The 111,570-nt window shown below is 43.1% G+C and overlaps 1 protein-coding gene across 1 annotated transcript; it reads right to left on the reverse strand.

The window, feature by feature from the left end:
- Positions 1-962: 962 nt before the first annotated feature.
- Gpr176 (G protein-coupled receptor 176) lies at positions 963-97,530 on the reverse strand. The gene is made up of 3 exons (XM_034496246.2): positions 96,742-97,530; positions 9,422-9,674; positions 963-4,141 (listed from the first exon to the last, which is right to left on the reverse strand). Exons 1-3 carry the CDS (start codon positions 96,908-96,910, stop codon positions 3,019-3,021), a joined length of 1,545 nt encoding a protein of 514 aa, XP_034352137.1. The 5' UTR covers positions 96,911-97,530; the 3' UTR covers positions 963-3,018.
- Positions 97,531-111,570: the final 14,040 nt, after the last annotated feature.

Consider the following 111,570-nt stretch of genomic DNA (forward strand, 5'->3'; position numbering starts at 1 on the left):
GAAAGCACCAGTTAATGTGGTTCTCAGAATAGCATTCTAAAGAAATTCCCTGATCACTTTTTTAAAATGCACTAAGGACCGGCATTGATTTAGCTGTACTCTGGGCCAGACTCTGTCGAGGCACACCATTTAACCCTTATCCACGCCCATGAACTTTCTCTCGAATGCTCTGGGTTTTACTGAACACACAGTCTGAGATAAAGCTTTGTGCGGGTAGAAAATTTGAGAGGGGGAATCCTTTGGAGCATAAATGAAGCTGGAAAAATCAAGATAAAAAGAGTGAAAGCCAAGTAAGCACCCAAGAAGGGTACATTGATCAGGCAATTATGACGGCAGGCAGTTAATGTGATTTAGCCTTCTAAGAACTGGACCTGTGTCTCCTATGACTGTCAAGCAGAAGGGCAGGGAGCAAGGGTATTTTTCACTGATTTCCATGTCCCGAGGGTAGATGTTACCCCAAGAAGGAATAACTTCTCCCAGGGCAGAAAGCAGAGAAAGTAGGCCTTGGCTATATGCAGAGAAGAGAGTGGATGAGCCCAACAAGGGCTAACTGTTGACAATTCAATCTGATTTGAGATGACGTCATAACAATAAAGTCTGTCACAACTATCATTCCATGTTGCAGAAAAGAAACTGAGGCACATGACAATTTCCTCAACTGTCCCAAGCCTAGAGCCCTACAGACTGGAAAGTTGATGAGGCATCAAGCCGCAACTGCCATGGAGCTCTACTGGGTGAATTGCACAGCCCATTCATCAGCACAACTCAGAATCCATCTTCGTGACATTCATTCAGATGTGTTATTTCCTCCTGGGGAACTAATTTTCATTCATTCACCAGCAACATAGGAAAATGTTTCTATGGTGCTGCGATTGCATTCTTGGGAGACAAACAGCTCTCTTTTATTTGAGGCCATGTTTAAGGAGACATTCAAGGAGAGAAAACAGCTCAATCATTAGAGCTCAGAAACAGCTTTATAATTTTTATTAAAATGTTATTCTTCAAAGAGTATAGAAATACACTCAGTGACAGCCTGCTAGACATCAGCCTTCTCTTTCAAACATACATGAGAATTTGGTGAACCAAACTCTGCTGTTGAGAATTTATTAAGTCATACATACATAAGTCAGGACGACAGCAACACAAGTTCATTTCACAGGTTCTTGTCAAGTACATAGAATTTTCTGACGGATATTTTTTTCCCTAAGTAAAAGCTGTAACAATTAAGAAGGCTTTGAAAGATGAGCTTGGAGGGCCACAGTATTAAAACAGCATCAGGACCAAGAGCTACAGATGACATGTATACAGGGCCCAGAGGGCGGTAGAGCCTTAAGAGGGGTGCAGTACCCTGTCTCTGCCACGAGTCAACAAGTCGGTACACAGAGAGGAAGGTGCTTCCTCTCCAAGGAGTCAGGGTTCACAGGACATAACGCAACAGAAGAAAAGAAAAGGAGTCTCCCTACACAGCAGTGAGCTTCCTCCTAGGGAAGCTGGGCCAGCATGACCAAGGGGTTGCTAGGACCATCGCCTTTGAGATGTAAAAGTTTGCTCATCAGGAAGGCCCATTCAAGGCACTCCACTGGCTCCACTAAGTACCACAAATAAGAACAAAACACCCTAAAGAAAAGCAGAGCTGCTGACTTGATGCTAGAAGGAAGGGCTGCATTTGAATTAGGTCTGGTACATCAGCCCCAGAGTGGCTCACACATGAGAACCAGGACACTGAGCTGCTGAGTGTTCTCCCATCCACCATGGTTCATAGTGGAACTTCACTGGGAAGTAGGAGATGAAGTGCTAAATCAGGGTGGGAATTGCTTTAGCATTTTGCAATCATTTCTTCGCCTTGCTCTTAAGGCTCACCTTCTGTGGGATCTAGAATCATAGGACATGGAAGCTGGGCCTGTTCTATAGTCAGACTAACAAGTCCCGGGGCAGAATCACTTGTGCTAACCAAGGATTTTTACCTGAATGGTGCCAAAGGACCCAGTGCATGTCACCTACACTTCTTCAGCACCTTTTAATTCCAAACATTTTCCAATTATGACATTTTACTCTATGCCTGTTCATCACTCAATATATCCCACTATACTAACTCGTCTTTTGTTCTGGATCACGTGAAAGAAAAAAAGGCTATGCATCATGGGCATTTCTCAACCACCACAAAGCTTCCCTCCTTGTTGCTGATCAAGTGCAGTTTAAATGGACACACAGCGAAGGGTTGGCCGTGGTTTCTAGTTAGTACTGGTGACTGGTAAAAGCAGGTACATTTGTTGGAAGCCTTGGTGATACCAACAGAGTAGAAAGATAATCAAGAACAAAAAAGCTCCCTCAGACACTGCCCTGTCTACCATAAGGTAGGACCAGTCATCACCCCTTTATGACCCAGAAATCCGGATGAGGTATCAGCAAACAGGTGTCAGGTGATTGAGAAATCTAGCAAATAGCATCAGACAGCATGGCTCTGTCTTCTCAGTACAGATATTTTCATGTTTGTTATTCTTATTTATCTACCCAAATAGGCTTCTTAGGTGGCCATGCGGGCAAGACCTTTAATCCCAGTACTCAGAAGGCAGAGAGACACGTAGCTCTCTGAGTTCAAGGCCAGCCTGGTCTATTGTGGGGCTACATAGAGAGATCCAGTCTCAAAAAAAAAAGTTTAAAAACCAAATCAGCTTCTTCTCTGTGGCCATTGAAGCCCATAGCTAACCTGGGCCTCCTTAGAGTGCCTGCTCTCTTAAAGTTCTCTGCTGCACACAGGGAAAGGAGGACTCTCCCAGAAAATGCGCATAGAGGGTCCTGAATGTGAATACACTGAATGTGACGAAAGACACAGATCACTAAGATAGATAATATGTACTCCCTCAATAAAGAGGACACTGGATTTTATGTAGACTTCCCTTTCATTCAGAAGCATCTACCCCATAGAGGAGTTGTCACCCAACAGTGGCTTGCAGCCAGAGTGACAAAAGTACAGGAATATACAAGCTCCCTGTCACTTCCAGGCACTCACAGTCCTTGCTAGGAGTCTACCTTTGGAAAAATGCTCACTTTATTGTTTCTGCTCATCTTCCGCTCCACCCTGTTCACTCTAGACACCTTTGTCTGGATCAGCTCTTCTGGAGTATTGCCCAGTGGGGGAAGCAGCCTCTTCTTGCTATTTCGGGTCTCAGAGAGCCACTGAGGGGGCAACTCGAAAGGCCCAAAGCCAAACTTCAAGGAATACTTATCAGGAAATATCCCAGGTTCCACGGAGGCTACTGGGGACACCCGAGATCCAGAGTCCACTGTGCCTGGGGGTGGCACAGAGGGTGCAAGCTGTGGCTCCTGTTCGCCCTCTGGGCAGGAGGTGAGTGCCTCCTTGGCCTGGAGATCAGCTGAGCCAAGATACTTGGCCTCACTCTCTTCCTCATCCTCCGAGGGCTTAAAGATCTGTTGCTGCCCAATGTGAAACATCTCCAAGAGCTGACTACCAGAGCGCATGCTGGGCTCAAGGCTGGGCTCAGACACCCCACTCCCTGTACTAACCACATTGCGGCGGCTGTACCGGTGGTGCAGCTGCACCAGGGTCCCAACCAAGCACTTGCGTACCGATTTGTTCACAGTTAGGAAGAGCACAGGGTTGGCCAACAGAGACACTTTGGGCAGCCAAATGGCAGTGAGAAGCAAAAAGACAGAAGTGTTAGGTACATTGAGCACAGTCTGGTAGACAACCAGGGTGGCATAGGGTACGCTGCAAAGGATGAAAACTGTCACCATGGAGAGCAGGGTGGCATGTAGCTCCGCCTCTCGCTGAGAGGCATAGGGGATAGAGATGGTGTTCTGTGGGGTCCTCAGTGCAGCGATGATGACTTTCTTCTTCTGGCTGGCACTCAGGGCCCTCCGGATCAGGATTAAAAAGAGGAATACCACAACCACAGGCACAATAACCGTGGTGACATTGTAGATCAGAACATACACCAGGTGGCCCAAGGAGTTGCTCCAGACTTCTGTGCAGGTGGACATAGCATAGATGTCAGCTACATTGGTCACAGCAAACACAGGGACACTGGCCACCACTGCATGGACCCAGATGTACATCACTAGTTCCCGAGACTTGGCATCAGATATTTTTCTCTCCAGAGGATAGAGGACTGAATAGTACCTGCATAATATAAAAGCAAAATTCATTTCAAGGAAAAAAATACTCTTGAAATTAGGGGAACCTAAACGAGCAAAGGTGGGCAGGAGGGGACAAGAACTGAGTCCGTTGGAATCATTTGAAGAAGCCAGGAAGCCAGACCTTATGTTTTAAGGACTCTGGGGTACAATGAGGAAGACAATAAACTAAAATCATTCCGAAGACACATAGAAAAAACCTTGCCTTTGTGCAACTCTTAAGACTCTATCAGGAAAAGGGGACATAAATTCAATTCATAACTAGCCTTAGAATTATTGCCACCAGGACTAAGAACTCCCATGGCCTCAACATAAAGGATATAGATCCTTAAATCCTCTGGAGCAAAGGATATCTAGTTTTCAATGTAATGGCAAGGCGTAACTTGTAAAATTTCTACAGTGAGAAGCCTCTGAGAAATGTAAAAGTCACTGTCACAACAAATTTATCTACATACATATCAAAAGCAGACTCACACACCCCACCCCCAGGCCATACACTGCAATTATTAGCCTCTAAGGCTGCCCATGGCAGAAGATACTTAGATGAATGATGAATCTCAATAAATATAGCCAATCACACGGTGTTTGCCCAGTATCCAGTTATCATAATTCTAAGAGCAACCAGCAGGTCTGAAACACATGTATAATAAATTTGTTGTTAAAATCATTTAGGATTTTCATCCTTCCAAGCTACAATTTAATCATTCTGTAGCTCCCAAAAAGAATTCCAAGTGAATCTTGTTTCATGTCATCAACGACCTGGGAGAATAGAATAGTTTCATACCCATCCCCTAGGGGCTGCCTGCCACCAGCCACCAGAGGTGTGGTGAGAGGTGTGGTCATATTAGCTCTGCTGGCAGCCAACACGAGTTGATCTCCCTACCCTGATGGCAGTCCCTCATTCATGGGGTCAGATAGAATGAACCACAACAGATGCTGTGGGCATGCTTGTACCAGACGGAGTTGCAAATAAAAAGTTAGCAGGAACATCTCTGCAATCTGTGAGGAGTAGGTGGTTGGCCCAGAGCATGTATGGCTACCTGGGGAACGATCAAAGAAAGTGGCACTGTTGTGGAGTCTGATGGTGGATGGTGATGGAGTGTTCTGAGACACAGACATAATACAAGTACCATACAGGCCATGGGTGGTCACAGAATGGTGGAGCAATGTGAAGTGGGGTCTACTAATTTAGCCCCCCAATGAAAGAAAAGAAAAGATTGTGCATGAACAATGCATGTTCTCAAAATACCTTGGCTCTGAATACAGATCAACTTTTCCAATCATAACTTTATAGGCATCCGATGAGACTACTGTCACACATGAAAATGGGTCTAGGAGTGCCCTGGCTCTGGTTCCCATCTGCTCAAACGCGATCATTTTCCCATCCTGTTACACACTGGGAAATAAACTAAGATGTGTACACAGCTCATCAGAAATAATGCTCTTAGTGTATGCATCTCTAAGAAGAGGATGCAGGAAGTGTAGTAGGGCCCCCCTAATTAACTTGATGACTTAGTGTCATAAAGCATAAAGGAAGAAAAAAAAGATCCTTTTTCCTTCTTCAAGTGTACCTCACTGATGTCTACAAGTAATTAGTATCCCTGAATGCTCTGAATAATAAAGTAGAAATTGATCAGCCTGGTTTTACTATGAAAGCACTTGTTTACTTTTTTTGTATGAGTGATGGTTTTTAAAATGCAATTGTTTATCAGCCAGGAGAAAAACAGGGATTTTTTTTATTGTTTTATATTTCTCTGTCTAAGATCAAGGGCCTACACAGAACAAACTGTTGTGCTGATCTGTGGTATAACAACAATAATATGACCCAAGTTATACGATCCCATTGTCACTGAGTCCTACTCTATGGGAGTTTTCCACATTGGTCTGGGGAGATGGCTCAGTGGTTATAAACATCTGTAGCTCTTCCCAAGGACCTGAGCTCAGTTCCCCAGAACCCACATATCATCTCACAACTGATCCTGTTCCAAGGGATCTCATCGTCTTCTTCTGACCTATGCAGGCACCAGACATATACACACAAAACACATAAATACACATATGCAGACAAAATGCACATACACATAAAGTGAAAATTTTAAATCTTTAAAAAAAAAAAAACAAATTTCAGCATTCATAGCAACCAAAAAATGGAAAACACATAACATCACTTGGCAAATGAATAGCCAAACTGTGGTGGGCCCAAAATGGACTATTATGTGCCCATAAAAAAAACTAATGGGATGCTGATACATGCTCTGACATGCTAAGTGAAAGAGGCTAGAAACCAAAGACCCTAGGCTGTGTGATTCTTCTCACATGAACTGCCCCCACAAAGGCAGAAGAGCTGGGAAGCAGATTCGAGGCTGTGTGAGGTAGGGCAATGGGAATGGTGGAGCAAGAACCCACCAGCATGAGGTTTCTTGGGAAAGTTACAGAAATTCTGACACTAGACTGTAGTGCAGGCACAATTCAAAGAATGTACTAAAGCTCATTGGCTTGAATCTTAAAATAGGTGATTTTTATAGCATGTAATCTATATCCCAAAGCTATTTTTTAAAATCATGCTGAAAAAAAGAGTCCATGATGTAAAAGTGAAGACCTAGCCATTCGCTAACACCAGGTGTGGTGATGTACACCTTTTGTCCCAGCTAACAGAAAGGCTGAAGTAGGAGGATCACTTTAGCCTAGGAATTTGAAGCTATGCTAGACAACACAGAGAGACACCACCTTTAAAAAGCAAAACACACACAAAAAAACAAAAACAAAACAAAACAAAACAAACAAACAAACAAAACAGATCACACCAGAGCAGGAGGGAATTACAGTAGGATGCTTGCCATGATGAAATGACCTAACAGAAATCAAAGCATCACAATCCCATCAGAAGGTAAACTGAAGCAAGTGCTCTGCCATCCAAGTCATGAGACACAGCAGTAACTAAGGCATTCAATCCATTTCCAAACATCCACTGAAGATGATGAAAGAGAAAAGAACCCATAGGGCAGCATGAAACCCCAGAACTAATTTCTCCAGAAGAATTCTGGGTCCTCTGAGCCATCAAACCATCCCTTAAATAACCACTAAATCATCCACCTTCTATTCCAGAAACACTTTCATCCTGCAGCAAAGAGCCCTAATTGCAAAATTATCAACCAGACGAGCAAGCCACTTTGGATTGCAGTGCAAATACCAATCCCAGCTGTACTGGAACAGTACCAGGGTCCAGTAGCATCCTGGTGTATAAACCTGACCCCTAGGTCTTTCCTCAAGATGATCCATGGATATCCAACTTATCCTTTTAAGACTGTGTTTTGGTGTGTGTCTCTGGATCTCAGCATGTGTGTCTGGGTCTCAGCTTGCATGTCTGGGGTCTTCAGTCAGACAAGGTGGCTGGAAGAAGGCAGCTTGGTGTCCCAGGCAGGTTCCAGGAGATGGTGTTGTCTCCGATGGACTTATGGGAACACCTATAGGATAATCACAACAGGGAAGCAGCACCCCGGCAGGGGGATGTCTGTAAAGGGTGTGTAGCAAGCATTAGGCTACTTGGGAGCAAGCACGACATGGTCTGTCGTTGAGATCTGTCTTGGAATTTCATGGAGAAACTCCAGAGACACGATGAGATACAGCAGAGACAACACCACCTCCTGGAACATACCTGGGATGCCAAGCTACCTTCTTCTAGCCACCGAGTTTGACTGAAGACTTCAGAGACACACGCTAAAACCCAGAGACACACGCTGAGTCCTACAGAAGACAGATCCAGACCTTCCAGCTACAGATAAACTGTTTTGCCAAAGTCAAATAGCTAGAAGTTACATGTTAGTAAGGAAAACATAATGTATATCTAGATTAATCAGATGTTATTACCCTCAAACTGTACCACCTGTGTTTAATTGTTTCAATAACCTCTTGCCTTCCTAACCCCCACCCCCAGCTCCCCTTATCCTATGGCTTAATTGTGCCACACCCTATGGCCTTCATAGTGTTTTCTTTTGACTTCCTCATCCAAAATTTTCACTACAGATGACAGTGACCCCCCCCCCTCTTCTTTTTAAAAAAGAAAACAGGGGGAGATGTAAGGCCCTGAAAGGGGTCTTGGTTTTGGTCGAAGCAGTGGCTGGAAAGTCCAGAGACCCAACAGGTGTCCATTGCCTGTAAGGGACAAGCATACATTCCAGTGTGCTCCCAGGATCCAGGCACCTAACAGGTAGTGTGGAACTCCATTGACCTTCACTGTTCAGTCACATTCAGGGCAATGCAGCCCCACCCAAAGAGCACAGGTAGAGGGCATGACTACAGGCCTCAGGCCCTAGAGAGATATTTACATACTAATGAGATGCCTGAAGGCCAGAGGGCGGAGCCAATTGAGCATTCTTCCCCAGCCCCTCCCCCTCTCTCCTTCCCTATTTAACTCAGGTCTGTCCTGAGTTTCACGAGGGTGCACATCCAGATTCAACCATCATCCATCACACCAATAAAACCGTTTTAGAAACCCTCCCCCAAAGACTGTGTTTTGAACATACATTCTCTTTCTGATGGTCACAAGCAAACTAAAAAAGAAACCAGCATATGGGGTATTAACTACTTGTCATTCACATTATGATGCTCATTTTTCAATACATTTAAAATAATGAAATCTCGGTGCTGGAGAGATGGCTAAGCGTTTATTTAAGAGCATCTTGCTATTCATTTGGAGGACCCAAGTTTAGTTCATAGCACCCACACTGAGCAGCTCACAAATACTTGTAACTCCAACTCCAGGGGATGAAAATCTAACACTGTCTTCAGACCTACACACACACACACACATGCACACACACCGCACACACACGCATGCACACATGCACGCACACACACATATACACACACACGCACACACACGCACACACACGCACACACACATACACACATGCACACACACATGCACACACATGCACACACACACACACGCACACACAGGCACACACATGCACGCACACACACATACACACACGCACACACATGCACACACACACGCACACACACGCACACACACACACACACACATGCACACACACCGCACACACATGCATGCACACATGCACGCACACACACATATACACACACACACACACGCACACACACGCACGCACACACACGCACACACACATACACACACGCACACACATGCACACACACACGCACACACACGCACGCACACACACACACACGCACACACACACACCGCACACACGCACACGGATAAAAGGTAAATAAGCTCAGTTACCTGTCCAGGGCAATGGCAGGAAAGCTGAGGACAGTCACGGAGCAGAACACCTTGTGTAGGAATTTGAGCACCTTGCAGAAGAGCATCGTGTAGATCCACCAGCAGCAGTGAGGGCTGGTGCTCAGGATGATGTCGAAGGGCACACAGACCACACTGGCACAAATCCCAGAGCAAGCCAGGTTTTTAATGAACCTGTTGGTGACAGATTTGAACACTGTTGTGCGGCAAGTTGACCATAACACCATGAAGTTTCCTGGCCAGATACGTAAAAAAAAAAAAAAAAAAAAAAAAAAGTAAAAGTGAATTAAGGATTTAAAGAGGAAAGATGACAAAAAAAATGAAGTAAAGAAAGACAGGTTAAATGTTTTAACATGTTACAAGAGTTTATTTCGGGCTACTTAAAGATAAAGTGTCAATTTATGCAAAATTATTAGAGCATATCCATACCAAATATTCTACATGAAATTTCAGTGCTATTTTGTCATTTAATTCCAGGCAAAAGATAATCTGCAATGATGGTGCAGTAGTATTGGCAGTATAAAAAAATTAGCCAGGTTTTAAGCAGTCTATTTTTATTTTAATTTCTTCTTTTAAGGCAAGGTCTCATATAGCCCATGGTGGCCTTGACCTAGTGGTGTAGTTAAACATGACCTTGAACTTCTGATCCTTCTGAGTGTGTTCACACACCCAGCTTACAAAGTGTTGGTAATCAAACCCAGGGCTTTGTGCAAGCACTAACTAATGGCCCCACCTATCAGTCTACTCTTCTCAAATTTGCTAATAACTTCCACATTATTTGTTATGACTCCAACCGAAGCACAGTGCAAGTCAAACGTGTAATTTACAATTTTCTAGTATCTCACAGAGGGAAGCAAGTGAATTTTAATGATATATTTTATCAGACTCAATTAATCCTAAACATTGTAATCTATTTAACCCAATTAATCCCAAATATATGATTCAACACATCATTACTGATAAATGATTGATAAAACATTTTTACATTCTGTCTTCAAAATCCAATGTGGGTTTTTTTGTTTTTGTTTGTTTGCTTTGTTTTTACATTTCCAAACTGTCTCAATTTGGAGTGATCACATTTAAAGTGCTTAGAGGCCACGAGCAGTGAATTAGGTGCTTTCTGTTGCTGTCATAAACACCATGACCAAATACAACTTCGGGAGAAAAGCACAGATTTTGTTCACATTCCACCACAGTGTATCATCTAGGAAACCAGGGCAAGAGATAAAGCTGAAACCTGGCATCAAGATGGTGGTGGAGTGGTGCTTACCAGCTTGCTGTCCAGGCTCAAGTCAAGCTACTTTCATGTTCCCAGCCCTGCCTGACCAGGGATGTCACTGCCCACATGATATGGGCCCTCCCACATCAATCAGTAGTCAAGAAAATGCCCTGCAGAGTTGCCACAGGCCAATCTGATGTTAGTATTTTCTCAATTAAGGTTCCCACTTTCTGTCAAGTTGACAAAACAGAATAAAAAAAAAAAAAAAAAAAAAAAAAACCACACCAGTACCTGTAACTACTGACCCACAGGATGGACAGTGAAGTTCTAGATTTTGCATAACAATGGCCTCATCCATCATCTCTCTTTGCTGGTTCTCCTCCCACAGCTTCCACAGCCTACATTCTCCTAGCTTGTTTCTACCCTCCCACTTCCTTCAGCTTGATTGGTCTTTCCCAGAGACTCACTGATGTTGTATACAGCATCTTCCTAGTTGACTACCTTTTTCCCTTGGCTTCCCATCAAAATGCTGATGACCCCAGATTCATGTCCCAAAAGAACCTTTTCCTCTCCAGACTATTTCCAGCTCAGCCTGATTCCTCTCTCAGTGTGCCAGCCTCTAGGGCCTGTGCGTACAGTCAGGTGTCTGCTGTCTGACCTCACACCTTTTCTCCTCTGGTTTGCAGGACATCAGCTCTCTGGCTGCTCTTGAGCTACACCAAGGTTATCACTAACCACAAGTGTCTTTGTGTAACATTTCTAGATTGCCTGGAATGTTCTTCATATGTTTGGTTCCTTTTAATCCAGGTTTTAGTTTAAATACTGTCTCTTCCAAAAGGCCTTCTCCAACTCTCTCTGTTTTAAACACTTGCATTCCTTCCTCTGCCATACATCCTTACAGTACCCTGCTGTTCCTTTAGAGTGTATCCCTAATTATTATCAGCCATTTGTTTCTTTCTCATTGGGGAAAAAAAATATGTCACCCTTGTTCAGTTACAAGTCCACACACAGCTCAATATTAGGAAGAGTAGGCATTTTGTAAATAATTGTTAAAGAAATGAATTAATAAAAATATATGGGCAGACAGCAATCAAAAGTCCCTGCAGTGCAGCTATCCATTTTGGGAGTATGTATGTCATCATCAAAGTTTCCAAACTAAACTCTGAGTCAAAATGACATACTGAATGGAGGCCTGTTTGGGACTGAGGAGTTGCAACTGCAAAGATGCCCCAGCACAGTGGGCTCTAAACTCAACCCTCAGACTCCTAGACATGGAGCCTGCAGCCTGTCAAGCTGGCCAGGGCCCATCTTCAGATGTACCACACAGCCTATTCTTCCTTGGTCCACTCTGTAACTTGGCCATCCCCCTAAGGACCCTGCTTGCTCTTGTGCACCTGCCTGGAGGATGCCTGCTAATAAGCCGATCTGACAGTAGAGCCACGTGCTATGGGAGCGACACGGTGCTAAGCAGGGCACAGCATATCCAGACATGGTGCACAGCAGGGCAGCTCCAGACAGGGTCACTCCAAGGAGCTGCCTTGGTCCCTGAATAGGTACAGAACTTACTGCCAAGTTCTTCTCAAACACAATGTTCTGTGATCTTCTAGACAATGTAGAAAAACCAACTGATATATCCAGGTACATGGGCCAGCTGTTTCCAGGAATTCTCTACAGCACTCTGCACACACACACACACACACACACACACACTCTCTCTCTCTCTCTCTCTCTCTCTCTCTCTCTCTCTCTCTCTCTCTCTCCCACTTATTCAGGCTAAGAGTTGTTTATACTGATGCCACCTGTCACCATGGTGATAAGATGAACAATAATGATTTATGGGAATCCTCCTGATGTGGAGGCCTTTTTCTTCACTGGTACACAGATTAGAGTCTGACCAGACTATTCTTCTTTACGTAGTGTTACAGGCAGGACTTAGAAATCTGCTCAGGATCTATTAATGGAATAATCCAGTGGAAGACAGGTCCATGAAGAGATGTACACATTGCAGTATCTTTGATTTTCACTACTAGGGGAGTCTTTATCCCCTGAGGGACTTCCCACAAGTAAACCGCTCCCTTGGTGAGAATCAAAATCCTGAGGGTTTTCTTGTTATTGTTGTTGCTGCTGCTGCTGCTGCTGTTGTTGTTGTTGTTTTTAATTGGTGTGTGTGTGTGTGTGTGTGTGTGTGTGTGTGTGTGTGTATTTGCGTTGGATGGTGGGAGGAGTGCCCCAGTGCATATGTGGTGGTCAGCCACCATTATGAAACTTTTGGCCATCAGACTATGGTCTCCAAGCTTCTGCAGGTAGCACTGGCCCCACAGTCCGTATATTTTAAACAACATACATGTTGGATTTTCAGTCCATAATTTTAACCCTGTCACCTGTGTTTAAGTCTCCTTCTGTAGCACTGTGGGGCTGCTGGGCACCTCAGCAATTGGATCTATCCATTCCAAGGTTGTCTGAGTCAGATCTGTAGTCAAGTCCCAAAGTACCACTGGCAGCAGACTCACCAGAGCTGTCACTCATTCTCCTAGGCTGGACCACTCTTTTCAACCTGGGAAGCATGTCCACTGAGTACACAGCAGGAGGCTAGCACATTCCCACTATGGGTCCCATGGCAGGCTCAGGGGATGCCTGTTGGAGGACTCTGGCTCACTGAGTCCAGCACCAGCTTCCTGGATGAGGAAGCCCTGACAATGGTGACCTCTGAGGGATGCTGGCGAAAGCATCTAGTGCTTAACTGCTGAGCCAAGTATGTAAGAAATGCCTGGAAAGACCTTCCAAGTCAGGGGGATTCCCATACATCATCACTGTTCAGCTTATCACCCTGGTGACAGGCGGCATCAGTGTAAGCAACTCTTATCCTATCCTGAATGAGTGGGAATTCGCGCACGTGTGTGTGTGTGTGTGTGTGTGTGTGTGTGTGTGTGTGTGTGTGTGTAAACACTGGTGATGTTTTCTTATTGAGTCACCATATGTCACCAAGTCTCCAGCGCCCAAGCCCATAGTTCATAAACCTACATGACTATTGAGATCATCTAGAAACTTTTTAAAGTACATCTACCTCTGCTACATCAGAACCTTGGAGAGCCTGGGAATCTCCAATGTCATGAGCCCAGCAGGAAATTTGGATGGAGTAACCACAACCACTCACTCCTAGCTTCACCAAACCTAGCACCTCAGGAACACTACACTCAGGATTCCTTAAACAGAGATAAATATACCCCCTATCACAACATTAAAGGCAAACACAGAACTCTCAGAAAACTCTAAAAAGCATCGATGAAGCCTGGGAAAAAAACCTTCTCCATCAAGAATCGGGGTGGAGCTTGACTCCTCTTCAGTGTGGGCGGAGATCCAGCCACAGGGGCAGCTCTTCCTTCGAGAGTAGCAACAACAGACCCAGTTTTATTTTTTTTTTAAACCAACAACAGACCCAGTTTTATTTTTTTTTTAAACCAACCTTCTTTGATACTTCGTATCTCTCCTAACTGATCCATTGGCAACCAGAAAATATGAGAAGATTTTAATTAGCTTTAATAGATATATTCCTAGCACTTCCATTTCATGGAGTGGCCTTAAGTATATTGGATCTACTTTGTCTTAGAAAGAAGGAACTTGGGCCACATGGGAGCAGTTGCTCACTGAAAGCTGTACAGGGAAAGAGAATGCTTGGCAGAATAAGAGAGCACCAGATCCTAGAGGCTTGCTTCCCAGAGGCTTGCTTCCCCGGGTGCCATTCTGGTTGCTGCAGCCTCGAAGTCACCAGGCCTGCTCTAGTTTCTTCTAGTCTGAAACTTCAGGTTTCTTGTGTTTCCCAATGAAATGCCTTTTAAAGTAATTACCAAGCTGATGTAGGACCAATTTTTAAAATGCAGACAATGTATAAAAATATAAAGGACAAGCACTGAAGAGATGACTCGGCTGCTAAGAATGCTTACTGCTCTTCCAAAGATGGGTTCCCAGAAATCATGAGAGGGAGCTTACAACTGCCTGTAACTCCAGCTCTAGAAGTACCCCTTTTCTGGCCTGATTATATGGGTACCTGAACAGAGATGGCCTGTATGCTTGAGTGCACACACATGTGCGCACACATACACACACACACACACACACAAACACACACAAACACACACATCTTTTTTTTAAGCCTACAAAAGAAGAGTAAGAAGTAAAACCACCCAGTGATTACGTATTAAAAACTTTAGGGATAATTTTCACAGATAGGGACTTTTGTCTGTGCCAGTGGTACCAAACTATGCATACTGCACAAGATCTTGTCATTATGTAGGCTATGTTTCTGTAACAGTAAGTAAAAGCAGATACATATCATCATCTTGACAACTAAATAAAGCAATAGTGCTTTTCTAGTTATATCCCAATTAATTTATCTACTGTATATTAGTGGACTTGTTTAAGCTGTTTCTAATACTCCATTATTATACAAAGCTGTAGAGAAAACAAAACTACATATTTATTGATGAGAAATTCCTATGAGCAAAATTTCTCTGTATGTGTGCATATATGCGTGTATGCACATATATATGTATAGATGTATATATGTGTGTGTATACATATATGTATATATGTGTGTATATAATATATATATATATATATATATATATATATATATATATATATCCAGTGACCTCTACAAACACCATGAAAAAATTGGTTTCTCTATATACTTAAGGAAAAATTTTATTGTTATTTATTTGTCAATTATTAAGATAGTAATTTTTCACAGTATTCAGAATTGAATTTAGACCCTTTTAAATGTCAGGCAAGTGTTGTACTAAACTAGATCTCCAGTGCATCTAACTGTGTGCATGTGTGTATGTGTGTATATGTGTGTGTGTGTACAGGTGTGCATGTGTGTGATCACTCCTTGATTCAGATAGAGTGAATGACTAATGGGCTCCAGTAATACACTTCTCTCCCCATCTTTCTCTTAAGCACTGGGGTTGGGGTGTGTACTGCCATCCCTGGTTTCTTTCTCCTAAGCAGTGGGGTTGGGGAGTGTACTGCCATCCCTGGCTTTTTTCGTGGATGCTTGGGATCAAAATTCATGACCTCATGCTTGTGACTGAGCTGTATTCATGGCCATTTTTGTTTTGAGACAGGGTCTCACCAAATTGCCTAGAATAGCCTTGAACCTGGCTCTGGAGCTCAGAAGGACCTTGAATTTGTGGTCTTCCTGCTTCAGCTGGCCAAGCAGCTGGGATTAAGGCCTATTCCAGGTCTGGCTTCAGTCTCTTACTTCTGCACTGCTATCTTCCTATTTATTCTCTTCCTCTGGACTAGTATTAGATGTGTATCAGATCTCACCCACAGCTTACGTCATTTATGTCTTCAACAGTTACCCTTTTCTACAAACTGGGAGAGATTTCTCAGATTGTCTGTGGGGAGCCTACAGAAGGTGGCTATCATCCTTGCAGCCATCTTGAGCCATATACCCTGATAAGAGACTTGATTATATTAGCCTGCAACAGCTGAGCACACTCTGATAACATCTTGATTTAGATACCCTGGATTTTCCCTTGGGTGTGTAAGACTTAAAGGTGTGTGACTTAAGGGCATGACTTAGAGATCAGATTTAGAGACAAGACCTAAGGGCATGATTAAAGGTGTGACCTGAAGGTGTGGCTTAGAAGTGAGACATATAAAAGGCGAGGGGCAGACAGGAGAGTTCAGAACAATTTGGAGGAGGAATTAGGTACTTGGAAGAAATAACTTGGAACTTGGAGGCACTAGGGACTAGGAACTAGGGACTAGGAACTCAAGACTTGGGACTTGGAGAGAAGAGAGACTGAAGAATAAACAGGATTGAATCACACTCTGCCTGGTCTCCATTCTTCATGTCCGTCCTCACTCTCTCTTTTGCTGAACCCCGACCCACAGACTGAAGCAGCTTGGGGCAGTACAGTTTAGCCCCCAAGGCTTTTGGCAGTGTGGGTTCCAACATTTACAGAACGGTCCGAGACATTTTGGACCCCAAACGTGGGGTAGTGCAGTTCTCAACATTTTTGACACCCAACGTGGGGTAGCTCAGGCTGCAACAATTGTCTGCCATTTTATTAAATTCAAATTCATCAGAGGTAATCAAACCTAACTTTTAAAAATGTATTTGTGGTGGTTTAAATACGCTTGGCCCATGGGAAGTGGCACTATTAGGGGGTGTGGCTTTGTTGGAAGAAAATGCCACTGTGTGGGTGAGCCTTGAGGTCTCTCAAGCTCCAGCCAGTGCAGAAGACAAGTCTCTCTCCTGGCTGCTTTCTGGATCAAGATGTACAACACTCAGCTCCTTCTCCAGCACCATGTCGGACTGGATGCTGTCATGCTCCTCACCAGCCCCAATCCAATGTTTTCCTTTATAAGAGTTGCCTTGGTCATGGTGTTTCTTCACAACAATGGAAACTCTAACTAAGACAGTATTTTGGCAATGTCAAGCAACCCATTCTGTATTCCAACATTGTTAGTTTTTGTGGCTTCCTCCCTGTCTATACTCCAGTCATCTTTATGTGCTTGTAGTTTCTTTCAAGTTATTCTACTATATCTGTTTCTGGAAGTATTAACTTTTCCATTTGTTGGGCCTACTGGTCCTCTCTTATGGTTTGTTCAAATAGCCTTTTAAAATATTTTACTTATATTTATTTTATTAATATATTTCATAAGTATATTAAAATTGTAAAATAAAAATTATACATAAGTATATAATATATAAAATAAATACATAAATAATTAAAACAAAAGTATTACAAATAATATAAAACAAATATATAAATAATAATATGTGGGTATATAAATAATAAATATGCAATGCTTTTATTTTATTTTATGTTTATGAATGTTTTCCATGCATTTAATTTATGTCTACACACCAAATGCATGCTATACCACTGAAGGCCAGAAGAGGGCACTGGATCCTCTGGAGCTGGAGGTCAGATAGTTGTGAGCTACCTGATGTGGATGCTGGGAACTGAACTCAGGTCCTCTGGAAAACCAGTAAGCACTCTTAATCACTGAGCCATCTCAACAGCTCCTGGGGCAGGGAGGGTCAGAGGGGAGGATAAAATGTCATTTGGCCCAAGGATATATTACAAATAATAAAACAATTATAAGAATATCTATTTTTGTTTTTTACTTTAAAAACAGCATTATCCATAATCTTCCCATAGGTAGCAGGAAGTCCTCTAATTTCTCACAAGATAAGCAATCAAGAATTTTAATAATTAAAAAAAAAAAAAACACTATTCATTCTGTTTAACCCTATCACTAGGAATCAAAAACATCCCTAAGGATACTTTTCCATTTTCTTCTAGCATGACTCTATGTGCGTTCTTTAAAATACTGATGTTTTTTCTCCAAGTTGGTTATTTACTTATAAAAATACATAAATAAGCAAATACATACTGCCAGACGACAAAAAGGATGAGGCTGAGTTCAGTCCATTTAAAAGTGTAGAGGTGCAGAGGTAACTTGACTAAAAGCACTCAATCAATCCCTATTACCACTGATGAGAGATAAATAACTCCAAACTTCCCAATTCTGCATGATACCTTTTATGTAAGGTATGATACCCAGCTGTCCCATGCTTATTACCCAGAGTGCAATGAAATGATCCTAGAACCTCTCTTGGTCCTTTCTACTGCTGTAGCAGACCACTGAGGCAGGAGAGCTAGTTAGGAAAGGAAGGCCACATGAGAAAGGAACACCCACCCCACACTGCTACTGCTGCTGCTGCCGCCGCCGCCACCACTGCCACTATCACTGCCACTACCACCTCCATCACTACCACCACCATCACTGCCACTATCATTACCACCACAACCACTGCCACCACTCTCATGATTCTGATTTCCATCTCCCAATTGCCTGACACCAAGGAACTTCAGCATGCCTATCCAGAGCAAAATTAAGATTCAAATACGTACAGATGAGCTGTACTGCCTCTTCTGAGAACCACCACAAATGAGGTTGTTAAAAAGGCTGATGTCTTAAGTTCAACCCCTTCAAGAGGAAGGATCTATTTGTCCAATGCTTTTGTCTTTAATGGCACTACCCTCTTCACTTGCAAGCTTGCACAGGGTACCTAAAATAAGGGCTCTGTGTCAGGACAGATTTCTGTGGCTGAGTATAGCTGCACATTCTCTCCCTGCTGTTGTCTCCCAAGGCCATTTGAAAGCCCCCAAATCACACAGGCAACTACTCCAGGGATACTTGAGTGCATTTCTCTCCTAATGCTCACACTTCACTCTGTGCAAGAGCATCTTATCCTTCTGTTTAATCAATAAACTCACTGACTTGCCTCTCTGAGTGGTCCTGAAATTCTTCTTTCTTCTTGATGAGGGTTAAGTACACTGGTGCACCCAAGGGTCCCCTGAGGCTGTAGCCATTCAATAGTGACAATACCACAGACTAGGCTACTTAGAAAAGAAATAAGTAACCAAAAAAAGATGAAATTTGGGCTTGAGATGGTTCCGTGGGTAAAAGAACTTGCTGCTCAAGCCTGATTGTCTGAGTTTGATCATGGGATCCCATGGTGGAAGGAAAGAAGTGACTTCTAAAAGATGTCTTCTGAGTTCCACATATCTACTAGGGCATGTGTGCATGTAAAGGCACACACACACACACACACACACACACACACACACACACACGCACGCACATATTCACTAAATAAAAACTTAAGCAAAACCACTTCTTAATGTAAAGTATGGAAATGAAGGATCAAGGCACACATCAGTTAGTTATGTAACCACGTCTGCTGTTACCAAGATGGCATGGGAAGTAGGAAGGTAAGTGAGCCAATCACCCTGTAAGCCTCTTTTTATAAGAGCTGTGATCCCAATCAGAGGAGACCAGCCCTTGTGGCCTAATCTTCTTCTGAAGTCCCACTTTTAATACCATCATGTCAACTGCTATATCTTAAACACCAGCGTTTTAAAGGGGACACATTGAAACCAGAGCAAAATCAAGATTCAAATGCATATTTTTCTCTGAACCCTTACATGTTCCGCATGTTCCCAAACCCTTAAAGGAAACTCCCACTCACCAGAAAGGGAGACTGATCACAAAGGGACAGTGAGGGGAAGACAAGACAGGAGGAAAGAACTTCCTTGGTGTACAGAAACAAATGACCCCTAAAGAAAATTTGAAAGACACTGCTGAGCTGGGTCAACCTCACGGTGGTGGAGACGAGCTAGAGCATCAAACATAGCAACCGAGCCTTTCAAAGTTCACATTGCCAGAGGAGGGCTTAAAGATTCTATCTCATCTGGTCTTTTAGAAAATCTTTCCCTCTTTAATCTATTCAGATAAATCTCCCAGCTACCCAGAAGGCCAATGCTGGCTAGGTGGTAAGTGGATCGTTTGCTATTGATATTGGTAGAACTCTGATCACTGACAGGCATGAGGGAGAGCTAGCTTATAGACAGGCAGTTATGCCCGGTGGTTTTCAACACAATTTATTCTACTCTCCTCATGTGACATTTGGACCCTTTCCTCACTAATAAAGTGTCAATTTACTATAACTTATGATTAAGCTGCCTAATATCTGCCCCACACTACTTAAGCCAATCGCTATTATCATGACAAAATTATGTTATTTCAGCTACAATTAATTTGATTCAGATACCCTTTCATTTAAGAAAGATTCAGGGAGTTCAAATTAAGCAGGAATTGAATTAGCAGGAGAGAGCTACACGGTGGATATATTAAAATTCATGGTGGATTTTAAGCCATCACTGTGAATGAAAAGCATCTTTCCAATTTAGCCTTGGATAGCTGCTGCGTCTTCTTGGAGTACTCGTTCCCGATGAATAATTCAAGAAAAGTATTAACGAGATTCATTGTCATAATTCCTAAGAATATAAAAGAGGGCCAGTAATGGCCTTGTCTGGTCATCTCCCATGAGGCCTTACAAAGAGCTTTAGGTAAGAACACAATAAGCACAGAGGTTCTAGCAGCAACGTTTTCCAAATGATAAGGCAAACTGTATGTCATCAAGATGGCCATGGTCATGATCTTGACTCTCAGTCAAAGGTCCTCAAATGGCCCCTTGGGTCCCTCAATACACAAATGAAGAAGGTAAGAAAAAAGTCAAGACTATAAACTAGTCTAAACTATAAGATTTTCATGGTCCACAAATACCTTGCTGTCTGGTCTCTCATGCTGGTGGCAGCCTCCCTGGAAAGCATTGTTACTCCTTGAAAAGCTATAGCAAGAACCCAGAATCGCCTGCCCTGTCTAACTATGACAGCAGTGAGAGCCTTTAAGGGCCTCATGTTCCATTTTCCTTTCACAGATGCTGTGAATTAAACAGTCTGTCTGCACCAGACATTGTGTTAAGGGTTACTTGGCAACATAACAGCATTGAGGGGTACTGGGGCCTTTGAGAAGTGATTGTTTCCTTAAGACATAGAAATGCCTTTCTCCTAGGACTGGGTTGGCTTAGGGCAGAGTGTGTTGCTGTGACTTGAGCCTGGTGCCTCCCCTCTTCCTCACATCTGCCTCCCTTCCCCTCTTCACCCTGAGCTAGCTCGCCTCATGAAACACTTACCAAAAGCTGATCAAACTCTCAGACTTCCAACCACTACAATTGTGAACTAAATAAACCTTCCTATAGCAACAGGAAATACATCAAAGCAATGGGTGTGGAGAGGACACACACTTCTAGTGAAAAGGAACCAAGCAGTCTGGTTTTCTCCATCATCAGGCATGCAAACAAGCCAAATTGACTACAAACAGGTGAGCTAGCTCATGATCCTAGGTATCTACTACACAGACCATCTCAATAAAAGGTCTTTGAAGATGTAAAAAAGTGTTCCTTCAGAGAACCAGGCATAGTCACACTCTAATATAATCCAAGCCTGAGGACCAGAGTTGGGATCCTGACACCCAATAAGAAGTGACAGCATGGACCTGCACATCTCTGAAACCTCAAAACAAAGGGATAGGAGAGAACAAAAGTTCCAGATTCAGGGAGAGACCCTGCCTCAAAGCAATAAGGCAGAGAGTGATAAAGGAAGACAACCAACAGCCTCTGCTGGCCTTCACATGCAAGGCGCGCGCACACACACACACACACACACACACACGTGTGTGTGTGTGTGTGTGTGTGTACATACATATACATACACACACGCATGCCTACTAGGTAAACATCAAAAGCCTATATTCTGCTATGATTCTGCTCACCTTCATCTTCATTACACCAAGCATTTTTGTTTGGTTGGTTGATTTTTGTTTTTTTTGGTTTGGTTTGGTTTTTGGTTTTTTCAAGACAGATTCGCTCTACAGAGCCCTGGCTGTCCCAGAACTCACTCTGTAGACTAGGTTGGCCTTGAACTCACAGAGATCTACCTGCTTCTGCCTCCTGAGAGCTTGGATAAAAGAATCACAACCAGCTTGAACCAAGCACATTTTTGTAATTAAGAGTTGCTTTATAAAGACCTAAATAAATAATTCAAAGCTTCCTATGAGTTCATCAGACCCATCAGATTTTTTCCCTTTGTAGGTACACTTACTGATGACAATGGCCCCCAGTCAAGAAGACGAGCGCTTCCTACCTCCCATTGTCAACACACTGTTAGAGCAGGCTGGAGAGATACAGTCAACAAAGACACATGGTTCTCTACTATAATTAGTGTTCATGCAGTGCTCACATGCTCCACTCTCCTCCCGCCCTCTCTTCCAGTAACTATAATTATGCAGTCGGAAAGGAAAAATCATGTTGGAAATATTTCCAAGGGCCTCGAGGGTAAAACAATTAGAGGGCTAAGAAAAGAAAGTGAGCACATTTCAGCTTCAGTGCCCCGGGACCCACACATCTGGGGAGGTCGGGGGGAGGGGCAGGGTCTGGAATGGGAATTTTGCTCCTTGTATTCTGGATGAACCAATCTGACAATGACATTAGTTAAAAGTTCAAATTCCATTCCTTTTTCATGGCTGAGTTTGGGAGAGGAGGCAGGAAGAACAGGAGAGCCTGGAGCCTGAGCAGCTAGGATATGTCATAGTTCTAACAGATCTGAGGCCACTCTCCCATGACTAGGAAGATGGTTTCCCCCTCACACACCACCTCCATGTCCTTCAGCACTTTCTCCTGTCCCACAGGAAGGAGACCAGCAAAGAAGGATGGTCCCAGAATGAGCTGAAAGAACCAGAGCAGATGGGGCAAGAGCTAGAGAGGGACAGATGGTCAGGGCAGGGACAGCTCTGGATAAAAATGACAGTTCTGAAGTTGAGAGCAAGGTTGAGATAAAAACACACACATCACTGAGAGGATATCTTACAGCACACAGCCCCATGAGGACACTCAAAATATGAACATGGAGTAAATGCTCAGAATACTAGGAGCCAATAATTCTCTGGAGGGAGAGAGCGGTTTAAAGTAAGTGATGGGAATTGTTGGCACGCTCCTAACATAAGGAGCCTGATAACTAAGGCACTCGGGAAGTATGCGCCTGTAGCCTGTAACAAAGGGCAGTATAGTGGACAGAAACAATACTGTTTAAAAAGTCAGCCACAGCTGTGAGATGGTTCAGAGCTTGCTGTAAAGGTAGGACAACCTGGGTTCAATCCCAGAACCCACATAAAGGTGGAAGGACAGAACTGACTCCATGAAGTTGTCCTCTGTCCGCCAAAGGCTCACTGTGGGACAAATGCTTCCACCCAAGACATATGGTCACAGGCACACACACACACACACACACACACACACACACACACACACACACACGGCAAGTTAATTATTAAAGCAACTCCCAACACTTTTATTTCTCTCTTTACCTCTTCTGCCCTCCCTTAAGGTGTAACAGAGGATGCTACGTAAGGGTTAAGAGACAGAAAGAAAGGAGGGCAAAGCATCAGGAACAAATCAACAGAGAGAATCATTTCTGTTCCACTCACCTCCCCATGCTGAGCCATTATGTATGTGCATTTCCCAGGAGCTATTTAAGGCAACTCAGGCTTTCTGTGCCCCAATCTTCCTTGCTGAAAACTGAACAAAAGGGTCCCTTTTTTTGTATCATTTTCTAAGAATCCAAGATTCATGTTGATGGTGGCCACAGAGATGCAGATCAACATCGAAGGACTTACGGAACACTTTAGCATTTCATAAATAATTGTCTTCCAACTCCTACATTCCCCTTCCTGAATTAGTTGCTTTGAATATCACAGTTATCTGTCTCATGTAATTTTCCTACAAGTTCAAAATAAACCCAGCATGCAACATTATTAGCCTGTTTAAAGCATAAATGAGAAGGTATGATCTCTTATTTTCCCTTTACAAAACAAGAGACAGAGAGAAATGTTTGCTATCCTGTGAGAGTGAGTTCCTACCTTAAGGGTTCATAAAAGACCACCTTCACAGGACAACTAATGTCACTAAATATATGGATAAAGCAAATAAGATCAAATCCAGAGCTATTCCCTTTCACTAAGCTACACTTCCCATTAGTCTACCCTTAACACGATTCTTATGAAGATTTAAGTATACAGATCTCATGATATCAGATAATAATGGACTCATTATTCTTAACCAAGTAAGGAAATGAAAGTCACCATACGTTCAATGATTGGTGACATGCTACAACTTATAAAACCACTATTTTTTCCCATAAAAAACTTTCTGAAGTTTCTTCACAGGAGGAAGAAAGCAGCATGTCACATCAGACAGTTTGTATGCATGGATAAGGACAAAAGAAATCTAGATGAGCCATCTACAGCTCTCTTGTTTCCAGAGGCAACTAGACAAGCCTTAAGAGAGAAGAGGAATGCTTGCTAATTGTGAAGCAGACTGGGAAGAGAAGCATCCTAAGGCCCACCGCCCTGTCATCTGTCTTATAATGGCCAACGATGGGAAACTCGGGACACTTTGAAGAGTCTAGATGACAAAAGCAAGTGTTATTTGTTTGTTGTTACTCCTTTGAGTTTGGTGGCTTAGGTCCTGCTCGGCCCTATACTGTTTGGTTTCACTGTGTAGACCAGGCTGGCCTCTAACTCACAGAGATATGCCTATTTCTCCTCCTCCTCCTTCTCTTCTTTCTCTTCCTCCTCCTCTTCCTCCTCTTCCTTCTCCTCTTCCTCCTCTTCTCCCTCCTCCTCCTCTTCCTCCTCCTCCTCTTCTTTCTCTTCTTCCTCCTCCTCTTCCTCCTCCTCCTTCTCCTCCTTCTCCTCTTTCTGCTCCTCTTCCTCCTCCTCCTCCTCCTTCTCCTCCTTCTCCTCTTTCTCCTCCTCTTCCTCCTCCTCCTCCTCCTTCTCTTTTCTCTCTCTCTCCTCCCTCTCCCCTTTCTCTAAAAGGAGTCAGATATTTCCTGATGTGGCACTGCTGGGAAAAACTATTTCAAGCTCCCCATGACCAGGTCTGTGGTTTTTAAACTTAAGTAAATCAGACATGAATAGCTGCTGGGGAATTTGGCAATATTTACCAAGACAAAAGAGACAAGCCCTTCTCTGGCTGCATCTGACAAGGCCACTTTAACAAGCAATGGAAATTATGTTATGGGGCTGGGTGTCCTGATTTGGGGTTGTTGTTGTTGTTGTTGTTGTTGTTTTGAGATGTTGATTTCTAGTGAGTTCCAGATCAAGTTACATTGGAACCAGTTAGATGAACCAGTTCACGGCCAAGTGACCTCCCTAACCCTGTCTACAGTTCCCCCTTGTAACCGATGGAACTGAAGATCTATGGAAACAGGGCATGGCTTCAACCAGAGCTTGCTGCTCTGTCCACTCCTAACACCATCATGTGGAGTCAGCACCAACTTCTGTTTTTCAGGATTGGGCTAGAGAACATGTTTCCATTTTTTCAGGATTTTAGCTAAAGAGAACAAAAGCCCATCCCACAGCCCATTAGTTCCAGCAAAAGAAGTTTATGTGAATCAGTGCATTTCACTAAATGAGCACTGGAAGCTAATCTGTGCTTAAGGTAAATTTCTTTAAGATAAATTATCTGTTTTTATTCCAAGCTGCTGCCTGTTTAGATTGTTGCCCTTAAGAGTGCTAATGCTCCCCTTTACACACCTTGTATGTATGCTCCACTAATGACATTCTTAAAGCAGTATTAAACATGTGCCTCAGAACTAACTCACCATGAAGCCAGCCTCCCGAGTTGCTACCTCTGGGGTTTCATACAACACGGATCTAAGGAGGGAAGTGGAATCTTTTGGTTATTTGGTTTATTTTGTGGTGATACACTATTTTTAGTTGACATTAGCAATGTAGTTTTAAATATCTGATAGCTTTTTAATTTCTTCAGTGTTATGTGTTTGGGTGTTTTTGAGTGCATATATGTGCCCACAGAGGCCAGAAACGGACTTCAGATCCCCTGGAACTGGAGTTATAGACAGTTGTAAGCTACCATATGGATGTTGAGAACTGAACCAGGATAATCAGTTAAAGCATCCAGTGCTCTTATCTGCAGAGCCATCTCTCAGCCCCTTAGGATAGCTTTTTGACGTATATGAATTGCACATACACTCTGTAGTCTTTTTCCATATTAAGTTTTCTCATGTTTACATATTTCCTTATAAAATGAGTTAATCAAGTAGAGAGATGGAAAGTGTTCTCAGATATAGTTAATGAGGTAGTAGAAATAAAAGGTTTAACAGAAAGTTGAGAATCAGAAATGCAGAAACCCAGGACTGTAGAGAAGACCTGTGCTTGGTCCCCAGAAGCCACACACAAAAGTTGGGCACAGTGATGTCCACTTGTAACACAAGCGCTGAGGAAGAGACGGGTGGATCTCTGGGGCTCCCGGGCCAGCTAGCCTAGACTACTTAGCAAGGTCCAGGCCAGTGAGACATTATCTCAGAAAACCAAGTGGACGGCTCTTGAAGGATGACATGTGAGGTTGTCCTCTAGCTTCACTTGCATATGTACACACGCATGCACATGCATACATGCACACATACATGCATACACACAGACATACACTTATGCATGCATGCACACGTGTGCAAGAATGAGTGTGCGCACACATACACAAAATGAAGAAATCCAACGGTAAAGCTAAAACTGAGGCACGTGACCAATTAGATAAAACTTACCCCCAAGATCGAAGCCCACTTTCAGGATTTGAATTTAAGTCAACAGGTCGACTTGCCAAGTGGCCATGGATGTTAGCTGTGCGCCAAGACTGAGAGCCCAAGGTCTTTTCATTTCATTCATGCTTGGCCCCATTTTATGTCTCACCTTACTCAAGAACTTATGACAGTAAACTGTCAGCAATAAACCCAACTTGGTGTAAAAGCAGAGCTGGAAGCAAAGCCACCGCTGTCTCCCTGTGACCCCTTAATTAAGTCTTCCATATAAACTTTGACTCACAGACCTCTGTATACTTCCTGCCTCCACCAAGTAAGTAACCCCGCCCCACCCCGGCTTGAGTTCTGTGCCATCGATGTTTTTAATCTATGAAGTCAGAGTATTTTCATTTGTGATGTTTTCTTCTATGTGGCCTTGGGCAAGCAGATCTGTTCTGAAACGTGTCCCTGTTACGTGACTCACTCACTGTTGTTTTAAATGAAAAACAGAAAAAAGAGCTTCATAATAAAATTCAAAAGAACAAACTCATTCACTTCATGTGTTAAGAGGAAGTTTTTGGTTAAACTTTAAAATCCTTGCAAATTTTAAAACGTTTAAAAACTAGCTATGCCTCTTTTGTTTCTTTACTGCAGCCAAAATTAATGTTTCATATCATTTAATTTAAAAACTAATCACTTACTCTTGGCCAACACCATACACACTATTTCTAATATACTATCGAAATTTGGTAGAAGTGGGCAGAACTGACATTTAAGCCATATCTTTATGTGGCATTGATCAAAATATGTACAATAAATTCTACTTAAAAGAAGCAGCAAAAATTAAAATGTCTAAACACTGCCCTTTCCCTTATGAATAATCTCAAAAGTTACAAATAATTAACAATAAGCAATTAAAGCACTGAGGATGGCTTTCACCATACTCTCTATAAGTTTTGTTTTATTTTGTTTTTCAAGACAAGGTTTCTGTATGTGACCCTGTCCTGGAATCAGCTAGCCTTGGACTCAGAGATCCTCCTGCCTCTGTCTCCTGAGTGCTGGGCATACCACCATACCCAGCTACCTCTGTATAAGTTTTAAATAGCCAGAACCATTCTTACATAGACTAGCTGTAATTATGACCTCTATTTTTATAACCTGAAAAATAAACGGGCATTTGCATTATAAGAATTAATTATTAATAGATAATCAATAAGTAATTGAAAGACAGTCAGTGGTCTCTACCTCCCTGGTATTCGTGTCTCTGTGTGGGCCTCTCTCACAATGAATAGGGCCAACCAGCATAAATGGGACTTGGCAGAGGAGACAATGAGACTTCCAAGGCTAGGCCACAGAAGACAGCAGCATGCCGTTTTCTCTCTTCTGAATCACTTGCTCTGGGGAAAACCACCTTCAAGGAAGCCCAAGGAATCTGGTGAAAAGGTCCTCACAGTGGTGGAAATGAAGCCCTGTGAAAGAGCCCAAGGGGACCTTCCATATCTGCTGAAGCCTTCCTGTACCTGCATCACTGGCCAGAATCTGGACCATGAGCCAGAGCACCTGGCCCACCTACAACCAAATCCATGCCCTCCAGTAGCTGTGAGAAAGACGCTGCTATAAGTTGCTACATAGCGAGATCCACTCCTTCAACCAGTATTGACAGACTCTGTCTTACTTCTCTCATGCACAGAAGGAGAATGGTGCCGGTGGCCTTGAAGAACCACTGTGTTCCATGAAATGATGTATAAAAGTGCCAAGCTGTGCCTCACTCGCAGTGGGTGTTCACTGATTGTGAGACAGATTCCCAGAGATCATGGATGAATTCACTGTGTGGCCACAGAATAATTGCTTCTTCAGAGGGTTATGTTGAATTACTCTTCCTCCAGGAAGGTTTAAAAACAAAATTCTTTAAACTTTTCTCCCACATACAGCCCTGATAACACTTTGAGTGTGTAACCCAAGTTTACCAGCCCCACCTCTTCCCATTCAGTCCAATTAGTGAAATCAGGAAGTGCAGTCACCGTGCTGCCGAAATGCGACTTGTGCTACTGAAAGGCTGGCTGGCTGGCACACAGCCGTCAGCAAGGCGCAAAAATGGGCTGCACTGGAAACTGGTGGGGTGTGGGGTGAGTGATGCTTGTGAGCTCAGTGAGCTGGTGGTGTGACAGTGAAACCTGTGACAGTGAGAACCTGTGACAGTGAAGCCTGTGACAGTGAAACCTGTGAGAGTGAAACCTGTGACAGTGAGAGCCTGTGAGAGTGAGAGCCTGTGACAGTAAAGCCTGTGACAGTGAGAGCCTGTGACAGTGAGAGCCTGTGACAGTGAGAGCCTGTGACCGTAAGAGCCTGTGACAGTGCACTGCTGGTGTAACAGTGAAGCCTGTGACGTTTCAGTGAGGTCCATGAGGTGGGTATAAGGCCCATGAGATGATCTGTGCCTCTGTAGTCTGAGTAATTATGAGGTCACCATGAGGACTGAGGTGGCTTTGAGGGCCTGCAGTGTAACACAGAGGGGCTGTAGAGTGGCAATGAGGCCTAGCAGAGGACAATTGATCTGTGTTGTGACAAGTGCTAAGAAGTGACAATGAGGACAAGTGATCTACGTGACGGCCTGTGAGCCAGCAGTGTGGGTCTATGAGATGGCAAGTGGGACTTTTCAGGTGTGGGTGAGGCCTGTGAGGTGAGAATGAGAGTCTGTGAGGTGGCAGAGGGGTCCTGTGTGATGGAAGGCAGGGCCTGTGAGGTGACAATGAGATAGTGAATGGCACTGTGGCCTATGAGGTGACAGTTAGGGCCTATGAAGTGGCAGTGATGTCTCTGGGGCATCAGTGAGTGCCTATGAGGTATCCATAAGGACCGAGGAGCCACTAAAGGCCTGTGCCACAACAGAAAGGCACTGTATGGTGCCAATGAGGATTGTTAGTTTGTAGTGAGGGCTTGTGGGTTGGTAGTCATGTCCTATGTAGTGGCAGGAAGGTCTTATGAAATCCAAATAACATCTTATTGGGTGATAGGAAGTCCAGGGAGGTAACATGGCCTTTAATGTAGCCACGAGGACTATGAGATGACATTGGGTGCCTATGGTGTGACAGTGGGGGCTCTAGGGCACAGTGAGCTTCTACAAGGTAGTAGTGAGGTCTTGTGTCAGTGAGCATCTCTGAAGTACAATGAGGTCCTGTGATGTGGAAGTGAGGCTGGTGCTTTGACAGTGAGAGACTATTAAGTGGCTATAAGGCCTGTGAGATGACAGGTAGGAACTGTGGTGACAGTAAGGCCTATGAGGTGGCACTGAAGCCCTGTGAGGTGGCAATGAAGCCAGTGAAGTGACAGTGAGGGACTATGAGGTGGCACTGAAAGCTGGTGAGATGGCACTAAGGCCTGTGAGGTAACAGCAAGGCCTGTGAGGTGACAGCAAGGCCTGAGAGGTGACAGTGAGACCTGTAAGGTGACAGCAAGTCATGTGAGGTGACAGCAAGGCCTGTGAGGTGACAATGAGGCCTGTGAAGTGACAGCAAGGCCTGTGAGGTGACAGCAAGGCCTGTGAGGTTATAGTGAGGCCTGAGAGGTGACAGCAAGGCCTGTGGAGTGACAATAAGGCCTGTGAAGTGACACTGAGGCCTATGGGGTGGCAGCAAGGCCTGTGAGGTGACAGTGAGGCCTAAGAGGTGACACTGAGGCCTGTGAAGTGACAGCAAGGCCTGTGAGGTAACAGTGAGGTCTGTGAGGTGACAGCAAGGCCTGTGAAGTGACAGCAAGGCCTGAGAGGTGACAGTGAGACCTGTGAGGTGACAGCAAGGCCTGTGAGGTAACAGTGAGGCCTGTGAGGTGACAGTGAGGCATGAGAGGTGACAGCAAGGCCTGTGAGGTGACAGTGAGGCCTGTGAGGTGACAGTGAGGCCTGTGAGGTGACAGTGAGGCCTGTGGAGTGACAATAAGGCCTGTGAAGTGACACTGAGGCCTGTGGGGTGGCAGCAAGGCCTGTGAGGTGATAGTGAGGCCTGTGAGGTAACAGTAAGGCCTGTGAGGTGACAGGCCTGAGAGGTGACATCAAGGCTGTGAGGTGACAGTGAGGCCTGAGAGGTGACAGTAAGGCCTGTGGAGTGACAATAAGGCCTGTGAAGTGACAATAAGGCCTGAGAGGTGACAGTGAGGCCTGAGAGGTGACAGCAAGGCCTGTGGAGTGACAATAAGGCCTGTGAAGTGACAATAAGGCCTGAGAGGTGACAATAAGGCCTGTGAAGTGACAGCAAGGCCTGTGAGGTGATAGTGAGGCCTGTGAGGTAACAGTAAGGCCTGTGAGGTGACATCAAGGCTGTGAAGTGACACTGAGGCCTATAGGGTGGCAGCAAGGCCTGTGAGGTGACAGCGAGGCCTGTGAGGTGACAATGAGGCCTATTAGGTGACAGTGAGGCCTGTGAGGTGACAGTGAGTCTTGAGAGGTGACAGTGTTAGTATTCTGTCTAAACTCTACCTCCCCAGTTACCTGGCAACAGCCAGGTAGGCCTGATCCACTATAAAAGGGGCTGCTTGCCCCCTCCTCGCTCTCTCACTCTCTTCCTCTTACTCTCTTACACTCTTTCTCTCTCTCTCTCTTACCCTCTTGCCTCTCTGTCCCCTCCCCCATCTTCCTCTCTCTCCACGTGGTCATGGCCGGCCTCTACTTCTCTTCTCTCTTATCTCTTCCAGCTTCCTCTCCCCACCTTTGCCCTATCCCCTGAATAAACCTCCTCCCCCTTGGAACCGCGTGGTCTGGAGTGGTCTGTTCTGAGCTGCGGTCGGACTTCTTAAAACAACTAGCAGACAGCAAGGCCTGTGAGGTGACAGTGAGGCCTGAGAGGTGACAGCAAGGCCTGTGAAGTGACAATAAGGCCTGAGAGGTGACAGTGAGGCCTGAGAGGTGACAGTGAGGCCTGAGAGATGACAGCAAGGCCTGTGGAGTCACAATAAGGCCTGTGAGGTGTCACTGAGGCCTATGAGGTTACAGCAAGGCCTGTGAGGTGACAGCAAGGCCTGTGAGGTGACAGTGAGGCCTGAGAGGTGACAGTGAGGCCTGAGAGGTGACAGCAAGGCCTGTGAAGTAACAATAAGGCCTGTGAAGTGTCACTGAGGCCTATGAGGTTACAGCAAGGCCTGTGAGGTGACAGCAAGGCCTGTGAGGTGACAGTGAGGCCTGAGAGGTGACAGCAAGGCCTGTGAAGTAGACAATAAGGCCTGTGAAGTGTCACTGAGGCCTATGAGGTTACAGCAAGGCCTGTGAGGTGACAGCGAGGCCTGTGAGGTGACAGCAAGGCCTGTGATGTGACAGGCCTGAGAGGTGACAGCAAGACCTGTGGAGTGACAATAAGGCCTGTGGAGTGACAATAAGGCCTGAGAGGTGACAGTGAAGCCTGAGAGGTGACAGTGAGGCCTGAGAGGTGACAGCAAGGCCTGTGGAGTGTCACTGAGGCCTATGAGGTGACAGCAAGGTCTGTGAGGTGACAGCGAGGCCTGTGAGGTGACAGCAAGGCCTGTGAGGTGATAGTGAGGCCTATGGGGTGGCAGCAAGGCCTGTGAGGTGACAGTGAGGCCTGAGAGGTGACAGCAAGGCCTGTGGAGTGACAATAAGGCCTGTGAGGTGACAGCAAGGCCTGTGAGGTGACAATAAGGCCTGTGAGGTGACAGCAAGGTCTGTGAGGTGGCAGCAAGGCCTATGAGGTGACAGCAAGGCCTGTGAGGTGATAGTGAGGCCTGAGAGGTGACAGCAAGGCCTGTGGAGTGACAATAAGGCCTGTGAAGTGACACTGAGGCCTATGGGGTGGCAGCAAGGCCTGTGAGGTGACAGTGAGGCCTAAGAGGTGACATTGAGGCCTGTGAAGTGACAGCAAGGCCTGTGAGGTGACAGCAAGGCCTGTGAGGTGACAGTGAGGCCTATTAGGTGACAGTGAGGCCTGAGAGGTGACAATGAGGCCTATGATGTGACACTGAGGTTTGTGACATGACAGTAAGGCCTGTGAGGTGACAGTAAGGCCTGTGGGATGACAATAAGGCCTGTGGGGTGACAGTAAGGCCTATAAGGTGGCACTGAGGGCTGTGAGGTAGTAGTACAGCCTGAAATGTTGCAGTAAAGTACTAGTGATGACAGCATCTACCTTTTCCTATGTGCTGACCCTAACCAAATTATTTGACTCTGCTCATGACTAGATAGAAACTCTGCCAGTAATACACGCACAAGGACCTGTGTTCAATCCACAGCACACATCAAAAACCAGGTGTGGCACTGCATGCGAGTAATCCCAGTGCGTGGGAGGCAGAGGTGAGACGACCCTTAGGACCTGCTGGCAGCCAGGCTAGACACATCGGCCAACTTCAAGATCAGTGAGACCCTGTCTCAAAAAATAATGTGGAGAGTGACTGAGGAAGTCATATACTATTGACCTCTGACCTCCACAGGTACACACATATGCCCACAGGCCTGTGAATACACACACAGCATTTAAAGAAACACTGTTATACTCCAGGGACAAGTAGCTAAAAGTGAACTGCTACCACTTCCACTAGGATTTGAACTTGAGTATACAGATTCTCTGGGCTGGAAGAGTATACAGCAAAATTCCCCTCCCCGAACCTTGCATACTGTCCTATCTGTCCAGATGGGGCAATGGTGCAGAAACAGATGGATCATGCTAGTGTTAGAAGGACTAATACCAACACCCAGCTTCTATTGAGCCACTGCCACATAGACCTTACAACTAGAGTTCATGGTGTGCTAAGAAAGTCCATTGTCTTTGCTAAAAAGCTACGCACGCAATAGGTATGATCTTACTGAGACGTTAATGATTTGCTCATAGTCAGACATAAGAAACAGAGGTACTAGAATTCAGAGCCGGGTCATAGAACTCTAGAGCCTGGGATGTAACCATGGCACTACACTGCCTCTTTTAGAGGGACTCCCTTACAGTGCTACCACTGATGCTGAGAGCAAGGGCTAAAATGTGTCCCTGGGAACCACTGGGATGTGGATCTGTACCTAACTAGATGTAAGGAAGCCATGAGAAGAGACTGAATATTGGAGATCCTTGAGGGAGAGAATGGAAGGAGCTTCTGTGGTCTGGGTGGAATCCAGTGACTGCTGGAGCCTGCTGGGACACAGCCATCTTGGGAACAGAGGGTAGACCTGCAATGCTCATGAAGAACCTGCAGGCATTGTGGCTTCAGACTGGAAACAAAATGGAAAGAGCTGCTTAAGGTTCTCGTGTGTTACCGACGAGCTGCTCTGGTAAAGCATGTATGCTTACCTACTGCCTTGAGGCCATCGGCACTGTTCCTACACCACCCAAAACCCTGGCAACCTGGCTTTACAGCCGCAATGTAAACACTGTAAGTGTTCCCTCTCCAGGACACGAGCAGGAAAGACATTGACAGGACCAAGAGTCTAGCTCCTGATTCAGTCACATGTGATCTTCTTGACTGTGTCTCCTAAGTTGTTAAACAACAGAGGCTCCTGCAGCAAGATGAGAAGCATCAAGTGGACAGTAGATTTTGTCCTCTCTGAACGACACAACTCTTTCTCTCTCTCGCTCTCGCTCTCGCTCAGATCTGCCTGCTTCTGCCCCCCCAAGTGCCAGAATTAAAGGCATGTGCCACCACACCTGACAACTTTGTATATGTTTACTGGATGCCTGTAACCGTGTTTAAGTCTGTTCACCTGACCAGTTGGTCACATCAAACCTTGCTATTGAGGCTAGTGTTGGCAGCAACAAGAATTCCTGTCACGGTGCATTTGGCATTACAAAGCCCCTGCCATGAAGAGATGGCCGCTGCTGCTGAGGGGATACAGCATTATTAAATCATTTCTCTGACTCTTAAGAGGGTCTTTGGTGGGTAGAGTAGTATACACCTGTACTCTTAGTCCTCAGAAGCCTGGGGCAAGAGCATCAACTGAGCTGTCAAGTTTGAAACTAGCCTGGGCAACATAGCAAGACTATTGAGAAATTTGACTTTAAATATTTGATATTAAACAATCAGTAAACTGTAAGATAATAACAAAGAAAAATTTAAATAACTCAGCAACAAGCTTTCATTGAATTATTCGACTAAAGGGCCCTGAGCTTAATAGCAGTAAAGGAATAAGATAAATGACTTGAACATAATAGTAGACAAGTAGTTATTAAACATATGGTGGAGGATATCCTGTTACCTGGGATACAGAGAGAAAAGAAGATGCACTACCTGGAAGGGGAAGTGGGGTACCGGAAGACATACTTAGGCAGAATTTTAGATGGAAGTTCCAGCACACCTGAGGGACAGGATTGGCAATGAAGCTCCACCACTGTGCAGGAAGTCACACAGCATGAGTGACTGTCAGCAAAGAGCTCGGCACCACCAGAGGACAAGGTGACTTTGGGGGAAATAAAATCTGTCAGCAGACAAGGTGCCAATAGCTGATGCTCTGAGAACCAGAAGCAAAAAGGTCCACAGACTGAAATCATAACATGCTTTTCCCAGTTATAAGTCACCCTGCTCACTTAACATCTGGGTTGGATGCTGGGTCTCAACTTTTAGAATGTGTAAGAATTAAGAAGACAAAGCAAGCAATGGCAATAACTACAGCATCACAATCAGGGGGGACACACAGATGTCTGCAAGCCTGCTTAAACTCTCAGTGTAAGAAAAGCCTCTGCAATGCCTTATGGGCAACTATGTCAAGGCCAAAGAGCATTGCAATTCATAACAGTAGCAAAATTACAGTTATGAAGTAGCAATGAAAATAATTTTATGGTTGGGGTGTCACCTCAACAAGGGTCACAGCATTAAAAACGTTGAGAAGCAATGGCCTAAGGCATCTAAACCATCCTCTAAACCTCAGCCAGTGTGTTGGATGCAGTTATCCACCACCAAGCCCCCCAAAATCCGTAAGTGCATAAAGTATATGTGATACCGAAAGTGCAAGACTTAAGTCTTGAAAGCTAATTCTAATTGTACAAAAGTCCATTAAGTTATACAAACTTTGGGTCGGGTTACTTTTAGTGGATAACATTTTCATTTATTATAACAAAGATTATAATGTACTAAGCAATGGCTTCTTAGTCATGATGTCAAGAGCACAATAACAAAAGTAATAGAGGCATTTTCTCCAGGAGTATAACCACTGGCAAGTTGCCCGTGCTCCTGTATAAACGCCTGGCCCATGCTCATCTAGGCAACCCTAGCTAAACTCATCATGTTACACACACAGAGAATAACATGAGACGGGGAGTTGGCTGGAAAGAAGGAGGGACTTGTCAGGGATGAGAGGGGAACAAGAGGGGGTAATGGGAGTGAATATAATCAAAATATATAATATACATATGTGGAGATGTCATAACAAAATCCATTATTACATATGTGCTGATTAAACTTTCAATGAAAAAGGAAATAATAGATAAATTGGATGTCACCAAAATCAAAATCCAAAGAACATCATGAAGAAAGTGAAGGGTAGCCCATAAAACAGGAGAAAATAGCTGCAGGTTTGATGAGGCATTTGCATCTAGAATATAAAAAGTTCTTACAACATGATAACAAAAAGGCCATATGACTTTTTAATGGGCAAAGGATCTGACTGACACGTCTCCAAAGACGTACAAATGGCCAACAGGCACGAGAAAAGCTCCTCAGCGCCATTAGCTGGAAAATGCACATCAAAGCCACCATATATATCACTTTGCATTCCTTAGACAGGCTACTCAGAGAGACAGATACTAAGGGGCGTGTAGAGCCCAGGTGCTGACCCTTCCAGCCCTCCTGGTGGGGGTGGGGGATGCGAAAAGACACATTTTGGCAGTTCCTGGAAGACTTTGTGACCATAATATGCTTCCTGCTCTTGCAATAAATGCTACCAACTCGATGATACAAAACAATACAAAATCATCACCTCACTATTCTCTGGGTCAAAGGTTCAAGAGGTATCTGCATGTGCTGAAAGGAAGTTCTGCTTTTGAGACTTTGGGAGAAAATGTCTTCCTTGCTTCTTCCAGCTTCTAGAAGCTACATGAATTTTCCACCCTGAGTCCCTCTGACTCATTTTCGGCTCTCTTCCACCCTGGGGACTGCAGCGGGTAACTCACCCAGATGGTACAGAATCATCTATTTTAAAGCGATCTGATTAGCAACCTTCATTCCATCTGCAATCTTAACTCTCTGTCTGATTACCCTGTGACATTACGTAGTCACAGTTCAGAGCATTAGGATGTAGACATCTTTAGGGCAGTATGGTGGGAGCATTGTCCTGCTGTCTGCACATCCAGCAACTCCTTGGAATATGCTCACAGTAAATAAGAAGATATGCTCACACAAACTTGCACAAGAATGTGCACGGCAGCACTGTTCACAAGAGCCAGAAGAAGACTCATTAGAAGATGAGTCCAAAGACTCAGCTACTAATGATGAATAAAGAAAATGTAATATATATATAGATGGTAGAATATTATATATCTATAAAAATAGATGACATATTGACCTGTTCCACACCATGGATAAACCTCAACAGCCAATAAAAGAGGACCATATATTGTTCAGTTCCATATGCACATGCCTAGAATCTGCAAGTCCTTAAATATATGAAATAGATTCGTAGTTGCCTAGGATGGAAAGAAAGGAAATGAAGGGAATGGAGATACTAATGAACAGGGTTTTCTTTCTGAAGCAATAACATGATGGCTTTTTCTAGAACGTGGTTGTTAAAGCGCTGGAGTGTACACTCTGAAGGGGTGGGCATAGTGCAAGCCAACACCTCAATAAGGTTTCCTAATGAGTTCATCGGTATGTTTCTGAAGGCGTGAGACACAAATAATGAAGGAAGCGTCAATGTTTATTCAATTATGTCTTTCTTAAAGGTTGTTTTTAAGGGACTAGCAAGAAGTGTGATGGCCTGAATAAGCCAGAATACAAAGACAGCTGGCACAGCCATGTGTCTGGTCTCTCAGACACCAGGCAATTTCATGCTCCGGAGGGATACGACATCGTCCCCTCCTGGGCTGTGTCTGCTGCTCCCCAGGAAGCCATGAACCCAGCAACAATTAAACATACCAAGTGCTTTGATTTGAAGATATATGCTCCCTACCTCTCTCCCTCAAATCACTCTCCTCACCCGACAAAGGGAAGTTCTCCTCCCCCTCTCCTTCTCTATGAAAAAGCCGCAGGCACTCTCCCTGGAGGTAGGGTCAGGGTATTCTCTCTGCTTCTTTCACAGTTCAACAAACAGCTTATTCATTTTGCTAAAAGCAAGCCTGCTGTAACCCACCAACAACCACTCCTAAGCACAAGTAGAGCCTTGAGCCTAACATTACCAATTTTCTTATTCTAAGTCTCACTAAAAACATTTCTACAAAATTATTTTTTTTTAATTCTAAAACCACTGATCAACAGCTATAAAATCAAAACATGAGGCTAGCCCAGTGACAGGGCCCTTGCCTGGCATGGATAAGAGCCAGGCCTGAGACTCCAGCACCACACACACACACAGATACACACACATACATAGGGAGGGAGGCAAAGACGGAAGAAGAAAAGATAAATAAGCAAACCAACAAATCTATATTCCATAAAGAACAAAGATTATTGTGAGGAAGAATCTAATTTTCTATTTTCAAATAATCAGACAAGAGAAAATAGAAACAGACTGCATCAAATGTACTTTGGTGTACTTATATGTTCCTGTGTGGGTGTGTGTGATGCATGCACATAAGTGTACAAGTAGGCATGACCATGAGTCTACCTTCAGAGACCAGAGACCAGCATCAGGTATCTTCCTGTATCACTCCACCTTAGCTGTCTTGAGACAGGTGCCAAAGCTCATCAATCACATCTGGCTAACCAGAGCGCTCCTGGAATCCACCAGTCTTGGGCCCCCAGTACTGGGATGGCAGACATACCGAGAGCTGTGCCTGGATTTCTATGTGGGCGCTGGAGATTTGAACTGAGGTCTTCATGTTTGCAATGCAACTGCCCTTACCTACTGAGCCATCTCCCCAGCTCCAAAGACCCTTTTTACAATAATTTTTAAAGTATGATTGTATCATTTCTCCTTTCTCTCTCTTCTCATAAATTCCTCCCATGCACCCCACTTCCTATCTCTCAAATTCATGGCCATTTTTCTTTAATTGTTGTTGCATACACACAGGATCTTCAAAAGAGCCCAGCTCAGTCCCTGACACACATAGACCCGATGATTCTCAGGTGGTTTGTTATAGTAACAGGAAACTGACTCACACAGCCCCAGCTGCAGAGATTCAATCAGCCACTCCCAGAATCCCATTTGGCAAGTTATCTCATATCTGGAGTTTGAACATACCAGTCAATTGATGGATCAATATCAGTGTCTGCTGATGTAAAAGGTTATTGCATAAGCACAGTTTCTAAAAAGGAAAGCTAACCTCTCAGCTAAAATGCCATCTGGATTTATGGAGTAGAAATATTATTCAAGAATAAATACTACTTTTAAATTGTGGGTTTGACTGCAGCTGTCACAGTTAACACGGAGTAAAAGCTAATTTCTTTCTCTTTTTTTTTTTTTTTGGTTTTAAATTTTACTTGATATACTTAATTTAAATTAAGAAATATTTCAAGCGCAAATGATTATGAAATATGTTAGACTAGTAATCTACACATCAAGGCAAATGAGTAGAGATTAACATTTTAATATATTTTTTTCACTTGCTGCTCTAGGAGTTGAATCCAGGACTTCATTAACACTCTTAGTAATTATTCTTTTTTTTTTTTTTTTGGTTTTTTTTTTTTTTTTGGTTTTTTTTTTTTTTTTTTTTTTTTTGGTTTTTCAAGACAGTGTTTCTCTGTGTAGTCCTGGCTGTCCTGGAACTCACTCTGTAGACCAGGCTGGCCTCGAACTTAGAAATCTACCTGTCTCTGCCTCTCAAGTGCTGGGATTAAAGGCATGCGCCACCACCGCCTGGCTTAGTAATTATTCTTATAACCAAGTGCACACAAGTTTGTTGTGTATATATTTAGACGTGTAATGATCTCTTGATGTATTGAATAAAAAGAAGTGACTTTTTTATTATCTGGCTAGCTTAGAAGTTTATTTTATTAGATTAGCATAATGAGATCTTAAAAGCTAATTTCAACAACGATTCTTTAAAATCTCCTGAGAATTCAGCCCTGCTTCAGAACACAGGGCAGCAAGTACAGCCTCTGTCTATGTGACTTTGGGTGACTTCATTAAATTTTTCCTTCATTCATAGGGGAGGCTATGAAGCTGGGGTGTTAAGCTGCTATGAAGCCACTAGTCTGTCACGTATCACTAGAGTCCACTCTCTGTCCACTACTACCTGTACAAAAAAGAGCGTGTGTCAGAAGGAAGTGTTGGGAGGATTGTTACTGCTGTCCTAAATCTCACCGAATCTCTGGTCCTCTGAAGAACCCAGACTAACACGACCATCACCATCACTCTTTCGAGTTACCATTAGAATCCTAGACAGGCATGTGGCATGATGCCATCCATCCAGCAGCACTAGAGAAGAGTGGAGAGGCTTAGGAGGCAGAGATTCATGTAGGCAAGAAGATGTAATGAGAGGGCAGCTGAAGGAGCCTTGAGACAATGGAAACTGGCCACATCTGGATGGATCTGGATTCATCTCCTAGTTGTAGCACTGTGCTATAGTTATAGATGATATCATCATCTGAGGAAACGTTAGAAGTACACAGGATGTATTCTTATACACTATGTGTCAGTATACACTTATCTCAACATAAAATGTTTCATTGAAGAAAAACAACAACCCATCAGTGGTGCAAGGAAAAGAATGAAAAAAATAGTGACAAATGAAAGAGTCATTAGATCAGTTCTCAACCTGTGAGTTGCCACCCCTCTGGGGGTCAAATGACCCTTTCACAGGGGTCTATCAGGTATCCTGCATATCAGATATTTATGTCATTATTCATCAAAGCAGCAAAATTACAATTATGATGCAGCAATGAAAATAATGTTAAGGTTGGGGAATCATCAGAACATGAGGAACTGTATTAAAGAGTTGCAGCGTTAGGAAGGCTGAGAACGGCTAACATGAACTCATCCAGGCAAGAGAAGACTTGTGTTTCAACTAACATGGTGGGAGCAGGTGAACTCGGTACAGACAGTAGAGGCAGAACAAGAGTGTCTATTGAGGACTGTGACTTTGGGGCCTCTCGTTTAAACAACTAGACAAGCAGCGGAGTCAATTACTCAAACATGGGCAGTTCTGTTCTGGAGAAACTTGAGATGTGAGACTATTGTTAAATTAATGTATCCTCTTCTGAAGCATCCAGGATTATTCCTGCATGTGAAGAGCTTCCGAGACTCAACACAGGCCATGGGGTTATGAGTCAAGTCAGTAAAGGAAAGGGAAAAAGACCCAAAACTGCTAAGTCGTTTAATTCCATTATCCTTTCAATGTATAAAACCAAGGTTCCTACTCAGCATTTGTAAATGAATTCTCCATTTAAAATCCATTTTCCACTCAACCTGTCATTCTTGCTTATGTATTTTCTTCCTGGTAACAACAAGGATGCCTTGTCCAGTTAAAGATGATTGAATGCTGGCCACTAAAAGGCAGATGAAGTAGGGGGTGGGAACTGAGAGTTATTTCTTCCAAAACAAAAGGGCCTGGACCTCAAATAAACACATCCCAGGCTCAGGCTAACTCTTAAGTCAACGGCTGCTTTTCACCCACTAACATCAATTCTTGTTTTCCTTATGAACGCTGTGTCAATGGGCTGCAGCCTCTGGTTGCCATAGTAACTGCAATTTCACACACCAACACGCTTTCTCTCAGAACACAGACTTGGAGTGGCACTTTTTAAAGGTGTGTATTTTAGCACGCAATAGATCTGGTGTCATTTCTAGTCAACTCTTTTGTCTCAGAGATGTCCAGTTTCTAAAATGTCACAATGCTGAAGGCTAAGACAAAAAGGTGCTCCCAGCTTTGTCCTTTAATTAAACTTGTAATTGCTCCCTTGGCTGCTCCCGCCCTTGAAGACTCTCTTTTTGATATTGTGGCCCAGGAGGAATCATCAGACCATGTATTGCGATCCAGCCCATCAGACAGATCATGAAAGAGATGACAGGCACAATCCTGTTTTGTTGCTATCACTCTTCTGACATAGTGTTTCCTACTGGCAAAGAAAGGGGAGAGTGAGGAAAGGAGTGGGGAGGGAGGGAGGAAGGAAGGAACAGAGGGAGGGAGGGAATATGAAAGATAAATTGCTCATTTATTTATTACGGATTAAAGTTTCCTGCAAGAATCTACCTACAAGGCCTATGGACCAATTAGCACTTGACTGACTGATCAGAACTTCAGTAGTAACTGCAGAGAGGCGGGATTGTCACAGGTTCAGAGCCCAATTACAAATTATCTGGGCTACCTTGACCCCCTGAGAATGGCTGCATATTGCCTTTCCCTGTATATGGCCTAACAGTCTTATGACTATTAGGTAAGCCCTAGTGAAATGCATGAATAGAACCTCTCTCTCTCATCAGTCTAGAAGCAAATGCTGTCAGACACCATCTGAGCCCTCTGACAGAGATGCCATCGATCCTTTAAAGGACCTGGTACACCATAACTGTATCTGAAAAGAATCTTGATTTAAGGCTTTCTTTGCCTTGTTACCATAAAAAAAAAAATTCATGAAGACTATTACCACATCAGAACACTGAATTTGAATTGACCTAAACTGTGATCATATGTATTTGACTCCAGAATAAATTATTTTTCATCCCATTAAGGTGGAAGTGGTGTTTTTAACATGGCTACTCAACTACTATAGTATGAGAAATCACATTTGTTACTTGTTTGAAATTTTTCCAAATGGCCCTAGAGAGCATATAAACTCATTTATTGTTACTAACATTATTATATTAGCTATTTTTCTGTCATTATGATAAAATAACATTATCAGAAGTAACTTGTAGAGCAAGACTTTATTTGGGCCTATGGTTCTAGCAAGACAAGAGTCCATTGCAACAGAAAGTCAGGACAGCATGCTGCAGGAATGACAGGTAGAACAGGAATCTGAGAGATCACATCTTCAAACAAGCAGAAAGCAGACAGAGCAAACTGGGAGTAGGGAGAGGCGTGAAATCTTAAAGCCCTCTCCCCTAACCACATCTCCTCCAGCAAGACAGTGCCTCCTAAACCTCCCAGACAGCACCACCAACTGGAGACCAAGTGTTGCAATAACCGGAGTGTCAGGAGACATTTCTCACTCAAACCACTTACACCTCTTACACCTCCCTCCTGCCCACAGCAAACACAGAAATCTACCAAGAGACCCCTTTCCCCAAAGTCATTCTTAATGCCACATTCCACAGGCACCCATTCTCTGTCTGGGACTCATTTGTTAGCCATGTTAGCCAGTGTTACAAACTAGTCAAAAGGTTCCTGAAGTCATCACAATACAGAAGCTAAGGCTTTGCCAAACGATCTTAAAACTGGTCAAAATAACTCAGTTGCAGAGAGAACTAGTCCACACCTACCAACTCAGATAGTTAAAACATGATGCTAACCCAAGCAAAGTCATAGGGGTCTCAAGTAGTCCTGTTAGCTTCTTCCCTGTAATCCACTCTAACCAGTCATAATATGAGAACTGCTGGGGTAGCAAGGAGCTATGGAATCAGGAGAGGACAAGCTTCCAGCTGGGAAACTTGAAACTTGAAATGCTGACTTTTTAGCAAGAAATTCTCAAACTGCCCACCATTGCCTGCCACAACCTGCTGGCTGCTGCCCACCACTGCCCAGCTTAAAGCAGAACAGCTCAGGGCTTGTTGACTCTGCTAAATAACAGCTAGTCCCCAGACAGCTTCACCACAAAACTAAAGGATGAAATCAACAGCAATTAAATACGGTCACATTGCTAAGGCCCCAAATGGCAGAGCAGGTAACCCCACTGCAGTAAAATGAGATTAGCCGCTATCTCCGGTCTTCAGTACACAACCTGATGTGGGTCACACAATGACTCCAAGACTCCATGGGCAGAAAAGACTGAAGTGAAGGTCAGGTTTCCAGAACTGATGCTGCACAGGGCGCTGCACCGAAGACCACACAGCTCTGGCATGCAATTTTTCTTTCTTGTCACAGCTCCCACTCACCAGGACACCTGTGTGTGAGCAGTGTATGAGCAGGTGAAAGAGCCCAGCACTGCTTTTATACCTGAGGCTCAGTCCCCTCTGAACAGAACTCAACTCTCACATCTCAGTAGAGGATGCGAAGACACAAAGCCTCAGTTGCTGTCTTGTCTGTGCACCCCACTACCCCCCCCCCCCAGGTGTGCTTTATCCTCTTCCATGCCATTAAAAGCTCACTTGACCTCTCCACTAGTCGGGCTTGCTTCTAGGTGTAGGAAGGTCTTCTAGGGATGACCTCTCTAACCCTAGGTGACCCCTCCCAAGGATCAAGTATTTCACATGTTTGGGGGTGAGTTCATTATAGTGCATCAGGTTCCTTAAATAATAAGATCTTTAAAATGAAGATGTGTCAACTATCATGAGCACTAGAAGGGCAACAGGCAGCACATTATTGAAAGTAGGACCTTGGTTTGCCACTATATCTACAATGTTTCAAACAATACAGAGAGCAGGCACTCAGAAGTCCCTGTTCCTCTGAATCCAATAACAGGGCTACAACTTTTTATAAGCAGAACATGGGTTCCTAACACACAGAAATATACACAGGTTTTTTTTAGGAAACAATGTTTTCTAAAAAATTCTGCTTAATTACTATACATTAAATAGTATCAAGCTATAACAGTTTGCCCCATACACAAATATATGTATTATATGCCAATTAAAAACTGAAAAAAAAACCTGCCATTTTCAAGAAGTCAAGGAAAAGTTGGGATCTTGTTCAGTATGGCTAAGAATGTAAGATGCTAAAGAAAACAGTGTGGAAGTTTCTAGAAAAACTAAAAATAGAGTTCCTGTGTGATATAGCAATCCCACTTCTGGGGATGTAACGAAAGAACTGAGGAAGAATCTGGAAGAGACATCACCACACCAACTGCAGAAGTGTTCACAACTGCCTATTATTATGGCCCAGTCTAAGATGTGCCATAACTCAGCAATGGATGGTAGATAAGCAAGAGGTAACGGGCCCCTGTCTTCCCTAAGTAGCACCTGGTGCCTGCTTGCCTTTTGGTTTATCTTACAGTCGCAAAGTTACAATCTGTTACTTCAGAAGCTTTTTCCTCTATGAACTCTCCATATCCCCCTGAAAACCAAAAAGAAAACAAGAGTGGCTGATCCAGGTCCTGGGGAAGAACTTAAGACACTGGGGAGTTAAAGTGTAGCTTGTAGCAAATGTCAAGTAAAGGCAAATGTCCCCAATTGTGTGCTTTGTCTGCAGGTCCTATCTGCTCTGTTAGCCTTGATTTTAGAGTGCATGTTGAGAAAATGCCTTAGTTGATGATTATTTTTCAGACATTGACTATAGTTAGCTACAGGTTTGGGGATGTGGCTCAGTGGCAGAGCACTCGTCTACCATCATGGTCAAGGTCCTGGGTTTGGTCCCCAACACGGCACAAAACCAGATCTGAGAGCTCATGACACAGGCTTCAGCTACGGGTAAGAGAAGCTGGCTTAGACTAGCTTGCTGATACAGGACAGGGTCATTGATGTGGCCGATTGCATTTTTCTGAGTTCTGCTGTTTTACAACTTTCCCAATGCTCATGCCAGGCCTGGAAAATGAACACAAGTTCCAGATAATTGTTCTGGAGCTGGGCACCTTGGAGTACCCAGCATCAGGCACCATTTGGAAAACAAGTATTGGGAAGTATCAGTATCAGGTAGGATGGTTAAAGGAATGCACTCCTATAACCCTGAAGGGGAGAGACTCTTCCAGAGATGTTAAGACAGATCTGGCTGTGGCCAGTCTGTTCACCATGACCCCAAGGTCTAAAATGTCCAAAAAAGCCCAATGTCTCTATAAACAGTTTGTCAACTGTGATATAATGCAGGCTGTACTATCAGGAACCAGCACACAGATAGTAGATGAAATCATTCAGTTTGAAACTATTAATGTGGCCAAAAATTGAAGCTTTGCAAAAGAAATGCCTATTCAATATTCTGCACCCTTTATGAGTGAGCTAAATGAAAATCTAGTACCAGCAATATCAGTAGGTCTGAGCCAGCACTGCCAGTATTTCAATCCAGAAATCTCTCGCTTGAAACTTTGTATTCATTATATAAAGAAGCAGAATTTGCATAGCAACCTTAACAAGATGACACTTATTAGGAGCTTGGAAACTAAGGCTAGACCCACCAGTAAAAACCCTGTGCCTTTAACAGATGTACTTAAATGTCACATTGGGCCATCCTGTCTGTGTTCTAGGTTACTGTTTATAAACTTTTTTTTTCCTGAACTGGAGTGGGAATTTATTCTCTGGTTCCGTTTGTGGCATTACATTGTCCTTGTCTTTTTTGTGAAACTCTTACTGATCCTAGCTCCCTGGGTAACCCCTAGACCTTAGGGACAGAGCAGCTGGCGTCCCCATCTAAACACACACAGGAGGGAACACAGAGAGGAGAGGTGGAGGGCAGAGATGGGGTGGGGGTGAGGCAAGACCTTAAACTAAAACTTACATTTTTACTGGCATCATCTAGAACAAAAGATCAAAATGACAGAAATCAGCCAAACTGTCACATTCTACCAGTCATTCTGTAAAAATAGATAGATAGATAGATAGATAGATAGATAGATAAAAGAAAAGCAAGAAAAGCTTTCCCTGTGTGCACACAAGGTAAGGGACTCTGAAACACAACACTTTTAACAGAAAACTAAGTAGCAAATTTTTTCTGTAAGTAAACACAGGCTCACTGGGAATGACTTGACCTGCCTATGAACTGTAAGGGATAACAAACTCCAAAGGTAGAAATCACATGAATTCCAAAAAAGCCTTTCCAGCCACCAATGGGCCACTACAGCAGCATAAAGTCACAAGTCAAAGTCATTCCATGAATACCCCGCGCTGCCCCTGCAGCAGAGGCAGACACTGTTAGGAAAGCAGTAACTCGCCATATTTATTCAGTACAAACTGAAGCACTGAAATCATTTTATAATCATAAACCAAAGAAATCCAATTTTCCATATTTTTGTTAGATTTATGAGATTTGTTTTTAAGATTTATTATTTCTCTCTCTCTTTGTCTCTGTCTCTGTCTCTGTCTCTGTCTCTCTCTCTCTCTCTCTCGCTCTCTCTCTCTGTGTGTGTGTGTGTGTGTGTGTGTGTGTGTGTGTGTGTGTGTGTGTGTGTTTAGATACGGAAAGCAGACCCCTCTGAATCCAGAGGTGTCAGATCCCTTGAAGCTGGAATTACAAACACATGTAAACTACCTAATGTAGGTAATGGGAATCACAACTCTGGTCTTCTATACAAGCCGCAAGCGCGCTAAACTCCTGAGCCATCTCTCCAGCCGGACTTCTGACATTTACATCTGCTCTCCAATGGCTATACATATGGACAATCTCAACTACCAACATTTATTTCTTAACCAATTGAAAATGCTATAATGATTTCTTTAAATTTTCAAAGATCTTTACATTCCCTACCTTGGTCCAGGATAAGTCAGCAGTTGGGGGGGGGGGTCGTGCATATCTACAATCCTAGCACTCAGAAGACAGAAGCAAAGGGATCCCTGCAAACTGGAGGCCAGGCTGGTCTACATGGTAAGTTTTAGGTTACACAGTGAAACATCATACATTATACATATACATCATAATCATATGATTATATATGTAATATGAAATATATATGTATATGAAACATAATCATATATATATGTTTGTGTTTGTATGTATGCTGAATCTGATAACAAAGCCAGCAAGTTATTTTACTCTGCAATTTGATATGCTCACTTAAATTGCATACGAAAAGATGAACAGAGGATAATTATGAGAATCTTGAAACAAGGGAAGCACCATGGAAGATGGGGCTAAGGGGTGACAATGCCCCCATGAATCTTTTTTACTAAAGCAGTGGTTCTGAACTTAACATGAACAGAAAGCCAAAGAAATATGCCAGGAACAATGGAAGACTGATAGAGTAACTAACTGTGAAGCAAAAGGAGGTTCTTAAAATTTAAATTTAAATTCAGCATACAAAGTAATGGGTTTTTTATGGCATCACCATCCATGTGTGTCATTATACTTTGTTCTAATTCATGCCCCTCCCCCACTGCCCTGGCCCTGCTTGATGGTCTCTCTCTTCCCAAACAGTGGCCTCATTCCTCTGTTTTCATGTCCTCTGTGTTTTATTACTGTCTCTTCCCTGCTCTGACCTTGGCTGTCTTTCTTAAGATGTCTTGTTCCATGGTGGCCCACACCTTCCGCCCCAGCACCTGGCAGGCAGAGGCAGGAGGATCTGTGTAAGTTCAAGGCCAGCCTGGGATACATAGTGAAACTCTGTCTCAAAAAACAAACAACTCTTTCCCTCTCGCCTGTGGTCCCCTCCGAAAAGGGATTTTGTTGTTGTTTAAATTCCTTTAAATTATTGTGTGGGTGTGGAGGCCGGAAACATGGGCCTGCACATGTCATAACACACATGTGCAAGTCAAAGGACAACTGTAGGGACGTTCTACTGTCATGGGATCCGAGGGTTGAACTCAAGTCACCAGGTTGCACAGTAAGAGCTTCTATCCACTGAGCCATCCAGCCTAACCCAGAACTTTTTAATAACAGAGCCCAGTGTTAGATAACATTAGAAAAGATTATCTTACTTCCATGGTTCACACAGAGTTCTGAGAGAGGAATTAGCTCTCCATAGGCAGTAAGGACAAGGCCCCACAACAGACTGTAAACTAGTCACACAGCCTGAGACCAGGACAGTGGAGTGACTGGACCAACAGCTCACAGAACAAGGAAAACAGGTTGGGAGCAGTGGACAAAGGTGACCGCAATATGTGACCACTTCCATTTTCAGAGGGTAACACATGACTGCCTCTGCAATTATACAAAGAAAGCTTGCAAAGGCTTAAGTGACCACTGATGGTCCAGTACCCTGTTTCCTAAACAGGTCCGAGGTTTAAGAGGAGAGAGAGGAGAGAGAGGAGAGGGAGAGAGAGAGAGAGAGAGAGAGAGAGAGAGAGAGAGAGAGAGAGCAGGTATTTAAAAGTAAAGGTATTGGTTTCTTTATAATAAGGAGTAGGAAGGACTGTTTTAATTATAACCAAATATCTAGAAGGAATTAAAGGTAAGTGTTGAAAACTCTAAGCCTGGGGTATAGCTCAGTAGGAGAATAGAAGCTTAGAATTCATGAAGACCTGGATTCACTCAGGAGTGGAAGGGAGAGAGGTGGTGGTCAGGAAAGGTACGGTAAGGAGGAAACATATTAAACATCTTCTAGGTAAAAAGAAAAGCTATTAGGTAAAGTCAGAACACAATTCACATACTGAGAGGCAAATACATGCAATTTATTCATGAATGACCAAGCTTCCTAACGCATAAAAAGCTCTTAAAACTGGGAAAGAAAAGGCCAAACACTTAGTAAGAAAAATGCACCCAAAATTCGCAGGGAGGCAGGTCAAAGGAATGGAAAGGTAAATGACCTGAAGAAAGAAAAATGAGGAGAAATGCCAGATTTCAGAATAAGACACTCAAACTGCATTCGGATGTCATTTTTCTTCCCTCATGTCTACAACATATGAGGATATTGGCAAGGCTATGGAGAAACTGCAACTCTGTAGGTTGCTGATAAGAATCAAAGTGCTTTCTTCATACCCCAAGGAAGGGATGTCTAAGGGAGTCACAAACGTACTAGGCAACGTCAAACAAAATGGCTCATGCATTCCTCCCCTGACCTACAATTCCTAATTTAATGAGCCCATCCAGTAGGTGCCCTTACAGCCCTTTTGCAAACAGGAAACCACAGAAGGAAGCTACTTATAGCAGTGTGATGTATAAAAGATTTCAAACAAAGTGATTGCACACCAACAGAGGACCCGCTGAACAAACTGTCCAACAATCAAGAGCCATAAACCATTAAAACAGATGAGAGACGTTTCAGTATGGTGAAGACACAGCACAGAACTGACTTGCATGTGTTAATGCCAGCTGACCCAAAACAGCCCAATAACATACATGTTATTATCTGGTGGGGGCCAAAGCCAAGTGTCCCTGCCACCAGCATGCTATGTGTGGTTTAAGGGTTCTGCTAAAAGGGAGCCACACTGGGGCCACAGCAAAAAGCTGCTGGACACCCTGGGTTTAAGGTTCCGAACTTGGAGTCTGAGGATGAATTGTTCAGAGAAGGACCAGATTGTAAGCTGCCATCACACACAGAGACATCTAGCTCTAGACATGCATGGCTGCTCAGGAAATTGCCCAGAGTCATGGCTAACACAGGGCAGCTGTGAAAGGCCTCACAGGCTATGAGTCTGAACTTTACCATGAGGCTACTCAAGGCTACCATAGACTTTTTTGTTGTTCATTTATTCAATGTGTATGCATGTGCATGTATGTCCATTACATGCATGCAGGAACTCACAGAGGTCAGGAGAGGGCATTAGATCCCCTGGAACAGGAGTTACAGGCAGCTGTGAGCTACCATATGGGTGCCAGGAACTGAACCCCGGTCCCCTGGAAGAGCAGCAGAAGTTCTTAACTCCTGCACCATTTCTCTAGCTCCACTGGGGAATTTTAAGCAGCCATGTGAAATCATCAGATACGGATTTTCCTCATAGCTGCAGGGGAAAGGGATGGGTGAGATAGAAGCCACGTTCGCATCACTTCGTGAGCATAAATACAGTGAAGAAGGAGAGGATCCTAGCAGTGCCTTCTTAGGCTCAACTGACAGGAGCAAAGAGAAGAGTCATGTGTGAAGTGAAATCAGGGCCAGAGCAGAGGGAACGCCCAGGGGCCTCCGTACCATCCAGGCTCCAGAGGACCATCTGCAGTGAGTGCGGAGACCTGGGGTGTCTTTGCTCAAGTGTCTCTGGAATAGGAGGCAGTCTGGGTTCCTGGGGCTGGGGAAGACTCATGTAGCTTCTCCCACTTCACTATTAACTGTACTGTTACCCAACCAAAAACTAGGTTGTGAGGCCAGCCTTGCCGCTGATAGAGGACACCTCACCAGAGAATGAGTTGGAGTGCGAGACTCACTCACTGATGTAGTAATACTTGAGCAGAGGACACAGGAAGTTAACACACCAAGGTTTACACAGGTCACGGAAAAGGCAAGAGGAGACAGTACCAGAAGTACATAAAGTTTGAGATCATGAACTTGTTTTGTCTATTCTCCAAGTCTCTGTCTCTGTCTCTGTCTCTGTCTCTGTCTCTCTCTGTCTCTCTGTCTCTGTCTCTGTCTCTGTCTCTGTCTCTCTCTCTCTCTCTCTCTCTCTCTCTCTGTGTGTGTGTGTGTGTGGTGTGTGCCTGTATGTATGTCTCTGTCTCTCTGTCTCTCTCCCTCCCCCCCCGTGTGTGTGTGTGTGTGTGTGTGTGTGTGAGAGAGAGAGAGAGAGAGAGAGAGAGAGAGAGAGCAAGAGAGAGACAGTTGACTGCTGGTTAACAGTGCCAATTGCTTAGTGAGGCAATTAGAAGACAGTCTAGAGGGGTTTGCTCATTAAATTAAAAACCATAAACCATCTTAGGAACAAGAAGACTCCTAAAACCAACTGCGGGTATGGGGTGTTTCAAGATGTCAGCAGTGTGGACAGGGGTGGTCAGGAGATATCAACAAGACACACAAGAGATACAAAGCAGGAAAAGCAACTCGGACACGTCCTCACTGAACTGGCATACATCTGAGCATTCTATCTAGGACAGTCAAGGAGGCCACCTAGAGACAGTAATACTTTATGTATAGTCATTTTAAAAACTACTTCTCCTAAAGGCCTGTTCTAATTGTTTTAATGAGACTTTCATAAACTTATAAGAAAATGGCTTTAAGACATTTTTAATTAGTGTTAACATTAGCCTATTAACCTGATAGTTATATTTAAATATGGAGATAAACCAACATTTCAGTGACCTATGAGCTAGCTAGTCCTCAGGCTGTCTGGGTCATGTTTGTGACCACAAAAAAGACCACAAGGACAAGGACATGTTCTCTCCCTTTCTGCACAACTGAATGTCCTGTCTTTGATAAAGTAATGGCTTTTTTGTCACCAAAACTGTGAACTGAGTTTGCTTCTGAAGTCCCCACATGAACACTTTAGCACTATAGGATGTTCCTGACAGTCAAGCTTCCATGAACAAGGTACACACACCCCTGTGGCTCAAGCAGCAGCATTGCCCTATGTTCCACACTAGTTTTTGAGTTTGTTGTCTTAAGACAGGACATCTTGGGAAATGTAACGTTTTTCAGTTGGAAGGTCTATTGTTTTATGTTAGAAGGACTGTACCCAAGTACTTTGGAAAGTACTTAAGACTGTGAAAAATAAATCTGTATTCTATCTTTCTCCCATGGAGATGGTGTTAAAGAAAAAGTGGAGACTCTCATAAGTAGAGCCCCAGACAAAGCTCAGAGAAGCTGGGGCAGGCTGCTCATGTGACGTCCGTGAGAGCCCTTGGGAACAGTAGTTCTGCCATGATGCTGACCTCTAACAGGTTTCTTCTTGGTTCCCAGAGGTCCAACCCTGGCCCACTGGACCTCTCAGACAGAAGCCACTCATCATAAGCTGTTTGCAGAGCACGTCTGCACAGCCAAGACATCCCCTCAGACCCATCGCCTCCCTCTCTTTCTTGCTGTCCGTCATCTAGAGTTCCTCCATTTTTTATCCCACCTTTGCAATCCCTCTCTTACTATTTGTGATTTTTTTTTCCTTCTGTTCAAAGCCCCATTGTGACTCCTTTAATCGAACCTAGTTCTACGTCTCATTTTAACCGTAAATCATCTTGGTTTAAAACAACTGTAGACATAGATCTGAGAATGGCAAGGCCCGCCTGGTCTTGGTGCTGTATGTAGCATTTACATGTACTCTGCACGTAGGGATTTCTGGGAGTCTGTTTCACTTTGGGGGCTTGTATAACAAATCAGTGGAGATCAATGCTTTGTCATTCCCCAAATCTTCTCTCTTACTGTTCGGACGGCCAGAAGCCATTGGACCATCAGAGTTGGTTCCAACAGACACTCAGGAGAAACCCTACTTCCTTGTGCCCCCAGCTTCTAGAAGTAGCCTGAATTCTCTGTCCCATCTCCTCGTTCCACAGTCGCGGCTCCTCCTTCTGCAGTCATATTGTTCTAGCACTCTGACTTACATTTGCTATTGTATTTAGAGTTGGCCCAGTGGATCCAGGAAAATCACAAGATTCTTAAATCAATCTCACCCATAAAGTCCTTCTTTGCCATGGAAGAGCCTGTCTAAGAATTAGGACCAGGATATCTTGGGGTCCATTACTCAGTCATGTCAGTGACCTATGGGTGCATTCCTAAGAGCTGAAAGCAACACCTGGGGAACAGTGAGTAAGAAGTTGAGGCCATCCCTAGATGCAAGGACTTGCCCCACACCCTTGCAGAGCATGGAAGAGAACTTCAGATGAAATCAGGGCTCTGTCTCACACCTGACTTAAGCCTGATAAGACCCTGAGCTAGCCAGTGCTCCCAGGAACTAAGATTATATACTTGTGTTGTTTACACCATTATGTTTTCAGTAATCTGTTATATAATAGAGGAAACTATTGTAGTTGACAAACAGAACATGAGCAGAGAGTTGAATGGCTAACCTTCGGGAAGTCAGTAACTGACATGAAAGTACATGAAAATTTTAGCGTTCCCATAAACACAAATAATTAGCTAAAGAATGAGCTCGTGGTTTGCATCAGCTAATCAACTAGCTAATAGCCTGTGCAAGATGAGGGATGCTGAATAAGGAGTCTAATGGAGCCATTAAAAGTTGACCTCCTGAGATGTTTCTTTCCTATCATCTGGCATGATATGAAAGGGTACAGAAATTCTATGACCATAAACTGGGGTCTCAGAAACCATTTGTAGTGGGTACCCTTCCATCTCACTAGAACAAGCTGCACAGTGGAGATGTAGGAGTCTATTCCACTGAAAAGCAGTTCTGAGAGAGAAACAGTACAGACTCCCATCATTAGAGCAAGTCTCACTGCCTAGAATGCTCATATATAGTGGGCAGTGCCTGCCTTCCTCAATTGTCACCTCAACCTCATGCCCTTTCCCCAACTCTGTGCAGTGGTCCCTCACCTCTTAGTATTAAAAATGCTCTAGTATACTTTTCCAAGCATCTCAGATTAGGACCTCTACATTGTCTTCCTTCATCTTGGGAGTGAGCTACACGGACTCTGCTCCACCCATTCAGATGACCAATGACTGATCTCTTTGACATGATCTCTTAGTAACCAAAAAGGATCTAACCAATCAGAAACTGAATTCAAAATCTTGAATTCATCTAATGCCAACCCCTGCTGAGTGACCCAAAAGCTAAAATGGGAAGACATTCAGAAACAAGTCCTGAATTAGCAAATGGGACTTTTAAATGGCAAGGGCTAATGAAGCTACAATTATTTCATCCAGTTCAGTGTTTATTTCCCAAGCACTTGCAAATCTGAAGCCCACTGAGTTGGGCACTATGGAGGACAAAGATTCCTAAAACAAGTTCCTGACATTCCCAAGGCTAGCATGTGATGGTGGCATGGGCATGAAACCAACTAGTGAAAGCTCAAGGCAGGAAAAAGATAAGGTGGATCAGACACAGAAGCATTGTGGGAAAGATGAGAAGACATAATCCTGTGGGCCTTGAACAGTGAGTGGGTGAAGGAGAACTCAGTCAAAAGGAGACTGTTCAACATTCACAGTCCATACAGGAAGTTGAAAAGAAGTGGGAGGGAGACAGGGACTGACAGCTGGGCTCCTTTTGATGTGGAGTTGAGGTCAGATGGGACCCAACTATAAAAGGTCAGAACAGACTAATGCCATCCTACAGGAACTGAGATGCCAAGGAAGGGCAGCAGTGGCTGCTGCTGCTGCTGCTACATGCTCCATGGTGAGATTTAACAGAATCCAAACAGTGCTTTCAGAAAGCAATACCAACAGCGGTTGGAAAATGGCCTGTGGGAGACTGGAGAAATGAAGCGCAGTTAGGGCTCCATTATAATAATGCAGGGGCTGACTATGCAGGTTCTTGGGCACTAAGCAATGACCTCGCATTATCTCATTTCCTATTCAAGACATCACAGAAATAGGTGCTATTACTAACCTCATTTTCTGCCTGAGAAAAGCCAGGCTTAGATAGGGCAAGAATCTAGCTCAAGGTCATAAGGTTGGTGGGTGGAAGTAACAGCTCTACCAATCAGCTCCTATGTTTGAGCCCAAGGCTTGGGGACACCAGGTATGGACCACAGCAGTTGAAGTGGGGATCCGTGGGTTGGAGGGTGGGAAGCCATTTCAGGGATAGAATTGTTAATAATTGATTCCAGTAAAGTAGTGGCTGGAGATAGATTTGATTTGGAGAAGAGAAAAATTGGGGATAGATTTGATTTGGAGATGCAGAAGAGAAAAATATCAAGGATGTCTGAAAGATTTCCAGGCCAGGAGTCTGTAAGTGAGGATGTCACAATCCAAGATGGCAGCAGGACTGAGAGCAACTGCACTGGCTACAGGAAATGTAGAGCTGCTGAGAGTGTGACTCTCGTGGCATTTGAAGCTAGCTTCATCTTTGAAAATGCTAACACACCAGGGGCTAAAGTGCTCCTAAAGGATCTTTAATGGAAGGTATAATAGTCACCTAGGAGACCCAACCATGGTAGCACTGTGACTCTACTCTGATGCTGCCCTCACCAGCCAGCCTGGGTACCACACTGCTCTGACCCTGCCATCACCAGCCAGTCTGGGTGCACACTGCTCTGACCCTGCTATCACCAGCCAGCCTGGGTACCACACTGCTCTGACCCTGCCATCACCAGCCAGCCTGGGTACCACACTGCTCTGACCCTGCCATCACCAGCCAGCCTGAGTGCACACTGCTCTGACCCTGCCATCACCAGCCAGCCTGGGTACCACACTGCTCTGACCCTGCCATCACCAGCCAGCCTGGGTACCACACTGCTCTGACCCTGCCATCACCAGCCAGCCTGAGTGCACACTGCTCTGACCCTGCCATCACCAGCCAGCCTGGGTACCACACTGCTCTGACCTTGCCATCTCCAGCCAGCCTGGGTATCACTTGCATCACTTATTCTCAATCTTACTCTCTTCTTGGTCTTCATTTTGAGCAATCCAATCACTAACCACACTTTTATCACCAAGAAGAAAAACACAACACTGGATGATTTTGATTAAAGTTTTCCCAGGGCAGGTGGCCAAATTACCAAGTAACATAAAATCTGTGAAATCAACAAGCATTTTCTAAAATCCAACAGCACGAGGAGCCCAAACTTTACTATAAAACAATACAGCCTCAAGGGACTGTTTCTAAGTATCAAGTGCCAACACCGTGTGCGTCTGGGCTTCCAACACACGGGTAACAGTACAAATCATCGTATTCTTCATTCCACTCATCTTTAAAACTGTGCATCCTTTTGTTGGAAGTAACCACACTCATCCTTAATGAAGCCCCAAAAGATGCCCAGCCCATGGAATTCATGGAAGGCCTCCACTGGGATTCCTTGTGTAAAAGATCTGCTGATCAGAATGGTCTCAAAGTCCATGTCATCCATAGTCACGGAACCAGGCTTACCTGATCATTTTGTTTAAGTCACTATGAAATGCTCAGAAGGTAAAAGGACTTTCTATACAGGCATGATCACCGGAGCTTGATTCCAGGATACTCCATGGTGGAAGGAGAGAACCAGCTCTCGAAAGTTGCCCTATGACCTCCACATAAATGCGTGTGCATACTCACACCAACAATCACACAATGCATTACATATACTTGTATTCATGCACTTATTTGCACACACAATAATGAATATTTATTCATTCATTTCTAGAGTAACAAATCCTAAAGTTTTTCCATTTTTTCCAATAATTTCTCTCTTTCTTCTCTTTCTTGTCTATATGTCTGTTTGAAACTGGGCTTTCCCATATGCTAAGCTGCCCTGGAGCTTACTGCATAGCTGAAGATGACCCTGAACTCCTGAAGCTCTTGCCTCCACCCTCCAAGTGTAGGGATACAGGTGTGCACCAGCTTTCCTTCCATCCTTGCTTTGTATTATTAACACGTTAGAATAGCAATTTATATGCATCACATGTCTACAGTTTTTCAAGAGAATTCTGGGGTCAAACTGACTAATTTTTTACATGCATAGAGAATTTATTGCTTCCCCTCTTTGTCACATCTATATTCTTAAAAGCCAATAAAAATAACTAAGTGTTTCTTCTTCTCATTACCTTCAAAGATAGTAGCTGATGTTAATAATTTTTATAATACTCCTCAAAGTCAGGGGCACTGTAGCAGTCAGCTTAAGACCTCCAGCCATGGAAGCATAGAAATCAAGGGTTCAAGGACAGCCTTGGCTACTTACACAGCGTCAGCTCAGTGAGATCTTGTCTCAGAAAATTTTAAATAAGATTACCGGGTGTGTGTGTGTGTGTGTGCAGGGGGGTCACCAAGACCAAGGCCAACAAAGGAGCCAGCCACAGAGTAACAGAAAATATATTCTAGTATATAACCAATACCGCCATCTGTTGGCAACAAACAGAATTGACTCTCTTCTGCTTGGTAGTGTAGCTTTTCCCCCACTCTCCAGTCTACTTTTGAGCCTGATTTAAAGTAAAAGCAATCACTTCTAAAGACATCGAGACTGTCAAGATAATACAACAAACATCAATGCCCATGGTGTAATTACAAAGGTAGTTAACATTCCTTTGCAACATTTGTTCTCAAAGAAGTATTTATCTTTGCAGGATCTATGCTGTGACTCTCAGAGGTGACATACACATTGGGAAGTGTGCAGGTTCTCACATACAAGTGAAGTTGGCTCATTCACAAACACAGCATCTTTAAGCTGTGCGTATATGGGTAGTGAGAAATATTGAAAAGATCACCAGCTAAAGAATCAGCAAGATTCCCATCTGGTCTGCTACTCATCAAGCTTGGTCAAAACCTGATTCATTTTATTCACATATAAAATGGAGTTATAATGCAATACTCTGTATCATATGATTTTGTTGAAAAAAATCAAGATACCTCAAAATGTTTTTAGAAATTATGACGTATGACAGAAATTAAAGAGCTCTAATACTCCGCTTAACTCAAAGAAATTTCTGACATACACTTACTGCCAGCCATCATCAACCAACTTATTTGGTGTGTAATTTTTTCAGACATTGGAGTCTCCTCTAAACTCTTCCAGTTTGACCCTCTTCCTTTTTTTGAAACAGGGGAGAAGGGTTTCGATGTTACACAGCTGGGCTTAGTTCACAGGCTCATGGGTTCTCCTGCCTCTGCCTCTTAAGTAGCAGGGGCTACAAGTGTTAACCACCATGCCCAGTTTGTCATCTTAAAAGGAGAGTGTTTTGTTTGTTTTGTTTAACACAGAAGACAATTAGTGGAATAAAAATAACTTCCTTCACCCTCATACCAATGACCCTCTTCATGATTATACTGAGAATCATTTAAAAGTAACACCAAACATTCGTTTAAAATGAATGGCAAATGCCAAACCCCATTAAATGGGAATTTCACAAACTCCTTTCACTGAAATTAAGAGATCCTACTTGGTGCAGAGGGTTACTCAGTGGTAGAGCATTTGCCTAGCAATTGAGGACCGTAGCTGAATCCCGGGTCTAAAAGAAGAGAGGAAGGATAAGAGGGAGGGACAGATAGAGGCAGGCCAACCAGGAGTGGGAAGTACAGACGAACAAATCCCACCTATGTACCTTCTTGTGCACAAGGAATTCAAGTCCAATAAAACTGTATTTGCATACACTTCTTTCATTTTAAATAGTAGGTTGCTGAGTGAAATAGGTCATGCCTTTGCCTTTATTACATCTAGCTTGGAATTTCGATAGTGGTCTCCTATATGGTCTACCTGTATCCAAGCTTTCCTTCATCCAACTGACCTGCACATGGCCCCAAAGAGAATAACCTTACAATAACACAAAGCTGTCCTGTTCCTGCCCAGTTAAAACTACCCCATGTTCCCCTGAACCTCAGAAGATAAATTCCAGTTTCTCAATCAGCCATGAGCCCTGTGGGTGAAGTGCAAGCATTTGTTTGTATTTCTGTCTTCCCTGGTAAAGCATGAGCTAAGATACACAAGGACATCTTAGTTTTTCTTTATATCTCAGCCCAACAAAATATGCAGCACGTGCCTAACACTCAATTAAAATTAAGAAACAAACTCAGAAACTTCCTTCTAAAAATCATGGCTCTGTAACCTACTATGTTGCCTTTTAAATTATTGACTCATTTTTATTTTAATGGTTGTAGTGTTTTGCCTGCGCAAATATCTGCACCACATGTGTGCAGTGCCCAAAGAGGTATCAAATCCCCTGCAACTGGAATGACAGTTGTGAGCTGCCAAGGTGGAGAACAGCAGATGCTGGGAATTTAACCCAGGTCCCCTGGAAGAGCAACCAATATTTTTTAACCAGTGAGCCATTTCTCCAGCCCTACTATGTCATTTTTTAAAGGATCTAAGAGTGTGATGTTCTCAGGCAATCAGTAAAATGATCCACAGTTGACTGGGCAGTTGGGGACAAGTAGTTTTATTCTATAAATATTACTTTTGAAAGACAAAATTGACTAGGACTTTTATAGCAGTCTTGCTTTGTTCTTATTTACCATGCTCTTAAAGGCATACCTGGGGGGTGTATTTTAGCATCTTTATGAGTTACTGTTTGCTAATACAATTTTTGCGTTCTTACTGTTCCTCGTGTGTCTTATCTCCAGTTCACACAAATGAACAACAGATAGTTTGAACGTTCTCACTTTGATTCAACCATACTGATAAAAACAGTAATAAAGATACTAGACCTCTCAGAGCCATACCAGGCAGTGAATCTCAGCCTCAGACAGGGAGAGAATGAGAATAGGATGCTCTCACACCAGTGACGTCAAAGTCCAGTCAGCGGCCAAGGGACATATTGGAGGAGATTATATTAGACAATTATTTCATGTGGCAGTGTTTGTGTCCTAAACCCTTATCAAGAAACACTTTGAAGCAGTCAGAGGCTTCACATCCGTTTTGAATGGTATTTCAAAGATGGCACAACACAAAATAGTCTTCCTGTGAACTTTCTGAAATTTTCAAAAAGAAGTATAAAATAACACCTCTCAGGATGGAGTTGAATCACTTTGCAGTGAAAGGACAAAAAAGAAAAGAAAAAACAACCACCGTAGAAGCCTTACTCAAAGCTACATTCCTCAATAAGGCAGATGAAAATTGCTTCCAGGAAGTTAAGGGAGCGAGCCACACAGTTAAGGACAATGTCCTCAGAGGAAAATCCAACTGTGGGAGTGTATTGGCAAACTAGCAACATTCTTAATGGCCCTGTGGGATAACACATGTCCATGGCCCTGAGACATGGGGAATTGCGGATTTACAAGGCACATGTATTTTGCTTTTCTCAGGGTGAGATCAAAGGCCTGCAGAGTATTCATTGGAGTGGAACATGTTTGAGAGAGAAGTACTTAAAGACTCTTGGTTCTATTACCAACAAACCAAGGGAAAGGGGAAAATTTCCACTTACTTAGCATTCTTTTGCAAGCCATAATATAAACTGAAAACCAAGTATTGATGTCAGTGCCAACAGAACAACCAGCTACATTGGCAGTGAGCCATAAAGCCACCACACAAATAGAAGTTTTCCCTTGATCCCAAAGCATACACTTCATTCACCCAAATATATGGAACACAACGAGAAATGGCTCCTGCTATTAATGCAAGGTGGTAGGAAAGAGTTTTAACAGTAAATATGAGAAAATCATAGCTACTAAGTATCATCTCTTCATGCTCTACAAAGCAGTAGAGACCATTAGAGTGGCTGTGTCCCCAAACTGGCTGTAAGCCGCCAAGCTCAGGGGTGTCACTAGATCCCCAGCAAAAGGAAACTTCCCTTTGGATTTCCTTGTCCCTCCTGCTCCACAGGTCTGGTCATCGATCACACACGGCTTGTCTTGTCAATGGCTACATTGAATATTTTCCCCCTTAGCCATCGGTGAGCCCCACCATCATAAAAATGTTTAAATGAGAAGTGAGACCAACACATTGCTGTCCCCTTTAGATCATGTTGGGAAGGGTCAGAGCCAGAGTTTCTAGGAGGAAATGCTACAGTATAGTTAGCATCTTGATATTACTGAACCCCTCTGTCTCTCTTCTAGGACTAAGAGACGCCAATGTTAAATATTAAGAATAAGCACGGAAGTCTTTGAGAAGACTGACCAGCAAGTTTAGGGAGGTATGCTTGCAAATGCACAGGCGGGACATTTGCCGTATTCCCAACACAAGTTCAGTATGAATTATCCAAACTTCTCCCACTCGTGGAGTCACCATGTATTTATCACCAATCCTAAGACACTGTAGTTAGGAAAAGGTATTTTCTATTTTTGTAAAGGTAAAAAAGAAACCCATTGGATATGGGTTTCTTTCTTAATAGCGTAATTTAGTGAAAATGGAGTTTCCTTTAGAGTTTACAGTTAGTAGCTATCGGTTATTTACCACTAGCATCTCAAGCACACTTTGTTTTCTTAAAAGAAAAGGATCATTTTATTGAAATATGGTTGACACGCACACACAAAGCCACTCACATTTAATTTATACAAGTCAACTAACCTGACATTTAAAGCCATTCCCACCATCAAGTATATTAGCATTCTCAGCTTCCTCCCATCTCTTATGATCCATGCTTCTCCTGGGTTTTATTTCATTTATTTTATGATGCTAGTGATAGAGACTAAGACCAAGCAAGCACGCCCCACTAAGATCTACCGAGCCTGCGTTTTAGTTCTAAAAGTTTTCACTTTTACAAGTTTAGCTCTGCCGGTGAGATGGCTCAGTGGGTAAAGGCTTTGGACACTGAGCCTGATGAACTGAGTCCCATCCCCAGGACCTGAAAGATGGAAGGAAAGCAAATGCCCACACGTTGTGTTCTGATCTCCACATGTACATCATGGTACCTGTATGAAGACCAACAAACAGACAGACAGACAGACAGACAGACACACACACATACACGATAAAGAAAAGTATAAAGAAGTATAATTATAAATATAATTAAGTATAATAAATAAAAAATATAATTAAAAATTTCTAAGTGGCCATTGTTTTTTAAAGCTCACCTCAATTATGGTGTGTTCCTGAGTAGCATGTGGTTGCTTAAACATCTAAGAAGCAACAAGGCATAGAAATAAACAGTCTAGAATATTCCGTGTTATATTTAGAAAGTTTTTTCCTCCTCTGAGCATATAGCCCTAAAACATTCCCTACTAAGTACTCTTCCTTTCTTCTCACTGGATGAGAGAATTAATAATCTAAAGTTATCTGTAATGGTAAAATCTAGAAGACATATTTAAAAATGGCCAAAGGAAAAGAGTCTGAGATGACTATAGAACTTCTATAGAAAGCCTTTGTTCTGAGCATGCTTACTGAATCCAGTTAGAGAAAACCTACTCAATGGAACTGCCTCCAATAAGGCAACAGATCTATAGCTGGACATAATCCCAGACCAATACCTCTGGCTGAGAGGAGAAAAAAAAGAGGTCAAACATTCCTGTGGAGGCAGTCACAGGTTGTGCCCACAGAGCCTCCTGTCTATGTGTAGGCAAATCCCGTTGAACTCACATCCGTCAAACAAAAGGGAGTCACACCGACTTGTCAACTTGTCGGCTCCTGCCTTGACCAACTTTGGGTGGGATCTTCCCTCACACAGAGCAGTAAACAGTGTAAACAATGACGTCACTGGGTTAAAACACTGCCTGGTGCAGCAGCATTTGGCAAGTTTTTAGGCTTTAGTGTCCTGTGCTTCCAACAAAGGAAGCACAGATGACTTGGGAATCTTACTATATCAAAAATGTCTAACCCCAACTACACTATCATACTATACATATATATTGTACACTATAATTACGCACACCTAGCAATACTCAAATATATAGACACATATATATAATATTCCACCTAACTAATAGCTTCTGAAAGATACATTTAACTCTGTGTCAGAAAAACAACAGGTCAAAAGAACAAAGGTTAATCTATTACATAAACCAAACTCCAGAGGTTGAGGAAACTACACAAAGACCTCATTAAGGAAGGGCCAAAACTTGTAACATCATAGTCTGCCCATTCTTCACATGACTGCAAGACAAACTGCCCGTTCTTAGGAGCCAACTCACAGGCAGGAAAGTCAAAGACAAAAGGAAGATCTCAGCTTAGTCCACGCCTCCTACCTTGCAATGCTCCAGAACTTCCCTCAGTGGCACCTACATTCACTCTCACTATTCAAACATAGCTGATACCAATACCCCTATCTGCAAAGGAGTCTGGGAGATATTTTCATCCGGGCACTTTATTGATAATAACAGAAGCAGGATCCTTTAGGAAAGAAAGAAGAAGATGGGTAGCTCATAGGCTGCCATACTAATAATGACATTCCCAATTTTGTAAAAGTTCTAGGAGACAAAATCACTGACTCAAACCTCAGACTGTCTGCTCACGTCAGCAGTTGTTTTGCTTCCAAGAAATTGCTTTAAGCTCCCCCATCCTTTACCCCTGTATTACCCTTCTTGTTGTTGTGATAAATGCCCTGACACAAACAGCAATTAAGAGAGGAAGTGTTTGTTTGGGCTCAGAGTTCAAGGATAGACTCCAACATAGCAAGGAAGCTGTGGGTCACATTGCAACCACAGTCGGGAGGGGAAAGAGCAATGAATGCCCGTGCTCAGCTCGGCTTCTGCTTTTTAAAAAGTCCAGGACCCAAACGCATAGGTTGATGTCACCCACCTCAATTAACCTAAATCTACATAATCCCTCATGAGCATGCTCAGAGACATCCTAGAGATTTCAGATTCGGTCAAGTCAACAACAGTAACTATCACAACTATCAAACTTATTCTTTACCAGTGACTCAGATGGCCCCTGTTCCCCTAACTGGGTTGACCCGTCTGAAATGCCATGTTGCTGAAATCAGAGGTTCTGCAGCTCATTGGTGGCTTCCTTTGGGAGAACAAAGCACTATCCCTTTTCTGCAAATTCCACTGTAAGAATGGTGTCGGTGCTCTTTTTAAAAGACAAAATGGTTTCCAGAGCATATCAGGTTAAGAAAGGATTAAAAAACAGAATAGGAATTCAAAATATATACAAACCCAGCCCCACCTCTATGAGTTGGGGCGGCTATTTTCCACACATTAATTAATTGAATCACTTGTGTGTCTCCAAAGTAAATTAGAGACAAATCTTTCAATTAATTAAGTGTGGCACATTTATCACAGGACTTGATAATTACAGCACACCTGCCCTCACAGGCACTGAGGGCAGTCCCCTAGCTTAGATGAATTCAGCCACACAGGAGCCCTCTCTTTTAATATGAGATGGTTCACTGTTGTAGAACAAGATGCAGACAGAAAAACATTGTCTCAGGTTGAGTGACAGTTCTTAGCAAATTCCCTGCTTCCTCAGAAGAACACAGCTCATACATATCTTCAGAAGTGGGAATGTTAGGTTTTGTCTGGCCAAGAACTGTGGGACTCAGCAGAGAATTTACAAAGATGCTTCCCTCCTGTTGGGACTCCAAGTCAATGAGAAGCAGAACCTCACTTAGAAGTGGGGGTCAGGTTCCTTCCGGTCTGGGCCAGAGCACTGAGCAGACCTTGGGTGGCAGCTCTGCCCCCAACATCCAAGAACCCAGAGGAAGCAGGGATCCCAGGTGCTCGAACTCAGGCAGTATCTTAGGTAAGCAGACAGCAGGGCCCGCCCTAAACAGGGAGTAACTGGGAACCAAAAGGACCCAGGAAGTCACTCCCGGCCTGGAACACTGGTTCCTTCCGGTCTGGGCCAGAGCACTGAGCAGATCTTGGGTGGCAGCTCTTGTCCCCAACCTCCAAGAACCCAGAGGAAGCAGGGATCCCAGGTGCTCTAACTTGGACAGTGTCTTAGAAACTAGTTCTCAGATCTGAGGCCTAGATCAGACCTCTGCCAGGTCTGCTGTTGTGTGGACCCCGGATTCCACCTGAGACATACTGGAAGGTCCACTCAATCCAGAGCCACAGAGGAACAAATGAACTCAGAGCTTCAGACAACATATCCTGAGATATTCTAGAGGAGACACTGCACCCAGAACAGCAGACACCTAGCTGGACTACTACCTTGGAGGCACCATATCCTGAGGCATCCTAGAGGTACCACTGTAATCAGTGCAGCTGGAAAAGATCACAGAGACATCTGGACCCCTAGGAGATCAGACACAAGCTAGATAACTAGAAAGACAGGCTTCAGTCAGAGACAGCAAGTACAGGCAGCACTAGAGTTAACCAGATGGCAAAAGGCAAGAGCAAGAATGTAAGCAACAGAAACCAAAGTTACATGGCATCATCAGAACCCAGCTCCCCCATCAGAGCAAGCCCTGAACACCCCATCACACCAGAAAAGCAGGAATCAAAATTAAAATCACTTCTCATGATGATGATAGAGGGCTTTAAGAAAGACATAAATAACACTCTCAAAGAACTTAAGGAGAGCACTGGTAGACAGATAGAAACCCTTAAAGAGGAAACACAAAAATCCCTTAAGGAATTTCAAGAAAATGCAACCAAACGGGAAAAGGAATTAAACAGAACCATGCAGGATCTAAAAATGGAAGTAAAAACAATAAAGAAATCACAAAGGGACAATACCCTGGAGATAGAAAACCTAAAAAAAAGATCAGGAGTCATAGACACAAGTATCACCAACAGAATTCAAGAGATGGAAGAGAGAATCTCATGTGCAGAAGATACCATGGAAAACATTGACACAACTGTCAAAGAAAATGCAAAATACAAAAAGCTACTAACCCAAAATATACAAGAAATCCAAGACACAATGAGAAGGCCAAACCTAAGGATAATAGGTATAGATGAGGGGGAAGACTCCCAACTAAAAGGACCAGTAAATATCCTCAACAAAATTATAGAGGAAAACTTCCCTAACCTAAAGAAAGAGATGTCCATAAATATACAAGAAGCTTACAGAACTCCAAATAGTTTAGACCAGAAAAGAAATACTTCCCGACATATAATAGTCAAAACATCAAATGTACAAAACAAAGAAAAAATACTAAAAGCAGTAAGGGAAAAAGGCAAAGTAACATATAAAGGCAGACCTATAAGAATTACACCAGACTTCTCACCAGAGACCATAAAAGCCAGAAGATCCTGGACCGATATCATACAGACCCTAAGAGAACACAAATGCCAGCCCAGACTACTATACCCAGCAAAACTGTCAATCATTATTGATGGAGAAACCAAAATATTCCATGACAAATCCAAATTTACACAGTATCTCAACACAAATCCAGCACTTCAAAGAATAATTGGTGGAAAACTCCAACACAAGGAGGGAAACTAAAACCTAGAAAAAGCAAGAAAGTAATGTTCCAAAAACCCCAAAAGAAGATAGTTACACAAACATATCTCCACGGATGTTAGCCCAAAAGCTTGGATTAGCGAAGACTCAACCCACAGATCACATGAAGCTCATGAAGAAGGACGACCAAGAGGGGATGCCTCAGTTCTACTTAGAACGAGAAATAAAAATGCTCAAGGGAGCAAATAGGGAAACAAAACATGGAACAGAAACTGAAGGAGGGGCCATCAGGAGACCTTTCCACCTGGATATTCACCCCATGTACAGCCACCTAATCTAAACACTGTTGTGGATGGCTGGAAGTGCATAATGTGAGGAACATGATATAGCTGTCTCCTTAGAGGTCAGCCAAAGACTAAAACACTCAGAGGACAATGCTCACAATTAACCACTGATATGATCAGGGGTCTCCCAATGGAGAACTTAGTGAGAGGACTGAAGGAGCAGAAAGGGTTATTGACCCCAGGTGGAAAGCAACAATACCAAACAACCAGAGCCCCCCAGGGTCTAAACCACCAGCCTGGGAACACATAGGGAGGGACCCAAGACTCCAGAGGTATATGTAGGGGAGGATGGCCCTGTCGGACATAGGTGGGAGAGGAGTTTCTTGGTCCCATAAAAAAAAATGAATGAAAAATGAATGAATGAACACACAGTGGGGGGGGGATGTGAGGGTGGGGAGGGGATAGTGAGGGGGGTAGGTGTGGTCACTGCCTCATAGAAGCATGAGGGGGGGATGGGATAGGTTTCTGGGTGGTGGGAGGAAGTAGGCTAAGGGGATAAAATCTGAAACGTAAATACTACAACCAATTTTAAGAAGCGGGAAAAAAAATGTCTTCAGAACCAACATCTTTAAAAAAAAAAAAAGTCAGCCCCCTGGGGGTGGGAAATTTTTTTTTTCTTGATACTAAAACTTGTTCTGAGAATTGTATATTGCAGAATACACAGCCTTGGTGTATCTACTCATCAAGCATACTGAGCAGACCTGCCCAAACCTCTGATGTCCTGGAATTCCATCTGGATTCAGTGAAGACACAGCATCAGAGGCTTATCAACTTACTCTCCCCCCCACCCCTCTTCTAAAATCTCAACGCCCTTAATCAGCTTGAAGAAGTTAAAGAAGAGTCAGCGCCCCTATTCCCTGAGCTTGGGGACTAATGCGGTAAATAATGGTCTGTCTTTCTAGGGACAAGTAGTGGTTTTGTTGGAACAGGGGGGATTAGCTAGGACTCACTGCATAGCCATAACCTACTGGTAGAAATCTGTATAATTATTATCAAGATGAAGTTATAAATTCTTAAATGGTACAAAATTTACTTTGATCTCAAATTTAAGGTTTTCATTGGTACGAGCCTCTTATTAATATAAAAATGAGATGAATATTGATACACTCATGGGCATTGTGCCTGTATAACACATTTAGGAATACAATGCCTAGACCCAGCCCTTTTTTAACTTTTTTAACTGATTTGGGACGGCTAACCTATGAGTTAAGGGACTATAGCAAATTCATATTTTTGAGTTTATTGTTAGGGTGCTTTCCATATTTTACTTAGAAATAGCTGAGAGGAGTGAACAGACAACAGTCCAGGTTACCTTACATGGATAGTTGGTTTTCAAAACATCAGAAGTCCATAGAACTGATGCTACAAATATTTATATATTAATGTTCATATTGATTAGAGACCTGTCTGCTCCTGACAGCTTCCTGTCTTGGGTTCTAAGAAGAAATTGAGCATCCTTGGAGTTACTCCAGTTGTGTGGTAACAGCCACTAGGCAAGAATTGCCTCTCTCCATCTACAGACAAATTACTGTCCAGAAAAGGACACACATGCAGAATAGTCGACTGATTATATCTGCCTAGACAGAGTAATCAGTCCTTAATAATCCTGCATCACCAAGGTCTGTCAGATAATTCTGGGCCAGAAGACTGAAGATTTGATGCTCCAACGTTTGGTAGTATAGGGGTTTTTCAGGTGTTCAGAGGTCTCTATAAATTGGCTAAGTTTTAGAAGCTATGCTTTGTGCTTCCCACAATTATAGTTAACTCAGTCATTCTGGATTTCTGACGGGGTTGAAAACTTATAGCTATTTACTGTAAGAGAAAAGATTTGAGTGGATGGTCGTCAGCTGACATTCATCCTAAAGCCAGGTTCAGAACTAAATGTTTTAGTTAGGATAGATGACAGAGGTCCTGGTTAGTCAACAAAAGGATGGACTGGGTAGTAGAACTATCTTGTACCTCACTGGTACAAATTGGCATAATTATGCTCTAATTGTATTTTGAGAGAAAAGTTTCATTTTAACAGGAAGGGTGATGTGTAGGAGGAGCTAAGGTAGGAGGAGTACTGAGAGGAAGAAAAGGAGTAAGAAGAGGAGGAGAAGGATAGGAGAAGCTAGGTGATGAAAGAGAGAAAGAGGGGGGAGACAGGGAGGCAGCTATTCATGTATCTCCACCAGTCAAAGATAGTTGTTATAGCTAGGTCAGTCAGTGGGTTACACCTCTGATTGAACAATTCCAAACTTATAACACTTATGATTAACATTATTTTAAAAAAATGTATAAATGCAAAAAGGAAAAGGGGGCATGGGATAGGGGTTTTCTAAGGGGGGGGGAATGGGGAAAGGGGATGGCATCTGAAGTGTAAATAAAATATCTAATAAAAAAGAAAAAGAAAAGAAAAAAAATCCAAAAAAAAAAAAAAAAAAAGAAGAAGAAGTGGGGGTCAGGGAACTTCCTCCAGCCTGACATGTGTGCTATTGGGCAGCATCTACAGCCTGCATCTTGACTTTCACTTCTGCAGAAATGACAACACTGAACCCAAACAAGGTCATTTTGTGTTGTTTTTCCCCCAATGGTACACCAAGGCCAGCTGAAGAAACCACACTTGGCATACAAACACAGGAGTGACAAGAAAGGAGTCACATGGACAAAAAATATTTATCCTGACAATTTTTGTCCATTCTTATGCAAACACCTGAGTCTCTTGAAATAATACTAAGAGAATTACACTTTAACAACTAAAAACAAAACAATTATCTCTAATTTCATCCAGCTCCAGGGGATCCAGTCCCCTCTTCTGATACTTCCGTGGATACCCACACATGAGTAGCAGTCCCCCTTTCTCCCTGTCCATTCATACCTCCCCTCATACATGTATGAGGAAATAAATATGAAAATAAGTTTTTTAAGAATAAATAAAAAGGGTTATAGGGTCCTGACTCAAGCAGTTCCCAAATATTGGAATAGTAAAGCACCAACCAGCTGGAATTAGAACTTTCTGGATGCTTCACAGTGGGACATAATGTCATGAATTCAGGATTTTTTTTTTTCTGGTCCCTATCTAAATTCTCAGTGCCTAAAGCAATCCTTGACATATAGTTGATGCTTAATAAATATTTGTAAAATGAAATAAACAAATGACAACTCCAAAGGGAGCTAGCTACTCTCAGCCTCTGAAGATTTAATCCTCCATCAGAAAGCAGGCCCCTTACAGGAGCATGTGCATCCTCCCCTCTGCACATCTCCACTCTGTGAGGAGGTCACACTGGTAGCTTGGTGCTGGCCATGGAGGGTGCGTCTGCACTGTGAAAACCACAAGCACAATCACAGTATCTCAGGCTCTGTTGCTTAGAGCCAAGTGATAAATATCAACCACACACCGCTGCCCTTAAGATTCTACAAACATGAAGTCAAGAAAGAATTGGGCTCAGGTCCTAGCCCTTCTAATCTAAAAAGACAGTATAGTATTTGTTATTTGGTTGAAATATTAAAATCATACCAATTTTCTGGTCCTGGTATTTTGCAGTTCTCTGTAGAGAAGGTTTTGCTGAATTTTAAGTTAATACCACTTAAGTCACCAAAAAACAAAAACCTGACCACAGAGGTGAATGGACAGCCAAGGAGGCAAGCTCTGGACTCAGCCTGCTGAGAGCCCATGGAGATGACGAGTAGTTTCTGTGACCTGAGCAATGTGGTATTTCACTGTGCTGTACTTCTAATTTATTTTCAATCATATTTATAACATTTACCATGTGCTAGGCATTGGATCTTTTGCTCAAGTATCTATAGAATACTGAGAGAACTGGTCGGTATAATCTGACTAGAAATAGCTGACTTCTACCTACCCTCATGCTGCCAAACCCCAGAAACATGAATCCGTTTACCAACTATGTCTTCACTCTAGACCTGGAAGAAAGATGAACTGGAACTGGATCTATCAGGCCTTGGATGAGTTGGGTTTAATTAGACTTCCAAACGAGCACGGGCCTCACTTGGCACTGGTATGTGTCTTCTCAAGTTTAAGCAGCCACTTTGCCTTTGGCCTTCCACTTTTTGTAGAGGTAGAAGACTAAATTAGAAAGATCTCTTCAGGAGTGCAGCTCAGTGGAACAGAACCTGCTCAGCGTGCACAAAATCCCAGGGATAACCCCAACCTTCCTCCACTTTCCCACCAAAACGATCCTCTTAAACCTTTTTCCTGCTTCCAGATTGGTTGCATTTATGTTTTTTAGATGTTATGCCAAGTTATTTTTCAGATATTAAACTCAGTGTTGATATGAATAATTGATATGCTGGGAGCATTTAAGGAACAACACAGAGCCAGGCGTGGTGGCGCACGCCTTTAAACCAAGCACTTAGGAGGCAGAGGCAGGGACATCTCTAAGTTAAAAGCCAGCCTGAGTTCCATCCAGCACAGCCAGGGCTACACAGTGAAACCTTGTCACAAAGAAAGAAAGAAAGAAAGAAAGAAAGAAGGGAGGGAGGGAGGGAGGGAGGGAGGGAGGGAGGGAGGGAGGGAGGGAGGGAGGGAGGGAGGGAAGGAAGACAACAGTGCTGATATTCATGGTAAAAATGTAAAGCAAGTCTGCTGCTGTACCACCCTGAATGTGCCCAATCTTGCTGATCTTGGAAGCTAAACAGGGCCTGGCCTTATTAATATCTGGATGGGATAAACACAAAAGCAATAGTCTATTGAACAACTTAATTTGTCAGAATAGATCAGTTTCCAAGCAACTTAAATTTGGGAGGTCAAGAGGATGAAACTATAACCTAATTTGTTCCAATCTATAATTTGTATATTTCTGCCTTGCCAGAAAATTAATCAGAATATTTATTGAGCACATAAGCAGTTAGTAATGGGGAGGTGCTATAGGAAAATAAGGAAGTACAGAACATAACCCCCACCCTTAAGAAAAAGAAAGTTGACTTTCATAAAGAGAGAAGGCCTTCTACATAGAGTTAACAGCACAAAGAAAGGAGTTAAGGGGGCCTGGAGAGATGGCTCGGCAGTTCAGAGATCCTGAGTTCAATTCCCAGCAACCACATGGTGGCTCACAACCATCTGTAATGGATCTGATGCCCTTTTCTGGTATGTCTGAAGACAGTGACAGTGTACTCGTATACATAAAATAAATAAATCTTAAGAAGAAGGAAAGAAAGAAACAAGGAAAGAAAGAAAGAAAGAAAGAAAGAAAGAAAGAAAGAAAGAAAGAAAGAAAGAAAGAAAGAAAGGAGTCAAGGTTAGGGAAGACAGTTTCTTACAATAAGAAATTATCTTGGTTACTCTGACTTGAACACTGTATGTATGTATGTATGTATGTATGTATGTATGTATGTATGAAAACATCACATGGCATCCTATAAATATGTGCTCATTAGATATAATGACTTTAAAAATTCACTCAGGGAATGCAAAGCAGGGAACTTATACAAAATACAGTAGGCAATGGGAAGCCAACGATTAAGTCAATGACTTGATAATTACAAGTCAAAGACAACAGGGAAAGCAAGTGGAGTCGATATACCCTCTGAGCCCAGCCTTGGGAAGTGGAGGCAGGAGGATCAGGAGTTCAAGCTCATCTTTCACTACATTGCAAGCTCGAGGTCAGCTTGGATGACATAAGACACACACACACACACCATCCACAAAAGAAGAGAGAAAAGGAAAGGGAATGAAAGAGGAGAGAAGAAGGGATGGAAGGGGAGAGGAGGGGAGAGGGAATAGAAGGGGAGAAGAGGAGAGAAAAGATGGAGGGGGAAGAGAGGAGAGGAGAAGGGAGGAGAGGAGGAAAGGAGGAATAAGATTGTGAATTTCTATGTGAACTTGGTGAGTTCACCATTGAAGAGGTTCAGTTGTCCCTCAAAAAGTTTATGTTCAAGTCTTAAGTCTTCTTCTGTCTAACCCCTCCCACCTGAGCTGTGAACACAGTCATACTTTACAGATGTCATTAAATTAAGGTGAGGTCATAGTAGAATAAGGTGAGCCCTGTTCTATTATTTCCTGGTCTATTTACTAAATAAAGACTGTTTATTAAGTGAAGTGTGTGTGTGTGTGTGTGTGTGTGTGTGTGTGTGTGTGTGATGCACATGTGTTCCTATAAGAAGGAACATACACTGGCAGGAGACAACTTGGGCAGAAGGCCATGTGACCACAGAAGCAGAGAATGTAGGGACACAGCTAAAGTCCAGGCAAGCTAAGGATGACAGAAGCCATATGCCATGAAAAAGAGACAAGGCAGGGTACTCTCCCTCAGAGCTCTCAGAAGGAGCCAGCCCTGCTCACACCCAGATTTCAGAGTTCTAGCCTCCCAAAGCTGAGAAAACAAATTTTGGATGTTTTAGACCAATTTGTCTTGGGACAGTTTGGTGCTATAATCCTAGAAAATGAATGTGGTCCTACTATACACAGTCGAATGTTGGAAATGGAAAAAATAAGATGAGAAATGTCACCTTATTCATTCATTCATTCACTCATTCATTTATTAAATGTGTATGTATGTGATCTGCACGTGGTGCATTCGGGGACAAAAGGAGGGTGGTCAGTTGTTTATTAATACCTACCTTATTATTAATTTGTTTCTTTGATTATCTAATGAGACAGGGTCTCACTATATATTCCTGGCTGGCCTTAACTCACTGTGTAGACTAGGCTGGTCCTGAACAGGAGGCCTCTCTGCCTCCCAAGTTCTAGGATTAAAGGCAGTACCACTTTATCTAGTTACCATACCTTCCTTTGGAGAACAGGCTCTCCCAGTGACCCCAAAGCTCACTGTTTCTACTAGGCCAGCTGACTAGCCAATGGGCTCCTGGGATTCACCCAGTCTGCCCTCAAGCACTAAAGTTACAGGCACACAGGGTCATACACAGCTTTTACATGGGTAGTGGAGATTCAAACTTGGGTCCTCATGCTTGCATGGCAAACAGTCTCACCCACTGAGCAATTTCCCCAGTCCCTGATTTATCTATTACAATTTTTTAAAAATTAGTTTTAAAAAGTAGAAGCTGACCCAAGGATAAAAAAACGTCAGCAAGTGGCAGAGGCGGGATTAAACCCTAAAGCTTTCTGACTCCAGAACCCCTGAGGCACTACCCACAATGATCTTGTGTAAAAGTCTATTTTTGTCTCAGGAACATTATACTCAAAAGAATTGCTTTGGCATGGCTGAGTGCTTTTTCACAAAACAAACTGTTATGACTAGGAACTTCCACGATTCAAAATATCGCCTCCAGCTCAGGCTGTGGTCCTTTGGTATTCTGGTACAACCGACTGGAGGCTGAGCTCAGTTTAAACTAATGCCTTATGCTGAAGGGTGGCATAGACCCAGAAACAGACTGGCCAGGAAATCAGTCACAAGCAAAGAGGCCTGAGTTCCCACTCCAGGCATTTCAGCTAGAACATAATTCAGCAGCAGCCCCATGTCCCAGGAGGAAAGGATATTAGATCAATACTTGTGGCATCCTAATGAAGCTGGCAATTCCTTTCACATGGCTGTCTAAGCAGCACAGAAATCCAGGTCACTATGAGACACAGAAGGCCCAAAACCTCATTATAAAACATAGGTGCTCCCCTTAATTGTAAATATTTCATTCTATATACACTCATTAAATGTCTATTGTGTCCAGAGGATTAAGACCTATCCCTAGAGCTTCCACAAAAGGCACAGCCAGTTACATCTGATAGCCCTTCTGTCTCCTCTCACCAACCCTCCTCTGACCAGCGAGGGCCATGGCAACCTGTCTATCAGCAAATGGCATTTGTTGCCTCGGGGATCATGACCACAGCTATGAAAAATATTTTCAAGCTTTATCAAAAATTTTCCTTTGGCCACAGCCTAGATTCTCTGGGTCTTAATTTATTTCAGCTTCCTGCGCCTCTACACTGTATCATGAATGGTCAGCTAATCAGTCACCAGCTTCAACATCTGCACCCTTGCAGGCAGCTGTCAGCTTGCTTCCTCTACCCTCCATTTCTGTTCAGAAACCCAAATTAATTTGGTGATGTCTGTGACCACTCTGAAGGCCAACAAAGCTATGAAGGGCAGCCGACGCAAGATGATACTGAAGTCCCAAGCTTACATAATGAGTATATTCACCTCTGATGAAATGTTACTAATCCATTCCCATGAAGATAACAAATATCGTGTAGATAAGCTAGAGTAATTCATACACTGATAAATTCATTTTAAACTGTTCTTCTTTGTCTTCATTCACAGAGAGATGGCTAAGCCTTCCTTTGTTTAAAATAAGATTTATGGTGATTTTACAGAGTGACTCAGTCCCTTTAAACCCTTCAGTGAGAAGCTGAGATAACACATCTTCCATCATAACCCACCGTTATAGCTGCAGCCTAGAAGGAACACACAAGAACCCCTTTTAATTGTTCTTGAATTATTTCAGTAATAAATACAAGCAGAGACAGAGACTCTCACTGCTAGTACTATACAAGCCAGGGGCCAAGCATTTCATTTGAGAGCCAGCAGGGAACACTTTAGATCTGAACTATAATATTCTACCCCTACCCTCAAGAGCTCATGGGTACCTCACAATGCAAAAAGCATTTACTCCACCTTCGCCAGTCTCCCACAGCCTTCCAAGTTCTAAAACTCTTCAAAAGCCTACTGTTCAAAGTCTCTTTTGAGACTTGAGGCAAACTCTTAGGAATGAAAGAGTGAGAGGAATATACAGAGAATGAGAGGGGTTAGTCAAGTGATTAAGGATTTTTTTTTAAAAAGGCTATTGCAGACGGTGGAACAAGAGATGCTAAGGCAGAGCAGCAAGGAGGGCGACCACACTGCTGTGCGGTAAGAATGAACTAGAGTGTGGAGCTCCTGCAGTGTAAGGAGCAGGCTGGAGGGAAGCGGAAGCCCCATTAAGAATGTCATTATACAGAGCTACAGAGGGTGAGAAGCCAGGGAAAGCTTTTAAAGAGAAGAGTGACATGATCAGGCTGGTGGATTGAAGAGGGGATCAGAAAGGGATGAAACAGGGGCGAAGAATAGGGCTGTTCTTCCCAGGGCACGAATGGAAGAAAGGAGAAAGGCACCATGGAGACAGGGCAAGGGATGAGCAAGCAGCAGGAGCAAGCAGCCTTGAAGATGAGTCAAAAGACAAAGAACTGCTTCATTTGTATATACTGAAAGAGCACTGGAGCTGGGGCGACTATCACTGGATAAAGCATTTATTGCACAAATGGGAGGACCAGTATTTCAGATCCTCAGCAACCACATAAGACCAGGCAGACATGGTGGCTGGAGGTGGAGACAGGGGATCCCCAGGCCTAGCTGGCTAGATAGACTAGCCAAATTGGTGAGATCTAGGTTCAACAAAGAACCCCCAGTTATAAATAAAGTGCAGACTGATTGAAGGAGACACTGGCATCAAACTCTGACCTCCAACTCAAACTCAGACTTTTATCTGGAATGCCACGTCTTCTAGCCTCTAGATGCCCAGAGTTCATAGTCTGAGCACCTTCAGTGTCAACACTGCCTAGACATTTGCTGGAAGTGCAGCATCCCAGACTTCCTGAATTAGAATCTTCACTTAAGAGATCCTTTACACACTGAAATGTGAGAACTATTGCACACCAACTCTGGAAAGCTTCAAGGAACTATGGGAAGCACAAATAGAACAGCAAACAACTAAAGACAGTGAAAGAAGGAACAAGAAAGAAATAGAACAAAATTCACATGGGTCAGCCTGACAGTAGTATCGGTGTGTGGCAGGAAAGCACACACAGTCATTTAAAGTGAATGTGACTACCCCAGGACAGGCCATAGCACATCCTTCTCACCTTCTACACCAACAACCCTAAAAAAACACAGCAAACGCACAACATCTGGCACTCAGTGGTGTCTCTGACAAAATGTATCAGAGTACTTTTGTAAACAAGATAAACCAATATGAGCTGGATCGTAGTAATACTCTGTGTATTCATAATTAGTTTCACAATTATTCCCAAACGATTATGACTGATTAATTAAAATCAACCTGGAGAGGCAATCTTGCTCCCTTACCACTAACCCTTTTTAACTAATTATTTAAATGAAGATATAAAAGACACATCGGAAAGTTCACTGGGAGCAATACTGTCACATAGCATAGATCCTCCCTTATCCCCCGCCCCAAACTAAAAGGTTGTTAAAGGAATTAAAATACTGTGACTAGCTGGGCATGGTGGCACATGCCTTGAACCCCAGCATTAGTCAGGGAGAGACAAGTAAATCTCTGTGAGCTCAAGGCCAGCCTTGAGTTCCAGGGCAGCCAGGGCCACACAGAGAACTCTTATCCCGGGGGTTGGGGGGGGGGGGTTGTGATTAAATTTAGGTTAAGAAATGATTAAAGTGCTAATCTGACCTTCTAAATCTAATAAAGACAAGGCCAATGAAAGAGAAGCAAAACAACAGCACATGAAATAAAGACTCAGTCAACAGTTAACTCAATGGGTCAACAAGTTACCATCAGCACAAGTCAACAGTATTACATGAAATGCAGTTAAGCCAAGTTCCCCACAATCTAACGTCATTTAAGACTCATGTTGAGATTCAAAGAGGGCAGAAGAGATTTAAACTAGCCTTTGTGCTCATGGCCTGAGGTGATACACAAAGGTCCCAGAGTCCAAATTAAATATGTCTAATACCAACAATAAAAAGGCCTAATAAACAAGGCAAATCACAGAGAAATGTACTTTCAAAGCTGCCCACCTGCTCCCTGGTTGCCTATGTTCCAGCAGCAGATTTGCAGGCTAAATCTGTCACAACTCTCCCCAGAGCCAAATAGCCCTTAATTGCTCTTTCTGATCACCCACATGCCCTCTCCAATCTCTTCTGTGCCCAGCTGAAAACAATCTTTGACTACAGTCCCAGAAGATGGTAGAAATAAATTTGATTGAAATGGTTCAAGGGGAGAAGAATCCAGAATGCATGTGACCAGACTCCATTGGGGTGGTATCTGGATCAATTGAAGTTTTGTGAATTCTAAATTCTACCAAGTTTTGTGAATTCAAAAATTCTACCAAGAAAAATTTTACCAAGTAAAGAAGGATTCAGGGTTTTTCCAGTATATAGGACACTTCAGGAGGTTCCACCATGCTCCTGACAGCCCAGTAGCCCATCTGGTCATCCATGCTGAGATATGAGGCTTCCAAGGCACCCGAAGTAATGAAAAGATAATGATGTCATCCAACACAATATTTATAAAATGATTCACCATAAAAAAAAACAAACAAACAAACGTCAGAACTCCCTTCCTGCCTTTTGAATAAGTAACTTAATGACTATTTACAGGATAGGGATTATCACAGAGATAGTTAGCAGGAACAGGGCTTGGAAAATCAATTATGTCATCCATCAAGTTTTGAAGGGGTCCTGCCCAGTCATATTAGAGTCTCTCTGGTTTTCTTATATTCTCCTGAGCCTTCAGGTAATGCTGCTCATTAGAGTCTGGGTAAAGGAAGTAGAAAACTCAGTCAGAACATAGGAAATAGAACACTCAGTCAGTACATTACCTCATAATCCCAGTACCGGGAAGGAGGAGAAAGGCAGGTCTCTGAAGTTCCTTGGCCAACCAGCCTAGCCCTACGACCAATGAGGGGTTCTGTTTTAAAAATCAGGTAGATGGATCCTAAGGACTGACACTAAGGTTGACCTCTGATGTATGTGCACACAAATAATAAAAATAAAATCATAGCAAAACTGGTACCAGTTACTCCAGACTAACTTCTCATGCCTTCCCTTCCCCATTTTATGTTTAAAAGAAAAAGTTGATACAAATAAGTCTACTCCCTGAAGAGGGCGGAGATCTCCTAATGACTTCGATCCCTTAAATAACCAACTTTCTCTCTTCTAGTCTCTGAATGTTTGCCCGCATCATTAGACTCACAGGGCTATAAGCTGGGGTGGGGGATGACGTCGATACCTACCTGCTACCTCAATAGACCGAGAAGTTGGTCAGGCATCCCTCAGTCAATGTGAAGCACCTGTTTAAAAATCATTTAGTGTCTCCAGCAAAACAACAGAGTCTAGGAGACCAAAACAACCCACTAAAATAGAATTTCTGTTAGGAGAACTCGGGAATCTTCTCCCCACCCCCCATTTTTTTTTTTTTGTTACAATTTACCGATAGGTCTTTTTTTTTCTTATTTAAAGATTTATTTATTTATGTATGTTAGTACAATGTTGCTGTCTTCAGACACACCAGAAGAAGGCATTGGGTCCCATTACAAATGGTTATGAGCCACAATATAGTTACTGGGAATTAAACTCAGGACCTCTGGAAGAGGAGTCAGTGCTGTTAACCGCTGAGCCATCTTACCAGCCCAGGAACCTGTATTTTTAACAGATATTTGACCAACAGGTTTTTAACCTTTTTTGAGACAAGGTCTCATGTACCCCAGACTAGCCTCCAACTTTCAATGTAGCATGGGAAGACTCTGACCTTCTGAACCCCCAGCCTCCACCTCCTAATAATTTCTGGTATTATAGAAGTACCACACTCACTTTATAGGGGGCTAGAGATACAACCCAGGGCTTCCTACGTCCAAGAATCTCAGGCTTTGTTGACAATCACAAAGGAACGGTTTTACCTGGCATCCATCTGGCTCAGCAACAGGACCAGGCCAGACTTCACCCTTCTTCCCAACTATGATTCTCACCAGTTAGAGCCCATTGAGTTGTTACTAACAAGAAAAATGATTGGGGGCTCTTCAGAGCTAAGTCCTATCCAATCTTAACAAGGGCAGCATCCCACAGAGAAACAGACAGCTACCCCTCCAGTCCCTCACCCTCCCTGTCACACAGGCTGAAGGCTTCATTTTCAGACTGATCGTTGCTGTGAACGATCTACAGTCTTGGGAGCAAGCCACAGAAACACCAGGGCAAACATAAAAGATGCTATTCTTGTCAATCGATGAGAGGGGTTAGGAACTGAAATTTGATTATTTTGTCTCTGTGTGAGTCTCTATTGAACTTTGTGTTCCTGGAAATTAAATTCACACTCACATAGACTTTGGAGAGTTATTCTTTCCTTTCCACTTAGCAGCTGCAGAAAGTGTTTTTGGTCCTAAGAAACAGCACAGTAGGTCCCAACAAAATGTAGCTGTAATTAAAGGTGCAAATGAGTACACACAAGGATGCCGGGGAAACCAGGGAGCCAACAGCATTTACATTTAAAGCACACAAGGCAGAGATGCCCTCAAATATCCTGCCTCAGAAAATACAAAGTCATTCTTAATACGAGGCATTCTCCAATTACTTTATCCAGAACAAGTAATAAATTATCTGAACTTTGGAGAAGGCAGGATGACCTGAAATTATCTGTTGATGATATATTAGGTCCACTAGAGGTCACCTCACAGGATCAGTAAAAACTGGAGGAGAAATCATCACTCTTGATTCCTGACCGTGTGAGTGGAAACTGCAAGCTTTGTGGGGTTCTGAAAAGTGTATCTCATTGTATCATGGAGTTTGTAAATGGAAACCACGTAAACGGGAGGAGGAAAAAAAAAATGCCACAAAAAGATCAACCTCTGGGTTGATATAAAATATGCAATGGCCGTGCCATCTGTGAGTTTTTTAAAAGGGTAATTAGTGTCTCGGCTCCAGAACTTAAAGCAATGGCAGTAAACCCTAGAAACTTCAAGGTTTTTGTTTGTTTGTTTGATTGATTGATTGATTGTTTCTTTGCCTTTCAAGTTTTAAGTATATAATCTTTTTCTAAATTAACATGGTGCTGTGTGACTGGAAAGAGAAACTGTAACCAAGACACCAGATGGAACGGAGCATTGTACAGTGAGGTGTCAGAGCCTGAGCTGGAAAGGTGACTTAGTGCTTAGCAGTGCTTGATCTTGCAGAGGACCAGCATTCAGTATCCAGAAGCCATGCTAGCTGGCTCACAACCAACTGTAACTCCAGCTCCAGCAGACCTGATGCCCTTTTCTGCCTTCCATGGGCACACCTACACTCATACACAAGCATATACTCACACACAGGCACACACATGAACACAAGCATATACCCACACACAGGTGCACACAAGCATATACCCACACACAGGTGCACACAAGCATATACCCACACACAGGTGCACACAAGCATATACCCACACACAGGTGCACACAAGCATATACCCACACACAGGTGCATACAAGCATATACCCACACACAGGTGCACACAAGCATATACTCACACACAGGCACACACATGCACACAAGCATATACACACATGCACACAAGCATATATACACACACAGGTGCACATAACCATACACACACAGGTGCACACAACCATACACACACACACAGGTGCACACATGCACTCACATAATTCAAAATAGATCTTTGGGAAGGAATGTGCAGACTTCAGGACTGGAGAGATGACTCAGTGGTGATGGGTACTTGCTGCACAAACATGAGGTCTTGCATTTGGACCCATGTAACACACCATGCACATAACCCCAGTAGTGATGAGGATGGCTGGCGGAGTTACCTGGGGATAATGGTGGAGATCACTACTGTCAAGGAAACCTGGAAACTATGGACCACTTACAACAGCATTAATGAGAAACATTTCTCTGCCATCTATATCTCTCTCCATTATCCACTCCTTTACCACAAACCTCAGCCAAGAAAACCTAGCCAGAGACTTGAGATGAGGGTGGAACCAGATGTGACTTCACATCTGGCTATCCGACTTCAGTCTTCTCCCAAGCAACAAGCCTGGACTAGGGATTTCATGAACAGAGGAGCCTTTTGTTTTAAATGGAGTTTGGTACTTTGACTCTTTCATCTGACAGCACGCAGAGGGTATGTGGCTTAGAAATGACCAAGGAAGTGTGGGTGGTTCATTCCTCCAAAAAGGTCATCTAAGTGGAATCAAACTAAAGGAGAATAAATTATTTATACATGCAATAATTTGAATAATTTTCCAAAATTAGACTGAGTAAAAAAAAAAAGCCAATTGCAAAAGGTCATGTAAGATATTCTTTCATTTATATAATGTCATTGAGATGGAAAAGCCACCTAAATGGAGAAGACACTAGTGGCCAGGGACAAGGACGGCAGCAGTGACAGAAGTGGGGGTGGCTATAAAAGTACAGCAAGAGGAAACCTTGCAGTGACAGAAATAGCGGTGAGATCCTGGTTGTGACACTGGACCCCCACCTCACACACAAGCCCCACATGTGGGCTTGCACTGATTGTGTACTGCAAAATGCTGTCATTAGGAAACGGGGTAAAGAACACATGGTTTTGCTATGTAGCCCAAGCTAGACTCAAATTCGCAAACCTCCTGGGTTTACAAGTGTGCACCACCATGCCCAGATGTCTGCAACTGCATAGGAATCTATAATTATGCCCAAGTAAAATCGGTTTATTTTGTTTAGACTGAGAGCTGCGTACGCACAAGTGGACGGAGCAAGCGACAAACAGCCTTTGTCAGACACACATCCCACTAACAGGCAATGTTTCATCAACTCATTTGTAAATCGGTTACTTTCATTGTGCAAAAGTCATACTTTTGCTCAAACATTTGCCAGCTACCTTGACTAGACTGAAGATATTCCACTATTTGGGGTTCTTATTTGACTGCCCTTTCCGCTGCTAAGCTTCCATGGTATACAGGTAGACGGGGTTTCCTAACATTTGATAAAAACACAAAAAGCCCACTCCTATCCCACACACCCAGGAGCCATGTTTGAAAGCCCAGATAGCCAAATGTCGTCTGATTCCTGCTGACAACATCTGCCTGTCAGTCACTCTGTGCCTCAGCCATAGGAAATGTTGTGACTTCAGAATACTTGTAGCAATCCTTCCAGTTTTGCCTAAGATCCCAGACCCCAGCATCTGCAGTGATGTTCTCACATACCTCTCTCTGCCTGTTTCACACTGTGTCATTTCATAGATTCATTCTAGCTTAAATCGGGCCATAAATCCTTTCCTTATGGTTTCCCATCAAAAGAGCTGCCATGCACTCCCCTTCCGCCGCTGGCCCGGATACCGGTGGCTCGAGCAGTCTTCCAGCTGATCTGCTCCCCCCCTGGAAACTGAGTCCGGAGGCACCCTAGGGAAGGCACAGATTGCAGAGCAGAATACACAGCCTTGGTGTATCTACTCATCAAGCATACTGAGCAGACCTGCCCAAACCTCCGATGTCCTGGAATTCCATCTGGATGCAGTGAAGACACAGCATCAGAGGCTTATCAACTTACTTTTTCCCCCACCCCTCTTCTAAAATCTCAACGCCCTTAATCAGCTTGAGAGGTTAAAGAAGAGTCAGCGCCCCTATTCCCTGGGCTTGGGGACTAATGTGGTTAATAATGGTCTGTCTTTCTAGGGAAAAGTAGTGGTTTTGTTGGAACAGGGAGGATTAGCTAGGACTCACTGCATAGCCACAACCTATTGATAGAAATCTGTATAATTATTATCAAGATGAAGTTATAACTTCTTAAATGGTACAAAATTTACTTTGATTTCAAATTTAAGGTTTTCATTGGTACGAGCCTCTTATTAAATATAAAAGTGAGATGAATATTGATACTTTCATGGGCATTGTGCCTGTATAACACATTTAGGAATACAAGGCCTAGGCCCAGTCCTTCTTTAACTTTTTTAACTGATTTGGGACGGTTAACCTATGAGTTAAGGGACTGTAGCAAATTCATGGCTTTGAGTTTATTGTTAGGAGGTTTCCCATATTTTAGTTAGAAATGGCTGAGAGGAGTGAACAGACAACAGTCCAGATTACCTTACATGGATAGTTGGTTTTCAAAACATCAGAAGTCCATAGAATTGACGTTACAAATATTTATATATTAATGTTCATATTGATTAGAGACCTGTCTGCTCCTGACAGCTTCCTGTCTTGGATTCTAAGAAGAAATTGAGCATCCTTGGAGTTACTCCAGTTGTGTGGTGACAGCCACTAGGCAAGAATTGCCTCTTTCCATCTACAGACAAATTACTGTCCAGAAAAGGACACACATGCAGAATAGTCGACTGATTATATCTGCCTAGACAGAGTAATCAGCCCTTAATAATCCTGCATCACTAAGGTCTGTCAGATGACTCTGGGCCAGAAGGCTGAAGATTTGATGCTCCAACGTTCTGTAGTATAGGGGCTTTTCAGGTGTTCAGCAGTCTCTATAAATTGGCTAAGTTTTAGAAGCTATGTTTAGTGCTTCCCATAACTTCAGTTAACTCAGTCATTCTGGATTTCTGATGGGGTTGAATACCTATAGTCTCATAGCCAATCCTGGCTATTTACTTTGAGAGAAAAGATCTGAGTAGGTGGTTTTCAGCTGACATTCATTCTAAAGCCAAAAAAAAAAAAAAAAAAAAAAAAGCCAGGATCAAAAGATCAAAAGTAAGTGTTTTAGTTAGAAGATAGAAGAGATGACAGAGGTTCTGGTTAGTCAACAAAATGATGGACTGGGTATTAGGACTACCTTGTACCTCACTGGTACAATTAGGAATAAGTATGCTCTAATTGTATTTTGAGAGAAAAGTTTTACTTTAACAGGAAGAGTGATATGTAGGAGGAGCTAAGTGGGAAGGAGTACTGAGAGGAAGAGATGGAGTAAGGAGAGAAGATGAAGAAGAGGAGAAGCTAGGTGATGAGAGAGAGAAAGAGAGAGGGGGCATGGAGGCAGATGTTCACAGGTCTCCACCAGTCAAAGATAGTTTTTATATCTAGGTTGGGTATTGGGTTACGCTTCCGATTGAGCATTACCAAACTTATAAATCCTTTAATTAACATGTTTAAAAAATTGTATAAAAGCAAAAAGGAAAAGGGGGCATGGGACAGGGGTTTTCTAGGGAGGGGAAATGGGGAAAGGGGATGGCATCTTAAATGTAAATAAAATATAAAATAAAATTAAAAAAAAAAAAAGAGCTGCCATTCTTCCAGCTAGGCAACTTTAGAAGGCATTGCTCCAGTCCACTGGACGTGGCTTCATGTATCTGAATCTTGGCTGTGTAAACTTCATTATCATTCCTATGTGTTCCTAGGTCTCGGGCAGACCAGGAAAGAAGTTAATTAACTGTTTGTCCTCACAAATATTTCAAATCACTTACTATTGAATACCAACAATGTTCCAGACAAGAGAGACATCAGAGACACAGTAATGCTTGCCTGTCCTCACACAGAACATGATAATACACAAGTACAATCATTTCTGGGGAAACAATTTCTACAAATGGTCAGATATAATAGAAGTGGAGACAGTTCCATAGATAAGTGCACTGGAAGGGCCCTGTGACGTGGGAGCTGCAACTTACAAGAGGGCAGATAGTCATGCTGGTGAGAGAGGCAAAAGCAAGATTGAGAATTCAAGAGTAGCCTGTGCTGTGTATGAGAGAAGGGAGAGGAAAGATGGGAAACAACCAGAGAAGAATATTCCATGGCAGAGAGAACATCCAGGAATAGCTGTCCACTGGACTGAACTTGATGTGCCAAAGAAGCCAAGAGCAGGTGCAGGCGGTGTGTGCCGCCTCTGTTTTGGCCCACTCCTGCTTCTTGCTCTCTGCCTTTGTACTGTCTGCTGAACCTGACATTGTGGTAAAGAGCCCTGCCCAGATTCCTCTCTGTGCTTGGATGAGTGAATCTCCTGTTAGCAAAGCTTTCTTTTCTCTGCCAAGCCCCGGGCACTACTCAGCTGACAACACTCATTTCAGCCTCACAGAAGTGACCTGCTGGATATTGGCCGTAGGGAGCAGAAGACACAAGGCAGTGTGTTCCCCAACCATACGCCTGCCAGATGTCCAGGGCTTCCTGCAGGTGCCTCAGAACGACTACAGTGAGGGCTGTCATTCTCATGCCTCACTTTTAAGCCTTGTCCCCAGTCAGAGGCTGGAAACACTAAGAATGCAAAAGCCAGCTTCCATCCAACCGGGAGGCCTTCTGGGGAGCTACAGCTGATGATGACGGCAATTTCCCTTTTCTAACACAGCTAGGTTTTCTTTCCTAATTATTGGGCTTTTATATTAACTATCAGTGATACTTACGTGTGAAAAGTTGCTGAGTAAAAATAAGCATTTAAACGAAGATTAAAAATATTACAGGCTGTGTGCTGGTTCCAGAGAGTAGCTAAGACATTTCCTGATTCAATGAATCACTTCTGGGCTTCTGCTTCTATGAAGCCATGAACCTCTTGCCAGACCCACAGTTTCTAGCATTACTACATTCCTGTGTTGATGACCGACCCTCAGAGCCTGGCATGACCTCTACCCCTGACTTTGTCCTCTGCTGGGCCTGACCATCCTCAGAGCCTCTCTAGCTTCTGATGGCTTCTCACAGCTCCGGGTTCCAATGCTGCTCATGCAAGGCCTCTAGTTCCCACTGCAGCAGCAGACCTTCCTGGCTGTTAGTGCTATTCAACTAGCCACTAAGCCCTGTGATACTGTTTTTGTCCAAATGAGGGAAAAGAATTATGTGACTTCCGTAAACTTAATTGCAGCTCAACTCACGTTTAAATTTTAAAAAAGATTTGTAGTTTGGGGGTTTGTGTAACTGGAAAATATAGAGATAGAATTAGGCTCCAGAGCTCCAGGGAATCAAACGGTACCAGAGCACATTCATTCTGTCTCCCTTTTTCTCTCCTCATCTTACCCTTACATCTGCTTCTCCCGATAGCCTCATAACCTAAAAGCAGACAGCTTTCAGCATACATTGGACTACTTGCCAAACCCTTGGGGAAAGAGGGCTTCTCTACCAATGACTCCATATTAAGCACCCTGGTTGATCTGACATATAGAGCATGCATCCCATATTAGTCCTGACATAATAATCACCGTGGACAAGTAAACATGATCTAGGATCAGCAAGGCTGGCTCAGGTGCTCACTCTCTCTCCCAGGGTAAGAGTGGGACTAGACAAGACAACTATTGAGGGGCTATCACCAAAGAGAGCAATGGAAAATTACAATCTGGAGTTGCTTTCTATCAAATGCCTATTACATGCTTTTTTTGCCAAGACAGGGCTCCCTTCTGTAAAGCCTGAAATTTTTGCAATTTCTCCTCGCAAGTAAGCACCTTTCTTTACTATATGACTCTTATTTGGACAACGGGATCTTGATGTTGTTTAGATCTGGGATATCCCCTGAAGGCATATAAATTGATGGTTTGGTACCCATCCTGCAGCCCTGTTGGGTGGGGTAGAATCTTTAGGAAATGAGACCTAGAGAAAAGAAGTTTGGTCCTAAGGGTATAGCCTGGAAGATGTTGGGACCCCAGCATCTCCTTTGTCTGTTGATTCCTGGATGTTGTGAGATGAGCAGCTTTGTTTCACTGTTCAGCCTTACTACAGGCCCCAAACCACGGAGCCAAACAACCATAAACCAAAACCAAGATCCAAACAAACCTTTCCTCCATATAAGACTAATAACCTTGAGCATTTTATGACAGTGACAGAAAGCTAACACAGCTCTGCTGTCTCCAGCAGGCAAGCTCTAGCTACTTGCTGTTGGAACTTTTGAATTGTACTATTAGAGAGAAAATATTTAGTTAGAAAAAAAAAAGAAAAAGAAAAAAAAATCCCTTGCATCATTTTACATACTTAACATGACAGAATGAAATAACATGGTTTGTGCCAAAAACTAAAACGCTCTGTGTGAAAGTGAGGCTGCTGTAAGTTATCTTGCTTGATAGTTACCATGCTGGTGGGTAAGTCAAACATGCCTAAACCATCAGAGGGAGGAAGGGAAAGGCAGAGACAAAGAGGCAGAGACAGAGACAGAGACAGACAGACAGACAGACAGACAGACCAAATTTCCTGAGGACACTCACTCTCGTTTTCAGTGTAGGTTAACAAGAAAAGTCTGTGTGCTACGGGAGGAGTTACTTTTTTGTTTTAACAGATACAATAATAAAGGGAAGGGCTCAGGACTCTAGCTTGGTTTTTTTGACTTTTGCCCACACCTTAGAATATGTTAAGAAAGTTTTTATTCATAATTATTCTCCTCTTAATTCTTAGCAATACAATATAATGCCTATAGTGGAATTTTAAGAAAACCAAATTTACACATACCACAACTAAACAATTAAATTACGGATCTAAACTCAAAGAGGGGTCCTGGAAATGGTCAGCTATATAAATGGTTACTAGTTCCAGTGCAAAGGCTAAAACTGAGTTTTAAAGTATTTTGGCTAAAAATACCCCACCTCAATCTCAGGTTTGCTCCATTTCTCCCTTGAGAAATTAAGTTTGTCTCACTCAAGTTGTGGGCTCTCCATCTAACCCAAGGGCTACAAGAAGCCAAATGTGTTACACCGTAACAACAGGAAAGATATTTTGTGCGCATTCCAGGAACAGGAAAGATCCCAGCACCCATCATAGGTTCCAGGGTGTAAAACTATACTCATTTAAAAGCATTTCTTTCTCAAGGGAGGCTCAACAGTTAAGAGTACTTGCTGGTCTTACAGAGGATGTGGGTTTCGTGCCAGTTCCCAGCACCCATTTGGGGTTGCTCACAACAGCCAGTGACGATGGTCCTTGTGATCCCAGCGCCCTCCTCTGGTCTCCACAGGCACCTGCACACTTGTAGTGCACAGACAGACAGACAATCCAGCACTCACACATACACATAAATAAAAATAAAGTTTAAAAGTAACACAATAAAAAGATAGCACTGTCATGGGATCCCTACTTTGAAAAGAGCTCATTAGGTGTCCTAGGTAGGGTAACTAGTGCTGTGATAAAGCACCATGACCAAAGCCAGCACAGTAGAGAAGAGTTTTCCATAGTTCAGCCACTCAGGCACCCAAAGGGCACTGTAGCCATGGTCCAAGAGGCCAAAGCGAGTGCTCAAACTGGCAAAAAAGACTGGCATCTCATATATGTTACTGGTTTTGCAAGGATGCGTAATACAAGAGTTACAGGGTCATGCTGGCTTCCACCAACATTCAGGAGACAAGACAGTGAAGTCAGGCAATGTAGCAAGATTAAATTCTTTGAAGGAACTCCTGAGAGGACTATGCATAAAGCATAGTGAGAGCAAAGCCTAAGTTAGAATGAAGACTCCAGGATGTTGAAGATGCCAAGAACATGGGGCATTTGCCAAGGCAAGTTGCATACCCCAACTAAAGAAGCCATGTGGACTGCATGTGACACAGCTATAGAGGAGATAAGTACCCAAGCCTGTCTATCATGACGCCACATGTTCTCAATATCAGACATGGAGCTAAAGTGATCAATTCTACCCTAATAGCTTTGCCTTTCTTTGGTCTCATCTATGCCCTTATTCCTCCATTTTGGAATAGGAATTCTGTGTCACTGTATGTTAGAAGTACATGACTCTCTTTTAGATGTAATAGGGGCTCACAGCTAAGGGACTGTCTTGAATTTCAGTAGAGATTTTGGACGTGTATATCTTAGCAGTACTAGAACTATTAAGACTTTAGGGACTCCAGAAGTTAGACTAGATGCATTTCTCACTGTGAGATAGCTATGAGCCTTTGGAGGCCAGGCATGGAATGTTTCTGAAAAATCTGAAGTGTTCCACACAGATTTGTATTTTGAACAATTGTTTCCCAGGTGGCAGATTCTAGGAGGCTTTAAAAACTTTGGAGGCAAAACCTAGCTGACAGAAAGGGACAGACTTCTGGAGGTTATGCTCTGCCTCTGGCTCCTGTCATGCCCCTCCAAGTCTGCTGTGATATGAAAAGGTTGCACCACACTCTCCTGCCATCACGCTTTCCCTGACATTGTGGGTCGAACCCTCTAAAAACCATGAGACAAAGCAAATTTTCTCCTCCCGTTCCCATATGGAGTTATTTCTATCACGGATTATGGCTACACAGATACAAGAGTATTTAATACAGATGTAAAATTATAGTTTATTTTAAATGTCAAACCTGATCCAGTATTAGAAATATAAAAGGGATGGAGAGATGGCTCAGTGGTTAGGAGCACTTGTTGTTCTTGCAGAGGACCCAGTTTCAGTTCCCAGTACCCACATGGCAGCTGACAACTGTCTGTAACTCTAGTTCTTATACCCTCTTCTGGCCTCCATGGGCACCAGGCACACAGATGGTACACATACATGCAAACAAATGCACATACTCACAAAGTAAAAAAATAATACATATATTATTAAAATTAAAGATTATATATATATATATACACACATACACACATCTATATATAATGCCGTGTGTGTGTGTGTGTGTGTGTGTGTGTGTGTGTAATGTATATATAATGTATATATGGGTATATACATCTTTAATTTTTTCAGGCTAGAGTTCCCACTATTGTGCTTTCTTTTCCAATTCAACTGCCAATTTTCCAAAATCTCACAGAACAGTTTTATTCTAATCAAATCTCACCATGCCACTTTACAGCAATTTAAATTTGGTTTAAAGGCGTCTGGGCAATCACCCCAATTTTTGTTTTTAATGTGTTTCATTTGTTCTTCAACTTATGACTTTGGCAACAAGAAAATGAAGCACAGACAACACACAGAGCTGGGGAAATATCTGCAAATTACCTAAGGGTTTGGTGTTCTGACTGTTTCCTTACAATTCAACAAAAAAGACAAAGGATCTGAATAGATGCTAGTAAAAAGAAGATACCCAAACGGGTAATGAGCACATGACAAGATGCTTACTGTCATTAGCCATTAGGGAAATCTACACTGAAGTCATTAAAATGTGGGTACACAAAAATGACAAACTATAACATATATTACAGTATAAAAAGATACCCATAAGACTTCTCCTATAATCCAGCCATTCAAGTGTAAGGTATATGTCCAAAAGAACTGAAAACACACGTCCACAGGAAAGCTTACACATTGAATATTCATAGCAAGCACCATTATTCACAGCAGTCAATAGGCGAGTCACCCATCAAACAATGAATGGATGCACAAAATGTACTGAGTCAAGACTATGAGATGCTACTTAGCGATTTTTACATTTACTTATTTACACAGATACATACACGAATACGTACCATGTCTGCACATGCAGGCATGTGTAGAAGTTAAGGAACAACTTGCAAGAGCATGATCTCTCCTTCTGCCTCTCAGGTCATTGGCTCCTCGGCAAGTGTCCTACTGAGCTATCTGGCTGGCCCCAATTCAATGACCTTTTAATAAGTAGTAAGAGCTGAGAAGGAATACAGTTCAGTGGGAAAGGACTTGCCTAGGACACAGGAGGCTTAGGTTCACCAGCACCATGAGGACAGAATAAATAATAGTGATGACATTCTGATACCCACTACAATATAAATGAAACCTAACAATACAATAAAATATTACAAACAAAAGAAGCCAGTTCTAAAAGACAACACATTTGACTTCAAATATATGAAATGTCTATAACAGAAAATCCACACAGACATAAATAGATTAGTGACTACTACAACTCTGGGTACTGAATGGATTGGCATAATTGCTAATGGGCACATTTTCTTTGTGAAAAGTTAAAAAAAGTTCCCAAATTAAATAACAATGAGATTGCCAACTCTGTGAATATACTAAAAACCACTGAGTGGTAAACTCTGTAGCACATTAATTTTACCTAAAGTGCTGGGTTTTTTAAAATGGTTTTCAACAGAGAATTAAATCTCCAAGAAGAATTAAACAGTGGGAATACATAATACCAGCTACCTTGCATCTATATGCTGTTTCTGATTTGGCATGTCTAGAAACCTGTATAGACTACATTAAAAAAAAAAAAAAAAGGCATCCTAGTGAGGTGTGGTGTCCCACACCTGTAATCCCAGGATTTGGGATTTGAGAGGTGGAGGCAGGAAGATCAGGAATTCAAGGCCAGTCTTAACTACACAGTGAGTTCAAGGCTAGGCTGAGTTGCACAAGCTCCTGTCTTATTATACATAAGCAGGCCAAAAACAGAGCAGCAAAGGGTTATAGCCCTTCATTCAGATGAAGATCAGAAGGAGTTTCTGTGCTTGGCATACTATAGAAAAACCAAATGGAAAAATGAGGGCTTAGGGGGATATCCCTGTCAGTAAAATGCTTGCAAACACAAGGACCTGAGTTCAATCCATAGAACCCACATAAAAATGCTAGGCACAGTGAAGGTTACTTGGGTTTGTTTGTTGGTTTGTTTGTTTGTTTGAGACAGGGTTTCTCTGTGTAGCCCTGGCTGTCCTGGAACTCACTCTATAGATCAGGCTGGCCTTGATCTCAGAAATCCGTCTGCCTCTGCCTCCCAAGTGCTGGGATTAAAGGCGTGCGGCACCACTGCCCAGCCGAAGGTTACTTGTAAATCCCGAGTTCATGATGCCAAGACAAGGAGGTCCCTGGGGCTCACTGGGGCTCACTGGCCAGTCTGTGCAGCCCAGTTGGTGAGCTACAGGCCAGTGAGAAGTCCTGTCTCAAAAGGAGCTGATAGAAATACCTGAGGGTGATATCCAAGGTTGTCCTCTGGCCTTCACAGGCACACACACCTGTATATACACATGCACACACACAAGCATACGAACAGAGGGAGGAGAATGGGTGGAGTAAACTTCTATCATGAAAATCAAAGATGGGGCATATGGACTCAGTATATTGGGTTTAACTATCCAGGCTAATTACTTAATTACTGACCCTGCCATGCCCTGACTCTTTAAGTCAACTTTGATATACATCCTCTCTCTCTCTCTCTCTCTCTCTCTCTCTCTCTCTCTCTCTCTCTCTCTCTCTCGGCTCTCTTCTCTCTTCTCTCTCTCCACCCCTCCTTCAACCTCCTCCCCTTCCCTTCCCCTCATCACCCCGTGTGTGTGTGTGTGTGTGTGTGTGTGTGTGTGTGTGTGTGTGTGTGTGCAGGAGCTTCTGCAACTCAGCCTAGCCTTGAATTCACTGTATAGTTAAGGCTGGCCTTGAATTCCTGATCTTCTGCCTCCACCTCTCAAATCCCAAATCCTGGGATTACAGGTGTGGGACACCACACCTCACTAGGATGCCTTGTTTTTTGTTTTTTTTAATGTAGTCTATACAGGTTTCTAGACATGCCAAAACAGAAACAGCATATAGATGTAAGGTAGCTGGTGTTATGTTACTATTGTCTATAATTATGGTTAACCAAAAATTATTCTATATAATTATGAATTATGAGCACAAGCTAGCATAATACATCACTTGTCGAACATTTAACTTGGAAACCCTAAGAACCATCTAGCTAGTATCAAAGTCACAAATATGTGTTTCTATTAAGTATAATGAACATCACTTGTATGCCATGTGATTTTGCTGGAAGACTATAAAAAAAACAAAAGGAAAAATGGTGTTTATCATCTATGTGTTGAACAAATTCAACAAGCCCAATCCCTCCCTTCCTCCCCTCACCCTATCTCCAACTGTTTGAATCAAACCAATGGTCTCTTAGATGCTAGGCAGGCACTCTACCTAACTGAGCTGCATGTGCCTTCTTCTTATCTCTCTTTTAAAATGGATACTTTGGCTATGGAGATGGTTCCGTGGATAGGAGTGTTTACTCTGAAAGCATGAGGACCTGAGTTCAGATCATAGCACACATGCAAAAGCTATTACATGCCTAGCTGTAATCCTAGTTATGTGTGGGCATGGGTGGGGGTGGAGCAGAGACAGGAAGATAGCTGGGGCTTCCTGGCCAGCAGCCTAGCTGCAGGTTTAGTGAGAGGCCCTGTTTTGAAAGAATAAGACAAAAGGTGATAGAGAACTTTGTGGTCATCAGTTTCACGGAGATTCATGATACACCATTCTAAGTATAGTGGCCTGTACAGGCTGTCATTAAAAAATAAACAAACAAAATGCATAGATTGGGTGGCTTGAACAACATGTATTAAACAATTCTGGAAGCTAAGAAGTCCCAGATTAGATGCAGTGTGGGCAGGTTCTGAGGAAGGCCCCCTTCCTGATTTATGGACTACTGCCTTCCTCCTACATCTTCACAAGATGAAGAGACAGAGTCTGTGGACCCTTTGGCACTAAACCTGATCTCATCTAAACTTTCTCCAAAAGACTTACTTCTTACAGACCTTCACACAGGGGGTCTATCTGCAACATATGAGTGCAGGAGACTATGGGTATCCGGCAAATATTCAGTGCATAACAGTTGGCAAAGGAGGCCAACTTAAAAATGAGAACCATTTATACATAATGGCTTGGCAGGAGGAAGAAAAGCTGAGCTCTATATTTTAAAACACTTTAAGATAAATTTCAGTGTAGAATACTTACATGCTGGTTATTGTTTGCAGTAGTGACTTGAATGGGAAATTCATTTTTAAAAATGTCTCCCATGCCTCCAAGGAAAACAGGCACAGGTGACAAGTGCTCTGGGTAGGAGTAGCTTGGAAGTAATAGTCAGTCATAACTACTGACCTTTCTGAGTCAAAGCAACAAAGAGAAATGTACCTCTGTGGGCCTTTTCATTGTGGATCCAAGGAGACTGGGAAAAGAAACATCAGTCCTGTGGAGTTCAGTTTTTTATTTGTCTGTTTGTTTTTGTTTTTCAAGACGGGGTTTCTTTGTGTAATCCTGGCTGTCCTGGAACTCCCTTTGTAGACCAAGCTGGCCTGGAACTCAGAGATCTGCCTGCCTCTGCCTCCCAAGCACTAGGATGAAGTGTGTGGGCCACCATGCCCTCCGAGTTCTATCTTATTGGAAATGGTCACTTCAAATCTTACTGAGTCTTTCATTTCTAATTGTTGACTCTAGAGATGGTGTGAGCCACCTACTAGAGGACCTAAATTATGTGGCTCTCTTCCAGGATTCCCATGTAACTGAAGGCATCCCAAGATGTTGTATCACAATGGCTAAGAAACTCTCATTTACTCAGATCCCCCAAAGGCACATTATTCGAGCAATTCTTGACTCATTTTCGGCACAGTAAATAATATTCCTATGACTGAAATATTACAGTTATCCCAAGTTACTGCAACATTTTCCAGTTAGAGCACTAAAAATGTGCTTAAAGTTCTACAAGATAGCAGTGCAAGGGAAGTATTCCTGGGTACTAATGAGTCTTAGGAGCCCCAGGAAAGAGAAATCTATTTGGAGGATATGTACAGTGTTTGTATTTGTTCAGAGAGAATAAGTAAAGAACAACTCATCTGCCTGTGTTTGAGATGAGAAGTAGGCACACTAAGTCATGGCTAATCTATCATTAGACAGTACTCCATCCTCCCAAGACTTTACCTTCCTCCTGCTGCTGATCCATGGCTGCCCTCTCTTTGTGGACTTTGGAGCTATAGTCTCAAGTGTACATGACCTGCATGTAACTGGACATAGCTTTGGACTGTAAGTACTGAGCCTCAACTGCCGTTTCCAGGAAAAATCTCATGTACATAGACTTGTTTGAACGGATCAGATCCTTCTAGAACAATGAATCAAGAACACCCACAAAGAGTAAGCACACAGGACAATGCTACAATGTTACAATTCAGCTGTTTTCAAGGAAACATGAAATGTTGTCTATATTTGTATTTTCTGGAAATAGAATAGAGCAAATAGATTTCTTAGTAGGTCTAGTCAGGCATAACCAAAGATTAAGAAGAAATGAGGTTTTTTTTTTTTTTTTTTTTTTTTTTAGACCTATCCATGAAGGCAGTTTTGCATGTCACTCACAAGTGCTGTGTGGAAAAGAACTGAAATAAGAGCCAATTTACCTAAAAGTTCCTGAATCCAGTTCAAGGAAAGACAGGAGAGAGAAAAATACAGATAGCAGAAATAGCATTTCAATGCCCACTGTTCACTATGTCTTTTGTAGACACAATATCTATCTTCTACTCCAGTAATACTTAACTTTTTAGATTCAATCCATAAAAAAATTTCAACACCAAAATTGCCATGGGGAAAAGCTATTTTACATATGTGTGTATATATTTATATGTGTGCATATATATGTATATATGGATATAATAAGCATATATGTATATGAAGATATATATATATTTGAAAGCTCCAAAGTCATTTTTCTGCCTTTCCCATTAACGTACATTTTAAGAGAAGCAATATTGGAATTTAACTCTTTGCATAGTATTTTTGCATAGTAAATGTTTAGTTAGTTAGTTAGTTAGTTAGTTAGTTCTTAAATAAATCTCAGAAATATTTGGAACATGGGTTTTTATTGTGTAAATGTGCACTTAGCAGTCCACTTGAAAACACGCATCTAGACAGCATCACAGAGACAGCTGAAAAATGCTCCATGACAAAAAGGGGAAGCTATTACAACACAATGGGTTAGAATGATGACAATTTGAGAAAATATGAAGGGAAATTCCAAACGTTATTTTTTTCCAAATATAGTCTTTTAATATCTCAGATATCTTGGTTTCCATGGAAATTCCCAAGTGTCTAGGAAATATAATTTATTCTGACTTTGAAACTTTGACTTCTCTTCTCCACAACATCCACACATAAATTGTAATCTTTTCACAATCTTACAAATGTCACCACAGATAATTCAAGTCTGTTTGCTAGTATCCAGTGTGCTTGCAAACCTCAGTGGACCGCAGTCTGATTGTACTGTTTACTGTTTAAAGAGCAAGAGCCATTTACGAGTAGGGGAAGGAAAGGTGAGTCTCATGGTAGCCCACACACATTTTACCAGCCATTGCACAAGAAATCACAAGAACAGTAATTCTTTCATCCTTCTTAGGTCCTGCAGCTCTTTTTGAAAACCGGTTCAGTGTCCTGTAACCGGGTAGCATTTTGGTCAATTTATTTCTTTTTAATTACTTCTGAACAAGCGAAGAAATCTATAATCTATTCTGTATGGTTTGAGACATTTTTTTTTCTTATCTCTGTTATGCCCTTAAAACAGGTGGAGGAGCCCAGTGGGTTTTGTTTTACTCAGAGATTGTAAAATTATCTGAAGACAATGTAAAGTTTAACTTCACACGCTCTTTAAAAAAACAAAACAAAACCGGTCTGTGTTACTAGAAACAAGCCAAAACTGACACGTAAAATAGAGCTCTTTCAAAAATAATTATCTTATATAGGAAATAGTAGCGCAAAAACACATCTTTGACTTATCGAGTTAACATTCCTTCTTCAGTAACAAATTCCCCTGGAATCCTTGCTCCTATTTGTAAACAAGAGCTAGAGGCAGCGATGCTCCTGAGCACCAGAGGGTAAGCGGTGACGCGCGGAGTCAGAAGCGTTGGGCAAAGGTTGTCTGGACAGGTCTTTCGCCAGAACCCTGTACGGTACCATCCTGCCAAAAGAAGCCCTGTCCCAACTCTTCTGCTTCCAGCCTCTGGGCTGGAGGTGATCGCCCTCGCTTAACTTAAACCTCCTTCAATTCCCCCGCACATGGCCAGGCACCCCGCACCCCAGGGCAACTCTTGTGTCCTCGGGGAAGCCCGGCCCGTTGGTGGCCCCGCTGGTTGGCTTACCGAGCAGCGAGCCAATGAAGATGACGACCTGCACGGTGGTGGTGAACTGGCGGTACAGCTGTGCCTCGCTCAGCTCCCCGAACGCGCTGCGGTTGGCGCCAGCCTCGGCGCCCGACGTGTTGTGCGGGTGGCTGGTGTTCGGTGACACCCAGCTGCTGTTGTGCCCCATAGCTAAGCCGGGGGCTTACGCTCGCCCGCCCGGCCTCTGAGCCCAGCTCACAACCGTTCCAGCCCCGGGCGCGGAGAGACCAACGCTCGGGAGCCAGGCAGCGTCCTGCAGAGCCGGGCGGCCCGCTAGCCCCTCACGTCTGCTCATTGCCTAGCCAGCGGTCCGCGAGGAGGGGTGGGAGGGAGGCGCGGCCGCGCCCCATGCCTGCTTCCCCTGGGCCCGTCAGCAGCCACATGGAGGCGGCACGGTCACAGCGCATCTCTGGGCCCTCCTCCCGAGGGGAGGGGGGCAGGCTGTGCGGCCAAGCCCACCAGCACACACATCGGTGGCTGCGGAGGACCCCGCGCACGCTCTGGTCCTCTCTCCCTACTGGGAAGGGAGTATTTGGCTGAAGCTATATTTCAATGCTGCTGGCTTCGAGGCTGGGGCGATGCAAAACCCCATGAAATGCCCCAGTCTAGTGATCATAGCTAAAAGGGTGGGGGCTAGACCCCGTAGGCAGCTAAGGCTGGGCAGCAGGCCCTGAGTATCCCCAGCTTGGCCCCGCAGACTCGGCTGAGCGCCAGGACTCCCGGACGCTCAGCTGGGGTCCAATCCCTCCTGCCCAAGGCGGCCCGAACCCCTGGAGCCGGCTCTTGCAGCCTCCTTTGCCTCTACAAGCCGCCCCCACCCTTGGCCTCAGACCCCCCACCCCCACCCCCATTCCAGGTCGGTTCTAGGCTTGAACAGATTGTCGTGACCTAGCAGACACCAGGTAGGACGCCCCTAGCGGAGCAGTGGCGCCACCCGCTCCGCAGCCGAGCTCCCAGCGCGTGCCTGGGGTAGTCGGGGCCGCGCGGCAGGCAGACTAGGTCATGTGACGCACGACCCACCCACCCCCAACTTCCCCCCCCCACACACACACACACTGCTGGGGAGGGACGTAGCGCCATTTTGCCCCCAGTGGAGCGTGACTTCGTCGCGGGGCGCGTGGGAGGCGCGCAGTTTCAGTGTCTGGCTGAAGGATGCGCTGCGTTTGCTGCTGTGGTTACTGCCCCAGCGTTCTTAGAGGTGCAGCCTGCAGGCTCTAAGACGTTTGCCACTGCTATCTGGTCAGGGAGCCCAGCCTCCGGGGGTCCCCCAGTCAAGCCAAAACCCCGTCAAGTCGAGCCATAGGTGGACTAGGGGAATCCACTAATGGTTTCCCAGGCCCTTTCATTGGGCCTTAACCTCCACAAGAGGCACTGCTAATGAATTCATCAATGAAGAATTGGAGGGGGTTCCTGCAAGCTGATGTAAAGCACTGGAAGTTGGGATAAGCAGGCAAACAAGAAATAGTAAAGCAGGAGGAGCAAAATGGAAACAAAGAAAGATACCCAAAGAGAAGAGAAGGAAAATGGAGGAATGAGCTGGGCATGCTAGTGCATACCTCTAATCCCAGAGTTTTGGACGGAGAGGCAAGAGAATCAGGGATTTGCTACAAAATAAATTGCCAGGCTTGAATATGTGAGACCTTTCACAGAAAAAAAAAAAAAAAAAAAGGAGGACACCTTGATCCCCAAATTTGAGACACACATGCCTTATGAAAATACAGAACCAAGGACAAGGTACCATCAGTCTTACAGTCACGTCTTAAGTGAATTTTCCACTGACTACAATGATGAGTCAAGGGTAAGATTTATGTATGACATGAGCTTGGACATCATTTAAATGTTATACTTTCCGGTGACTGCACAACAAATTCACAAAATTCAGTGGCTTGAACAACCGATCTCCTCGACAGTAGCTCAGTCAGTGGCAGAGACTGGAATATGAAGGCTATTCGTGGCTGGCAGGAGATACTAGCTGTAACTTAGAAGTCAGCTGCAACTGTCCTCTGAGTAATCTACATGTGGCCCTTCCATGTTGCTCCTTAGCTTTCTCATAGGCAACTCTGTTCTTCAAGAGAGGACACACAGAAGCTACACTGACTTTTATAAGTCATTTTAGAGTAGACATGGTATCATGTCCACTGCACTAGGTTTATTGAAGCAGTCACAAAACCACACTGTATTTAAGCCTCAGGGGTGTCAGTGACTAGTAAGACATGTAGACTATGTATATGAAAATGTAGAATATGGAGCATGAGATTGCAGTCATTAAATAAAAATATGTTAAAAGAGTTTCCTATTGAAAAAAAATTAATTTAGATATTTTTTCCTAGAATTGGGCATGGCCAGGCCAAAAACCGAGGGGTTGTCCTGATTTGCTTAGGCTACTGTAACAAAATGCCCTATACCAAGCAGCTTATAAGCAACAAAGTTTTGTTTCTGGTAGTTCCAGACTGGGAGGTCCAAAATAGCACTAAAGCTTGTACACAGGAGAACTTGTTTCCTTTTATCTCTTCATTTGTGTTCAGAAGAATTCTTGGATTTTAATATTCTTAGACATTTATTAAAAAGCAGGAAGGGTCTCAGGTAGGAGGGAAAAAGATGGAATTGGATTTAGGATACTTGCAAAAACCAAAGTGATGGTTAAGTAAGACGGATCCTATAGACTGTAGTTTTCTTTCTTTCCTCCTGACCCTCATCTCGAACCACTCCTCCATGTGGCTTTACTGAAGGGAGAGAGAAGAGAAGGCTGGAGAGACAAGTATTTTCTCAGCCCAGTGGTGGGTGACATCTCATCTCGAGTAGGCAGTTCTGTATTTCTATGAGGCTAGTGGTGTGCCTGTAATCCTGTGCCTATAGTCAGTGGTTTACTGTGTAGACATTACTCGTGTTGACAGTTTCCCATTCTCTTCTTATAGACACACAGAAAACGGTCTTTCTCAACTGCCCTTTCAAGTAAGCAAGGCTGTGTGACTATTATGACTAATGAAATCTGAGCAGAAATGATGAGGTGTTTGTAGGCTGGGACAGTGAAATGCTATTTCTGCTTACCCAGGCCCTCCTCTGCCCTGTCACAGTGGTTGGGAAGGGAGTCTTGTTCTGAATGGAACTGCCTAAACACAGAGCAGCCTCTGAGTCACCACATGGGAGGACGCATGTCCTGGAGACATAGCCACCCACAATAAATTTTGTGTGAGCAAGAAATAAACATTGTTGTACTGAGCTACAAATATCTTTACAGTTACTCCTTCTTACAGCACAATCCAGCCTGTGCTGGCAGACAGTCATGGAAACAGGCCTGCATATTTAAGGGAACATACTTTACTTATATGCATAGCAGGTATTAAGTGGGATACTTTAAAAAAAAAAAAAAAAAACTCTGTGTATATTGGTAATGGAATAGAACCTTCTTGGTCCTCAGGAAATTAAAGTGGTAATGGATAATAGAGCCTCTGGGAACCTTTGAATTAAACTGCTGGGCTTTTCCTGTCCAAACTGTGGCAGTCTCTGATAAACTTACTTGGCTTAAATGGCCTTTTGGAGAGTATTTAAGCTTAATATGGGTGATAAGCCATTTCTCTTCTTCTGCAAACCTAAAGTGGCTTTTGACACAAGCAAACATACAAATCCTCTCAAGATCCCGGAGTCCAGTATAGCCAGGGGAGGGGGCAGTGGAGGCAAAGGAGGCAGAGCATGAATAGTGATCTCTCAAACCTGTGCCATTTTCAGCCCTCTACCTCTGTAAACTTGGTGTCTTCCTCTATCAAATAGACATAGGGGGAGAGGAGCCGTTTAGAGAGGACTTTTGAGGAGACTGAAGTACTGAATTAATAAAAACTTCAGGGTCAGATATGTTAAACTTCATTATTAGATCAAGTTCTGTTTATTGATGATTAAAGAAAACAAATACCACAGAGGGGAAACATTTCCCTTCCAACATATTAAAGTATTCTCTCTGTAGGCTTCAATAAAATATTACTTAGCAGACCCTGTATTCCCCGCCCCCCAAAATGAACAAATCACTATTTTTCTTCCTTTTTTTCTTTTTAAATCAAGGGAAGGTGTTCACAAAAAGTCTTTGGTAGTAGCCAAAGCTGACCTTGAACTTACTTTGTAGTCAAGGACTTGAACTCTTGATCCTCCTGCCTCCTGAACGCTGGAATGACAGATGTGAGTCACCATACCAGGCAAGTTATTTTTCAATTAGCAAAGGACACAGTAGCTTTTTGAAAAAAAAAATGCTTAAGATTTAGATATCCATAATCATAAATATTCAATGTTCTATAACTGTCTTATAGGCAGGTGTGGTGGCACACACCTTTAACCTCACCTCTCAAGATGTAGAAACAGGTGGAGCTCTAAGGTCAAGGCCAGCCTGGTCTAAATAGCAAGTTCCAGGCCAGATAGAGCTATATAATGAAAACCCTGTCTCATAAAAGGGAGTAATATTAATATAGTCCCTTATATATTCTAAACTATTTCAATATATCAGTTGGGGAATGGTTCTCCATGGGTCTGAATCTACAAATATGTTTTAGTAGGCTTTGCACCTAAAGACTTGATATTAAAGTTCTCAAGGATATTACAGAAATAGAAAGTTTCTTCCCTCCCAAGGAAGCCTCTATAGTCACATACACACCAACGTCACACACACTCACATACAGATATGTACTGATCATAAAGCAACCCCTCCCCCACTAGTGCTAGGGATTAAAACAAATGCCTTACCCATCTTAAGCAAACACTCTATCACTGCATCACATCCCCAGTCCAGACCAGTTTCAATAGTAAATGGCAAGACTCATAAATTAATGTATATAATCTGGCAGTGCAATGTTAGGGGAAAAAATCTCTTCTATTCTAAGAGACTAGAACTTTTACTGGACATCACAGCCAGAGTAATTACTATGCCCTGAGGTTACTTAAGACTGCTATCCTGTTCTGCACTCAGCCTGTTTAACCTGCCTTTAGAATAGTGTAACAACCAACAGTTTTTGCCTTGGAATTGCCATGTAATCAACATTTACAACCTAAGCTAATGCATCACTGCAATCTTACACACTCTTCCACTACCCTGACCAGAGTAATACACCCACATTCTAATACTTATCTGCAGAAAGCAGCAAAAATAGATGTTGGAAGCAATCTTCTAATATCCACCATAAATGTTGAATCCAACACAAGGCTATTGCTTGCTGAGCAGTGAAGTTACTTGGGTGCTATGGAGTCTGTGACTTACTCCCTTGTAAAACTCCATTAAGATTTCTATAAAGTATCACTCCTTCCCTGAGATGTTTTCTGTGCTGTTCAATAAAGGCAAGGCAAGGCAAACCCTTTACAGATGACAGACACAAGGACAAGGACAGATTCACAAGATACCTTTGGGTGGGCACAGATTCAGACTCCCATAGCAGACAGGGTAGAAGCACGGGGAGTGTGAAGGTGAGACTTCATATCTCGGCTTGCTCTTGGTTAAATGAAACCTGGGGGAAGTGCTTTGATTTCCTTCCTTAATGTGACTCCAATATATTATTGGTGAGTTGGAGTTTATTATTAATGAGTTTAAACCAGCCTCACACATATATACATAAGTGCCCACAAATATCAAGATGGCAATAAGACTTTAGGTAATTTGTATTGTGTATTTCTGGAGCAGCAGGAACAGCCTTGTGTCTCCTTGTCTGGCTGCCAGGCCACAGAGAGCCTTTACCTACCAAAAGTGAAAAAGAGGAACAATTCAAAAAAGGTATCCAGAAAAATAATGCCAAACACTCTGTAATTAACAACAAAAAGTCTTGATCGTAGAGAAAATTTACACTAAACCTTGTCATCACTAAACTTCTGGATCTAGTTAATCACAGGAAAAAAAGAAAAATCTTGAAAGTAGTTGAAGAGACACACAACATTTGTTATAGAGAAAAATCATTTGAATGATATCAAGTTTCTCACTGAAACCATTATAGGTCAGAAAGAAGCGGTGAGACACGTATGCAAGGTCTGCTAGGCAGAATCGGGGAATGCAAGTAAACCCTACAATAATGCATCCCTTATAGTTGAAGTGGTGATTCTGGAGGATATTCCAAGAAAGAACTCTCATACACTACTGGTGGGAATATAAATTAGCACAGCCATTATGGAAAACAGTATGGCAATTTAAAAAATACAATTAGAAACTGAACTACTATAAAATCATGTGATCCTGCTACTGGGCGTCCCAAAGGAAATGAAATAAACCACTCTTTCAAGGCACCTGCACTGCCATGCTTATTGCTGCTCTGGTTCACAATAGACAAGATACAGCATCCATCTAGGCATTCATTAATGGCTGAATAGATATATCATGAAATAGCCATATAATGGCATCTCATTCCACCATAAAAGTAATGAAATTCTATCATTCATAGCAGCATGAATGATCCTGGAGGACACTGAGCTAAGAAACAGGAATGGGAAAGCTAAAGATGTTCGTCTCACCAAAATAGACTCCTGGTAACAGGAATCAGGAAAGGAGAGGGGAGAGAGATAGACAGAGGAGAGTTGTGGTGGCTGGAATGAAAATAGTCTTTATGGGCTCATACATTTGAATGCTTGGTCTCCAGTTGGTAGAATGGTTTGGGAAGGTTTAGGAGGTGTGTCCTTGTTCGAGGAAGTGTGTCACTGAGGTGGGCTTTTCTATTTTAAAAGTTCATTCCCTTCCCAGTTAGCTCATTCGCTTCTCTCTCCCCTCTCCCCTCTCCCCTCTCCCCTCTCCCCTCTCCCCTCTCCCCTCTCCCCTCTCCCCTCTCCCCTCTCCCCTCTCCCCTCTCCCCTCTCCCCTCTCCCCTCTCCCCTCTCCCCTCTCCCCTCTCCCCTCTCCCCTCTCCCCTCTCCCCTCTCCCCTCTCCCCTCTCCCCTCTCCCCTCTCCCCTCTCCCCTCTCCCCTCTCCCCCCTCTCCCCCCCTCCCCCCTCTCCCCCCTCCCCCCTCTCCCCCCTCTCCCCCCTCTCCCCCCTCTCCCCCCTCTCCCCCCTCTCCCCCCTCTTCCCTCTCCCCTCTCCCCTCTCCCCTCTCCCCTCTCCCCCCTCTCCCCTCTCTCCCCCTCTCCCCCCTCTCCTCCCTCTCCCCTCTGTCTCTCTCTCTCTCTCCCTCTCCCTCTCCCTCTCCCTCTCCCTCTCCCTCTCCCTCTCCCTCTCCCTCTCCCTCTCCCTCTCCCTCTCCCTCTCCCTCTCCCTCTCCCTCTCCCTCTCTCTCTCTCTCTCTCTCTCTCTCTCTCTCTCTCTCTCTGTTGTTATCACAAGATGTAAGTTTTCACCCACTGCTCCAGGGCAATGTCAGCCTGCTGCCATGCTCCCAACCATGATGATCATGGACTCTTAACCATCTGAAACCATGAATCTTCAAATTCTTCCTTTCATACATGGCCTTGATCATGGTGTTTTATATGACAATAGAAAAGTCATTAAGATAACAATTAAGTAGCATAGAAAAGCTGGGAGATGTCCGGCTGGGTGGGTATGGTAGTGTACCTATAATCTCAACACTGGAGATACAAAGACAGAAATCCCAGAGCAAGCTAGCTAGCCAAACAAGCCAAAATGGCAAGCTCTGGGTTCAGCAAGAGACTCTTCCTCAATAAGGTGGAGAGCAATCAAGAAAGACAGCTAACCTCGGGCCTCTGCACACAGGTAACCATGCATACACATGCACATAAATAACAAACAATTTTTAATGTTCTATAGGTAGGTGATATCAATATCCAGATCTGCTTGCTTCAGTCACCAGGGATTAAAAGTATGTACTACCTTGCCTGGGCCTAAGCTTTTCAAGGCTCAAGATCTCCATGTCAATATCCAGGTCAGAAGGCTGTGGCTTCAAGCCTCAAGATCTGGATCACAGATGTGCCCTCCAGTTCTGGATTGTAGTTCATTCCAGATGGAGTCAAGTTGACAACAAGGAATGGCCATCACAGAGGATCTGGAGTGTTCCTAACACAAAGAAATGTACGGTGTTTGAGATGATGGACGCCTTGATCTCCTTGCACACTGCATACATGTATAACAGAATCGCCTTGATGCACCCCATAAATATGGCAACTATTTTATGCCAAATGAAAACTTCAGAAAGACCTTTTTTCATCATTGCTGAAAGAAAAGAATGATTGACTGAATTCTCAATCCAGTGACAATGTCCTTCAGAAATGGAGACTTTTGTACCACAAAGGAAGGAAAGAAGGGACAGAAGGAAGGAAAGGATTTAAAGAATAAGAAAATTTCCAAGTATGCTGAAAAGCTTGGGGACATCAGACAGACAAAAACACTCTTATCAAGCAGGGGATTCTTTGAAATTTATGTTTATACATTCTAAACTTGTTGAGTTAACCCTTTACTGAACATACGGAAACCCAAAGCAAGCAACATGCTGAACTTTTTAGATTTTGGATTAATAAACCACTGCAAATAGAGGGATTTTTTTTAACAGAATGTTAAGGTATAGCAGATATATGATGCACTTCACTTTGATGGTTAGTACAGGGTTTTAACTTCATTTCCTTTTGCTTTGCCTTGCTGGGGATAGACCCTAAGCCAGGCAGGTGCTTTGCTAAGCTATAACCCTAACCCTGACAACGAGTACCACAAGATAATGAATGTATACACCACCCACAATGCAAAATGGACCTTTAGCTTCTCTGGGATCCCTCTCTCCACCTCTTCAATTAGTCTTGGCCACAGGCAAGTACTTACCTTCTTTCTATTTCTAAATGTGTGTTTCTTAGTATATTACAGAAATGGAATCCTGGAGCAGAACTGCATAGGTACATGCTTAACATGTGTGTGTGTACATGTGTGTGAATATTTATATATCTGTGTCTGTGTGTCTGTCTGTGGGGGCCAGGGTATTGCACATGCCTAGCCATAAAACTCCAGCCCAAATGTTTTAACTAAAACAGGATGATATATCCAAATATGAAAATGAAGTCCATAAAATTTACAGAAAAAAAATAGATTTTAAAGATTTGACAACAGAATATGATTTACAAAAGAAAAAAAAATCGTTTATTGGTTCCAAGAGTAAGACTGTTCTCTGGAAAACACTGTCGAGGGAATGAAAAGGTATGCTGACAATCACATAGATGATGATAAGGACTGTGCATCAAGAATATATAAACAGCTCTCTAAACTCAATTATAAGGCAATTCAACATTTTGGGTGCACCATAGGTCAGGTAAAAAAGAAGATACAAGAATTGCAAATAAGCATAGGAAAAGACAATCAAACTCTTTATTCATGACAGAAATGCAAATTAAGACACAATGAGTGAGTTCAAACCCAGTCTGTTCTATAGAGTCAGCCCATGATGGACAGAAGCTCGGGAGGTCGCTCAGCATCCCACAGTACATAGGGAAGCTCCCTGCAACTCAGAATTTCTGATCTGGAATGGCCAAAGTGCTGAGATTGAAGGAAGACGCAACATTTTGACTACAGGACGTGTACCAGTCATCCAGAACCACGTGTGGGATGGGCTCAGACTAACTGCCCAGGGACTGCACTGCAAGTTTTGTTCAGCAGAAAGAAACGGTGTTGGTCAGTTTCTGGGCCACATGCTTATTATAGAACACAGAAGAGTCGAAGTTCCGGGCTCTGAACTGGGAGCAAAGCTTTAGTAAGTGCTGTGGGGTTGAGCACTGTGCAAGAGACTTTGTTGGCTAGGGATGTGGTTCAGTGTTAGAACATCACGTATCTATCTATCCCCAGCACTACAATTAAACGATGCATTTGACCCTCTTGACCACTGTGAGAGATGAATGTTAGACTGGAACCCTTGCGCATCTCTGGCAACAGGCTGGGAAAACCCCGTCTGCCCTCTTAGCCCCCAGCACTGCCTGCTTGGAAAAACACAGGGCTAACACGTCATTATTCCCCCACTCCGAGATTCGAGTTTCCCAGTTACCGAGTTTCCGGCAATCCACCAAAGAGTGGCCACCCGGGGTTCAGTTTTTGACTGCGCATAAACACAATCCAAGGGCTTAGCTCACATGTCATCACTCTGCACCCAGACTGGTAAAACTCATTCGCCTTAGCCTGGAAGCGTGGTTTCACTGACCTCCACCTGTGAGATAGGGAACCCACCTGAGAGCTACCTCCTAATAAACCAGCCTATATCTACTTTTAATCTGGTCTAATCTGGCCTATATCTGCATCACCAAGAGAGAGGAAAAGCCTATTAATAATTATTTTTCCTATTTCAGGCCTAGGAAGATGACAAACACCAGGAGTAAAAGAATTGGGTCAGATCTAATGCCAGCTCCTCAGAGTCTGAGGCAGGAGGATCACTTGCCTTGGCTATGGAATGAGTTCCAGACCAGCCTGGGCAACTTGATACCTCCGAGAAAGGGAGGGAGAGAAGGAGAGAGGGAGGAAGAGGGAGAACAAACTGGGGCTTTAGCTAGGTAGAGTACCTTCCTAAATTCCCAGCACTGCAGGAAGAGAAGTGAATTACAGATTTTGGAATGCATGCTTTTGTTCATCAGACAAGACCGCTGACTAGCATTCAGGTCCACCAAGAAGCAACAGTGACCTTGATAAAACAGGCCTTTTAAAAATGAGAAATAGTTCCAACCTATCCTCTTTCCATTTTCTATCACTCCCTGTCCTTTGTTGCATTTCCTAGCCCCTCCCCCCTTTTTTCTCCTGAGATGTTAAGATTTTGTTGTTGTTTTTAAGATTTATTTATTTATTTTGTGTATATGAGTACACTGTAACTGTCTTCAGACACACCAGAAGAGGGCATCAGATCCCACTACAGAGGGTTGTGAGCCACCATATGGTTGCTGGGAAGTGAACTCAGGACCTCTGGAAGGAGCAGTCAGTGTTCTTAACTGCTGAGCCATCTCTCCAGCCCCAGATATCAGTGCCCAGGGGCCCCATGCATATGACTCAAACACTTTATTACTGAACTACTACCCTCAACTAGCCCTAATATTTTAAAGCTTATTTCACACAGTCTTCTTACCAGGATAGTTCATAGAAAATCCAGACTCAAATGGCTTAGAGAGACAGGATGATCTTGACACAGTGAATGTGATGGTTTGTATATGCTTGGGAGTGACACTATTAGAAGGTGGCACTATTTTGGAGGAAGTGTGTCACTGTGGGTGAGGGCTTAAGACCCTAACCCTAGCTACCTGGAAACCAGTCTTCTCATAGCTGCCTTCAGAACTCTCAGTTTCTCCAACCCATATCTGCCTGAACACTGCCTTGATGATTATGGACTGAACCTCTGAAGCTGTAAGCCAGCCCCCAATTAAATGTTGTCCTTATAAGAGTTGCTTTGGTCACGGTGTCTGTTCACAGCAGTAAAACCCTAACTAAGACAGTAGAACTGAAAAATTCATAATAGCTTCAGGCTGGGTTCCACTCATGTGGAACTGAAGTGCTACAACACCAACCCTAACAACAAACACTAAAACCCTTTGGGCCCCTTTCTTTTTATAAAACAGTCATGAGGAAATTTCTTACTTATACTTAGTGTTTTGTGCCATTTGATGTTTCTTATAAATAGTAGTCATCTAACTGTGGTGGTTTGAGTAAGAATGTCCCCAATAGGCTTATATATTTGAATGCTGGGGCCCCAGTTAGTGGAGCTGTTTAGGAAGGAAGTGTGGCCTTGTCGGAAGAGGTGTGTCACTGGGTGTAGGCTTTAAGCTTTTAAAAACCATGGCAGCCCAGTTAGCTCTCTCTGTCTTATACTTATGGATCACATGTAAATTCTCAGCTACTGCTCTAGGGCCATGCCTACTGCCTACTGCCTACTGCCTACTGCCTACTGCCTACTGCCTACTGCCTACTTACTGCCTACTGCCTGTTCCCCCACTGTGATGATCATGGACTCTAGCCCCTTGGAACCTTGAGCTCCGAATTAAATGCTTTCTAAGTTACCTTGGTTATAGTGTTTTGTTACAGCAATAGAAAAGTAACTAAGACACCAGCTATCAAAGTCTAAAGAGAATTGTCTAAGAGACAAGTGAATAGAGTATGGAGTCTCTTTAGGAATATGAATTATCATACATAGTAAAGAAATGCTGGATAAATTACATTCTGTACTTGTACAACACTGAACCCTAACATAATCTATGAACGTTAGCTAGTAATAACGTGACCTCTATGCAAAAAACTCAGCTCTCATCTTAAAGGGAATAAGAGATAGTTTATTCTGAAGCTGTTTTGAGTGGTCTTGGCCCGGGAAACCAGTTCTAGCTTCTAGGTTCCAGCTGGAAGGGGTTTCCTTGTGTTTTATAATTTTACTGAACAAAGAAAGTCATAAATCACAAGTTTAAAATATACTGGTGATAATCAGAGGGGTGATAACAGCAAGATAGGGAAGGTCTTTAGGCCTCAGATGCTATCTGAGGTCATTCTTAGCTTTTGGGTTAGTTGTCTGCAAAGTTAATAGATACCAATTATCTCTCAGTCACAGGATACTAGTTCTAACACAGAGGTGGGTAAGGAATGGCTATTCATGGTACCAAAGCTATCCCCGGATGAGATAATTAGCTTCTGGACTTGAAACATTTGAACCTCACATCACTGCAGTTTTGATCAGTCAACCAGTCTCTGCACACACAGTTTCTGTCCTGGAATTCTGTTAGCAATAGCAACACTAGATAACTGTAATAACAAATGTTTGGGGAATGCTCTGGGAAAGAGAGAGCATATGGGAAGTCTTTGAACTACCTACCTGAATGTCTGTAAACTTGGAAAAAATAAGAGTGCTTTTTCAAACCAATAAAATGAGACATAGCTGCACACCTGTTACAATGTTTACAATTTAAAGACCAACAAGATTCCTGTCAAGGACAAAGAACCAGAACTTTGGGAAACTAAAATGGTAACACAAAATTTCTACTTTGGGACACAATTGATTTCTAGTTTCTTATTTTGAAATTGTGACATTAAACTAATTTCAAACTTATATGAGGGCTGCAAGAATCATTCAAAGAACTCATGTGATCTTTCACTTAAATTCCCCCATGGTCAACATTGGATGCTTATGGACATATGTGTCATATAGACATATAGACAACAAAACTCTCTTCATTTTGAATTACTGTGTAGCAAATTGCTGGTTTAACATTCTATTATCCATTATTAATGTTACAGTGAAATTTTCTTAATAAGCAGGACCCTTTTCAACATGTCTACATGTTCATTTGTTCTATGAGTTCCCTGTAAATTGAAACATCACCTCCAGGAGGGAGGCAGATGCTCACAAGGCCCTGGAAATAAACAACTCATTCCCAGCAGTAGGGAAAAAAAAGGTGAACAACTTCTAGCGAGAAGACTCTGGCCTGTGGAACTCTCAGAGATTCTAGGACTGTGGAGTACAGAGCTGACTGCAAGCTGTGCAGATTGCTTAGAGTAAGTAGTAGCTTCCAGGGTCTTCCCTCTTGCTCTATACTTTTTGCTGATGCAATTGCTTTTAAGTCATCCCTGTTCCTTTAAAGTAACCTCTCACCCACATTTCTATTAGTATAACCAATAACAACCCACTGGTTCACCAAGTTATATACTGGTGCATTCATTATTTGGGGGTGAACTTGTGTGTATGTGTGGGTGTTGTGTCACCCCAGAAAAAGACTGTCACACGATTATTGTTTTATTAAATAAAAGTATTTTATTATTTTGTATTAATTTACTATACAGCTATTAATAATATCTATCTATCTATCTATCTATCTATCTATCTATCTATCTATCTATCTATCTGTTGGGAGGGGCACATGTGGAGGTCCCTCCTTCCACCATGTGGGTCCTGGGATTGAAACTCATCAGGCTTGGCTGCAAGTGCATTCACCTGTCAAGTCATCTTGCCAACTAGAAAGTGTTACATTTTCAGGTGTCATGGTGACCTTATATTGGTTTCAAATGTCCTTTTCTGTTACACATATGTTTCTTTATAAACAAAACCCAGGATATTTGTTATTTAAAACATTCCTAAGAAAGGCGAACATGAAACAATACTGGCGAAGACATCTGAAATTGTGACCTTGAGTGACAAACACATGGGGTTGTAATATTTTCTCTGCTTTTGTGTTGAAAAAATTCCATAATGAGTTTTTTTTTTTTTTTTTTAAGAAAAAGACCAGTTGGAAAATAGAAGAATCTTAGAGATTGGTGTGACCGTATTTGTGATATAGGAACTTTACTTTGGCTGCAATAGGAAGAGCTGCTGAGCGTGGGGCAAGGCTGGAGACAGGCAGAATAGAGAGCCAGTGAAGAGGTGGGAAAAAACGGACTACAGCTCAGGGGAAACCAAGGAAATGATGACAGTTTGAATGTGAGAGCTAAAAAAAAGGGGAATCCATATCTTCACTATTTGTTGAGTGCTACCATGTATCCAGGCCGGGGTCCCTGGAAACAGAACGGGTCTCCAGCAGAAGGAGGGAGAAGATGGTTTTTAAGAGACCTTTGTGTTACCTTGTCTGATAAGAGTGGATGAAGGTGAGATGCCTAAGTCAACATTACTGAATGAACAAGATAGATGCAAACAAGATGGATGGAGACATGTCGCCTAAACCTAGCCTGAGGCATAATGATGCAATTTTCCTGACTCAAGCTGCAGCATGTAGACAACAAAGCAATAGCAATGCCTGAATAGATAGGTGACTTATATGCTTGAAAAAAGAATATGGTCAGATGGTGAAGTTGGCATAGTCTCACGATCCTAGCACTGGGAGGCTGAAGTAGGAAGACTACTGTGAGTTCACAGCCAGCCCAGAGTGAGACCCTGACTCAAAATTTACATATATACATGTGGACATATACATAAATCCCTA

The sequence above is a fragment of the Arvicanthis niloticus genome, chromosome 2 (assembly GCF_011762505.2).
Source record: "Arvicanthis niloticus isolate mArvNil1 chromosome 2, mArvNil1.pat.X, whole genome shotgun sequence".
NCBI classification, from domain to species: Eukaryota; Metazoa; Chordata; class Mammalia; order Rodentia; family Muridae; genus Arvicanthis; species Arvicanthis niloticus.

Coding starts and splice junctions, on each gene's coding strand:
- Gpr176 (XM_034496246.2), bottom strand. CDS start 96,910: ATGGGGCACAACAGCAGCTGGGTGTCACCGAACACCAGCCACCCGCAC. Junction 9,675..96,741: donor CTTCATTGGCTCGCTGCTCG/GTAAGCCAACCA, acceptor GTATCTGGCCAG/GAAACTTCATGGTGTTATGG. Junction 4,142..9,421: donor CCTGCCATTGCCCTGGACAG/GTAACTGAGCTT, acceptor TATATTATGCAG/GTACTATTCAGTCCTCTATC.